The sequence below is a fragment of the Neomonachus schauinslandi genome, chromosome 11 (genome assembly GCF_002201575.2).
Source record: "Neomonachus schauinslandi chromosome 11, ASM220157v2, whole genome shotgun sequence".
In the NCBI taxonomy this organism is placed as follows: Eukaryota; Metazoa; Chordata; class Mammalia; order Carnivora; family Phocidae; genus Neomonachus; species Neomonachus schauinslandi.
The window spans coordinates 81,536,545-81,646,299 of NC_058413.1; the positions used below are offsets into that span (position 1 = coordinate 81,536,545).

The 109,755-nt window shown below is 39.5% G+C and overlaps 1 protein-coding gene across 1 annotated transcript; it reads right to left on the reverse strand.

Moving 5' to 3' along the window:
• Positions 1 to 11,664: 11,664 nt before the first annotated feature.
• On the reverse strand, positions 11,665 to 84,503 carry LOC110586096 (beta-galactosidase-1-like protein 2). Its single transcript, XM_021696239.1, has 21 exons — positions 84,412 to 84,503; positions 84,070 to 84,267; positions 62,563 to 62,631; positions 59,443 to 59,538; positions 58,085 to 58,193; positions 54,169 to 54,261; positions 51,158 to 51,239; positions 49,892 to 49,956; positions 29,651 to 29,735; positions 28,945 to 29,082; positions 27,993 to 28,073; positions 27,239 to 27,345; positions 19,756 to 19,902; positions 17,633 to 17,704; positions 17,044 to 17,131; positions 16,262 to 16,349; positions 15,785 to 15,896; positions 14,949 to 15,065; positions 14,778 to 14,841; positions 13,268 to 13,338; positions 11,665 to 11,745 (listed from the first exon to the last, which is right to left on the reverse strand). Exons 1-21 carry the CDS (start codon positions 84,501 to 84,503, stop codon positions 11,665 to 11,667), a joined length of 2,055 nt encoding a protein of 684 aa, XP_021551914.1.
• Between the last annotated feature and the right edge of the window lie 25,252 nt (positions 84,504 to 109,755).

A 109,755-nucleotide genomic window follows, 5' to 3' on the forward strand; every position in this document is an offset into this window, starting at 1 on the left:
AAAATGAACTATTGGGACTTCATCAAGATAAAAAGCTTTTGCAAAGCAAAGGAAACAGTCAACAAAACCAAAAGACAACCGACAGAATGGGAGAAGATATTTGCAAATGACATATCAGATAAAGGGCTAGTATCCAAAATCTATAAAGAACTCATCAAACTCAACACCCAAAGAACAAAGAATCCAATCAAGAAATGGGCAGAAGACATGAACAGACACTTCTCCAAAGAAGACATCCAAATGGCCAACAGACACATGAAAAAGTGCTCAATATCGCTTGGCATGAGGGAAATCCAAATCAAAACCTCAATGAGATACCACCTCACACCAGTCAGAATGGCTAAAATTAACAAGTCAGGAAATGACAGATGTTGGCGGGGATGCGGAGAAAGGGGAACCCTCCTACACTGTTGGTGGGAATGCAAGCTGGTGCAGCCACTCTGGAAAACAGTATGGAGGTTCCTCAAAAAGTTGAAAATAGAGCTACCATATGATCCAGCAATTGCACTACTGGGTATTTACCCCAAAGAAACAAAAGTAGGGATCCGAAGGGGTACATGCACCCCGATGTTTATAGCAGCAATGTCCACAATAGCCAAACTGTGGAAAGAGCCAAGATGTCCATTGACAGATGAATGGATAAAGAAGAGGTGGTATATATATACAATGGAATATTATGCAGCCATCAAAAGGAATGAGATCTTGCCATTTGCAATGACGTGGTTGGAACTGGAGGGTATTATGTTGAGTGAAATAAGTCAAACAGAGAAAGACATGTATCATATGCTCTCACTGATATGAGGAATTCTTAATTGTAGGAAACAAACTGAGGGTTGCTGGAGTGGGGGTTGGGGTGGGAGGGATGGGGTGACTGGGTGATAGACACTGGGGAGGGTATGTGCTCTGGTAAGCGCTGTGAATTGTGCAAGACTGTTGAATCTCAGATCTGTACCTCTGAAACAAATAATGCAATATATGTTAAGAAAAATAAAAGAAGAAGAAGAAGGTAGCGGGAGGGGAAGAATGAAGCGGGGGAAATCGGAGGGGTAGACGAACCATGAGAGACGATGGACTCTGAAAAACAAACTGAGGGTTCTAGAGGGGAGGGGGTGGGAGGATGGGTTAGCCTGGTGGTGGGTATTGAGAAGGGCACATTCTGCATGGAGCACTGGGTGTTATGCACAAACAATGAATCATGGAACACTTCATCTAAAACTAATGATGTAATGTATGGGGATTAACATAAGAATAAAAAAAAAAAAAGAATGTTTGGGACAACCAGGAAATCAAAGAAGAACTTAAACAATTCATGGAAACCAATGAGAACGAAAACACATCGGTCCAAAACCTATGGGATACTGCAAAGGCGGTCCTAAGGGGAAATACATAGCCATCCAAGCCTCACTCAAAAAAAAAAAGAAAAATCCCAAATTCACCAACTAACTTTACACCTTAAAGAACTAGAGAAAAAGAACGAACAATGCCTAAGTCACGCATTAGAAGAGAAATAATTAAGATTAGAGCAGAGATCAATGAATTAGAAACCAGAAACATAGTAGATCAGATCAATGAAACTAGAAGTTGGTTCTTTGAAAGAATTAATAAGATCAATAAACCACTGGCCAGACTTATCCAAAGAAAAAGAGAAAGGACCCAAATTAATAAAATTATGAATGAAAGGGGAGAGATCACGACTAACACCAAGGAAATAGAAACACTTATTAGAAATTATTATCAACAAGTATATGCCAATAAACTGAGCAATCTGGATGAAATGGATGCCTTCCTGGAAACCTATAAACTGCCAAGACTGAAACAGGAAGAAATTGACAACCTGAATAGGCCAGTAACCAGTAATGAGATTGAAGCATTGATCAAAAACCTCCCAAAAAGCAAGAGTCCAGGGCCTAATGGATTCTCTGGGGGAATTCTAGCAAACATTCAAAGAAGAAATAATACCTCTTTTCTTGAAGCTGTTTCAAAAAATAGAAACAGAAGGAAAACTTCCAGACTCATTCTATGAGGATAGCATTACCTTAATCCCCAAACCAGGCAAAGATCCCATCAATAAGGAGAATTTCAGACTGATATCCCTGATGAATATGGATTCCAAAATCCTCAACAAAATCCTAGCTAATAGGATCCAACAATACATTAAAAGGATCATTCACCACGACCAAGTGGGAGATTTATCCCCAGGATGCAAGGGTGGTTCAACATTCTCAAATCAATCAATGTGATAGAACACATTAATAAGAGGAGAAAGAAGAACCATATGATCCTCTCAATTGATGCAGAAAAAGCATTTGACAAAATACAGCACCCTCTCCTTATTAAAACTCTTCAGAGTAGAGGGATAGAGGGAACATTCCTCAAGTTCATAAAATCCATCTCCCAGTGAATATCATCCTCAGTGGGGAAAAGCTGAGAGCCTTTCCCTTAAGATCAGGAACACGTCAAGGATGCCCACTCTTGCCACTATTGTTCAACATAGTACTAGAAGTTCTAGCAACAGCAATCAGACAACAAAAAGAAATAAATGTATTCAGGGGCACCTGGGTGGCTCAGTTGATTAAGCGACTGCCTTTGGCTCAGGTCATGATCCCAGGATCCTGGGATCGAGCCCCGCATCGGGTTCCATGCTTAGTGGGGAGCCTGCTTCTCCCTCTCCCACTCCCCCTGCTTGTGTTCCCTCTCTCATTGTCTCACTCTCTCTGTCAATTAAATAAATAAAATCTTTAAAAAAAAAAAGAAAGAAATGTATTCAAATTGGCAAAGAAGTCAAACTCTCTCTTTTCACAGATGACATGATACTTTATGTGGAAAACCCAAAAGACTCCACTCCCAAATTACTAGAACTCATACAGCAATTCAGTAATGTGGCAGGATACAAAATTAATGCACAGAAATTAATTGCTTTTTTATACACTAACAATGCAACTGTAGAAAGAGAAATTAGAGAAATTATTCCATTTACAATAGCACCAAAAACCATAAGATACCTTGGAATAAACCTAACCAAAGAGGTAGAGGATCTACAGTCTAGGAACTACAGAACACTCATGAAAGAAATTGAAGAGGACACAAAAAGAGGGAAAAACATTCCATGCTCATGGATCGGAAGAATAAACATTGTTAAAATGTCTATGCTATGCAGAGCAATCTATACCTTCAATGCCATCCTGATCAAAATTCCAATGACATTTTTCAAAGTGCTGGAACAAACAATCCTAAAATTTCTATGGAATCAGAAAAGACCCCGAATCCCCAAGGAAATGTTGAAAAAGAAAACAAAGCTGGTGACATCACATTGCCCAATTTCAAGCTATATTACAAAGCAGTGATCACCAAGACAGCATGGTACTGGCACAAAAACAGACATATAGACCAGTGGAACAGAATAGAGAGCCCAGATATGGACCCTCAACTCTATGGTCAAATAATCTTTGACAAAGCAGGAAAAAATATGCAATGGAAAAAGACAGTCTCTTCAATAAATGGTGCTGGGAAAATTGGACAGCCAACTCTTGCAGAAGAATGAAACTCGGACATTCTCTAACACCATACACAAAGATAAACTCAAAATGGACAAAAGATCTCAATGTGTGACAGGAATCCATTAAAATCCTGGAGGAGAACACAGGCAATAACCTCTTTGACATCGGCCACAGCAACTTCTTTCAAGATACATCTCCAAAAGCTAGTGAAACAAAAGCAAAAATGAACTTTTGGGACTTCATCAAGATAAAAAGCTTCTGCACAGCAAAGGAAACAGTCAACAAAACAAACAGGCAACCCACAGAATGGGAGAAGATATTTGCAAATGAAACTACAGATAAAGGGCTGGTATCCAAGATCTATAAAGAACTTCTCAAACCCAACACCCAAAAATCAAATAATCAAGTCCAAAAATGGGCAGAAGAAATGAACAGACACTTCTCTGAAGAAGACATACAAATGGCTAACAGATACATGAAAAAATGTTCATCACCATTAGCCATCAGGGAAATTCAAATCAAAACCACACGGAAATACCACCTTACACCAGTTAGAATGGCAAAAATGGACAGGGAAAGAAACAACAAATGTTGGAAAGGTTGTGGAGAAAGGGGAACCCTCTTACACTGTTGGTGGGAATGCAAGTTGGTATAGCCACTTTGGAAAACAGTGTGGAGGTGCCTCAGAAAATTAAAAATAGAGCTACCCTATGACCCAGCAATTGCACTACTGGATATTTACCCCAAAGACACAGATGTAGTGAAAAGAAGGGCCATATGCACCTCAATGTTCATAGCAGCAATGTCTGCAATAGCCAAACTGTGGAAAGAGCCGAGATGCCCTTCAACAGATGAGTGGATAAAGAAGATGTGGTCCATATATACAATGGAATATTACTCAGCCATCAGAAAGCATGAATACCCAACTTTTACATGAACATGGATGGGACTGGAGGAGATTGTGCTAAGTGAAATAAGTCAAGCAGAGAAAGTCAATTATCATATGGTTTCAGTTATTTGTGGAACATAAGGATTAGCATGGAGGACATCAGGAGAAGGAAGGGAAAAATGAAGGGGGGAATCGGAGGGAGAGATGAACAATGAGAGACTATGGACTCTGAGAAACAAACTGAGGGTTTTAGAGGGGAGGGGGGTCGGGGGATTTGTTAGCCCAGTGATGGGTATTAAGGAGGGCATGTACTGCATGGAGCACTGGGTGTTATATGAAAACAATGAATCGTGGATCATCACATCAAAAACTAATGATGTATTGTATGGTGACTAACATAATAAAAAATAAAATAATAAAATAAAATAAAATAAAATAAACAATGCTCACCCAAAATCTGAACCACTAAAAGAAGGTTGTCTTTTCCTTCACTTTCTGCCTTTTAAATTATGTCAGGGGTTCCTTGATGCCTTACAAAGCTTTTTAAAGTAATGGAACACCAGAAATTTCAATCCAAATGGAAGCATATGCCAAGTGACAGCTCTCTGTGTTTGTGGGGTTTTGGGTTTTTCAGTATTTGCTATCTCTCTAGGATTCTTTGTAAACAAAATTTCTCCTTAGCATAGTAAAAATTAAAACTCTAGCATAAATTTTGCCACAATCAGCATGTCTGTGAGGTGTTCTGTTCCTTCCCTCTCCTTGGAGTCTCTCATGTTATGTGTTGGGCAGCAATAGGAAACCTTGATTACATGTTTACAAAGAGCTAAATACATTTAATTACTTATTTTAGAATTGCAACAACCCCGAGCTCTTCTCTCTCCTAATATTTTGTTTTTCACACTTTTAAGCAGAATCATTAATTCCAATGTCTTTTGCATATGCATTAAGCTTTGAAATAAAAAATTCTTCTTTTTGTGCATCTTATTTTAAAAAATTATTAAAATAGAGAAAAATACTGCAGTTCCTGACTCCTGTTTCCTGATAGGATCTATACTAGCAAGTCTCCCAGCCCAATCCCAAAAATATGCAAAGATGTAATGGCCAAGTTAGCTGACCTGGTGTGGAAGGAGACAGTGGACCAGTGACAGAAAGGCAGGCAGCAGACCGAAAGGACAGAGTGGGGGCGCCTGGGTGGCTCAGTTGGTTAAGCGACTGCCTTCGGCTCAGGTCATGATCCTGGAGTCCCTGGATCGAGTCCCGCATCGGGCTCCCTGCTCAGCAGGGAGTCTGCTTCCCCCTCTGACCCTCCCCCCTCTCATGTGCTTGCTCTCTCTCATTCTCTCTCTCTCAAATAAATAAAATCTTTAAAAAAAGAAAGGACAGAGTGGGGAGTGGGGCAGAGGAGAGCATTTGCCTGGGATTTGTTTTTCCCTCCCCTACTGGTCCAGCTTATTGCTACCTTTTTGAAACTCTGGAGTTAAGAAAATAATGGGACCCTGTTTCCCACATATTTATTTTAGGAGAAAAGTTTCAAATGTAGCATTTTACAATAACAGTTTAATGTGGTGATCCCTTGGTGTCCCAGGGTTGCACTGAGTCAAGAGCTGTTTTTCAGATGCAGATTGTTAACCTGCCACGTGCCCTGCATTTGTCTGCCAGCCTTCTCTTGCTCTGAGCCTCATTCAGGGCTTCTTGACATGAGTTCTGTTAGTAATTAACATGCTTACAACATAGGTCCATTTATGAGGACTGATCCTATTAGTGAATATAGTAAGTATAAAGCTCTTAGAACAGTACCTAGCATTTAATGAACACTGTATAAATGTTTGCAATTATTGCTATATATTTTAATAAGTGTCAGAATGAAACTTGCTTTCTTATTGGACCACATGAATTTTAGAATTACTCTGATAAATGCTATGAATTCTTGGGATTTTGGTTGGAATTACATTAAAGTGTACATTAATTAAACTTTAACAATATTAAGTCTTCCAATCCATAAACATGGTATGTCTTTCTATTTATTAAGGTCTTCTTCTTTGTATTTCAAATGAAGTTTATATTTTTCTTCATAATGGTATTGCACATTATGTTGGCTTATTTCCAGAAAGTTTATGATTTCTGTTGCTATCATGAACAATATCTTTTTCCTATGACATGTTATAATTGCTGCTTGCTGGTGTGTAGGCTCTTGAGTAGGTCTTATATTTCAGCCTTGAATCTAGTAACTTATTAATTTCTAATAGGTTGTCAATGGACTCTCCTGAGCTTTGTATAAAATGATCAATTACAATTCTGCCTTTTATATTTCAACGCTTTTTCTACATATTATTTTTGTTGTTGTTGTCTTGTTGGCTAGGACTGCCAACATAATGTTGAACGATGGTAATAGTGGAGCTCCTGTGTTTCTCCAGAATTTAATGTGGCTATTTTTCCACAAGATACTTGGTAGAAGATTTGTAGATAATATTGATTGTTAACCTGATGAGAGTTAAATCTGTTGTCCTGGGGTATATTGCCTTCCAACAAATTCATGGTCTGTTAGCAAGGAAGAAAAGGGAAAGACTATTGAATAGAAAGCAATTTTGCTGTCATTATAGCCAATCCAGTAATACAAAAAAAAAAAAAAAAAAAAAAAAAGATTAAGATGTTAAAAAGTAGACAGAAACCATCAGAATTTGCAGATAAAACATTTAAAAGACAACTGACAAACTTACAAGTGATGAGTGTTAGGAAGGTGGCAAGGATATCTAGACAATTTGTATCCACTAGAAACAATGATTCTCAAACCTAGCTGCAAAATGGAATCATCTGGAAAGCATTTAAAAATCTCTATGTCCACCAGAATATCCAAAACAATTTTGGAAAAATAACAAGATTTGGAGACTCATGTTTCCTCATTTTAAAACTTAATACAAATTTACAGTGATCAGGACAGTGTAGTAATGGCCTAAAGATAGATATAAAAGTGAATGGAACAGAACTGATAGTCCAGAAATAAACTCATACATTTATGGTCAATTAATTTTTGGCAAAGGTTCCAAGACAGTTTGATGGGGGAAAAACAGTCATTTCAACAAATGGTGAGGAGACACATGGATATCCTTGTGCAAAAGAATAAAGTTGGACCCCCAAAATTAACTCAAAATGTATCATAGACCTAAATTTAAGAGTTCAAACTACAAAGCTCTTAGAAAACATAGAATTAAATTCTTTATAACCTTGAGTTAGGCAATAGTTTCTTAGATATAAATGACATCAAGCATGAACAACAAAAGAAAAAAATATAGATATGTTGGGCTTCATTAAAATTAAAACGTATGGTGCTTCAGATGATACTATCAAGATAATGAAGGGGCACCTGGGTGGCTTGGTCGGTTGAACATCTGACTCTTGGTTTTGGCTCAGGTTATGATCTTATGGGTCATGAGATCAAGCCCTGTGTTGAGCTCACGCTATGCACTGAGTCTGCTTGGGATTCTTTCCTTCTTCCTCCCATCTCCCTCCCCAGGTGCACATGTACGCCCACTCTCTCTCTCCAAAATAAATAAATAAATCTTTTTAAAAAGAAGAAGAAAGAAAAAGAAAATGAAAAGAAACCCCCAGAGTGAGAGGAACTATTTGTAAATCATATATCTGATAAGGGACTTATATCTAAAATATACAAACTCATAACTCAGCAATTAAAAATGAACCAAATTTTAAAAATGATTAAGGGTATGTCAAAAGATTTGATTAGACATTCCTCCAAAGCACGTAAACAAATGGCCAATAACCACGAAAAATGCTCCACACTATCATTCATTATCATCATATCATCATTAGAGAAGTGCAAATCAAAACCACATTGAATTACTACTTCACAATCACAAGGATGACTAAAACCAAAATGACAGCTGATGATGTTAGTGAGGACATTAAGATATTGGGACCCTCATATATTCCTGGTGGGATTGTAAAATGGCACAGCCACCTTGGAAAAGAGTTTGGCAGTTCCTCAAGATGTTAAACACAGAGTTACCATATGACCCAACAATGCCACTCCTGGAACAATACCCAGGAGAACTGAAAATACATGTCCACACAAAAACTTGCACATGAATGTTCAGAGCAGCACTATTCATGATAGCTCAAGAGTGGAAACAATTCAAATGTCCACCAACTGATGAAAGGATAAACAAAATGTGGCCTATCCATACAATGGAATATTCTTCAACCAAAATAATGAATGAAATTCTTTTTTTAAAAAAAGATTTATTCATTTATTTGAGAGAGAGCATGCTCAAGAGTGAGTGCAGGGGGAGGAACAGAGGGAGAGAGAATCTCAAGCAGACTCCATGCTGAGCACAGAGCCTGATGCAGGGCTCAATCCCAGGACTCTGAGATCATGACCTGAGCTCAAATCAGGAGTCAGATGCTTAACCCACTGCACCACCCAGGTATCCCATGAATGAAATTCTGGCACATAGTATGACATGGATGAACCTTGAAAACATTATGGTAAGTGAAAGAAGCCAGTCATAAAGACTGAATATTATAGGATTCTATTTACATGAAATGTCCAGAATAGGCAAATCCTTGGAGATAGACAGTAGAATAGTGGTTGACAGGGGCTGGGAGAGGGAGGAAATGGGGAGTTGGTGCTAATGGGTAGGGGGGCTATGAAAACATTCTAGAGTTAGATGGTAGTGATGGCTGAACAACTCTGAATATACTAAAAGCCACTAAATTTTACACTTTAAAAAGATTGATTTTATGTTATGTTTTATGTTTGTTCCATAAAACTGTTATTTAAAAAGAGAAAGAGAAAAAAAGAATGAAGTGAGCCTGTTGCCTGAAGGATAACAACTGGCATTACTTGTTGCTAATGAAAAAAAAACTCGAGCTTTCAATTAAAAATTAGTATTTTGGAAAACTTGTATCCACCACCGGTAGCTTGACAGCTCCTCAAATCTTGAAAGACTTTTCCTATGATATTGGTGGTGATATTAATGACTGTGGATTTTTTTCAATTATCACTTGGATCTGTTATTTGACAAAATCTCTTCTTTCCAGAAGATGTGGGTTCACTCTTCCTTTTCATGGGTTTCAGTAAGCCAAATATCAAGAGGAAATGTCTTGCTTTTACTGAAAGGACTCTTACTGCGAGTGGTGTAACCAAGCAGAGAGGCACCCCAGCTCCTGCAGGGACCACATATGAATGTGGAATATAAGAAACAGTGCAGAGGATCATAGGGGAAGGGAGGGAAAACTGAATGGGAAGAAATCAGAGAGGTAGACAAACCTAGAGAGACTCTTAACTATAGGAAACAAACTGAGGGTTGCTGGAGGGGAGGTGGGGGGGGGGATGGGGTAATTGGGTGACGGGCATTAAGGAAGGCACGTGATGTGATGAGCACTGGATGTTATATGCAACTGATGAATTACTGAACACTACATCTGAAACTAATGATGTACTATGTGTTGGCTAATTGAATTTAAATTTAAAAATAATTACTGGATTTTTTCTATTGGATAATGAAATATGTCAATATTTTGAAGATTGGAATAACTCTGTGAACCAATGCATGACATTACCAGATCATGCTTGAGTGAAAGATCCATGCCAAGTCAGACCAATGGATTTTAAAGTAACTGAGTTCAAGAAGTTTATCTATATGATTTTAGATTCCACATTTCTACTAACCTTTAAGAAACTTCTTGTAAAATTTTGGTGTAATACCAAAGAAGAATATCCAAAATAATCTCCTATGAAGACTATTAAAATACTTCTCTTTTTCCAGTTACAGATCTGTGTTAAGCTGTATTTTCTTCATGTGCTTCAACCAAAACAACATAACACAATGGATTGAATCTAGAAGCAGATATGAGAACCCAGATATCATCTATTTAGCCTAAAGACATTTGCTAAAATGTAAAACAATGATGTATTTCTCACTGAATTTTTAAAGTATACTTTAAAAAATTTTTTAATAAAAAATGAGTTTATTGAATTTATTTTTAGTGAATTAATAATTAAATATATATTTTTTAAACTCAGTATCTACACTATACTCCATACCTATCAAATCAAATCCTTTGGAGGTGGGACCTAAATATTATTTTTATAAACTTTCCCAGATGATTTCAATGTGTAGCCAAGTTTAGAACTAGTGCCCTAGTGCCCTAGAGCAATGTTCTCAAGTTTTGGTGTTTATCAGCATCACCTGGGGAACTTGGTAAGACTAGGAGGTGTAGGCTTCATGCTACTTCAGTAAGCCTGGACCACTATATTTTTTTTTTAGTTCTCCAGATGAGCTGATACACACCAAGAGTGAAGGACCACTATCTTATCCAGGTCAAGAGTATTAGGCCCCTTTCTTAACTCTATTTGGATCCTGGATCTGTTATTTGACAAAATCTCTTCTTTCCAGAAGATGTGCGTTCACTCTTCCCTTTCATGGGTTTCAGTAAACAAAATATCAAGAGGAAATGTCTTGTTTTTACTGAAAGGACTCTTACTGCAAGTGGTGTAATCAAGCAGAGAGGCACCCCAGCTCCTGCAGGGACCACTGCCTGTCCTGTCTCCCTGAGGAGCCTCCCTTCTGGTCTGTGCTGCACAGTCATGGAGGGTCTGTCACCTAGTCTAGGGGCAACAGCTACTAAAGTGACCTCAGAGGATGGTTCTCTGATGGTTAGGTGACAAATGGATCTACCACTCCTGTCTCCAGAATACAAGTTTCTCTATTGGGTTGGTTTCATAGTATCTTCAGAATTTGGAGGCTGCCACTCAGGATTTCTCCTGGTCAGTCAAAACTAGTGAGACCTTTGCTCATCCAAATGTTAGTAAGCCGGGGATGGGGAGTCAGTTATCAGCTGGACTTCAGGTGGCAGGGAGGGGCTGGACCTGGATGCAGATGTCTGTGCCCTCGGTGGTGTTACACTGGCACAGTAATGGAGAGCAAGTTATCACCTGAGAGACAGCAAGTTTACAGAGGGTAACAAACATGACCTCCCAGGCCCCCATGTTGATTAACTTTCTCTCCTTCCATGGATTTGTCAAAAACTGAGCAGAGCTTGTATTTTCTGTATAAATTTAGGTTGCTTAGAGTGTGAGGGAGAAAGGACTTCTAGAAACCAGCCAAGTGTTTAGCAGATTACAGAACAGTTTCAGGTTCTCCACTCCCTTCCCAGATAGATTTGTGTTCCTAAGGTTAGAAGTGTAGGAAGCTTATGGACTGAAATATTGCCTACTATACAAAGACATCTGTATAATACAGGAGAGCACAGACTTCTCTGTCAGTCCTCAACCTCTTCAACCTGCCCCTGGAAGAACAGAACAGGCATGTAGTCCTCCTGTTTGAGCTTTTTTGGCAGAATCTACGTGAAAATACTCAGTGTCACTGAATTTTGCTTGAGTATCTCTTTGCCTAACACTGATTGACCCTAAAGACACAACAATTAAAGAAGGACAAATATTCACACTGCAACTCATTTGGATAGAGAAATTGCATTTAGGCTATTAATTAACCTGGTATTTCACCCAAGGAACTAACGTCTGGTTATCTGGGGAAAAAATAACATTAAATCGCCTTTGAAGCTTCTTCCAGTAGGATAAGATGGATTAGGTAAGAATATTTGACTGGCCTGAGTGTTGTCTACATTACCCGGGATCCTAAGGAATCATGAAGACCAGACACCAGTAATGAGCTGTACCTTTTATAACATCACACCATATTGTGCTTGTTTGTTTATAGATGTAAAGGGAGTAATATTTGTAAAAATGTAATGTGATTTTTCTTTTCAGTCTACCCCATATAGGACTTTAACCCGTTTACCCTAGGAATCCATTTATCTGTGAGGATATTAGAATTCCTTTCAAGAGTAGTACAAAAAAGAAAGAATAAGCTGTTTCTGTTATTCAGAAGGAGGATCATGCAGAAGAAAAACAGAGTCATAGACTATTGTCTTGAAAGAAGATTTCCCAAATTCTGTCATCTTTGCCTTTTATTTATAAAAGGTTGATCCCCAAGGCTCCCAACTTCTAGTGCTTTGCTGTAAGGCAGGGAAAGCATCACTTCTGACTAGGAGAACCTGGTATGCTCTGTGGTGGTGTTTCTCACCTGGAGGGATTTTGCCCCCAGAGGAGATTGGGTAGTATCTGCACACATTTTGGTTGTCATAACTAAGGGGGTTGTGCTACCAGCATCTAGTGCATAGAGACCAGGGATGCTGTTCAACATCCTACAATACTCAGGCAGCCCCTGCCACACAGACTTTTCTGGCTCAAAAGAGTAATAGTGTTGAGACAGGTTGAGATCCTGCTCTAGGATAAAGGTGCTCAAAATGTGGTCCTCAGACCAGCAATATTAGCATCACCTGGGAACTTGGTAGAAATGCAAATCCTTGGGCCCCACCCCAGATCTACTGAACTAGAAATTCTGGGAATGGAGCCCAGCAATCAGTGTTTTAACAAGCCCTCCAGGTGATGCCCACACTAAGGCTTATGCTCTATGGAAGTCAGAGGCTATGACACAGGACCACTGATCCTTTCCAGCTCTGGGTGATGGTGGGTGGGGAAACAACAGATAGAGAAAGAAACCCTGCTGCCAGCTTGCTCTTTCCTCCTTGGCAGGTTTGGACTGAGAGACATGGCGGTGGAGTGGAAAGTGACGGAAGCACCAAGCAGGGAGATCATGCTCTCCGACCTCCTTGGGCTGTGGAAGTCCTGGTCCACATGGGTGCTGCTGGTCCCCCGGCATTTGCAGATGCAAAGAGTGGACTCAGGATCTTGATTCCGGGGGGAATGCAGCCTCTTGTACAACTGGCCTGAAGTCTGGCTGTGATTCCTTCTGGTCTTGGCTTACAAGTCTCAACAGCTCCTGATGCAGTGTCAACTCACCTTCATGGTGACCCACTCTCCCAAGTTTCCAAGAAGCCTGTCAGCTAACCCCAGGGCCAGTTTATACCATGCTGAAATTTGTAGCAGCTTTAGAAAGTGAAATTCCACAGATCTCCCCTCTGCCTGTCCAGGCAGTTGATGCATCTCCGACACTTAAATGGCTCCCTGTGTTTTCATTATGGCTCAGAAGGTTTGCAGTGCCCAGAGGACAGGGAGTACAACATGGACTCAAGAAGAGCTGCATATCAGGTACCAAAGGTGGTAGCCAGAATGTGGATAAAGAATAATAAGGTGATAAGGAGGCACCAGACCAGGCACTTGGTGTCATGAGTTTCAAAGAAGCAGGGCTTTCCCCTGACTATGGAAAAGCTAGTGGTATAGTATGGAACAAGCACTAAAGGGTAAAAGGAAAATACATTTTTTTTAATACACTGAAAACACAAAGTGTATATGAACTGCATTAATGTTTACATTTTATTTGATTTCTTCGAAAGATCACTTTTGCTTCAAATTTACATTTGTGGGGTCAAGTATTCTGAGCATCTCATTTTTTCAGCATTTTATTTGGTGGTCAAACAACCTTTATTGTAGCAATATGACAAGGGGTATGCACTAAGTAGGTCTATTTTGTTATGAGCATCAGAAAAAGGTTAGCTAACCTATGCCAAAAGAGGAATGTACTAGCAAATTAGGAAGAGGATGGTAGACTCAAAGCAGGGATTGGGTAAGTGGAGAAGCCAGGGTAGTTCCAGCAACATGTCAGGATGAGTAGGTTACTCACAGCCCCACTGTTGAAGTGACTCATCTCAATCAATTTCCTATGTTATGTCATAATACTCAAGATTCAATATCCTGGAAAAGAAAGTCTGATTGGTCTACTGTACACCATATGCCCACCCCTGGCAGAGAAGGACAGTTGCAGGTGGGAAGAAAGGGCAGCGTGATTATCAGTCCCACAAAGACTCTAATGAAGGGGACAAGGATGATTCTCCAAAAGAACATCTGGATCCTGCCACCAACATAAGGATCAGGGAGGCTGGGCACACAGACACCAGTCATCCACTATGGGCAGGCACAGACTCTGCAACCTTCTCATCTGTGGTAACTGGGCCATGCAGTCCCTCCCTTTGGCAATCTGAGAAACAGTACTAGGAAAAGTGCCTTGGAATGATGAAACATGGCAGCACAAGAGAGAGCAGTACAAAGCATATTTCAGAAAAGGCAAGAGGTGCAAAATGTTGGGACCTTAGTTTACAACACGGGAGGGATCCAGAGAGCACAGTGGAAACATCTGGAAGGAAGGGAGGCCCAGGGAGTTGGGTTAAGGCTGTTAGAGGAGTGAGCTAGTCAGGTCACTTGGAAATGGGAGGTGATGAGTAGAGCTGTGCCAGGTATAAGAGAAAACCTGGCTGTCGTGTAAAGGCAGTGAGGAAGTGCTCAGGTTCCTGGGAGATAGCAGCTCAGCTAGAAAGACTGAGAGGCTGCAAATTTACCCTCCAGAATACCATACCTAGATGAGATATGTTTGTGAAGTGGATCTCCAGGCCAGGTTTAAATTCCTCAAACACAATGATCTGTAAAGAAGGAGGTTGGGTGGCCATGAGATTCAAGCTCTGACTCTTTGCAAGGCAAAGGCCAAAGGAAGTGGACTGGGATGAGGGAGGTGTAGGGGGGAGCTTACCTCATTTGATCCAGGATGAAGCCAGGGTCCTGGAAGGTAGAGGGTCTCCTGGGGACCTATATTCCAGTAGCGTCCCAGATTTCGTCCATTGATGAATATTACACCTTTTGTCCAGCCCTGAAAAAGATTGGAATGAAGGATTCAAGACCTGAGTTCTAGATGTAATGACACTAGGGTGAAGACACACACACACACACCCCATAAACACACCTGATCATAGTCATAGTCACATCTAGATGGAGTAGATTACCACACATGGCCTTAAATGGAAGGTTACCTGGACAGGTCTATGTTATTGCCCCTGGCCCAGGGTTGGCTCAACACCCAGGCCTCAAGAAGGAAGGTACTGATTTCTAACTCATCTGTGCCAAGTCAGGGAAGGGTCTTTCCAATAACCATCAGGCATTCACCAAAACACGCTGGGCCCAAAGCATAGTTTGAGTTGTAGAATTTTGGGATGGCCGTACATGGACATTAAAATCTCAACATCCCCACTACAGACTGGATGTGTGTCTTAAAGGGTTTGAGGGTCTCAATGTCTTGGATTACGTCTGGGGACAAGTGGATCACACTCACTAAATTCTTCATGCACTAGATTCTACAGCTGTCCCCACTAGAATATACTACTTATGTCTTTGTTGCATTTGTTAAGCTTCCACCCTCACCCTTGTTAACACCAGGGAAGGGACAGCCTCCAGATAGCTGTGGAGTGGCTGATGTCCCAGGGAGCTTACATTTCCTTTCACAGGACAGGGCCCATGTACCAAGGAGATTTTTCCCAAATATCCTTTTGGGATGGGGGCTGGCAGGATAAGCAGGGGAGAAATATCACTAACCTCCATTTTTATGAAGGTATCTCTGGGGTAATTACCCATTCGCAGGATACCAAGGAAGAAGGCAGGGCCCCGATGTTTGAATGAGGCTGGTTTCCAGATGTTAGGAAGGTCCCTAAGAGGGAATCAAACACCAATGGAAAGGTCATGCCCTTCTTTGTGTGTCAGTTGTGAATTTTGAGGTAAGTCTCCTTTTTGCCCAAGCCTGACATTCATCTTATAGCACAAGCACATGCCTCTAAGGGGCATAATGCAGAAAAAAACAAAAAATCAGCAGACCAGGAGTTGGGTGAATGAGGGGAGGGTCACCACTCTGCCTCAGACAACTATGAAACTTGGGATCATTTCCTCCAACACTGTGGATCTCACCTCTCATCTGAAAACTAAGGAGGTTAGTCTGGATGGTCTCTGAGCTTCTTTCCATCTCTAAATCAGAACCATCTTTGATCAGTCACCTTGAGTCAATGGTCTGGCACCCACCTTTGTAGAAACTGAGTTTTCATATCCAGGCTATAGATTTTAAATTTTCTTAAAGGAAAATTGTTCAGATAGATATCCCCAATTAGACCTGTAAAAGAGGGAATAAAAGGAACATGAAGAAGGCAAGCAGGGATGTGAACACAGAGATGTAAACAGGCTGTGGCCAGGACTCCCCCTGAAGGAGGATGTTTTCCTGTGCATATCAGATGGAAGGTTTCTGCAAAATCTTACAAAAATTCTTCCTTCTGTCATACATGTACACTTCTTAGACTGTGCCTGTATGTCCCACATTAACAGTGCAAAAGTCACAGCACATCCTGCCAGGTCTGGCCAGAATAGCAGTTCAGGCTACCTTTAACTCTCAATGTAGGTCAAAGCACTTGGAGCAGCGGAAGGAAGGTGTGTGTGACTCTGTGCCCAGGAGCCCAGGGGGAGGTGAGGACACAGGCACTAAGCTCCAGAGAAGGGAAAATAAAAGTTCCCAGGGAGGGATACTAACCATCTTTTTCTATAGCTTTCTTCAAAAACATCCTGGAAGAGGAAAGGCAGTGCTCTGGCTTGGTCATTAGAGAATACACTTGAGGGAAGGCACCATCATCCTTTCCCATCAAAGCAAGACTTCCTCATAGTTTCTACACATGGCTATTTCGTTGGCCAAAAGATCCTGCTGTCCACCAAACCATATACCTGGCCATGACTGTCCTCAGCCTAGGATAAGAGCGACAGGAATTTGGTGTCTCAAGGTCTCAAACTTCTTCATCCTTGGAAGGAAGGAGGCCTACCTTTTCTCTCCTTATTGATATCCTGCCCATAGGCAAGGCGGCCTTGATTCTCCACCAGGATCCTCAGTGTTGGGTTATCCTTGTAGACCTGTCCAAGACAGATGAGCCAGAGTCAGTACCACTCAGGGAACTTTTCTGTAGACCTCTTAAGTCTCCTCTGAAACTCAGATAATGTTGTAAGCAGGGTGACTGACATACAGCAGGCTTCAGAAGCCTGCAGATGTCCAGCTCTGGGCCAAGTAAACCCTTGGGCTCCTGCTCTTCCTACTCACCCACCCTCACCCCCACCCCCATACTGGGCCTTTCAGAAAACAGTCACTCGAACATTTCACAAGAAATTATTGAGGCAGGTGACAAACCTAGAGTTTTTTGAGCAGCAAATATCCAACATGTTGAAGTTCTGCTCACCCAAAGCATATACACCTATACTTTAGAAATACATACAGCTCTCCTGCATCCATGTCGGGCTCTTATGCAAGGAACATTCCAAAGGACAGTGGAGGAGAAAATAAGCTATCACAGGGCAAGGCCACGCTTACAATTAAGCCTGGGTGCTTAAGTATTAGTCCATCAACACTGGATTACATACCATTTTCCTGGGAATAGTCAGCTGATGAGTGGAATGGTCCAGGACCCCTAAAAACTCCTCATCCAAAAACACCTGCCAAAGAAAGAGGAGAGCACCATTAGGTCATCATAAGGAAAGGGATAAAACAGTCCTTGGGAAAGCAAAGAAAAGGCAAGTTCTAGGGGAATGATTAACTCTGTCTCCTAGAATATTACAAGCCGACTATGAATCCACAAAAATACAACATATTCAAAGCAGTACAGTCATGAAATGTATGAGGCAAAGTCCAGAGAAGGATGTCCTGATACCAAATCTGAGCCTGGCTGTACTATATAGGGCAAGGAGGGAAAGAATAAAATTTAAAGGACCTGCAGGGAATGAGGGAAAAAGGAAGGTAGAGAATGAATGGATATTGTGAAAGAAGTAATGGCCACGGGGAAGATGGGGCTCCAGGTGCAGGAGGCATCTCCCTGCCTGGTTGGCATGGCTTCACTCCCATAATGGATCCAGTCTTCCAGGTTTCCCCTGACCCTTATCAGAGGCTGCTGCCACCACTATTTCTCATTTTAAGAATGACCTGGACATAAATCCTTTCCTTTTCTGTTACCTATTCTATTGCTTTAGGCTCAGATGAAGTCACCCAGAAGAACCTGCTCTAACCACGCAGGACCGAGAAGGATACATAATTTGCCCCTTAGATTATTTGAGTCGGGTCATAATTTTCAAATGAAATTTGACCAGGAAACTATAAAAATTAAAACCCACAAATACTAAAAACACAAATATTAATACTATACAAAACACAGAATTCATATTTTAAGCTATTTAGAGTCTAATCACAAGGCTTATATACTCTATAACCATTTGTTGAACACCTACTGAATGGCTTGGGCAAGGGGTCACCAAGCTTAAAACACAACCCCAGCCACTGAGGAACTCAGAGAGTGACACAAAGAAATTATTAGGATACTCCACAATAGCTAATATGGAACTGTGACCAGAATGCCATGGAAGCACAGCGAAGGGAGTGACAAGTCCTGATCCACAGTCAAGTCCAGGTTATTTGGTGAACATGACGAGAGGTGACTGGGAAAATCAATGGAAGACTGTAGACAGGGGAAATGGCACGCTGAGAATTTTACTTTGGGAAGGAAACTGGTGGCACTGTGAGGAAGGGATTTGGCAAGTAGGAGAGGAAAGGTGAGCTATCTGAAAAAGGAAGATCGGTTATGAGGCTCTAACAGTAATAGAGGGAAGATACAAAGGCACTTCTAAGGCCATGGAGGCATGGATTTTGAGAGAAGACCCACTGAGTAATACTGTAGCCAGCATGTGCCCGCTGAGAATAAGGTATGAAGAGAAGATGAGGGGAGCAGCATTTTCAGGTGGGGAGGCTGCAAGTCCATGAATGGATGTGAGGAGTACAGGATGAGGTTTATTTTGGAAGGTAATGAATTTGGTTTTGGACATGATGAGTGTAAGAAGCCAGTGGAACATATGTCTAAGTGAAGAAAAATGTTCAGCAAACAAGGAATCTGGGTCTGCAGCTCAGGAAAAGAAGGGGAGGGTTGGAGTCACCATCAGGAGTGCCTGAAACTTGGGGAGAAGATGACACAGACAGCACAGAGAGGGCTCTTAGCAAGAGAATGTCACCAAGACCTAAGGAAACTCTGCCAGCTCTTAACTTGGAGTGAGATGATGAAGCCTTTACCCTCAGCTCTGCTGCTTTCAAGTCAAATGTCCTCTGAAAGTCATTTAACTTCTCTGAGGTTTTCTCATTTGTAATAAATATCTTAGATGAATGTTCTGAGAATTGAATGAGAGCAGCGCATTGTAATGTAGGGATTGCTGTGCAGTAAGTAGAGGGACTTCTGAAGCTCCTCCCAAGTCTCCTTTAAAGAACTCCATCAACTCCCATAAGGGTTCAATGAATACCACCCTCCCTGGGAACTACTATAAACCTTGGACCTACGACAACAGTGGCTTACATATCAAATATTTCCCTGAAGGGACAAAGGTTAAGAAACAGCAATAATTTTTTGAAGGTGAAAAAGATTTAACCATCATTTAGATATTCACCTCAGCAACACCACTGGGTTTTACTAGCAGAGAAGTGTCACTGGGACCCATCCACTGTCCCTTACCTGACCTCGATCTTGAACATGACCCTTCGTGGTGAGGAGGCCACTGGTGGTGACCACAGTCTCATAAAGTATGTATCCAGAGGACTGACCATTCCCCTGGTTCACGGACAGCTTCTCCATGCAGATTGGCTTGACAGAGCTGATGGGCTGTGGCAGAAAGAGGAACAAACCAGGCTGAATGTTCATGCTGGAGAGACAAATTTCAGAAACCCACAACTAAAGCCCACTTCTCCAAAGGAATTGCCCCAAGAGTCCTTTTTAGTTTTCCAAACCAACTTCATATTTCTCTGCATGTGCTAGACAGTAATGTATTCTTATTTTTCAGATGGAAAAGCTGAAATCAAGGAAAGGGAATGATCTGTTAACTTGCTCATCAATTCATGATAGAGCCTGGACTAGACCCCTGATTTTAGGAACTCCATGCCAGGTGTGCCAGATTCTGTCTATCCTTGGTCTTTTCTTCTTGTTCCTTCATACAGTAAGAGGAATCATCCTAACCCATGGTCTGACCGTGGCTATTCATGAATCTGCCTATCTAACACTGACCTAAAGCACTCGATGTCTGTTAACTCCCATGTCTGTTAGACTTCTCCTTCTGAAGATCCCTAAATGATTCCAATGTAGTATCTCCCAAACTATATTTACCACACTTCCCCATCCTACTCTTTTTCCTTTCCAAACAGCAACACCAACCATCCAGTCAAAAAGGTAAAAATTAGCATGGACAATGTCTCTTCCTCAATATCCCCAATAAACCAGTCATCACCTCCTTTATAGTCTGATTCTAAGTATCTGTTTCACTAATCCTTCTTCACCCCCATTATCTAAGCTCAACTTCAGTAGATTTTTACTCATTTTCAGTGTTCTAGCATGGTCCCACTCTACTCCATCCCCCATACAGCTACCAAAGAAATCCTTCTGAAATGCAAAGCTGGTCATCTGATTCCCAAGCCATGCTTTAAAATAGCTTCCCACAACTTTCAGGGAAATGTTCAAATCTCTTAGCATAAAAACATGGCCTGGGGCACTGGATGGTTCAGTCGGTTAAGCATCTGCCTTTGGTTCAGGTCATGGTCCCAAGGTCCTGGGATCGAGCCCTGCAGCAGGCTCCCTGCTCAGTAGGGAGCCTGCTTCTCCCTGTACCCCTCCCCCCACTCATGCTTGCTCTCTCTCTCTCTCTCTCAAATAAATAAGTAAAATTTTTAAAACACACACACACACACACACACACACACGGCCTTTCAGACTGCCTGTGTGGAGCCACACAGCCTGAAGCATTCTGGAGGACAAAGAAGATATCAAAAGCTACTGGACTCATGTCAAGAGGATGAGAGGACAGAGGGGCCAACTTAAAGGAGACAGGACAATTTGAATATCAAAAGGAATGACTGCAACGGGGTTGAAACATGTTACATATGTTTAAAAAAAAGTGTGAGTTTTCAGGAGGATCTTAGGAAGACAGTGTCAGAAAAGGATTCTGACCTCACCTCCTCCCACAGACCCTTCAAGGCTACAACTGCACACTGTGCACCTCACTCGGAAAATGACATGAAGACTGGCAAAACTGACGTTCCACAGCTAGAAACATAAAAAGAAGGCCACATTGATAGGGGTGGGGGTGGGGGCAAGAGGCAATGAATTCAAACCCCCAGCACAGCAACTCACAAGCAGTAAGAGGATTCCAGGCCTGGAGGTCATCCCTGACGAGGGAGGGGATCAAGCCCTATATCAGACACCCCTGGTCCTAGAGACTTGTACCAGGAAGACGTGTGGCTTTGAAAATCAGCAGGGCCTAACTGCAGGAGAATCAAAGATCTATAGGAAACCAAGTGTCTACCCTTATAGAGCCAGAATGCTGTATCACTTGGTCCAAGACCCAGCACAGAGGCAGCAGTTTGAAAAGCACGTAGGTTATACATAAAGGAGATTTACTGTCTGGTTGCAGGACATGTACCTGAGGGGCAGGGATCTGGAGGAGCTTTTCCCTGGAATGGAAGTGCTGGTAGGAGCCATTTTTCTTACCCTGCTATAGCCTAACTAGCCCAACTCTTGTGGAGCCATTTCTAACATTATCCATCTACCTTGCTAGCACGGCTTGATCCATGCTGGCATTCTCCTATGGACCAGCTCTGGCAAGCACCCACAGCTAGAGTCTAGAGACCAGAGTCTCCCCCCAGAGTAACAACTGCCCCCCCCACACCTGCTGGGCAGCCCTGGCCTACACCAGTGCCCCTCCAAAGCAACTCCTGCACTGGGGAGGAGAGAGCCAGCCTTGCAATTAATCTATGACAAAAGAGGCAAGAATATACAATGGGGAAGAGTCTCTTCAATAAATAGTGTTGAGGAAACTGGACAGCTACATGGAAAAGAATGAAACTGGACCACTTTCTTATACCATACACAAAAATAAACTCAAACTATATTGGTTCAGTACCTAAATGTTGGACCCGAAATTATAACACTCCTAAAAGAAAACAGGCTGTAAATTCTTGGACACCAGCCTTAGCAATATTTCTCTGGTTATTTCTCTTCCCCAGGCAAGGGAAGCAAAGGAAAAATAAATGATTGGGACTATATCAAACTAAAATATAGAAAAGGAAACCCTCAAAAAAAATGAGAAGACAACCTACTGATTGGGAGAAGATACTTGCAAATGATATATCTGATAAGGGGTTAATACCCCAAATATATAAAGAACCTGCACAATTATCATCAAAACAAAATAATTCAATTGAAAAATAGGCAGAGGATCTAAATAGACATTTTTCTGAAGAAGAAATACAGATGGCCAATAGACAAATGAAAAGATGCTAAACTTCATTAATCACCAGGGAATTGCAAATGAAAACCACAATGAGATGTCACCTCACAGCAGTCAGAATGGCTAGTATCCAAAAGATAAGAAATAGCAAGTGTTGGTGAGGATATGGTGAAAAAGGATCCCTCATGCACTGTTGGTGGGAATGTAATTTGATGCAGCCAGTGTGGAAAACAGTATGGAGGTTCCTCAAAAAATAAAAAACAGAAATACCATATGACCCAATAATTCCACCACTGGGTATTTACCTGCAGGAAATAAAAACACTACTTTGAAAAGATATATGTGCCCTAAGGTACTGTGACATTATTTATAATAGTTAAGATATGGAAGCAGCATAAGTGTTCACTGATAGATGAATGACTAAAGAAGATGTGGTATATATATATATATATATATATATATATATATATAATGGACTATTACTCAGACATAAAAAGAATAAAATCTTGTCATTCACAACAACATGGATGGACCTAGAGAGTATTATGCTAAGTGAAATAACTCAGACAGAGAAAGACAAATACCATGTTATTTCACTTATATATGAAATCTGAAAAAACAAAGCAAACAAACAGAAACAGACTCATAAATACAAAGAACAAATTGGTGGGTTACCAGATGGCAGGGGGTGGAGGGGCTGAGGAAAATAGATGAAGGGCATTAAGAGGTACAAAATTCCAAGTATAAAATAAATAAGTCACAGGGATGAAAAGTACAACATAGGGAATGTAGTCAGCAATACTGTAATAACTTTGTATGGTGACAGACAGTAACTATGCTTAGTGTGCCGAGCATTTTGTAATGTATATAATTTTCAAATCAGTATCTTGTACACCTGAAACTTATATAATATTATATGTCAACTATACTTCAACTGAAAATAAAAATTTTTAAAATCATGAGTTTATAATCAAAGACAACAACAACAAAACAACTCATTGGCCACCTTTGCAAGATATCCAGGAATAAATTCATTATCTGATAAAAGAAAATACTTGAAATTTTGTCCTAACTTTTCTTTATAAACTGTACATTAAGGTGACAAGACAACAGAAAAGGAAAGTTCTGCATAGAAGAACTTCAAGTGTATAAATGAAGAAGGAATGACTGAATAAGAATGATACTATTTTAAAAGCCTTAATGAAATACTGGATATAGGTAATAATTGTCAATGACTGCTAAAACCATTAGGTAAAAGATTGATGGGAAAATTGATAATGGATAGACTGGGCTAACTACTCCTGAACCCACTGATAAATTATGAAAACAGAAATGACCAGCCATTATGTGCCTGAGATATAATGCATAAAAAAATATAACAGCACCACCTATGAAATATACTTGCAAACAATTTTTTTAAAAAGCACCCAATTTAAAGCTCATCAAGCATCTAGATCAGTTTACTGAAAATGTGGGGAGTATAAAGACATATTCCCAGATACATGGGGATCTAATTAGCAAAGCCCAGAATGTAGGGGATTCTATAGTACAAATAATCCTGCTTCTTCAACAAATAAATGTAATAAAAAGGAAAGAAATCTTTAGATTAAAAGAGATTTAAGAGACATATCAACTAAATGCAATGTGTGACTAACCTGATTTGGATCTTGGTATTAACAAATCAGTGCTAAAAATGTTATGAGACAGTTGAGAAAATCTGAACACTGGATATTTTATGATTTTCAGCAGTGGGGTGCTACAGCCAGTCTGTACCAGCTCATGAGTGCCAACTGTGCACATCTCTACCCAACCCTGTATTTTGTCTCTGTACTCGGTGTTGTCATGCCAGAGCCTTGGAATTAGCCATAGTGGGAGTACTTATACTGCAGGAATTGGCAAACACTACTAATCAGAGTTTTTTCTTCTAGAGAGTCTGTTACTAAATATTTCCCAGGAAATCACTGACTTTAAAGGATTATTATTAGTAGTACTATCATCATCATCATCATCATCATCAAGGTAGATAATGATTTTGTAGTTGCATTTTTAAAAGAGTTCTTATCGTTTCAGATACATATTAAACTATTTATAGCTAAAATTGTATGATGTCTGGGATCTGCTTTAAAATAATCTTAAAAAGAGTAGAGGAAGAGAAGGTAGGGGTATAAATGAAACAGTATTAGTCATATATTAATAAAGTTGAGGCTGTATGTTGAGCACATAGGGGTTCACTACTTTTCTCTGTGCCATTTGTTCATGTCTTCAAAATTCCGTAAGAAAACATTTAAACAAAACCACAAAGGCCCTCTGACATGTGGTGTCTGGTGCCTTACTTGGCACTCCCTCACAAACACTTTTCATTGCAGTCTTATTTGCAGTTCCCTAAACATGCATTTCCTTCCTTGTCTTTACAAATGGTTTTCACTATGCCTCAAATTCCTTTCCCTCCCCCATCCTACTCCACTGTTCATCTCATTAAGCTCTATTCATCCATTGGATCTCAAAATCACCTCAACTGGGATATAATATTGGATCCTGTGACTGTCCAGCATGCTGACCATATCTCTAAATAATAACACAGTAGCTAGCACTTACATGTGTCAGTTTCAAATATTAGGGGCTTAATCCACACCACAATCCTATGAGGTAAGTGCAATTATTACCTTCATTTTCCAGATAAGGAAACTTACAATGAAGTTAAATGACTGCCCCAGGGTAAATATTGGAGCAAAGATTCAAACCCAGTCTTGACTCCAGAACTTAATCTCTTTAGCACAACAGTATGTTCCCTTGACAATGCCGTGCTGCCTTCATTCCTTTACCATGGAACCTACGGCCCCCTAATCTCTACTCACCTCTCCTCCCTATTAGACTAGAAGATCCCCCCAAACAACACCTTGATAATACAGCTCCCCAAACATTAATGTTTACTAAGTATTGTGTAAATACGCAGGATTTCCTCTATACCAGTGGTTTGCAAACTATGTTCCTTCAAACCCTACAGGTAAGTCAGAAATGGCACATGGGCCATCCGAATACGTGCCACCCTAGAGAAAGGATGACTGACCCTTAGGATGCAAGTACAGAGCCTCAGAACCACCACCCCGATTAAGCAGTGCATGCTTTATGTACTGAACATGTGAAGTGAGTTTGAAGAAAGAGTCCCTCTACTAAACTAAAAGTTTAAAAATCATTGCCCTAGATCTAGCCAGTGTGCCTTCATTCTAACCATCTTCAGAAGGCAAGGGATCTCTTCTTGCTATGCTACTGAAAGGAAATTTTCCCAGTATCCTGGAATATTTACACTGTTTCTTTACATTTAAATTTTCTGAATATTCCTGAATTCTTATTCTAGGTTTCTTATTCTAAATTGTAAAACCTATGGAATGGGAGAAGATATTTGCAAATGTCTTATCAGATAAAGGGCTAATATCCAAAATCTATAAAGAACTTATCAAACTCAACACCCAAAGAACAAATAATCCAATCAAGAAATGGACAGAAAATATAAACAGACATTTCTCCAAAAAAGACACACAAATGGCTAAAAGACATATGAAAAAATGCTCAACATCACTTGGCATCATGGAAATACAAATCAAAACCACAATAAGACACCACCTCACACCAGTCAGAATGGCTAAAATTAACAAGTCAGGAAACAGATATTGGCAAGGGTGTGGAGAAAGGGGAACGCTCTTACACTGTTGGTGTGAATGCAAACCAGTGCAACCACTCTGGGGCACATGCACCCCAATATTTATAGCAGCAATGTCCACAATAGCCAAACTACAGAAAGAGCCCAGATGTCCATCGACAGATGAATGGATAAAGAAGAGGTGATACACACACACACACACACACAGAAATATTACTCACCCATCAAAAAGAATGAAATCTTGCCATTTGCAACGACATGGATAGAACTAGAGGGTATCATACTAAGCAAAATAAGTCAGTCAGAGAAAGACAAATATCATATGATTTTACTTGTATGTGGAATTTAAGAAACAAAACAGATGAACATAGAGGAAGGGAAGGAAAAATAAGATGAAAATTGAGAGAGAGGCAAATCATCAGAGATGTCGAACTCTAGGAAACAAACAAAGGGTTGCTGGAGGGGAGAGGGATGGGGGAGAAGGGATAATTGGGTGATGGGCATTAAGGAGGGCACTTGATGTAATGAGCACTGGGTGTTATATGCAACTGATGAATCACTAAATTCTACCTCTGAAACTAACAACAACAACAACAACAACAGAAAACCCCAAAACAAAAAACAAAACAAAACCCTGAAAGTAATCACTAGTTAGCATTGAATAAAGTAAATGCTGCTTCTAAAACACAGAAATTAAAGGAAAGAAAGAAAATACAGTTCATTCACCAAAAGAAGGAAGCATTGTGCAAACCTTGATTAAAATGATGAAACAATGTTTAAGTCAGATATAATTCTGGATCATTAATAGGGTAATTTCTCTGTTGAAAGATAAAACTCAGATTGTACCCAGAACCAAATTCCAACTATGTGCTACTTTTAAAAGTTACACCTAAAATAAATGACACTAAAACAAACAAACAAAAAATTAGGAGAAGGAATTAAAACAAGTAAGAATTGCTTTTGGCTCCCCAATAATTTACTCCCTATTCTTTGAGCTAAGCCTTGCACTCCTCTCTCTTCTGTCGAAAGGCTATCCCATGCTTTTACATCCAGGAAATGCTTACCTCCTCCAAGTAGGGCATGACATCCCATAGTGACATGTAGTATGCTGTTACCACCGACTTATATATAGCCATAGGTATAGTATCTCGGTGGGGAGGCTTGGGAATCCCTGCAATGAAAAACAGGAGATTGGGCCATTCCGAGATCCTCCTCCAACCCCATTCAAGGGACCACCCAAAACCACCAAGAATGAAGGTCTCAGTCAGTCACAGGACATGCTTTCACAGTTCCAGGAAGAATCATAACATAGGCAATAAAGGAGTGGGATTCCTTTCATATCTATAGGCTCTGAGGCAGGATGCCCTGCTGTCTGGGGAAAGGAGGTGGTACATCAATCCCACTGCTGGACCAGTAGTTCTCAACCCTACTCATTAGAGTGGCTTATTAGAATCTCTTAAAGTCCGATGGGAAAATACAAATGCTCAGATTCTGCCCCTTCCTCCCCATTTCAACTAAGACATACTTTTCTAACAGCTCTGGGGTGGGCCTGGCACCTCTGACTTTTACAAGTTCTGCAGAGGATTCCAATGCACAGCCAAGACTAAGCAACATGGCCCTAGATGCTGAGAACCTAGAGGGTGGGCCCTGTATTTTGTGCATATTTGAATCCTCAGTGCCTAATGATAAAATAAACTGGAACAAACTGGGTATCTCCCAAAAAGTACATCTTTATCTACTCCCTCAATCCCCTCTTCACAGGACAGAGACCATTTGAGAGGCTGAGTTATTATTCAGATTGAGATTGTTGCTAGGTACCCAAAGAAGAGCTAAAAAACTCTTGATATGCAAGGTACTCAGTTGTATGTTCTCCGTTCTCTGTCAGCAGTGCCCCATAATCTGAAAAATATAAAGAAATTTGTCACTTTCCCCAAGAAAGCTCCAGCTTCAGCAAAGAAAGGTATGAGAGCTTAATACTGAGCAAAAGGATCCTTAATACAGAAGCTTTGAAAGGAAAAATTTGGGGCATTAGATAAGAAAATACCACATCCCAATTAGTCCAAACCAGGAGACATCTGCCATACTTTGCAGGGCTTTCAAATGAAGGCAAATAACACCAATCCCTGGATATCTAATAAGTCCTGACTGAAAGCCCAAGGCTATTCCAATCCAGTGGTTTCTACTTTCTATTCAATTTCTTTTTTTTAATTATGTTAAGTTAGCCACCATACAGTACATCATTAGTTTTTGATGTAGTGTTCCATGATTCACTGTTCGCGTATAACACCCAGTGGTTCATCACAACACATGCCATCCTTAATACCCATCACCCGACTACCCCCTCCCCCAACCCCCACCCCTCTGAAACCCTCGGTTTGTTTCCCAGAGTCCATAGTTAAATTCCTTTCTTTCACCCTTGACTTTTCACCTTGTCTCTCAGTGTCATTAACCAATGCCCTAGTGTTATCAAGAGATCCAAAGTAACTGTTTTACAGGAACTTCTAAGAATAAGGGTCTGCACAGTGGATAGATAAGACTAAACTACCAAGGCCTCTGCCTGCAAAGTCCCAGACAGTCTAGATTCTAGTGCTGGATAAATTCTAGTACTGTCAAGAGGAATAAACATCAAACCTTCAATCCTCAGCATTTGTTAAAGGCAAAACAGATGAACAGTCCCAGGGATTGTTCCAAGAGACCCACTCTAGAAAGCTCCAGGCTCAAATGGTGGGGTGGCCTAGGTTGGAGACAACTCTAAGGGACAATTACTTGCCATAGCTTGTGATCATAGGGAGGTAATGGTCCAAAGATGCAGATCCACCCATGAAGCCGAAGTTGGTGCCACCATGGAACATGTAGAAGTTGAGGGAGAAACTAGCGTTGAACATTTCATGCACGTCTCTCATTAACACTGCACATAGGTAGGAAGAAAAGAGAGGGAGAAAATAAAGTTTAAGAGAATTAATAATAGCCATTTGTGGGATGTTCAAACTGCATGTATTGAACATTTGTTTATGCATCTTAGTCTTAGGTAAATAGATGTCCAGCTCAGTGTTTCTGGAGCACTTGGTAACTTTTCAATAAATTCTTAGTAACTTCTTTAGTAACCTAAAATCGTGGTACCAGGAACATTTACCTTCAAACCACATTTTAATGATCTTCATCAACTCTCCTGGAAGGATGTGGCAGATAGTCTGGGAGCAGAGAACACTACTTCCACCCAACACACTTTCATTGAATTGCCCCATCTGTTAGAACAACTCACTCTAATTGCTTTAATAGCCTCAACAAAATATACTCAGAGTGGAAACACTGCTAAAATTTCAGTTGCAATTGCAATCACCTCTGGGGTGCTTATTCAGTTTTGTTCCTTAAATCTAGTACTCTAAGTACTCTAACTGGCACGGGAAAAGAAAAAAAACAGGCCAGTGCCATTTCTGTCATCTATTCTCCTGAGAAAGGATCTAAGAAGTACTCACAATGTGAATCCACAGAATGGGGGGAAGTGCCCCATCCGTCCAAAGAGCTTGCTGTATATACCATCATCAGTATGGGGCTGCGACCCTGAGAAAAATGAAGTGTCAATTTAGTAAAGTTTGGTACAGTTTAGAAGCTCTGAATTGCTTAGGAGGAGACTGTGAGGTCTAGTTCTCACAAACCCCCTTACGATTCAGAGCACCCCCTCACTGCTCACAAACCCTGAGTTCTACTCTCCATCCTCAGATAATTTCCCTGGTCTTGTTATTCCTCTTGGGGTTTCAATGGACTTCTCCCTCAGGGTTTGGTAAAATCAACTGTCATTGCCACATTTTCCTTCCTGGAACAACAGAATCTCTTCATTCCCTTCAGTGACCAGATTAGAAGTCTAGTAAAGAAGCACCTGGCCCAGGGGAAGCATTAAAAATATTCAACAAATGAATGCTAAAAATGTTGAATCCCATTAAATAAGAATCCCTGAATCTCAGAATTGTGTTTTGTTTTTATTCAAGTATAATTAACATATAGTGTTCTATTAATGTCAGGTGTACAATATAATGATCAACATTATATAATGTATAAAATCAACATTATATAATGTATATAATAATTCTATACATTTCTCACTGCTCATCCTGTATGCTTAATTCCCTTCACCTATTTCACCCATCCCCCCCCAGTCACCTCCCCTCTGGCAACTGTGGGTTGAACAAATCGGTATTTAAGTTGTCGGTATTAAGTTAATCGGTATTAAGTTGTCAGTATTCTGTTGTCTCTTTTCCTCTTTGTTCATTTGTTTTGTTTCTTAAATTCCACATGAGCAATATCATATGGTATTTGTCTTTCTCTGACTAATTTTACCTAGCATAATACCCTCTGGATCTATCCATGTTGTTGCAAATGGCAAGATTTCATATACATATATACATATATATATACCTACACACACACACCATGGAATATTACATATACATATAAAACAATCACATTTATACATATACATTATTGAAATACATATATATTATTTATATACATATAAAACAATCACATTTTCTTTATCTATTCATCCATTATCACACATTTAGTCTGTTTCCATAACTTGGCTATTGTGAATACTGCTGCTATGAACATAGGAATACAGATATCTCTTCAGGATAATTATTTCATTTCCTTTGCATATATACCCAGAAATAAGACTTCTAGATCATATGGAAGTTCTATTTTTAATTTCTTTATGAACCTCTATACTGTTTTCCATAGTGGATGTATCAGTTTACATCTCTACCAATAGTATCTGAGGGTTTTCTTTTCTCCACATCCTTGCCAGCATTTGTTATCTCCTGACATCCTAACAGGAGTGAGGGGATATCTTATTGTGGTTTTGATATTCCTTTCTCTGATGATTAGGGCTACTGAGCAGCTTTTCATGTACCTGTTGGACATCTATAGGTCTTCTTTAGAAAAATGCATATGCAGGCCCTTTGCCCATTTTTCAGTTCGGTTACTTGTGGTTTCTTATTTTGCTATCGAGCTGTACAAGATTTTATATATTTTGGATATTAACCTGTTATCAGGTATGTGGTTTGCAAATATTTTCCCCCATTTTCACAGGTTGTCTTTTCATTTTATTGATGGTTTCCTTTGCTGTGCAGAAACTTTTTAGTCTGATATAGTCCCAGTTGTTTATTTCTGCTTTTGGTGTCAAATGCAAAACACTATTACCAAGATCAATATCAAGAAGCTTATGCCTATGCTTTCTTCTGGGAGTTTTGTGGTTTCAGATCTTATGTTCAAATCTCTAATCCATTTTGGGTTGATTTTTGTGTATGACATAAGATAGAAGTTAGTTTCATTCTTTTGCATGTGGATATGTATGGCTCTATGTTTTCAGGAATTTATTTCTTCTAGGTGGTCTAATTTGTTGGCATATAATTGTTCACATTAGTAGAAACTATGATCCTTTATATTTCTGTGGTATCAGTTATAACTCTACTCTTTCACTTAAAATTTTATTTACTGAGTCTGATCTCTTTTTTCTTAGTATAGTTCAATATTTGTCAATTTCATCTTTTTTAAAAACTTGCTTTCATTGATCTTTTCTATTGTCTTTCTTGTCTCGATTTCATTTATTTCTGCTCTGATCTTTGTTATTTCCTTCTTTCTACTAACTTTGAGCTTAGTTTGTTCTTTTTCTAGTTCTTCAAGGTAAACAGTTATGTTGTTGATTTGAGATCCTTTCCTTCTTAATGTATGCGTTTATCACTATAAACGTCCCTCGTAGAACTGCTTTTGCTGCATCTCATAAGTTTCAGATGTTGTGTTTCCATTTTCATTTGCCTTAAGATTTTTTTAAATTTCTTTTTTCATTTATTTGACCAATTAGTTGTTCAGGAGAATGTTGTTTAATTTTTATACATTTGTGAATTTTCCCATTTTTTCCTTGTAATTGATTTCTAGTTCCACACCATTGTGGTCAGAAAATATGATTTCAATCTTCTTAAATTTATTAAGACATGTTGTGTGGCCTAACATATGGTCTCTTCTGGAGAATGTTCCATGTATGCTTGAGAAGAATGTGCATTCTCCTGCTGTTGGTGGGAATTTCTGTATATACTCTGTACGTCCATCTGGTCTAACATATAATTTAAGTCCCATGCTTCCTTATTTAGTATCCATGTAGATGATCTGTCCATTGTTGGAACTGAGGTATCTAAAACCCCTGCTATCATTGTATTGCTATCTATTTCTCTGTTCAGATTTATTAATATTTGCTTTATATATTTAGGGGCTCCTATGCTGGGTGCATAATATTTACAACTGTTATATTCTTTTGATGAATTGACCCCTTTGTCATCATATGAAGGCTTTCTCTGACTGTTGATACAGAGTTTGTCTTAGTCTATTTTGTCTGCTGTAAGTATAGCTACCCCCCCTGATTTGTTTTATTTGTTTTGGCTTTTGTTTGCATGGAGTATCTTTTTCCATCCCTTCAATTTCAGTCTGTGTGTGTCCTCAAAGCTGAGGTGAGTCTCTTGTAGCCAACAGATGGTTGGATCTTTTATTTTTTTAATCTATTCAACCACTCTGTATCTTTTGATTAGAGGATTTAGTCCATTTTAAATTTAAAGTAATTATTGATAGGTATTATGTTAATGATTTTCTGTCTGTTTTTTAATTCCTTTGTTCCTCTCTTGATCTCCTCCTTTGTAGTTTGATGATTTTTCTGTACTGGTATGCTTTGATTCCTTTCTCTTTATCTTTTGTATACTACAGGACTTTGTTTTGAGGTTACCACAAGGCTTACATAAAACATCTCATATTGATAGCAATCTATTCTACCAATAACAGGTTAACTTCAAACATATACTCTACATTTTTAACCCTCTCCTTACCTTTTATATTTTGATGTCACAATCTACCTCTTTTCACCTAGTGTATCATTAAAAAATTGTTGTAGTTATAATTATTCTTAATACTTTTGTCTTTTAACCTTCATACTAGAGTTAAAAGTGACCTACCCACATTATTCTCTAAATTTAACTATCATTTACCTTTACAATGAGTTTTATACTTTCATATGTCTTCTTGTTACAAATTAGCTTTTTCTGTTACTAATTAACTTACCATTTCTTTCAGCTTAAAGAACTCCTTTTAACATTTTTTGTGAGGCTAGTCTGTTGTGATGAACTCCTTTAGCTTTATCTGTCTGATAAACTCCACTGCTCCTTCAATTCTGAAGGACTCCTTCACTGGGTAGGGTATTCTGGGTTGGTGCTTTTTTTCTCTTGGTGCTTTGAATATATCACCCCATTCCCTTTTGGCCTACAAGATTTCTGCTGAAAAATCTGTGATAGCCATAAGGAGGGGGCAGAGTTAAGATGGCAGAGTAATAGGGGGACCCTGAACTTGCCTTGCCCTTCAAATACAGCTAGATCAACATTCAACTATTTTGAACAACTAGGAAGATGATCTGAGGATTAAGGAAACAATCTGCACAGTTGGAGAGAGAGAACGTGGCAGATGCAAGGTTTAGAACCATGAATTGGGGGAGAGGAAAGCATCACAGCCACAAAGGGGAGGGAACCCTTTTCATGGAGCAAACTCAGGAAGAGAGAGAAAGTGGGAAAGAACCCAGAGGGTAGGGACCACACAATAAGCCTCGGTGAGGAGATCCCCTGGGTCGCACAGTGAGAGATCACTCCCCTTCCCAGAGAGCTTTTGGAAGAGCATATTTTGCCTCTCCAAGGACAAAAGGCCAGCCAGGAGCCATTAAGCGGGGCTCAACAGCAGGGTCAGAGGTGCGTGCAAAGGGCAGAAAGCCTCTTAAGATTTTGCTGTGAGTCACAATAGGTTTAAACCTCTGTGTGCACATCAAGTGGCTGCTTTTCTTCAACAGAACTAAGCAGAAAGTAGAGACAGGAGCAGATTGCAGATAACCTGGCCACCACTTTTTGCTGTCTGCCACAATAGATTCAAACCTCTGCAATGGCTTCTCTGGGACAGAAAGGAGTAGGGGACTGAATCAAGTGCAGATAGCCAATAAACTGGCTTCAGCTTTTTGCTGAGCATTACAATAAACTCTAGCCCCTGAGTGCATACTGTGCAATGGCTTTTCAGGGATAGGATGGTGCTGGGCACACCCTGAGCCTCTCCTCAGAGGGAGAGGAGTGAGCCCACACCTTACCAGGCCGTTTAAAACTTGGGAGTTTTGAATCCCAGCCACCAACAAGAGATAAAATCGAGGAGATCTGTGGCTCCAGACATGCTGATGGCCTGGGCACAGACAAGTTAAAGACAAGGAACTGATGAAAGCCCGGGACACAGAAGATTCTTTGTTTTCTAACAGGGCCTCCTGAACAGCAGTGGCCATGAGCTCTGCTCCCAGGGACAAGACGGCAGGGTGATGCCATAGTCTTACTCCTCCACACCCCTCTCTCCCACCCACCAGCACAATCGGACTTCAGAAAGAAACAGCATCTCCAGTGGAGGCTGGAATCCCCTACACTAAGACACCCCCCCCCCCGCACCTGGCAGGAGCATCTTTACAAGGGCAAAAATTCACCCCAAAAGAAAGAACAGGAGGCAATACTCACTGCAAGGGATTTAATCAATATGGAGATAAGTAAAATGTCTGAACTACAACTTAAAACAATTATAAAGATACTAGCTGGGCTTGAAAAAAGCATAGAAGACACCAGAGAACGCTTACTGTAGAAATAAAAGAACTAAAATCTAATAAGGCTGAAATTAAAGATGCTATTACTGAGGTGCAGTCACAGATGGAGGTTTTAACAGCCTCAGGATAAATAAGGGAGAAGAGAGAGAAAGTGATATAGAAGACAAAATGATGGAAAATAAGGAAGCTGAAAAGAAGAGAAAAAGACAACTACCAGGGGGAGGAGCAAGATGGTGGAGGAGTAGGAGACCTAAATTTCATCTGGTCCCAGGAATTCAGCTAGATAGGGATCAAACCATTCTGAACACCTACGAACTCAACAGGAGATCGAAGAAAAGAATAGCAGCAACTCTCTGAACAGAAAAGCGACCACTTTCTGGAAGGTAGGATGTGTGGAGAAGTGAATCTGAGGTGATACTCGGGAAGATAGATGGAGGGGAGGAGGCCACCGTCAGCCGCTACTGGCAAGTGATAGAGCAGCAGAGCACAAAATTGGAACTTTTAGGAGTCAGCTCCGCTGAGGGATGTCGCTACAGTGGCTAAGCCAGGGATAGAACCCTCGCTCGGACAGTGTGGTCTCAGGACCCTCAGGGTCACAGAAAGACCAGGGGTGCCTGAGTGTGGCAGAGCTCCCAGGTATCGGAGCGGGGAAGCCGGATGCAGAGACGGAGCCGAGGCGCGGGCTCTCAGCTCAGGGTGGCCATAAACCATGATCCGCAGCACAGTTGAGCCACTGCTCCTCCACCAGGGACCCAAAAAGCAGCAGATCCGTGGAGACTCCCCTTCTTCCCCCTGGGAGGAGTGGCACAGGAGTGCACTGCAGAGATCTGCTGGGTTTGGAGACTCCACACGGGGTGGGGTGCCAGAGATAGAAATGCTCAGTCACAGCCCAGGTGAGCACGGAGTGCGGCTGGAGACTGGGAAGATGAGAGTGACTGAACGCTTTTCTCTGGGGGCTCACTGAGGAGTGGGACCCCAGGTTCTTGGCTCCTCTGGGGCGGAGATTGGGAGGCCACCATTTTCACTCTCAGCCTCCAAAGCTGCACGGAAAGCTTGCAGGGAACAAAAGCTCCCAAGAGCAAACCTGAGCAGATTACTTAGCCTGGCACCCGGCAAGGGTGGTGTAATTCCGCCTCCAGCAAAGACAGTGAGAATCACTGCAACAGGCCCCGTCCCCAGAAGATCAGCAAGAACATCCAGCCAAGACCAAGTTTACTGATCAATGAGAATGGCAGAACCCCAGCACTAGGGGAATACAGCACACAGAATTCACGGCTTTTTTCCCCATGATTCTTTAGTCTTTCAAAGTTAATTTTTTTAATTTTCTTTTTTTTCTTTTTCTATTTGTTTTTGAATTTTTCTTTTTCCTTTTTTCAACCAAAATCTTATCAATCCCTTTTTTTTTTATCAATCCCTTTCTAAAAAACCTTTTTTATTTTTCATTTTTAGAGTCACATTCTACCCCTTCATTGTAGTTAACTTTATTTTTGGTATATATATAAGTTGTTCTCTCTTTAAAATTTTGGGATACAGTTTCTTCTAACAGACCAAGATATACCCTAAATCTCTAGTGTATGGCTTTGTGCTAGTCTCCTGCCTGATCACATTCTCTCCCCCCCTCTTTTTTTAATCCTCTTCTTTCTTTGTTCAACAAATTCTTATCAATTCTTTTTATAAAATCTTTTATAATTTTCATTTTTATAGTCATATTCTATCCCTTCATCATATTTACCCTTATTTTTGTACATACATAAGTTTTTCTTTCTTTAAAATTTTGGGAGCCACTTTCTCCTAACAGACCAAAATACGCCCAAAATCTAGTGTGTGGCACTGATCTATTCACCAGCCTGATCATATTCTTTTTTTTTTTCTTTTTCCTTTTTCTTTCTTTCTCCCCAGTTTCAGGTCTCTTCTGATTTGTTTAGTATATTTTTCTGGGGTCATTGTTACCCTGTTAGCATTTTGTTCTCTAATTCGTCTATTCTCCTCTGGACATAATGACAAGACAGAAAAACTCACCTCAAAAAAAAAAAAAAAAACAAGAGGCAGTACCAACTGCCAGGAACCTAATCAAAATGGACATTAGTAAGATGTCAGAACTAGAGTTCAGAATGATGACTATAAAGATATTAGCTGGGCTTTAAAAAAAGCATGGAAGATACTAGAGAAACCCTTTCTGGAGAAATAAAAGAACTAAAATCTGACCAAGTCGAAATCAAAAAGGCTACTAATGAGGTGCAATAAAAAATGGAAGCTCTAACTGCTAGGATAAATAAGGCAGAAGAGAGAATTAGTGATATAGAAGACCAAATGATGGAGAATAAAGAAGTTGAGAAAAAAGAGAGATAAACAACTACTGGATCATGAGGGCAGAATTTGAGAGCTAAGCAATACCATAAGATGAAACAATATTAGAATAATTGGGATCCCAGAAGAAGAAGAAAGAGAGAGAGGGGCAGAAGGTGTATTGGAGCAAATTATAGCAGAGAACCTCCCTAATTTGGGGAAGGAAACAGCATTAAAATCCAGGAGGCACAGAGAACCTCTCTCAAAACCAATAAAAATAGGTCCACACCCCAACATCTAATAGTAAAACTTACGAGTCTCAGAGACAAAGAGAAAATCCTGAAAACAGCTCAGGACAAGAGGTCTGTAACCTACAATGGTAGAAACATTAGACTGGCAACAGATCTATCCACAGAGACCTGGCAGGCCAGAAAGGACTGGCATGATAGATTCAGAGCACTGAATGAGAAAAATATGCAGCCAAGAATACTATATCCAGCTAGGCTGTCATTGAAAATAGGAGACATAAAAAGCTTCCAGTACAAAAAAAAAAACGAAAAGAAGGTGCAAAAACACAACCAGCCCTACAAGAAATATTGAAAGGGGTCCTCTAAGCAAAGAGAGACCCTAAAAGCAACATAGACCAGAAAGGAACACAGACAATATACAGTAACAGTCACCTTACAGGCAATACAGTGGCACTAAATTCATATCTTTCAATGGTTACCCTGAATGTAAATGAGATAAATGCCCCAATCAAAAGACACAGGCTATCAGATTGGATAAAAAAATAAGACCCATTGATATGCTGTCTGCAAGACACTCGTTTTAGACCCAAAGACACCTCCAGATGGAAAGTGAGGGGGTGGAAAACCATTTATCATGCTAATGGACATCAAAAGAAAGCTGGGGTGGCAATCCTTATATCAGACAAATTAGATTTTAAACCAAAGACTGTAATAAGAGATGAGGAAGGACATTATATCCTACTTAAAGGGTCTATCCAACGAGAAGATCTAACAATTGTAAATATCTATGCCCCTAACATGGGAACAGGTAATTCTATAAGCTAATTAATAAAAAAAATCAAAGAAAAACATTGACAACAATACAATAATAGTAGGGGACTTTAACATCCCCCTCACTGAATTGGACAGACCATCTAAGCAAAAGATCAACAAGGAAATAAAGACTTTAAGTGACACACTGGACCAAATGGACTTCACAGATTTATTCAGAACATTCCATTCCAAAGCAACAGAACACACATTCTTCTCTAGTGCCCATGGAACATTCTTCAGAATAGATCACATCCTAGGTCACAAATCAGGCCTCAACCAGTACCAAAAGATTGGGATCATTCCCTGCATCTTTTCAGACCACAATGCTTTGAAACTAGTTACTCAATCACAAGAGGAAAGTCAGAAAGAACTCAAATACATGGAGGCTAAAGAGTATCCCACTAAAGAATGAATAGGCCAACCAGGAAATTAAAGAAGAATTGAAAAAATTCATGGAAACCAATGAAAATGAAAACACACCTGTTCAAAATCTTTGGGATGCAGCAAAGGCAGTCCTAAGAGGAAAGTATACAGCAATACAAGCCTTTCTCAAGAAACAAGAAAGGTCTCAAATATACAACCTAACCCTACACCTAAAGGAGCTGGAGAAAGAACAGCAAATAAAGCCTAAACCCAGCAAGAGAAGAGAAATAATAAAGATCAGAGCAGAAATCAATGAAATAGAAACCAAAAGAACAGTAGAACAGATCAACAAAACTAGGAGCTGGTTCTTTGAAAGAATTAAAAAGATTGATAAACCCCTGGCCAGACTTATCAAAAAGAAAAGAGAAATGACCCAAATCAACAAAATCATGAATGAAAGAGGAGAGATCACAACCAACACCAAAGAAATACAAACAATTATAAAAACATATTATGAGCAACTCTATGCCAGCAAATTAGATAACCTGGAAGAAATGGAGGCATTCCTAGAGATGTATCAACTACCAAAACTGAACCAGGAAGAAATAGAAAACCTGAACAGACCTATAACCACTAAGGAAATTGAAGCAGTCATCAAAAATCTCTCAAAAAACAAAAGCCCAGGGCCAGATGGCTTCCCAGGTGAATTCTACCAAACATTTCAAGAAGAATTAATACTTATTCTTCTGAACCGTTCCAAAAAATAGAAATGGAAGGAAAACTTCCAAACTCATTTTATGAGGCCAGCATTACCTTGATCCCAAAATCAGACAACGACCCCATCAAAAAGGAGAATTACAGACTAATATCCCTGATGAACATGGATGCAAAAATTCTCACCAAAATACTAGCCAATAGGATCCAACAGTACATTAAAAGGATTATTCACCATGACCTAGTGGGATTTATCCCTGGGCTTCAAGGTTGGTTCAACATCCGCAAATCAATCAATGTGATACAATACATTAACAAAAGAAAGAACAAGAACCATATGATCCTCTCAATCGATACAGAAAAAGCATTTGACAAAGTACAGCATCCTTTCTTGATCAAAACTCTTCAGAGTGTAGGGATAGATGGTTCATACCTCAATAACATAAAAGCGATCTATGAAAAACCCACAGCAAATATCATTCTCAATGGGGAAAAACTGAGAGCTTTCCCTCTAGGTCAGGAACACGGCAGGGATGTCCACTATCACCACTGCTATTCAACATAGTACTAGAAGCCCTAGCCACAGCAATCAGACAACAAAAAGAAATAAAAGGCATCCGAATCAGCAAAGAAGAAGTCAAACTCTCACTGTTTGCAGATGATATGATACTTTATGTGGAAAACCCAAAAGACTCCACCCCAAAACTGCTAGAACTCACACAGGAATTCAGTCAAGTGGCAGGATATAAAATCAGTGCACAGAAATCAGTGGCATTTCTATACACCAACAAGACAGAAGAAAGAGAAATTAAGGAGTCGATCCCATTTACAATTGCACCCAAAACCATAAGATACCTAGGAATAAATCTAACCAAAGAGGCAAAGAATCTGTATGCAGAAAACTATAAAATACTCATTAAAGAAATTGAGGAAGACACAAAGAAATGGAAAAAGATTCCATGCTCATGGATTGGAAGAACAAATATTGTGAAGATGTCAATGCCACCTAGAGCAATCTACACATTCAATGCAATCGCTATCAAAATACCATCAACTTCTTTCAAAGAAATGGAACAAATAATCCTACAATTTGTATGGAACCAGAGAAGACCTCGAATACCCAGAGGAATGTTGAAAAGAAAAGAAAAGCTGGTGGCATCACAATTCCGGACTTCAAGCTCTATTACAAAGCTGTCATCATCAAGACTGTATGGTACTGTCACAAAAACAGACACATAGATCAATGGCACAGAATAGAGAGCCCAGAAATGGACCCTCAACTCTAGGGTCAACTAATGTTCGACAAAGCAGGAAAGAATATCCAATGGAAAATAGTCTCTTCAACAAATGGTGTTGGGAAAATTGGACAGCCACAGGCAGAAGAATGAAACTGGACCATTTCCTTACACCACACACAAATTAGACTCAAAATGGTTGAAAGACCTCAATGTGAGACAGGAGTCCATCAAAATCCTAAAGAAGAACACAGGCAGCAACCTCTTTGACCTCAGCCACAACAACTTCTTTCTAAACACATCACCAAAGGCAAGGGAAGCAAGGGCAAAAATGAACTATTGGGACTTCAGCAAGATTAAAACGTTTTGCACAGCAAAGGAAACAGTCACCAAAACCAAAAGACAACTGACAGAATGGGAGAAGATATTTGCAAATGACATATCAGATAAAGGGCTAGTATCCAAAATCTATAAAGAACTTCTTAAACTCGACACCCAAAGAACAAATGATCCAATCAAGGAATGGGCAGAAGACATGAACAGACATTTTTCCAAAGAAGACATCCAAATGGCCAATAGACACATGAAAAAGTGCTCAACAGGGGCGCCTGGGTGGCTCAGTTGGTTAAGCGACTGCCTTCGGCTCAGGTCATGATCCTGGAGTCCCTGGATCGAGTCCCGCATCGGGCTCCCTGCTCGGCGGGAGTCTGCTTCTCCCTCTGACCCTCCCCCCTCTCATGTGCTCTCTCTCTCATTCTCTCTCTCAAATAAATAAAAAATCTTTAAAGAAAAGAAAAGAAAAGAAAAAGTGCTCAACATCGACTGGCATCAGGGAAATCCAAATCAAAACCTCAATGAGATACCACCTCACACCAGTCAGAATGGCTAAAATTAACAAGTCAGGAAATGACAGATGTTGGTGGGGATGTGGAGAAAGGGAAACCCTCCTACACTGTTGGTGGGAACGCAAGCTGGTGCAGCCACTCTGGAAAACAGTATGGAGGTTACTCAAAAAGTTGAAAATAGAGCTACTGTACGACCCAGCAATTGCACTACTGAGTATCTACTCCAAAGATACAAACGTATTTATCTGATGGGGTACATGCACCCCAATGTTTACAGCAGCAATGTCCACAATGGCCAAACTACGGAAAGAGCCAAAATGTTCATCAACAGATGAATGGATAAAGAAGACATGGTATATATACATACAATGAAATATTATGCAGCCATCAAAAGGAATGAAATCTTACCATTTGCAATGATGTGGATGGAACTAGAGGGTATTATGCTAAGTGAAATAAGTCAATCAGAGAAAGACATGTATCATATGATCTCACTCATATGAGGAATTCTTAATCTCAGGAAACAAACGGAGGGTTGCTGGAGTGGTGGGGGGTGGGAGGGATGTGGTGGCTGGGTGATAAGACATTGGGGAGGTTATGTGCTATGGTGAGCACTGTGAATTGTGTAAGACTGATGAATCTTGGATCTGTACCTCTGAAACAAATAATACATTATATCAAAAAAAAAGATAGTAGGAAGGGAAAAATGAAGAGGGGAATCAGAGGAGGAGACAAACCATGAGAGACTATGGACTCTGAGAAACAAACTGAGGGTTCTAGAGGGGTGGGGAGTGGGGGGATGGGTTAGCCTGCTGATGGGTATTAAAGAGGGCACATACTGCATGGAGCACTGGGTGTTATACGGAAACAATGAATCATGGAACACTACATCAAAAACTAATGATGTAATGTATGGTGATTAACATAACATAATAAAATTAAATTAAAAAAAAAGACAACCACCAGATCATGAAGGGAGATTTCGAGAACTCAATGATTCCATAAAGCAAATTAATATCCTGATGATGGGGGTCCCAGAAAATGAAGAGCAGGACAGAGGGACAGAGGTTTATTTGTACGAATTATAGTTGAGAACTTCCCTAATCTGGTGAAGGGAACAGGCATTCAAGTCCAGGAGGCACAGAGAACTCCCCCCACCTTAAAATCAATAAAAATAGGTCAACATCTTGACGTATTATAGCGAAACTTGCAGGTTTCAAAGATAAAACGAGAATCCTGAAAGCAGTTCAGGGCAAGAGGTCCTTAAACTACAAGGGTAGAAACGAGGCTGGCAGCAGACCTGTCCACAGAGACCTGGCAGGCCAGAAAGGACTGGCATGATATATTCAACATGATAAATGGGAAAAATATGCAGCCAAGAATACTTTATCCAGCAAAACTGTCATTCAGAATAGAAGGAGAGACAAAGAGTTTCCAGGACAAACAAAAACTAAAGCAATTCGTGAACACTACACCAATCCTGTAAGAAATATTAAAGGGGATCCTTTGAGCGAAGAGAGAGCCCAAAAGAAATCAAGACCAGAAAGGAACAGAAACAATCTACAGGAACAGTGACTTTACAGGTAATATAATGACACTAAATTTGTATCTTTCAATAATTAATCTGAATGTAAATGGACTAAATGCTCTAATCAAAAGACATAGGGTATCAGAATGCATAAAAAAAAAAAAAACAGGACCCACTGATATGCTGTTTACAAGAGACTCATTTTAGATCCAAAGGCACCTTCAGATGGAAAGTAAGGGTGTGGAGAACCATTTAACATGCCTAAGGACATCAAAAGAAAACTGGAGTAGCCATCCTATATCAGACTAGATTTTGAACCAAAGCCTTAATAAGAGATGAAGAAGGACACTATATAATAATAAAAGGGTCTATTCAACAAGAAGATCTAACAATTGTAAGTATTTATGCCCCCAGCTTGAGAGCACCCAAATATATAAACCAATTAATAACAAAATTAAAGAAACACATTGATAATAATACAGTAATAGTAGGGGACTTTCACACCCCACTCATAGCAACGGAAAGATCATCTAAGAAACAAGGGCTTTGAATGACACATGGGACCATATGGTCTTCATAGATATATTCAGAGCATTTCATCCTAAAACAGCAGAATATACATTCCTCTTGAGTGCACATGGAACATTCTCCAGAACAGATCACATACTGGGTCACAAATCAGGTCTCAACTGGTACAAAAAGATTGGGATTATTCCATGCAGATTTTCAGAATACAATGCTTTGAAACTTGAAGTCACCTACAAGAAAAAATTTGGAAGGACCACAAATACATAGAGGTTAAAGAGCATCCTTTGAAAGAATGAATGGGTCAGGGGCGCCTGGGTGGCTCAGTCGTTAAGCGTCTGCCTTCGGCTCAGGTCATGATCCCAGGGTCCTGGGATCGAGTCCCACATCGGGTTCCCTCCTCAGCGGGAAGCCTGCTCTCCCTCTCCCACTCCCGCTGCTTGTGTTCCTGCTCTCGCTATCTCTGTCTCTGTCAAATAAATAAATAAAATCTTTAAAAAAAAAAAAAAAAAAAAAAAGAATGAATGGGTCAACTAGGAAATTAAAGAGTAATTAAAAAAATACACGGGAACAAATGAAAATGAAAGCACTACAGTTCAGAACCTTTGGGATGCAGCAAAGGCAGTCCTAGGAGGGAGGTATATAACAATACAAGCCTTTCTCAAGAAATAAGAAAAGTCTCAAGGATACAACCTAACTTACATCTAAAGGAGCTGGAAAAAGAACAACAAATAAAGCCTAAATCCCGCAGGAGAAGAGAAATAATAAAGATTAGAGCAGAAATAAAAATATAGAAATTAAAAAAAAAACAACATAGTAGAACAGAACAATGAAACTAAGAACTGGTTCTTTGAAAGAATTAATAAGATTGATAACCCCCAGCGAGATTTATAAAAAAGACAGAGAGAGAGAGAGAGAGAGGAACCAAATAAATAAAATCATGAATGAAAGAGGGGAGATCTCAACCAATACCACATAAATACAAACAATTATAAGAGAATATTATGAGCAATTATATGCCGACAAATTAGGCAATCTGGAAGAAATGGATGAATTCCTAGAAACATATAAGCTACCAAAACTGAAACAAGAAGAAACAGAAAACCTGAACAGACCCATAACCAGCAAAGAAATTGAATCAGTAATCAAAATTATCTCCCAAAAAAAAGAGTCCAGGGCCAAATGGCCTCCTCCCAGCAGAATTCTACCAAACATTTAAAGAAGAATTAATACCTATTCTTCTAAATCTGTTTCATAAAATAGAAATGGAAGGAAATCTTCTAAACTCATTCCATGAAGCCAGCATTACCTTGATACCAAAACCAGACAAAGACCCCACTAAAAAGGAGAATTACAGACCTATCCCCGATGAACATGGATAAAAAAAATTCTCACCAAGCTACTAGCTAATAGGATCCAACAGTACATTAAAAGGATTATTCACCACAAACAAGTGGGATTTATTCCTGGGCTGCAAGGGTGGTTGAAGATCTGCAAATCAATCAGTTTGATACAGCACATTAATAAAAGAAAGAGAATCAAATGATCTTCTCAACAGATGCAGAAAAAGCATTTGACAAAATACAGCATCCTTTCCTGATAAAAACTCTGTACAGGGTAGGGATAGAAGGAACATACCTCAATATCATAAAAGCCATATATGAAAAACCCACAGTTCAACATAGTATTGGAAGGCCTAGCCTCAGCAATCAGACAACAAAAAGAAATAAACTGCACCAAATCAGCAAAGAGTAAGTCAAACTCTCACTCTTCACAGACAACATGATACCTGTGTAGAAAACTCAAAAGCCTCCACCAAAAAATTGCTGGAACTGATACAGGAATTCAGCAAAGTGGCAGGATATAAAATAAATGCACAGAAGTCATTTACACTACAATGAGGCAGAATAAAGAGAAATCAAGGAATTGATCCCATTTACAATTGCAATAAAACCCATAAGATATCTAGGAATAAACCAAACCAAAGAGGTAAAGGATCTATGCTCTGAAAACTATAGAACACTTATGAAAGAAATTGAGGAAGACAAAGAAATGGAAAAACATTCTATGCTCATGTATTGAAAGAACAAATATTATTAAAATGTCTAGGCTACCCAAAGCAATTATACATTTAAGGCAATCCTTATTAAAATACCATCAGCTTTTTTGCTGAAACAAACAGTCCTCTTCTCCTTCCAGGATCTCTATAATGTGTATATTCATCTGTTTGATTTGTCCCATATGGTGCCCCATAAATCCCTTAAGCTATCAGCACACTTTTTTTCCATTCTCTTATGACTGGATGAATTCTACCGCCCTGTCTTTGAGTTTGCAGATCTGTTTTTTCCACTTCATCAACTCTACTGTTGAGCCCCTCTATTGGATTTTTCAGTTCAATTATTGTATTCTTCAGCTCTATGATTTCTGTTTGGTACTTTTTTATATTTTCTCTTCGTTGAAATTCTCACTTTGCATATACATTGCACTCCTGACCTCAGTAAGTATCTTTATGATGATTATTTGGAACTCTCTATAAGGCAAAGCACTTATTTACATTTCATTAAGATCTGTTTCTGGAGTTTCTTCTTCTTTTGTTTGGAACTTATTCCTCTATGTTTTTTTTGTTTGTTTGTTTGTTTTCATTTTCTTTGACTGCTAATTTCTATGTATTAGATAAAACAGCCATCTCTCCCCATCTTGACAGAATGATCTCATGTAGGAGATGAGCCTTGTTGATCAGCCCAGCCTAAGTTCCTAGCTGTCTCTCAAACTTTTGTGATTGTCTAAGCTGTCTTCTTTGTTTTTAGTGGCTCACAGTAGTTGAGCATGTGCCAAGAGCTGACAGTGTCCCAAAGGAGAGGATCATAATCAGCAACCAATTGCAGGCTGATTAGAGGCTGGACTCTCAGGCACCAGCAAGGAAAGTATGTTGTTAAGCTCCATCCAGGGAGATGCTGGGAAGTTGGTTTTATTATTGGCATGAACTGGTGTGAAATGTGTTTGCCAGCTTCCCAGGACTGGAAAATTGCAGCCAGCCTGTAGTTGACTGCTAAATTAGAAGCCTGGCCCTCAGGCAGCAACTTTTAAAAGTCGCAGGTATACCTCTCTGGGGACAGACTGGGACATGGATGATTTTGCCTCTCCCTCTGTACTGAGCCCTGGAGGGACAGTCATGATTAGTGCTCATGAGGCCATTATAATTGCTTCTTCTTCTTCTTTTTTTTAATAGTCTTGTGGGCCTCATGGGCACAGCTTTCGGACCTAGGTGTTTAGAAGCCCATACCTCCAGTGGGAGTCTTAAAGGTTGGGGCATTAGATGTGGGGTCTGAATCCTCCACTCCTCAGGGAGTAGTTAGGAGCTGAGGGTTCCCTCTAGTTTCTGACACTATATCAGGGAGTGAGGTTTATGGTGAGAACGTGTCTCAGCCTTTCCCACCTATTTTGATGTGGATATTTTTTCATTCTCACAATATGTAGAGTCACTCAGCTAGTTTCTGGACCTATTTCAGAGGGCATTGCTTGCGGGTGGCTGTACATTTGGGGTATGTGTGGGAGGAAGGGCGCTCAGGAGTCTCCTGTGTCACCATCTTGGTCAACTCCGAACTAAACTCCCAGTTCCTTTCATTTATTTTTGGCGAAATCCTAAATTATATTTCCTGGAAGCATTCCACTTTGCTAAAATATCTCCTAAGACAAAATGGCCTGAGCAGAAACACAAAAACAAATACTTCAATTGTGCTCCTACCAGTATGAAGAAATGTAGTAATGTCACTCACAGTAATAAAACCCAAGTTTTCAAAACTATTGGCAGTAGATGTCACAGATTTGATTTAGGTGAAGGCTGCCATCAACAGCATCCTAAATCTTTCGTATAAACTGCCTTCAAAATGGATCTCTTCTCGTCTGCATTTTGGTATTTCAGCTTTGTTGTTGTTGTTTTATTGTTAATTTTATTTTATTTTTATTTTTTTTTAAAGATTTTATTTATTTATTTGACAGAGAGAGAGATAGCGAGAGCAGGAACACAAGCAGGGGGAGTGGGAGAGGGAGAAGCAGGCTTCCTGCCGAGCAGAGAGCCCGATGTGGGACTCGATCCCAGGACCCTGGGATCATGACCTGAGCTGAAGGCAGACGCTTAACGACTGAGCCACCCAGGCACCCTTGTTGTTAATTTTAATGCAGGGACTTTATAATTACTCTGTGTTAACTTCAGCCTACTGTGATACAAAAGATCCCATCATTTGGTGGATGAGCACTCCCTTCCAGCACTGTCTCATCTAGACCTTTGACAAGCACAGCTTCTGTATCTTCCCTCAGAAGAGGATCAGTCAGAACAAAGCCAACAACAGAGCCCCCATACTCATTGAACAATCCTGGAAATAGCCTCCACAAGGACAAAGAAGATATCTTTTTCATCACCAGTATATATCCAGAGCCTAGCACAGGATCTGACACAAAGTACCCACTCAAAATAATGTGCTCCTTCTGATCTAAATTTGAAACATCTAACTTCTCATCCACTTCCAGCTTTAGCTCCCCCTTAACTATGTAGTTCTACCTTGTCCAGTTTGGAGAGGAATCTCTGATAGAGAACACAGAAACAAAATAGGGACTCAAAAGCTCTGCTTTCTCCCCATATTCAGTTACAACATCTGTCCTAAGAATTGTGTTTCTCTCATGTTCACTTTATCACATAAGAAATGCACTAGAAACAAATTACAATGAACTTTCTAAAGCTATGGGTACTCATTTTCACTATTTAAGTCCTGTAATTGCTCCCATATTGTATCAAATCATTCTCTCACCACAGAAGGAGTTTAAATGGTTAATGATATAAGAAAGTGAGAAGAGCACGGGATTTGGAAGCAGAAGGTTTAAATTTAAGCCTGGGTTATTCCATTATATGATCGGATTATTCACCTGTGGATAGATCCACCTGTGATCTAAAATCAGTAATTTAACCTAAATCATGATTTCCTCATCTGCTAAATGAGAATAAGATTAATAGCTTTTAACATGGTAATATAAGAAATAAACATGAAAAGATGGGAGGATTACATAAACTAAAAGCTGTGTTTATAAATATTATCATATGTCTTTCGAGCTCTTTTTACTACCTCATACTCTATATTTGCCTTTATTTGTTTATTGTCTGTCTCTTACCACTGAATTATAAGCTCCAGAAGTTCTGCTTTTATAGATTTCATTCACTGCTTTATACACAATGCCTTGAAAAGTACCTAACTGGTACACAGTAGATGCTAAAAACATTTACTGACTGACTCAATAAATAAACAAATGACCTCATTTTCAGAACTTTGCTAATTATAGACAGCGTATCACTTTTAACTCTGGATTCCACTGGTTTTATTGTCCCCCCCCCCGCATTCTTCCTCTATTATCATAATGTTTGCATCTATCTGAGTGTTTACTTTGCTCTGGGAATTATAGTCCCTCTTCATATTCTCTTGGAATGCACTCACCCTAATCCCTGCACATCTCTGACCTACCTGTATGTTGGCCCAGATGTTATAAGGCTGGATTCATCTCCCTTTGTACTCTTCTCTAAATCTTAGTGCTGTCTCAGACCATAGGGGAGGAGAATCAGGGATTTAACAGTTTTCAGAATTCCAGGCATTATTTTACATTTATGGTAATTAACATATTCTTCTTTTGCTGCTAATATCACATAGCTCAGTCCTGTGCAAAATGAAACATGTAACCATGGATCTCAGCTGGTGGTAGAAATCTATGCCACCCTCTGATCTCCGGTTACCCATTAATAGTTTTATTGCAATTAGCACTTCCTATCTTGTGTTTATTTACATTCCTTGTCTTTCTCACTGGATCATAAATAGTTACAGGTGAATGGGGTCATGAGTAAAGGGCTAACAAAAACCTCTCTCTGTGCCCATGCAAAACCAGGTCTATCTGAAAACAAGACAAAGGCAGAATGTTATCCATGTTATCATAACCATGTTATGATTAAAATTACCTCTGATTAGCAAATTATATCTGGTTTGGAGGACTATGAATGATATATAAATTCCTAGTGTAGACCTAGATTCCTGCATGCAGTGTATCTTGAAACCAAGAGCTCCCTTTAGCAGACCTGGAATCTATACCTATAGAGCTGTGATAAAGGATACTGGTTGGTTCCTCCACTGAGACTGAGGCTTCTCTGCAAGGATGGTTCCCATTCCCTAAAACCTGAGCTGTCACTTGAGGTAGGGTATAGCCCCTGGACTGATAGGAGGGTTCCTACTGATGCTGCCCTGCTAGCTAGTATGCTAAGTTTCTCATTCTGTATCCTTCTAAGGGGCTATGGGCCAGGCACTGTAAGCATTTGAACTTGATTTAATTATACCCCAAACCACCTAGAGCAGGCATTTCAAGGGCATAACAGATCCAGGTTTTAACTGAATTAATCACTGCTGAGACTCTCCCCCCCAAAATGAGTTCTAGTGTGAGCAAGAATCAAAACATCTCCCATCTCTGAAATGTCCTTACCTGAATTGATAAGAGCGTATCGTAAGTTTCTTTCTTTATATGTTTCATGTGGACAGTGGAAAGTACTGTGGAGGAAAAGGAGACACTGTTTATAAGGTTCTCCTACAAGCACTGTTGAGCAGAGAGAGAACATGCTCCCGGACACAGGATGAAGACCTGGGCCTCCACACCTTCTGCACATACACCTCACAGGTAGTTCTCATTAACACTTTATTGATTGTGGTGAATAATAAAGATATGATCCTGCATGTGAGTCCATACCTGCTCCATATAAAGTGCTTTCACATACATCCCTTCATGTAGCATTTACAATGAATGACCCAGACAATAAGGGCAGTTAAAATAAATCACATTATGCTGATGAATAAATAAAAGCCAAATGAAGAAACTCAGCCCAGAGAGATGAATAGCCTAAGACCTAAAACTTGACTATAGATCTCCTGACTTCTAATTCAGAACACTATCCTGCCTCTCCTACAAGATGAAGGATGCCAAAAGATGGGAGGAAGGCCAGCAGAGAACATGCCTGACAGGCTATATGGGTGAAAGAACTGCAAATAGCACTGTTCTCTGGTTCTATTTGTCTGCACATCGTCTTTTCCCATTTTCCTAAGTATCAATCCATATTTCCTCCTTATAATTCTATTCCATGTTTCCCTACTATGTTGATTCCCCAAACTTCTCTAGCCCCTGAGCTCCTGGGGCTTGGTCCATGACAGTACTATTTCTCTGACACTGCCTCTACTTCCTGTTGTTAGGTCATAGCCATTTGGCAATGACAAAGATAGTCTTTACTCTGGTCCCAGCCAGGCCCCACTCTTGCCACTATGGACCGAACAGGATGGAGCAAGTGTTCTGCATTGTTGGTGCTCTGAAGGTAACAGCTGGTGGGGTAGCAAGGTAAGGACTGGTTCCTTAACTCAGCCCCACCACTTTTTCCTAAAAACTATGGGGCCTCGGGGCACCTGGGTGGCTCAGTCGGTTAAGCATCTGACTTCAGCTCAGGTTGTGATCTCGGGGTCCTGGGGATCAGGCCCCTCAGTCAGGCTCCGTGCTCAGTGGGGAGTCTGCTTCTCCCTCCCCCTCTTCTTTTGCCCCTCCCCCCACTTGTGGGCTGCATTCTCTCATGCTCTTTCTCTCAAATAAATAAAATCTTTAAAAAGAAATAAAGCATCCATGGGAAGTGGGAGAAATAAAGCATCAGAAGGACTGCTATTCTGTTTCAGACTTCACTAGTACAGGAAAAAGAATAAAGAGAAATTGTACCCCGTTTTAAGTGGCCTCTTTTCAGTTCATCTCCATTATCAGCAGTCATAAGTAACACCTTGATCCCTCTTGTGATCAGGGCCTGTGGAGAAATTTGGTAAGGTAAATGAACTGTCCCTGATCCCATGGAATGGCTTCTCTCTAGAAAAAAATGATGGTGATAAAAATACTGGAATGAAGCTGAGGAATGGAGAAAAAGTTCTAATTCCTTCATCCAACTACTTCTAAGTTAGTAAATTAGAACAAAAAAATCATCCCTGCCTCAGCCACATTCAGAAAGACCAAACTGATAATTAAAATATCAGACCTAAAGGAAGAGGCAGTGGGACTATTTTCATTCACCTTAATACAGTGCTTTCCCCTAAGGACCTGAATCCCAGATTTTGTCTAGTGCATCAGAGAGCTTAAGACAAACCTCCTCTTCCACACTCATGCTCAAATTAACCACATGCTGTGGACTCAACTCACAGGATGGATTAAGAAACACACACACAACTGCTGGTTTTCCTTTGGTCAATGGCAAGCGCAAGTAAATTTTTGTTTAGTCAATCTATAGTCACACTTGCTGCATGAGACTTTAATGTCTCTACTTTCCAAGAGAGTCTAAATCAAAGAGAGAGAGAAGAGGCTAAGAAACTTATTTACTTGAAAGGTCAAATATTAAGACTATGGCCATAAATACTGAGAAAAGCCAAAGGGATGCCTTTCCTGGGCCTATGGATCACAATATCCTGAAGGCGAAACTATTCCTGCAATTATCCTTGTTGATTATGAGAAGGTGGTTTGCTTTTTCTGAACTCTTCTGAAAAACAGGGAAGGCTGAAAGGTGAACATAATGAGTGAGAGGAGACAGTGTGTCATATATTAATTACAGTCAACCCTTCCACTACCATAGGTCCTATATAGATGCGATGTTTCACATCTTTAGCCCGAGCAAGCAATATGGCTGGTTGGTAAGTTGCCATATAACTTTTCATCTAAACTAGAACACTTGCTTTGAAATAATTATAATTAATATGTTCAAGGAGTTTTTTAAAAGTGGAAAATTTTGGCCAAAAAAAAAGGAAACCAGAAAAGAATCAAATGAAAATTCTAGAGCTAAAAATCATATATCTGAAATTGAGAACTAGGTTTGACATCAAATTAGGCAAAGCTGCAGAGAAAATTCATAAATTACAAGATATCTTAGAAAAAATCATCCAGAGGGCGCCTGGGTGGCTCAGTCGTTGAGTATCTGCCTTCGGCTCAGGTCATGATCCCAGGGTTCCGGGATCAAGCCCCGCATCGGGCTCCCTGCTCTGAGGGAGGTCTGCTTCTCGCTCTCCCACTCCCCCTGCTTGTGTTCCCTCTCTTGCTGTCTCCCTCTCTCTCTGTCAAATAAATAAATAAAATCTTTAAAAAAAAAAAAAGGAAAAATCATCCAGAAAAGAGCAAAATAGATATGATGAAAATATCTAGTTTTATATAACAGAAGTCCTAGAGGAGAAGAGAGAAAAAAAATAGAGCTGAGAGTTGCTGAAGATTTTCCAAAACCAATTAAAGACTTCAAGCCACATAATGAAGGGTGCAAACACATGTAAGCAGAATAAAAATAAAAACCACACCTAGCCAAATCTTAGGAAAGCTGAGGGAAAACAAAAAAATAAATCTTAAAAGAAGCCAGAAGAAAAATACATTTTACCTTCAAAGGAACAATAATTGTATCAATACCTAACTTCTTAATAAAAACAATGTACGCCAGAGAATCATCAAAGAAAATAATTGCCAATCTAGAATTCTACATACAGTACAAATATCCTTCAAAATGATGATGAGCTAGGCACATTTTCAGGCAAACAAAAGGTGAGAGAATTTGTTAATAGCATATCTGCAACAAAGAAAATACAAATAGGTGTTCTTTAGGCAGAGGAAATGATAAGAGAGATAAAGCTCAGAGATGCAGAGAGGAGAGAAGAGCAACAAAAAGTAAATTATGTACATAACTCTAAATGACTCCATATAATAATAAAAATAAGTTCTTGTGTGTCTAAAATATATTTAACATTAAAAGAAATAACAACAGTACTGAGGAAAGAAAGGAGGAAAATGCAATTAAACTGTTCTCAGGTGCTTTCTTTGCCTTGGAACTGGCAAGCACACTAATTTATATTAGACATTAATAATTCTAGGACGCACAGTAGTCTCTATGGCCAATACTAAAAGAAAAGTGAAAAATGTTTAATAAGCTAATACAGGAAAAAATGGAATAATAAAAAAATAGTCAATCCAAAAGAATAAAAAAAAAAGAGAGAGAGAGAAAGGACCATAGGACAGGTAGGACAAATAGAAAGAAAGTTAACAGGATGGTAGATTTAAATGCAACTGTCAGTAATCATATTAAATGTAAATAAGCCAAATACTTCATTTAAAAAACAAGAATTTTCATAATGAATTAACAAAAACAAATTTTAATTATATACTGCTTACAAGGTATGTTCCTTAAGCATATGAATCCAGAATAATTGAAACTAAGAGGACAGAGAAGTATGTATTATACAAACACCAACCAAAAGAGAGCTGTGAGGTTCACAGAAAGGAAAAATATTTTTTTTTTTAAGATTTTATTTATTTATTTGAGAGAGAGAGAATGAGAGACAGAGAGCACGAGAGGGAAGAGGGCAGAGAGGGAAGCAGACCCCCTGCTGAGCAGGGAGCCCGATGTGGGACTCGATCCCGGGACTCCAGGATCATGACCTGAGCCGAAGGCAGTCGCTTAACTGACTGAGCCACCCAGGCGCCCGGAAAGGAAAAATATTTTAACATCACTCTTTGCCTTACATGAGAGTTGTGTAGGTAGTTTCTTGTCTCCACTCTAGGATGCAAATGCATGAAAAAATTAAACTGGACCTTATTCATCTTTATATCCCATGGTATCATGCAAGCTATAGCTAATCGGGATATGTTTGCTCCACAAACTAACAAAGTGAGAAAAGAAATATGTAAATATGGAGGAAAATTAAAGGAACACTTACCTTTTTAATATATGACATGTATCTTCCATCCTGATGATATGAACCATATTCATTCTCAACCTGCAGAGCAATGATGGGGCCTCCCTTTCCATACTGAGGGTTAAGGAGACGAGAGTTTGAGAGTGAAGTTACTGGTGGGAAAAGCTAGATTTTCTCAATATGCTGTTGTACACACATATTTAGAGTGCCATAAAAATAACATATTCCTCAACTCAACTCCAAGTTAAACCATAGTTCAGGCAGTATCTCTCACTCCACAGTCTGCAGTCAACTGCTCCTAGAATCCTACCTTTTCTATACTCCTTATTAATGGACTCCCACCCTTTTCCTTCATAATTCCATGCATTAAGCATGACTTCCACTTCCATCCTTTCTCCCTTAGCACCAGCTAAAGGAGTCAAGTGTCTCCCATCCTAAGAGTTGGCTCACCTCCTTCTTATTTTTCAGGAACTTCACTTGTTTCAGACTACCCTTCTGTCTTCTGTATCATCATCTCCTTTACTAAACCTTCCCCATAATCATTTAAATTGACTCAAAGTCCTCTGTTAAAAATAACTTGCCTGGACCACATCCCCCTCCAGTTCCCACTATCTTGTCCCCTTCACCTTCATGGACAAACTCTGAAATATTCCTGTACTAACACCTGACTTCTTATTCTCTTTTACTCTTTTACTCATTTCCATTCTTTCCATTCCACCTACATTATTAACATTACCTTCTCTTTGCTAAGTTCAAACAATAAATTTTAATCCAAATTTACTATCTCTCTGAGCAACATGCGACATCCTTGACTACCTTCTCCTTCTTGAAAGAAACCCTCTCTTCTGTGGTCTCTTATTGCTCTCTCCTAGTTTCTGGCCTGCCTCCCTGGTCACTACTCTTCAGTTTCTTTTGTGAGCTCCTCTTGCCCTACCCACCTCTTAAATGTTGATGTTTCTCATGGTTCTCTATTAATCCCAACTTTGTGCTGGACCACATCCCCTTCTGCTCTCCTAATTATGCCCTCTTGCAAATCTTCGTATTTCCCATCCCTACTGACTCCTGTCTGTTGATGGTCACATGCTCAGTCATCCCCTATCTTTATGGTTTTCTCCAGTCCAGCCAATATATTTCCTCTTCATATCTTGCACCTGCCACACCCTAGTCAAGCTTCATCATGCCCACTTCGGCACCTCCTCAATCTACTCTTGGAGATACATGGGCAAGAGTGAGGTACTCCCCCCAGCATATAGAAATAGAAGGAGTGCTGACTTCTAAGAATTAAACTCCATACCAACCATGCAAGTAAGAATGTGGACAACACCCAGGACTATGTATAAGTGCCACTGAAGTGTTGGCACATCAAAACCTGTGTTCATCATGACTCAGGAGCAACTGGGTGGAAAAAGTTGAAATGGGAGAATTTTTAGCAAGAAAGGAATAACTGACTGCACTGTATCCTGATAGGGGAAAAAAGAGGACAAAAGGCCCGGCCCAAAAAAGTGCTCCCTCAGTATTATGCTGAGTGAAATACGTCAATCAGAGAAAGACATGTATCATATGACCTCGCTGATATGAGGAATTCTTAATCTCAGGAAACAAACGGAGGGTTGCTGGAGTGGGGGGTGGGAGGGATGGGGTGACTGGGTGATAGACACTGAGGAGGGTATGTGCTCTGGTAAGCGCTGTGAATTGTGCAAGACTGTTGAATCTCAGATCTGTACCTCTGAAACAAATAATACATTATATGTTAAAAAAAGAAGAGGAAGAAGAAGATAGCAGGAGGGGAAGAATGAAGGGGGGGAAATCGGAGGGGGAGACAAACCATGAGAGACTATGGACTCTGAGAAACAAACTGAGGGTTCTAGAGGGGAGGGGGGTGGGGGGATGGGTTAGCCTGGTGATGGGTATTAAAGAGGGCACATACTGCATGGAGCACTGGGTGTTATATGCAAACAACGAATCATGGAAGACTACATCAAAAATTAATGATGTAATGTATGGTGATTAACATAATAAAAAAAATAGAAAAAAAAAAAAGAGTTCTCCCTCAAAACCATTAAATGTCATCTTCTGCTGACAAACACTGAAAAAGTTTTTCAAAACTTCCTTCTCACTTCCCCTTTCCCATCCATCCAATTATGAATGTAGCAGATTAGAGAATAGATAAGGAAAGAGGGAAGATCCAGAAATTGACAGTACCTGGGATTATTAGCAAGAGACCCAGAACCAGATACGAAAAGTTCTAAAGGGCGGCTACTCAGTTGCAAGTGCTGATTTATAACACTATGATAAAATGCTTTTGAGGCCTCCCACCCTCCTCAGACCCTGATTTTGTGCTCCTTAAGCAAGGTTCTGTTTATTAATTTAGTTTTCCAGGAGTTTCAAGACGAAGAAGTCTGATTTGGGGTGGGCTGAGTACTCTAGTTCAATGCTGTCCAGCAGAACTTTCCGATGATGAACATATTCTGTGTTTGCATTGTCCAGTATGGTAGCAACCATCCACACATGCCTACTGAGCACTAAAAATGTGTCTACTGTAAATGAAGAAATGAATTTTTAATTTTATTTGACTTTAATTAAGTTTAAATAACTGCATGTGGCTATGGCTACTATACTGGACAGCATAGCTCTAATCTTTGTAAAGGATGATCTCTACACTCCCCCTCCCCCAAATGGCACACAGATTCACACTCTTCAGCCACTTAGTGGTTTTTTGTTTTTGTTTTTTTTTAAGATTTATTTATTTGAGAGAGCGAGAATGAGAGAGAGAGAGTACATGAGAGGGGGGAGGGTCAGAGGGAGAAGCAGGCTCCTCGCTGAGCAGGGAGCCCGATGCGGGACTCGATCCCAGGACTCCGGGATCATGACCTGAGCCGAAGGCAGTCGCTTAACCAAATGAGCCACCCAGGCGCCCCACTTAGTGGTTTTAATGGCTTTCCTGAGTCTGATTAACTGAGATACTCACAATGTTAGGAACCAACTCTCCACAGTAATCATTTGAAGGAGATGTTATCATAGATTGAATGGAGGCAATGGCAAACTTATATGTGGGTAGGAGAGGGCTTAACAGAGTGTGAATTTGAAATTACTGTGGCAATGAGATAAGCTAGGTAAATGTTGACTGCCTCACAGAAAGCTTGATACGTAATACATGTTACATTTTTGTTCCCTCCCTCTGTTCATTTTCTCTCTAGTATATAGTCCTTCTTATATTTTCCAAACATTTTAGAAATATAGTAGCACTAAACAATGATTATGCTCGGCACCATGGTTTTATTGTGGTGGAGGGATGTTAAAAAAACAAATAAATTGCAACTTCTACAAAATTGCTGACCTAAAGTCACCCATCTATTATGTGTGAAGGACTGACAAGTAGCTACCGTTAGCAGCCAAATTAAGACATTTTGAGGACTATCATTAATTTCCCATTTATGGTGACTGAGGGCAAAGATATAATGGAGAAGGGAAAACAAAAATATACAGAGTGCAATTTCAAGTCCACTGCCAGAGAAAAGGCTTCCAGTTGGACAGTAGATAGGAAACAGGTACAAAAGCAAGGTAATAAAAACCTAATATTTCTTAAATAAGGAATCGGAACGAGCTGCTATATACACGCTTCTGTGTGATAGAAAATAGGCTAGCCTTGGGGCGCCTGGTTGGCTCAGTCGTTAAGCGTCTGCCTTTGGCTCAGGTCATGATCCCGAGGTCCTGGGACTGAGCACCGCGTCGGGCGCCCTGCTCAGCGGGGAGCCTGCTTCTCCCTCTCCCACTCCCCCTGCTTGTGTTCCCTCTCTCGCTATCTCTCTCTCTCTCTGTCAAATAAATAAATAAAATCTTAAAAAAAAAAAAAAAAAGAAAATAGGCTAGCCTTATCCAGGAAATCAACTGAGGCAATTACTTCTCTTGGTCATAGGAATGGGGAATTTATATTTACCTGGAGTTGTACAATCTTGGGAATTATCTTATCAAAATAGTGATTCACTGCTTTAGTGAAGCCCCTGTAAGTTGTTCGCAGCTTCATTTTTGGATCCTGGAGTAACCAGCTAGGATTGAAAAAGTAGGAATCATTCTTGGGGTGGGAAACAGCAATAAGAAATACTCAAGCATGAGGCTGGAAAACAAGGACAGCCACACTGGAATAGTATATTGTGAGATCTTAATGCATCTTTAAGAAAAAGCAATCTGCGTTCTAGTTGCAAATAGCTCAGCACCTTAGCCACCGCCTCTTTCCTCAAAATACACATCAGAGTTGTGTAATGATGAAATGATCCAGAGCAGAGTCATCAGACTGCAGCCCACAGGCCAAATCAAAGCCATTGTCTGTTTCTGTAAATAAAGTTTTATTGGAACACAGCCACACCCTTTGTTTACATATTGTCACAGCTGTGTTCATGCTACAAGAGCAGGATTGCGTAGTCACAACAGACTGTGTATGTGGTCCTCAAAGTGGAAAATATTTATTACCTGGTCTTTTACAGAAAAGGTTTACCAACCCCTAGTCTGGAGTGAGACTTTTATAAAGCTGTTTCAAAGTTTTTAAAAAATGCTCTTTGATGGAATATTATTTAGCCATAACAGGGGAATGAAGAACTGTACATGCTACTACGTGGGTGAGTCTTGAAAACATTACAAAGAAGCCAGTTACAAAAGGTCACATATTCTATAATTCCATTTATATGAAATATACAGAATAGGCAAACCAACCGGTCTGAAAGCCAATTGGTGGTTGCCAGGGGCTGGGAAAAGGAATAATGGGAGTTGACTGGATGTAGGGCTTCCTTTTTGGGTGACAAAAGTCTGGTGCTAGTGAGTGGTGATGGTTGTTCGACATTTTTGAGGTACTTAATTGCCACAAAACTGTACACTTTCAAATGGTAAATTTTTATGTTATGTGTATTTTACTACAATAAAAAATGATTAGAAGCTAACAAAAGGGTAAACCCCTCTTTAAAAAGAGATAATCAACCCAAATTCTTACTATTTGTACCTCCATCACAATAAACTAGAACTTACAAAGGTATTGCTTAAGTGGTAGCCACTAGTTGTTACTAAAATAAAAAAAGTACTCTATCTTATTTACACTGCAGAAATGAGACGGAGGTTTATATAAAACAAACACATACTATATAAATCCCAGTAAATCAAAGTTCATTTTCTATGTCACTAAGTAGGAAAAGAGTATAGTTTAAAAATGTACACAGAAAACCAGCAAAACCCTTTGCTCTAACTTCCATTTGAATGTGCTAGGGGCCCATGTGGAGTCATGGCCAGGAGCCTCAGATAATAACTTACCTGGGTAAGCCTCCAAGGTCTAAGTCGCTCCCAATATAGGGGCCTGGACACAGAATGACCCACAGCCCCACCTCCGAAGCCATGGCTATAAAAGTCCTGGGAAGTGAAGCAATAAGGATCATTTATTATTCAGGCTGAGAACTGGAATCACTGTTATTTAGCTCACTGAGGTCTCTTCTGAGGTTAGAATGGGCAGAACTCCCAGCCTGGTCTACAAAAGTCCTTGTAGGTGACATGAACCAGGGGGATATGGATCCCTACATTCAATACAAAGGGGCTCATTCAAGGTGCTAGAAAACAGAAAGTCCAGAAGCCTACTCCTCCCGTGTATCTGCCACCACCATGCAAGAAAGCTGTGCTAAGGCAGACACTTACAAATCTTGTTCCTTCTTCTGTGTCTCCTACTTTCAGTCAGTCACCAAATCATGTTTATTCCTCCTACTTAATGTTTTCAAACAGGAAACTCCTCTTAATTTCTAGTACTACCACCACATTTATTAAAGAACTCATCATTTCACACCTGAGTTATTACAGTGGTTTTCTAGCTGCTTTCCTTCCTTCTTCTAACCTTCTTCCAGTGTTTCTCCAGTCACACCAAACATCAACATCAACAACAAAAATAGGAGTTAATTTTTTACCTCGTATCGGCATCCGGCACTACAGTCTTCTTTAGGACTATTATTTTATTTGACAATTCAGTGAGATAAGTATCAATATCGTCTCCATTTTACAGATAATAAAATAAAAGCTTAAACAAGTCAGAGCTTCTTAAAGGTCATATTTTCAGTAAATAGAAGAACTAAAAGTACAATCAGGCACAGAGCTTCCAGAAATGAAATATCAACTACTGTATTATTCTGCTTCTTTAAAATACTGCTGGTACAATCTTTCTAAATGCACATACAAACTTGCCAAATTAAAATTCTTCAAGTGACTCCCAATGACTTCAGAAAAGATTCCAAATTGTGAAGCATAGTAAATATAAAAGCAACATGTGGTCTACTACCTATTCAGCTTTATTTTTTGGCATTTTTTCTACTTAAACTAATAAGAGAACCAGAGAGCATTATTTGCAGTTCCCAGAAAATATACTGTATGGTAGAAAGTTAACCACCAAAGCCATTCCCTTTTCTTCCTGGGCACACAGCTCAACTACATTTCCCAGCCTCCCAGGCACTGAGGTGTTACTATGTGATGGACTTCAAGCCCACAGAATGTGAACAGGGGCAATGTGTTCCAATTTCCTAAAAAGATTCTCCCTGCTCTCTCTTCCACTTGCTGACTTGATGCAGATGTAAGAGTAGCAGCCTGGAAGCTATGTGACAAAGATGGGGAAGCCACAGATAAAAAGACCCCTCAATCTCTTAATTATTTCTTGGAAGAGAGACATAATACTTACCAGGAATACCTATTTTAGATTTTACTTAAATGAAAATAAACCTTTATTGTTAAAGACATTGAGGCTTACTTGTTACAGTAGCTAACATCACCTCAATTAACTTAAAAACGTTCCCTCACATTTTGACTTTGCCCTTGCTGGACCCTCTGCCTTAAGTACCACTCAGGTCCCTCTAGCAAACTCCTGCTCAACATTTTAAATTACTTCAGCTATAACTTCACTGTTGTCTTCCCTGATCTGTTCCCATAATTTGGGTTGTGTGTTTTTTGTATATTATTTGCCTCCCTCTCTATAGAGAATCCTTAGTCTTGACAGTACAAAGTGTATTGTCTGTCCATCTCCTGCACAAAAGACAATGTCTGAAGTCTAGCAGATAGCTAATACGTATTTTTGAATAAACAATTATAGATCTTCCTGAACTTAAGATGGGGTTTTATCCCAATAAACCCATCATAAGTTGAAAATATTGTAAGTAAAAAAATGCATTTAATACACCTAACCTGCTGAACCGCATAGCTTAGCTTAACTTACTCTACAATGTGTTCAGAACACTTACATTAGCCTACAGCTGGGCAAAATCATCTAACACAAAGCCTATTTTATAGTAGAGTGTTGAATATCTCATGTAATTTATTGACTACTATACTCAAAATGAAAAACAGAATGGTTGTATAGGTACAGAATGGTTGTAAGTATATCACTGTTTACCCTCATGATTGCACGGCTGACTGGGACCTATAGCTAGCTGCTGCTGTCCAGTATCATAAGAGTGTATAATACAACATATTGTTAGCCTGAAAAAGACCAAACTTCAAAATTTTAAGTATAGTTTCTTTTTTTTTTTAAAGATTTTATTTATTTATTTGAGAGAGAGAATGAGATAGAGAGAGCATGAGAGGGGGGAGGGTCAGAGGGAGAAGCAGACTCCCTGCTGAGCAGGGAGCCCGATGCGGGACTCGATCCCGGGACTCCAGGATCATGACCTGAGCCGAAGGCAGTCGCTTAACCAACTGAGCCACCCAGGCGCCCTGAAGTATAGTTTCTACTAAATGCATATCACTTTCACACCATCATAAAGTCAAAACATTGTAAGTCAGAACATAAGTTGGGGACCATCTATATTCTGTGCCATATCTTAGAAACCTTGTAAACTATAGCCCAGAAATACCCTCTTATAACTGAGACAGCAGGTTCTTCATAATAGATTAAAACTGCATCAATCAAGATGCAAACTTTCTAAACCACACTGTAAGTAAAATGCACCACAGACACTAAGGTCTAGGCTCTATTGCAAATAACAGATTCACTTCTCAAGAAAGCTTCAATCCAGGAAGAGAATTTTTTTCCAATTATTCACTATGATAATTTAATAATTGCATAATTCACAAATATCCTATGTCTAAGTGACATCAGGCATTTCCCAATTAAAATTTGGGAAAAAAACTATCAAATGTAAGTCTTCCTTAAAGGTTTACTGAAAGCAGTAAACTATGTCTTCCAATCATCTTACTAAAGTACACGATCTTAATTATAAATCAGCCCAATGGGTGGATCATTTTCATATTACAGGGCATATTAATTTATGAGCTTCCTGATGATTTCCCAGAGCTTCCTGATGATTTCCCAAACAGAAAGTAAGGTGCCTTTTTTCATCTGATCCCACAGACCCTAACCCCTGTCTTCGAGCCATAGAAACAGGCAACCTCGACATTAAGACATACATGAAATCCAGATTTGCAGTAAAATAAAACCATCCTTTTCTTGGCTCATGAAGGTTCCAGGGAATATGCCTGCTATGGAAAAAAGAGAAATATAAAAATCTTTTACCTTATTTGCCCTTATTCCATATTGATTCCTCCAGTTTTAATATAGGACCTGGGCTATCTTTACTGTGAAGGAAACTGAAGATTTCAATAGCCAAGCCTCTGTGTGTGAGTGAACTTTGTATTAGCTTAAAAATTTCCTCCTTCAAATGCCCAGTGCAGATCCAAGCAGCCAATATTATTCCTTGATGCTGAACTTCAGGTAAGATAGATATATATGTAACATCCTCTGGGGTTCAACCACAAATCTTTTTTTAAATACTAATGAAAACATATGAAAAATTTAAATCCATATCTATAATGGCAAAAAAGAAAAACCTTTAGCCATAAAACAGAAATCAGCAAGAGCTGAAAAGTGTATAGAACTAGATTATACTGTTTCCTTTAAATGAATAAAATGAAATCCAGCAATCAACAATACAAGATTCACAATACCCAGGATCCATTAAGAAAATTACCAGGCATGCAAAAAACAGGCAAATGTGACACAAAGCAGAATAAAAAAATCAAGCAATAGAAACAAACCCAGAAATGACATATAGGATGAAACTAGCAGAAAAAAAAAATACTTTTTAGTATTCAGCTATAAAAATATTTACCATATCTTTAATTTCATAATTTTTTAAAAAAATTTTACTATGTTATGTTAATCACCATACATTACATCATTAGTTTTTTTTTTATTCTTATGTTAATCCCCTTACATTACATCATTAGTTTTAGATGATACATCATTAGTTTTTGATGTAGTGTTCCATGATTCATTGTTTGCGTATAACACCCAGTGTTCCATGCAGTACGTGCCCTCTTTAATACCCATCACCAGGCTAACCCATCCCCCCACCCCCCACCCCTCTAGAACCCTCAGTTTGTTTCTCAGAGTCCATAGTCTCTCATGGTTCGTTTCCCCTCCAATTTCCCCCCCCTTCATTTTTCCCTTCCTGCTATCTTCTTCTTCTTTTTTTTTAAATATATAATGTATTACTTGTTTTAGAGCTACAGATCCGTGATTCATCAGTCTTACACAATTCACAGCACTCACCATAGCACACACCCTCCCCAATGTCTGTAACCTAGCCACCCCATCCCTCCCACACCCCACCACTCCAGCAACCCTCAGTTTGTTTCCTGAGATTAAAAATTCCTCATATCAGTGAGACCATATGATACATGTCCTTCTCTGACTGACTTATTTTGCTCAGCATAATACCCTCCAGTTCCATCCACGTCATTGCAAATGACAAGATTTCATTCCTTTTGATGGCTGCATAATATTCCATTGTATATATGTATACCACATCTTCTTTATCCATTCACCTGTCGATGGACATCTTGGCTCTACTGGGTATTTACCTCAAAGATACAAATGTAGGGATCTGAAGGGGTACATGCACCCCGAAGTTTATAGCAGCAATGTCCACAACAGCCAAACTATGGAAAGAGCCAAGATACCATATCTTTAATAAGTAAAGGAATGCATAACCATGATGAGGAGAAAAATGGAAGATATAAAAAAGACTCAAATGGAACTTCTAAATTTTAAAAATATAGCATCTGCAATAAAAAATACTCTGGATACCATTAATAGCAGCAAATGAAAAATATATTGGCTGAGACTAATAGCAGAGTACATACAACATAATAAATGGTCAGAGCAAAAGAAACTATCCAAAATGGAAAATAGAAAAAATGAAGACTAAAAATAAAAATGAACACAGGATCGGTGATACGTGGTTTCTTACCAAGAAGTCTACCATACGTGGAATTGGACTCCTGGAAAAAAAAAGGGGGAGGCAAAAATAGTAGTAGAAATAGAGCTACAATTTTACCAAATTTGATGAAAACTATAAACCTACAGATTCAAGAATTTCAAAGAACCACAAGTAGAATTAAAAAAAAAAGATCTACACCCTAGCACATTAGAATCAAATTGCTAAAAACCAATAAAAGAGAGAAAATCTTAAAAGGAAACAAAGTGGGGGGGGAGGTGATAAGAAGTACAGCAGATTTGTCATCAGATAATGTGCAGGTCAGAAGACAAGGAAGAAACATTTTAAGATACTGAAATTAAAACAAAAACAAAATTAAACCATGTCAACTTAGAATTCTACTTATACTCAGTGAAATTATCCCTCAAAATAGAAGATGAAAAAAATCAACTTTTCAAAAAAAACAAAAGCTAAGAGAATTCATTACTAACAGACTTTCACTACAAGAAATGTCAAAGGAAGTTCTTCCACAGAAGGAAATACCACGTGGAAATTATAATCTATACAAAGGAATTGAAGAGCAGTAAAAATGGTAAATATGTGGTAAATAAATACAAAGGAATTGAAGAGCACTAAAAAATGGTAAATATGTGGTAAATAAAAAAGATATTTTTTCACTTTAAATTCCTTTCAAATATAACTAGATGTTCAAAGCAGAAAAATAACAATGTATTATGAATTCTGTAGCTTATAAAAAACAAAACATATGACGCAGCACAGCACAAAGGATGAGAAGAGTGAAATGGAGGCATGCCATTGTAAGACTCTATAGTGGTAGCTTTATATGTTTAGAAAAAAGGGAGCAAATTAGGAATTTAATTTAAGAATTTAGATATAGAACTTTACATAAAAACTTTGGGAAAAAATCCAGGATCTTTAAAAAATGATTTAATTCAAAACCACACTTTCAACAATGGCTAGATCATCCAGACATAAAACCAATAAGGAAACACTGGACTTAAACTACACATTAGACCAGATGAGCCTATTAAACATATATAGGACATTCCATTCAACAGCAGCAGAGAACACACATTCTTCTCAAGTGCACATGGAACATTCTCCAGGATAGACCACATGTTAGGTCATAAAACAAATCTTAAAAAATTTAAGAAGAATGAGGTCACATCAAGCATCTTTTCTGACCACAATGGTATGAAATTAGAAATCAATTTTAAGGAAAAAAAAGGGAAAATTCACAAATATGTAGAAATGAAACAATATAAATAACTGGAAAGATATTCTATACTCTAAGATAGGAAAAATTAATATTGTTAAAATGCCCATACCAACCAAAGCAATCTACAGATTCAATGCAATCTCTATCAAAGCTACAATGGCATTTTTTACAGAAATTTAAAAAAAAATCCTAAAATTTGTATGAAACTACAAAAGACATTGAATAGCCAAAGTAATCTTGAGAAAGAACAAAGCTGGAGGCATCACAATTCCTGATGTCAAACTATATTACAAAGCTGTAGTAATCACAACTGTATAGAATTGGCATAAGAACAGACATATAGGGGCGCCTGGGTGGCTCAGTCGTTAAGCGTCTGCCTTCGGCTCAGGTCATGATCCCAGGGTGCTGGGATCGAGCCCCATATCGGGCTCCCTGCTCAGCGGGAAGCCTGCTTCTCCCTCTCCCACTCCCCCTGCTTGTGTTCCCTCTCTCGCTGTCTCTCTCTCTGTCAAATAAATAAATAAAATCTTAAAAAAAAAAAAAGAACAGACATATAGGTCAATGGAACAGTTTAGAGAGCCCAGAAATAAACGCATGCCCATATAGTCAATTAATTTATGACAGTCAAGAATATACAATGAGGACTCTCTGCAATAAATGGTGTTGGGAAAGCTAGACAGCCATATGCAAATGAATGAACTAACCCTCTATCTTACACCACACAAAAATCAACTCAAAATAGATTACAGATATAAATGTTTAGAAGTCCTAGGAAAAAACAAGGGTAAGCTCCTTGACATCAACCTTGGTAATGATTTTTTGAATTTGGCACCAAAAGCCAAGGCAACAAAAGCAAAAATAAACAAAGACTACTTCAAACTAAAAGGTCTACACAGTTATGGAAACCAGCAACAAGATGAAAAGGCAACCTATGGAATGGAAGAATATATTTGCAAACCTGCAAATCTAATGAAATTTGCAAAGCTGATTAGGGGTTAACATCGAAAATATACAAGGAACTCATACAACTCAATAGCAAAAAAAACAAATAATCCAATTAAAAAATGGGCAAAGAACCTGTATAAACATTTTTTCCAAAGAAGATGTACAAATGTACAATAGGTCCATGAAAGGGTATTCAACATCCCCAATCACCAGAAAAATGCAAATCAAAACCACAATGAGATACTACCTCACAGCTGTTAGGATGTCTATCATCAAAAAGACAAGATATAACAAAGGTTGGTAAGGATGTGGAAAAAAAGGAATACCTGTGGCACTGTTGGTGGAAATAGAAGTTCGTTCAGCCACTCTGGAAAACAGTATGGAGTTTCCTCCGAAAATTAAAAATAGAGCTATCATATGATTCAGCAATCCTATTTCTGGGTATACATCCAAAGGAAATTAAATCATTACCTCAAAGAAATATCTGTACTCCCATGTTCATAACAACATTATTCACAATAACCAAGGTATGGAAATAACCTAAGTGTCTGATGAGAGATGAATGGATTGAGAAAATGTTATACACACACACATGCACATACACAGGAATAATTTTTAGCCTTATGAATCTGGAGGGCATTATGCTAAGTGAAGTAAGCCAGAAAGCAAAAGACAAATACCATATGGGATTAGTTATATGTGGAATCTTAAAAAACAAACAAACAAAACCCAAAACAAACAAACAAATAAAACGGGCACCTGGGTGGCTCAGTCAGTTAAGCATCTGCCTTCGGCTCAGGTCATGATCCCGGAGTCCTGGGATCGAGTCCCAAGTCGGTCTCCCTGCTCCACAGGGAGTCTGCTTCTCCCTCTGCCCTTCCTCCCACTCACTCTCTCAATCTCTCTCTAATAAATAAATAAAATCTTAAAAAAAAATGAACTCATAGAAACAGTATACAATGGTGGCTTCCAGGGCCCGAGGGGTGGGGGAAATGGGGAGAGATTGGTAAAAGGATACTAACTTTCAATTATAAGATGAATAAAGTCTGTGGATCTAATGTATAACATGGTAACTATGGTTGATAATACTATATTGTGTACCTGCAATTTGTTAAGGGAGTAGGAATTAAGTGTTCTCACCAAAACAAACAAAAATAAATATGTGAGCTGATGGATGTGTTAATTAACTGGATTATAGGTTGGAATAGTTTCACAATGTATACATATATTAAATCATCACATAGTATACTTTAAATATATTACAGTTGCTCCCTCTGGGGGAGGGGGATTCCGACAACAAGGAGAGTATTGCTCACAGTGCTCAGCCAGTGGCAAGGAGGCCCAGGTGGTCTCTTCAGCTGCATCCCACTATGCGGCAGCTGTGTGGCCCACTTGCCCAGCTTGAGCTTACTCGTGCACCCCAGTTCAGGAGGGTCCTCCTGGATCTAAGAGTGGACTTTGGTCAGAGTGAAGCCACATGGGGTGCAGAAGTAACTCATCAGGGAAAGGACCCAGGACTTTAAGAGGAGGGGTTTCAAGCTGGGGATAAAGGTGTTGCAGGTCGACTGCCTTCGGCTCGGGTCATGCTCCCAGGGCCCTGGGATCGAGCCCCGCATCGGGCTCCCTGCTCGGTGGAGAGCCTGCTTCTCCCTCTCCCTCTGTCTGCCGCTCTGCCTACCTACGCTCTCTATCTGTTAAATAAATAAATTAAAAAAAAAAAAAAAGATGTTGCAGGTGCCAGAGAGCATCCTTGCTGAGCACCACCATGACCTACAACCTGCAGAAGAAGCCCTTCTACCTAGCCCTCAACAGCTACAGGAGCTTGGCCCCATAGTGATCATGGCCTGCAATGCCATGCTCTAGGAAGGCCCCAACATGGTCCGCACCAACTCAGTTAAGGCCACCCCTGGCACCACTGTGGAGACTTTATTGTCCACATCAGCAAGAGTGTCATTCGCACCAGAAACTCTGTGGAAGAGAGATCCAGCTGTGGTTCCAGGGCAATGAGCTGGTGGGTTGGGCAGATGAGAACCACCACAGCAGCATTTACCCAGCCTGAGCACTAAAGGTGCCTTCAGCTGCCCCAGCATCCACCCAGGACAAACCACCTCTGTGAACAAGAACTTGAGCCCACATCCAAATTCTGCTCATCCATCATAAATTATCTCCCTGTCCACCTCCTGCTCCACTCCAACACACAGGAGTCTGAGCCACCAACTTTATGTGCCTTTCAGTGTCGTAAGCCAGTAAGATATGGGACCAAATCCTTTCTGTACCAAAGTGCCAGATAACCTATAGATTGTCTCCAAAAGTGGAGAGTGTAACCTCTCCCCACCAAAGGCAGAACATTAAAATTCACTATGCTGTGCAAATAAATAAATAATCAAGTACAATTTAATTTGTCAATTATACCTCAATAAAGCTAAGAATGATTTAAAAAACAGAAAAATAATGCATGAAAAACTGGAAATTAAAAAGAAATAGAACTAATATGGTAAAGAATATTAAAATAGCTTATAGAATATAATGCCAAAATTGTATACAAAGAAATATGGAACTCTCTAGTTGATGGGAAATTTTGTTAAAAAATAGAAATTTCCTATTTGAATAAAAGTATAAAATTTTATTAAATTAGAAAGTATAGAAGAAAACTACAATAACTCTAAATATTCAAACCCTTGTACCAACACCATCATCAAAAATGATGTTTTTAGTGAATTATTTTCTCAGTTATAAGAATCAAATTCCAAGATGCCATGCTGTGTAATACATGTCAAATTAAAGTAAGCTCATTTTATAAAGTTAATATAATAACTGAAAAAAAGAGAAACATACAGAAGTCATTCAGAAATTTCTGAGCACTTACTATGTTCCAGGTACTATTATGAGCACCAAAGATCATCAAAACAGACAAAAAAATTCCTGCCCTCACAAAGTTCACAGTCTGGGAACTAAAACTATAAAACTCTGAGAAAAAAAACATTGGGGGAAAGCTTCATGACATTGGATATGGCAATAATTTCTTGGATATGACAATGAAGGTACAGGCAAGAAAAGGAAAAACAAACAAATTGAACTTCATGAAAATTTAAAACTTTTGTGCATCAAAGGACACTTTCAACAGTATAATTCACAGAATAGAGGAAAATATTTGCAATCACATATCTGATAAGGTATCAATATCCAGAATATATGAAGAATTTCTACAACTCAACAATAACTACCCAATTCAAAAATGGGCAAAAGATAAGTATTTGAATAGATATTTCTTCAAAAATGATATGTAAATGGCCAATAAATACATGAAAAGATTCTCAGCACCACTAATCAGTAGGGAAATGTAAATCCAAATCACAAAAAGAGATACCATTCCATGTATGGTGATTAACATAACAAACAAACAAAAAAAGATACCACTCTACATCATTAGGATGGAATGCTTGTGCATTTTTGGTAGGAATGTAAAACAGTGCAGTTCCTGTAAAAAACATGAGCATTCCTCAAATAATTTAAAATAGAATTATAATTCGAGCAAGCAATTCCACTTCTGGGTACATACACAAAAGAACGGAAATCAGGAACTCAAATAGATATTTATACACCAATGTTCATAGCAGCATTGTTCACAATAGCCAAAAGGCAGAAATAATCCAAGTGCCTATCCACATATGAATGGATAAACAAAATATAGTACATACCATGGAATATTATTCAACCTTAGAAAGGAATGAAATCTGATACATGCTATAGCGTAAATGCACCTTGCACATTACGTGAAGTGAAATAAGCCAGACATAAAAGGACAAAAATTATATGATTCCATGTATATGAGGTACCTAAAAAATATCAAATTCACAGAGATAGAAAATAGAACAGTGGTTACCAGGGAATGAAGGGAGAAAAGAATGAGAAGTTATTTTTTAATAGAGTAGTATGGGGATAATGAAAAAGTTCTGGATATTGACAGAGGAGATGGTTGCAAAACAATATGTATTTACATAATGTCACTGACTTTGGAATGTCTTTGGAATTTGTGGAAAACGAGTTGACATTATTTACTAAAACTAAACATACACCTACCCCATTGTCCATCATATTCATTCCTAGATGTATAGCCAAGAGAAATGTTTACATATTCTCACCAAAAGACAAATACGAGATTGTTCCTGGCCCCACTATTTCTAATAGCTAAAAACTGAAAATATCTAAATGTCTATTGACAAAACAAATATATTTTGGTATGATTATCAGTGGAATTCCGTAGTTATGAGAATGAACAAGCTAAAACATGATAATAAGGATGAATATCATAAACATAATCTTGAACAAAAGATAGCAGACACAACAGAGTACATATTGTATGATTCCATTTAAATAAAGTTCAAAAACAGGCCAAGGTAATCTATGTGTTAGAATAATGAGTAGTAGTTATCTTTTGGAGGGAGGACATGACTGTAAGGGGGATGGGAGAGCTTCTGAGATGCTGGAGTACTACAAGGCTTTGGGGGTTGGTTACAGGAGTATGTTCACTTTATCAAAATTTATTGAGCTAAACCCTTATATACTAAGTACATGTTAAACTTTAACCAAATATTACTTTAAAATAAAAACTAAAATGAAGAAGAACAGGGGAAAAAGGAATCGAGAATATTTACTACCAGAAAGGTAGTAGGTAATTTGGGCCAAACCTCTTAATGAGGAAAACAAGAGAAAGTGAGCAAATTTTTCATTAACTCACAGAAGGCATCAAAAAGACTTCTACTTTCTAATCCAAGAGGTAAAGAGCTTCGAAGTTGTCACTCCCATCCTCACAAGAACAAAGCTTAGACCTAGAAGCTGTTGAAAATCAACAACTCTTCTTATCTATCAGAGAAGAGAGGTCACAGGGAAAACTACTGCCCCAAAAACTAGAGTGAGAGACAGCTGATGTAATGGTTAATTCTACATGTTGACTTGACTGGGCAATCAGGTGGTCTGACACATGGTCAAACGGTGTATGAGTGTTTCTGGAGAAGATTAACATTTGAACTAGTAGACTGAGTAACATGGATTGCCCTCCCTAATGGGATAGGCCTCATCCAGTCAACTAAAGACCTGAATAGAATAATTATTAATATAATACATCACATCAACAGGCTAAAGAAGAGAAATAATCACATAATTTTATCAATAGATGCATAAAAAGCATTTGAGAAAATCCAACACCCATTCATGACAAAAAATTCTCAGTAAACTAGGAAAAGAGAACTGCCTCAACTTCATAAAGAATAGCTATAGAAAACCTACAGCTAACAACAAACTTCATTATAAGAAACCAGAAGCTTCTCTGCTAAGATTAGGGACAAGGCAAGCTGCCTTCAGCTCAGGTCCTGATCTCAGGGTCCTGGGATCAAGTCCTGCATCAGGCTCCTTTATCAGCCAGGAGTCTGCTTCTCCCTCTGCCTGCCACTCTCCCTGCTTCTGTATGTGCTCTCTCTCTCTCTGACAAATAAATAAATAAAATCTTTGGAAAAAAAAATTCAAAAGACCAAAAAAAAAAAAAAAAAAACCTCTTGGAACTACTAAGCGATCAATAGCAAGATTTCAGAAAACAAAGTTAATATACAAAAGTCAATCATTTTCCTATATAAGAGCAATGAACAATTGGACAAATAACACTATCCAACTTCAAAACTCACCATGAAGCTACAGCAATCAAGACAGTGTGGCACTGATGAAAGAATAGACAAATAGATCAAGGAAACTGAACAGTGAGCATAGAAATATATCCACACAAATACAGTCCACTTATATCTGACAAAGGAGCAAATGCAATACAGTAAAGAAAAAAAATAGTCTTTTTAAAAAATGGTGCTGCAACAACAGGACATCCACACGGACACACACAAAAATGATGTAGACATAGTTTTAACTCCCTTCAAAAAATGAACTCAAAATGGATCATAGATTTCAATGTAAAGTGTAAAACTATAAACCTTCTGGAAGATAACATAGAAGAAAATCTAGATAACCCTGGGTTTGGCAATGACTTTTTAGGTACAATACTAGCACATTGCATGACATAATTAAATTGAACTTCATTAAAATTAAAAACATATGCTATGCAAAAGACATTGTCAAGACAATAAGAAGACAAACCACGGGGGGAGGAGCAAGATGGTGGAGGAGTAGGAGACCTGGATTTCGTCTGGTCCTAGGAATTCAGCTGGATAGGGATCAAACCATTCTAAACACCTACAAACTCAACAGGAAATCAAAGAATAGCAACAACTCTCTGAAAAAAAAACGACCACTTTCTGGAAGGTAGGACATGCAGAGAAGTGAATCCGAGGCGATATTCGGGAGGATAGGCGGCGGAGGAGGGGGCCTCCATCGGCCACTTCTGGCAAGTGATAGAGCAGCGGAGCACAAAATCGGAACATTTAGAAGTCGGCTCTGCTGAGGGATGTCGCTCCAGGGGCTAAACGGGGGTGGAACCCTCGCGGGACAGTGTGGTCTCAGGACCCTCGGGGTCACAGAACGACCGGGGGTGCCTGAGTGCAGCAGAGCTCCCAGGGATCGGAGCGGGGAAGCCGGCTACAGAGACGGAGCCGAGGCACAGGTTCTCAGCTCAGGGTGGCCATACACTGTGATCCGCCACACAGTCGGGCCATTGCTCCTCCAGCAGGGACCCAACAAGCGGCAGATCCAGGGAGACTCCCCTTCCTCCCCCAGGAGGAGCGGCGTGGGAGCGCACCACAGGGATCTGCTGGGTTTGGAGACTCCACACGGGGTCGGGTGCCAGAGACAGAAATGCTCAGTCACAGGCCAGGTGAGCAGGGAGTGCAGCCGGAGACCAGGGAGATGGGAGTGACTGCTTTTCTCTGGGGGCTCACTGAGGAGCGGGGCTCCGAGTTCTCGGCTCCTCTGGGGCACAGATTGGGAGGCTGCCATTTTCACTCTTGTCCTCCAAAGCTGTACAGAAAGCTTGCAGAGAACAAAAGCTCCCGAGAGCAAACCCTAGCAGATTACATAGCCCGGACTGGCAAGGGCAGGGCAATTCCACCTCCAGCAGAGACATTTGGGAACCATAGCAACAAGCCCCTCCCCCAGAAGACCAGTGAGAACAGCCAGCCAAGACCAAGTTTACCATCAATGAGACAGCAGAACTCCAGCGGTAGGGGAATACTGCACATAGAATCCATGGCTTTTTTACCATGATTCTTTAGTCTTTCAAAGTTAATTTTTTTTTTAACTTTCTTTTTGTTTTTTTTTTGAATTTTTCTTTTTCTCTTTTTTGACCAACAGCTTATCAATCCGTTTTTTAAAAACTCTTTTTTATTTTTCATTTTTACAGTCATATTCTATCCCTTCATAGCAGTTAACCTTATTTTTGGTATATATATATAAGTTGTTCTCTCTTTAAAATTTTGGGATACAATTTCTTCTAACAGATCAAAATACACCGTAAATCTCTAGTGTATGGCTTTGTTCTAGTCTGCTGCCTGATCATATTCTCTCCCTTTTTTTTTAAATCCTCTTCTTTCATTTTTCAACCAACTTCTTATCAATTCCTTTTATAAAGTATTTTATAATTTTCATCTTTACAGTCATATTCCATCCCTTCATCATATTAACCCTTATTTTTGTACATATATAAGTTTTTTGTACATATATAAGTTTTTCTCACTTTCTTCTAACAGACCAAAATATGCCCAAAATCTAGTGTGTGGCACTGTTCTATGCACCAGCCTATTCATATTTGATCATATTCTGTCTTTTTTGTTTGGTTTAGTTTTTGTTTGTTTTTATCTTTTTCTTTTTCTTTTTTCTTTCTTACCCTTTCTTTTCCCCATTTCAGGTCTTTTCTGATTTGTTTAGTGTGTATTTTTCTGGGGTCGTTGTTACCCTGTTAGCATTTTGTTCTCTCATTTGTCTATTCTCCTCTGGACAAAATGACAAGATGGAAAAAATCACCTCAAAAAAAAGAAAAAGAGGCAGTACCGACTGCCAGGGATGTAATCGATACGGACATTAGTAAGATGTCGGAACTAGAGTTCAGAATGATCTTAAAGATACTGGCTGGGCTTGAAAAAAGCATGGAAGTTATTAGAGAAACCCTCTCTGGAGAAATAAAAGAACTAAAATCTAACCAAGTTGAAATAAAAAAGGCTATTAATGAGGTGCAATCAAAAATGGGGGCACTAACTGCTAGGATAAATGAGGCAGAAGAGAGAATCAGTGATATAGAAGACCAAATGATGGAAAATCAAGAAGCTGAGAAAGAGATAAACAACTACTAGATCACGAGGGCAGAATTTGAGAGCTAAGTGATACCATAAGATGAAACAATATTAGAATAATTGGGATCCCAGAAGAAGAAGAAAGAGAGAGGGGGCAGAAGGTATATTAGAGCAAATTATAACAGAGAACTTCCCTAATTTGGGGAAGGAAACAGGCATCAAAATCCAGGAGGCACAGAGAACCTCTCTCAAAATCAATAAAAATAGGTCAACACCCCAACATCTAATAGCAAAACTTACAAGTCTCAGAGACAAAGAGAAAATTCTGAAAGCAGCTCAGGAGAAGAGATCTGTAACCTACAATGGTAGAAACATTAGATTGGCAACAGACCTATCCACAGAGACCTCGCAGGCCAGAAAGGACTGGCAGGATATATTCAGAACACTAAATGAGAAAAATATGCAGCCAAGAATACTATATCCAGATAGGCTGTCATTGAAAACAGAAGGAGAGATAAAAAGCTTCTAGGACAAACAAAAACTAAAAGAATTTGCAAACACGAAACCAGCCCTACAAGAAATATTGAAAGGGCTCCTCTAAGAAAAGAGAGAGCCTAAAAGCAACATAAACCAGAAAGGAACACAGACAATATACAGTAACAGTCACCTTACAGGCAATACAATGGCACTAAATTCATATCTTTCAATAGTTACCCTGAACGTAAATGGGCTAAATGCCCCAATCAAAAGACACAGGCTATCAGATTGGATTAAAAAACAAGACCCATTGATATGCTGTCTGCAAGAGACTCATTTTAGACCCAAAGAAACCCCAGATTGAAAGTGAGGGGGTGGAAAACCATTTACCATGCTAATGGACACCAAAAGAAAGCTGGGGTGGCAATCCTTATATCAGACAAATTAGATTTTAAACCAAAGACTGTAATAAGAGATGAGGAAGGACACTATATCCTACTTAAAGGGTCTATCCAACGAGAAGATCTAACAATCGTAAATATCTATGCCCCTAACATGGGAGCAGCCAATTATATAAGGCAGTTAATAAGAAAAGCAAAGAAACACATTGACAACAATACAATAATAGTGGGGGACTTTAACACCCCCCTCACTGAAATGGACAGATCATCTAAGCAAAAGATCAACAAGGAAATAAAGACTTTAAGTGACACACTGGACCAAATGGACTTCACAGATTTATTCAGAACATTCCACCCCAAAGCAACAGAATACACATTCTTCTCTAGTGCCCATGGAACATTCTCCAGAATAGATCACACCCTAGGGCACAAATCAGATCACAACAGGTACCAAAAGATTGGGATCATTCCCTGCATATTTTCAGACCACAGTGCTTTGAAACTAGAACTCAATCACAAGAGGAAAGTCAGAAAGAACTCAAATACATGGAGGCTAAAGAGCATCCTACTGAAGAATGAATGGGTCAACCAGGAAATTAAAGAAGAATTTAAAAAATTCATGGAAACCAATGAAAATGAAAACACAACTGTTCAAAATCTTTGGGATGCAGCAAAGGCGGTCCTAAGAGGAAAGTATATAGCAATACAAGCCTTTCTCAAGAAACAAGAAAGGTCTCAAATATACAACCTAACCCTACACCTAAAGGAGCTGGAGAAAGAACAGCAAATAAAGCCTAAACCCAGCAGGAGAAGAGAATAATAAAGATCAGAGCAGAAATCAATGAAATAGAAACTAAAAGAACAGTAGAACAGATCAACAAAACTAGGAGCTGGTTCTCTGAAAGAATTAATAAGATTGATAAACCCCTAGCCAGACTTATCAAAAAGAACAGAGAAATGACCCACATCAACAAAATCATGAATGAAAGAGGGGAGATCACAACCAACACCAAAGAAATACAAACAATTATAAGAACATATTAAGAGCAACTCTAGGCCAGCAAATTAGATAATCTGGAAGAAATAATAGATGCATTCCTAGAGATATATGAACTACCAAAACTGAACCAGGAAGATATAGAAAAACCTGAACAGACCTAAGCCACTAAGGAAATTGAAGCAGTCATCAAAAATCTCCCAACAAACAAAAGCCCAGGGCCAGATGGCTTCCCAGGGGAATTCTACCAAACATTTAAAGAAGAATTAATACCTATTCTTCTGAAACTTTTCTAGAAAATAGAAATGGAAGGAAACTTCCAAACTCGTCTTATGAGGCCAGCATTACCTTGATCCCAAAACCAGACAAAGACCCCATCAAAAAGGAGAATTACAGACCAATATCCTTGATGAACATGGATGCAAAATTCTCACCAAAATACTAGCCAATAGGATCCAACAGTCCATTAAAAGGATTATTCACCACGACCAAGTGGGATTTATCCCTGGGCTGCAAGTTTGGTTCAACATCTGCAAATCAATCAATGTGATACAATACATTAATAAAAGAAAGAACAAGAACCATATGATCCTCTCAATCAATGCAGAAAAAGCATTTGACAAAGTACAGCATCCTTTCTTGATCAAAACTCTTCAGAGTATAGGGATAGAGGGTACATACCTCAATATCATAAAAGCCATCTATGAAAAACCCACAGCAAATATCATCTTCACTGGGGAAAAATTGAGAGCTTTTCCTCTAAGGTCAGGAACGCGGCAGGGATGTCCACTATCACCACTGCTATTCAACACAGTATTAAAAGTCTTAGCCACAGCAATCAGACAACAAAAAGAAATCAAAGGCATCCAAATTGTCCAAGAAAAAGTCAAACTCTCACTGTTTGCAGATGATATGATACTTTATGTGGAAAACCCAAAAGACTCCACCCCAAAACTGCTAGAACTCATACAGGAATTCAGTCAAGTGGCAGGATATAAAATCAGTGCACAGGAATCAGTGGCATTCCTATACACCAACAACAAGACAGAAGAAAGAGAAATTAGAGAGTCGATCCCATTTACAATTGCACCCAAAACCAAAAGATACCTAGGAATAAATCTAACCAAAGAGGCAAAGATATCTGTACTCAGAAAACTATAAAATACTCATGAAAGAAATTGAGGAAGACACAAAGAAATGGAAAAACGTTCCATGCTCATGGATTGGAAGAACAAATACTGTGAAGATGTCAATGCTACCTAGAGCAATCTACACATTTAATGCAATCCCTATCAAAATACCATCAACTTCTTTCAAAGTAATGGAACAAATAATCCTAAAATTTGTATGGAACCAGAAAAGACCCCGCATAGTCAGAGGAATGTTGAAAAAGAAAAGCAAAGCTGGCGGCATCACAATTCCAGACTTCAAGCTCTATTACAAAGCTGTCATCATCAAGACAGTATGGTACTGGCACAAAAACAGACACATAGATCAATGGAACAGAGTAGAGAGCCCAGAAATGGACCCTCAACTCTATGGTCAACTAATCTTTGACAAAGCAGGAAGGATTGTCCAATGGAAAACACAGTTTCTTCAACAAATGGTGTTGGGAAAATTGGACAGCCACATGCAGAAGAATGAAACTGGACCATTTCCTTACACCACACACAAAAACAGACTCCAAATGGTTGAAAGACCTCAATGTAAGACAGGAGTCCATCAAAATCCTAAAGGAGAACACACGCAGCAACCTCTTCGACCTCAGCCGCAGCAACTTCTTCCTAGACACATCGCCAGAGGCAAAGGAAGCAAGGGCAAAAATGAACTATTGGGACTTCATCAAGATAAAAAGCCTTGGCACAGCAAAAGAAACAGTCAACAAAACCAAAAGACAACCGACAGAATGGGAGAAGATATTTGCAAATGACATATCAGATAAAGGGCTAGTATCCAAAATCTACAAAGAACTTCTTAAACTCAACACTCAAAGAACAAATGATCCAATCAAAAAATGGGCAGAAGACATGAACAGACATTTTTCCAAAGAAGACATCCAAATGGCCAACAGACACATGAAAAAGTGCTCAACATTGCTCAGCATCAGGGAAATCCAAATCAAAACCTCAAAGAGATACCACCTCAGACCAGTCAGAATGGCTAAAATTAACATCAGGAAACGACAGATGTTGGCGGGGATGTGGAGAAAGGGAAACCCTCTTACACTGTTGGTGGGAATGCAAGCTGGTGCAGCCACTCTGGAAAAAGTATGGAGGTTACTCAGAAAGTTGGAAAATAGAGCTACCATATGATCCAGCAATTGCACTACTGGGTATTTACCCCAAGGATACAAATGTAGGGATCCAAAGGGGTACGTGCACCCCGATGTTTATAGCAGCAATGTCCACAATAGCCAAACTGTGGAAAGAGCCTAGATGTCCATCGACCGATGAATGGATAAAGAAGAGGTGGTATATATATACAATGGAATATTATGCAGCCATCAAAAGGAATGAAATCTTGCCATTTGCGACGACCTGGATGGAACTGGAGGGTATTATGCTGAGTGAAATAAGTCAAACAGAGAAAGACATGTATCATATGACCTCACTGATATGAGGAATTTTTATTTTTTATTTTTTAAAATTTTTTTTTAAAGATTTTATTTATTTGACAGAGAGAGACAGCCAGAAAGAGAACACAAGCAGGGGGAGTGGGATAGGGAGAAGCAGACTCCCCGCAGAGCAGGGAGCCCGACGCAGGGCTTGATCCCAGGACCCCGGGATCATGACCTGAGCCGAAGGCAGACGCTTAATGACTGAGCCACCCAGGCGCCCCGATATGAGGAATTTTTAATCTCAGGAAACAAATTGAGGGTTGCTGGAGTGGTGGGGGGTGGGAGGGATGGGTTGGCTGGGTGATAGACATTGGGAGGGTATGTGCTATGGTGAGCACTGTGAATTGTGTAAGACTTGAATCACAGACCTGTACCTCTGAAGCAATAATACATTATATGTTAAAAAAAGAAGAAGAAGAAGATAACAGGAGGGGAAGAATGAAGGGGGGGAAATCGGAGGTGGAGACAAACCGTGAGAGATGATGGACTCTGAGAAACAAACTGAGGTTTCTAGAGGGGTGGGGGGTGGGGGGATGGGTTAGCCTGCTGATGGGTATTAAAGAGGGCACGTTCTGCATGGAGCACTGGGTGTTATATGCAAACAATGAAACATGGAACACTACATCAAAAACTAATGATGTATGGTGATTAACATAACATAATAATAATAATAATAAAAAGAATATTTCAAAAGAAAAAACAAAGGAAAGCCTTCAAGTTCTCAAAGCAACTACAGAAAAGGATACACGGCCCTCTAGAGAGTATCAGTTAAACGGAGAGCTGACTTTACAATGGAGACTGAAAACCAGAAGGCAGTGGCATTATCTTCAAAATGCTAAAACACCTGCCAACCTAGAATTCTATACCAGTGAAAACATTCCTCACAAATAAAAGGAAAATTAAGACATTTCAGATAAACAAAAGCTGAGAACTTTGTCACCAGCAAATCTACACCACAGAAAATTAAAAAATGTGTTCTTCATGCAGAAAGAAAGTTTCCAGAACAACAATAATATTCTTGTTATTTAGAATTAAAATACGTAACAATAGCATACAAATTAAGAGAGAAATAACTAGAGACAAAGCATTCTAATGTCTTTACATTATAAAGTGGGTAAAAGTACAAGAAAGAATTAGTTGTTGAAAAATCAAATATGAATATTATAAACCCTTGAGCTTCCAGTAAAAGAGTATATATCTCTCAAGCTAATAGAAGAAAGGAAATAGACACTCCATCATTCCAAAAAAAGACAATATTGCTTAGGAATACCAAAGCAAATAATTCTTTAACACAGGCAATAAAAGGCTGAGAAAGCAACCTAGCTTAACAGATACTAAAATGGAATAAAAAAGGGGGGCATGGGTGGCTCAGTCGTTAAGCGTCTGCCTTCGGCTCAGGTCATGGTCCCAGGGTCCTAGGATCGAGCCCCACATTGGGCTCCCTGCTCTGCAGGAAGCCTGCTTCTCCCTCTCCCACTCCCCCTGCTTGTGTTCCCTCTCTCACAGTGTCTCTCTCTGTCAAATAAATAAATAAAATCTTAAAAAAATAAATAAATAAAATAAAATAAAATAGAATAAAAAACTAGAAACCTGCTATCATATCTAGAAAAAGGGGAAACAAGCACAATTAAAACAGAAAGATAAAATAATTAAGTTAACTGTTACTATAGTACAAGAATGAATAGATAACACAATGTAACCAATAACAGCCTGAAAATCAAACTCATCATTGCATTCTCCAACACTGGTCAAGATCTACTGATACGGAGGTGAAGTTTTTGTGAATCCATAATGAAAATTTGTAATGACTGAAAACCTGTTCAAGACTTCAAGAATGGAAATTAGCTTGATTGGAAAAGAAAAACCAGTCCTGCCATTAGATAGACACAGATTAAAGCCACCTGAAAAGTTAAAAGGAGACACTACTGCTCCCAAGGCAGTGTAGCAGTTATAAAATGTCACCTCTTTGAGTGACTATTGCTTTATCACCGATGACACCCCCAGATCCTCTCTGCTGTACCCTTTTACTTCTAGGGTGGCCTAATTGCTAAACTACCCTTACCTCATGCCAGTACCCAACCCTGGCTAAACCTACTTCTTCTAATCTTGCACTGGAAAAAACAAGCAATCCAGAAGTTGTCCCTGCTTTCCTTCAACTCCCTTTAGAATCCTTCACCTGGGGCCTAAACTTGCAAAGTCTCTCCTCCTCCTCCACCATTCCTCTAGAACTCACTCCCTTGCTGAAAGTCAGCAAATCTGATTTTGTCACACTCTAGGTCTGTCCCTGCAAGACTCTGGCTGATTCATTTCTAATAACTCTTTTTTTTTTAATCTAATAACTCTTTTTTTAAAAGACAACGCAGTCAATAAAATTGAGCCATTCTCTTACACCATACACAAAGATAAATTCAAAATGGATCAAAGACCTAAATATGAGACAGGAATCCATCAAAATCCTAGAGGAGAACATAGGCAGCAAACTCTTCGACCTCTGTTGCAGGAACTTCTTGCTAGGCACGTCTCCAAAGGCAAAGAAAACAAAAGCAAAAATGAACTCTTGGGACTTCATCAAGGTAAAAACCTTGTGCACAGCAAAGAAAACAGCCAACAAAACTAAAAGACAACCTATGGTATGGGAGAAGATATTTGCCAATGACATATCAGATAAAAGGCTAGTATCCAAGATCTATAAAAAACTTATCAAACGCAACACCCAGAAAAACAAATAATCCAGTTAAGAAATGGGCAGAAGACATGAACAGACATTTCTCCAAAGAAGACATACAAATGACCAACAGACACATGAAGAAATGTTCACTTGGCATCAGGGAAATACAAATCAAAACCACAATGAGATACCAACTTACACCAATCAGAATGGCTAAAATTAACAAGTCAGGAAACAATAAATGTTGGTGAGGACCCTCTTACACTGTTGGTGGGAATGCAAGCTGGTACAGCCACTCTGGAAAACAGCATGGAGGTTCTCAAGAAGTTAAAAATAGAGCTATCCTATGACCCAGCAATGGCACTACTGGGTATTTAGCCCAAAGATACAGATGTAGTGAAACAAAGGGGTAACTGCACCCCAATGTTCCTAGCAGCAATGTCCACAATGGCCAAACTGTGGAAAGAGCCATGATGTCCTTCAACAGATGAATGGATAAAGAAGATGTGGTTCATATATACAATGGAATATTACTTAGCCATCAGAAAGGATGGATATTTACCATTTACATTGATGTGGATGGAACTGGAGGTATTATGCTAAGTGAAAGAATTAAATCAGAGAAAAACAATTATCATATGGTTTCACTCATATGTGGAATATAAGAAACAGTGCAGAGGACCGTAAGGGAAGGAAGGGAAAACTGAATGGGAAGAAATCAGGAAAAAAAACCATGAGAGACTCTTAACTGTGGGAAACAAACTGAGGGTTGTGGAAGGGAAGGTGGGTGGGGGGATAAGGGAACCGCGTGATGGGCATTAAAGAGGGCATGTCATGTGACAAGCACTGGGTGTTATATGCAACTGATGAATTATTGAACACTACATCTGAAACTAATGATGTACTATGTGTTGGCTAATTGAATTTAAATAAAAAATTTTTAAAAGACAATGCAGTCTTTATACGCTAAATGTGTTCAATGTATAAGGCTGCATGCATTCTGTGACAATGTTCTCTTCCTTTTTGAGAGACTTAGACTATCTTACAGGTTATGAAATAAGGGTGACACTCTTTAGTTTTCTAAACAACAGTGCTAAAAACAAACAAAAATGTACCTGTCTTATTTAGACTAAAACCGTGTTTAAATTTTTAATAGTTTATAAAATTTCAATGTGTGTGAATCACTGCTATATTAAGGAACAAAATAATAAGAAAAAAAAGGGGGAATAATGTGATGTATAAAAGGCATTATGACAGTTTAGAGGGCAAATGCTTTTAAATATCACTCCCATCATTCACCAAATCAAATTCCAATTAAATATTTTTTCTTCTAAACCTACATTTTAAAAACCAACCACTCAGGGGTGCCTGGGTGGCTCAGTCAGTTAAGCGACTGCCTTCTGCTCGGGTCATGATTCTGGGGTCCTGGGATCGAGCCCTACGTCCGGCTCCCTGCTCAGTGGAGAGCCTGCTTCTCCCTCTCCCTCTGCCTGCCACTCTGTCTACTTGTGCTCTCTCTCTCTCTCTCTGTCAAATAAATAAATAAAATCTTAAAAAAAAAAAAAAAAAAAAAACCAACCACTCAAAAAGAGAACACAGCTAAAACTGGTATCAAAACAATAATGGATAAACAGTTTCCAAGCTTTGAAGCCTAGAAAGAAATTACTAATTTTTGTTAATTTCAGCTTGTAGAATGAGGATAATTTTATTACTTGCCAGGCCTGGCTCTCAATGAAACCTATCTTCAAAGACAAAATCTTCTAGAACAGTATTCTCTCCTAGGACTCATCACTGGGGCTATGACTCGTATAGCAAGTGAGGATATCCAAGGAGGAGAGTAGTTAGGGACCACTGACCTACATCCATCTGTACTGGCCACTGCCTCTGAAAGTTAGACTTTTGCATGCAGGCCACCGTGACCCTGTTTAGAGGGAGGCCTTTCAAAGCCCTCAGTGCAGGCTCTATCCACAGGATGGACATTCTGGAGATATCAAATGGAGACTCGGACATCCTAAGAACAATGAAGAAAATACTAAAAGGGTCAACCTTTAGACTGGTCTAATAAAGTCTCAGAGCTAGAAATTCAGACTATAAATTCTTGAACTAATTACTTAGGTGCCAGCACTCACGTGGTAAGGGTGTTGAAGCCACAGGCCTTCAGCTTCAGCAAGCGGTCCCTCCAGTACTCCCTGGGCACCCGGAAATAGTGAATAGTACCTGCTATGATCACGAAAGGAGAGCCATCTAGTGTGAAGCTTGAGCCTTCAACTTTCAGACCCACATTGCGATTCACCATGTGGGAGGGAGTCAAGAAAACTTGATTCATCCTGCAAGGACAAAGGAGATGTGTGAAGTCCTAAAGATGTAACCGGTGTGGGCACGGTGTGGGCAAATCAGAAAGGCCTTTCCTTCAGGGGCCCTAGGCTCTCCTCCAGTGCAAACAGAAGGTTCCCAACCCTTCCCAAACATACCTGGGTGAGAAGTCTCCTCCAAATTGAGCTATTACCAGTAACCCTGAAGACAGGTACAGGATGCCCACAGGTCTCAATAAGAAGGTCAGCATGCTAAACAGAGAGGATAGAACTGAAGTCAGACACCCTGGAGGCAGAGAAGGAGGTGGGAGCTGAGTGAGGTCTTGCCTGTGGAGGTGGGTGAGGAGCACAGACGTGGCCTCACTGGAAGGCAGGATTCTGCATAGCTGTCCCTTGGCTTCTGCACCACCTGGACTCACGACAGATTGGAGGGAGGGCAGCTGCAACGAAGAACCTCCTGATAGCAACTGGATTTTCTGACACGTTACATTTTACAGAAGATCTAGCCTCAGTCCTGTAAGTTTCACGGAAGAGAAGATAACCTCTGGGAAATTTGTGGGAGACCTTCTACTACTAAGGAGTGAACCCTAATAATTTGCTGCTTAGCAGAGAACACTCGCTGGAATGTAGAGGGACTTTCTCTGTAGCAGGGTCCCAATTTCTATCCCCAACCCAATTTTCTATTTCTCTGCTACTGTAGGATGTCATCTAATTAGCTCCCAGAACACACCCAGCGTTTGTGTGGCCAGTGATCTTCTTTATGCCGCTTACCGGGGGGGCAAATGCTCTTTCCTTCATGTATCAAAAGGTCTGAGTCCGAGGTAGGCAGAACCAGTTGGGCCTAGCACCATCTGGGCGCTGCACAGCTTCTAGGAGGGGGAAGCACTCTGCATGGGGCGTGGCCGTGTCCTCACTACCCAGAGCAGGCCCTGAATCGCAGCAAGAGCTCAGCTCATGTTTTCTGAACAAACACAGGAGTTGCCAGAATCAGTAAAACATCTGCGTCGCCTCATAAGCTTCAGCTTTACCACGGGCTTCAAGAGTATTCCCTTAGGCACAGTTGGGAGGGTAGAAAGCAACAGTTTTCTGTAGGGAAATAGGATGGAAAACAGAATGGGGCTCTGGGATTAGAGAAGGCAGACCCCCCGGGCACCACTCGGCTCCTCACTGTGGGCGTGAAGAGTCCGGGAGACCGACTGAGATCAGAGGACGCTCAGAGATTTCCGGGGAGAAGACAGAAGGGACAAAGCGGAACCTCGAGGGAACCTGAACGGAGGGCCTAGAGATAAATTCCAGAAAGTGAGGAAACCCGAGGGGCCGTCTGGGTTGACGAGGTTCGGGGCTGCCGGGTGGGCCCAGAGCTGGGAGAGGCCACAGTGCGGGAGGGGCGGGGAGGTCCCTAGGCTGTTGCGGGCGTGGGCGCTCCGGTGGGCGCCCTGAGTGGGTCCCAGCGAAAGTAGAGGCCCGGAAGGGCAGGCGGTTACCCGACCTTACCCTGCGCCCGACTGCTCCTCCGCCAACTTCGCAGCGGGAGGTCGGTAGCAGCCGCCAGGCGGCGGACAGAGCGGGAACAAACCGGCTCTGTGCTCCGCCCCGGATAGCCTCGGCCGGAGAAAACCTCTCACCTCCCCGAGCCCTCCCCACACCGCAGACTGGCCCGCCCCCACCCCCGTGGACCACCCCGCCCCCCGACGGGCCCCAGTCTCCGCTGACCTGCTCCCCACTGGCCTGGGGAAGATCCTCCCTCACACCCGCCCCCCCCCGCAGCAAAATGGCCTCCACCCCCAGCCAAGCGCATCCTTCCCGCAGTACCCTCCCTCCCCTCCGCTGATCCGCCCCCACGCCCACCCCGTGGGAGACTCGCAACCCCGCCAGGCCCCTGTGGGGCCGCAGCCCGGGCACTGCAGAGCGGAGTACGGGCGTTGCAGTGAGCTCAGCTGGCCCTCTCTGCCCCTCTGGTCAGCCAGAGGCTGGCTCTGGTATCGGTCGTGACAGCTAATAGTTGTGGAGCGCCGTCAGTGGAGTGCGGACAGCTTGCCATCCGTTCCCCGCGGTCCTGCGCGGCTAACCGCGAGAACTGACTCGGGGCCGCCTGCCCCTCCGGCCCTCTACTTTCGCTGGGACCCATTCAGGCGTCCTTCCCAGGCCCCGCGCTGCGCGGGGGAAGCCGGCGCAGCAGAGCCACTGGCACACTCGCTGGGCCACAGCAGGGGATTCATCCCCCGAGGGTCCGGGCTGGAGGCAGGGGTGCCCTCTCCGCAGCGACCACAGCTCCTCTCTCCGGGTCGCTTCAGCACGTGTTCACAAACCGCAGCCCCCCGGTGCGAGGTGCTGAGGACACAGGTAGGGACTATCCCTTTCCCCCTGTAGGGAGTGCCTAGCAAGGCCAATCTACATCCTGGAGGAGGAGGACCAGTTTCCTTTACCCCACGTGCCCTACAGCTAGTAACTTAACTCAGCCTGGGAGCAGTGGCCCACAAAGTGCGGCGTAGGTGAACCTTATCAACACGCAGATGCGCTGTCCCGTTTTGGACTTACAGAATCTGAAACCGGGGCCCGCATTCTGTGTTTGAGCAGGCAATTCTAATGCACCCTGAAGTCGGGGACTACCAGTCTACAACTTCTCCGCTGCTCGCCCTTGTCTCCACAGGAGAGCCCTGAGAGGACACCTGAGGCAATGTGGGTGGGGGGAAGGAAGTAGAGGTGGAGAGGCGTCTAAATTAATTTCACCAACGCAGCTGGCCCTTTTTTCAGCTTTTGGGGTGAGCAACCAGGCTCCCTCTGGATGGGAGATCAAGCTCCATTTAAAAGTCTCAGCTGTTGTGGATATTGCTACTATAAACATTGCGGTGCAGGTGTCCCTTCCAATCACTACATTTGTAACTTTAGGGTAAATACCTAGTAGCGCAATAGCTGGGTCTAAGGGTAGCTTTATTTTTAACTTCTTGAGGAACCTCCATACTGTTTTCCAGAGTGGCTGCACCAGCTTACATTCCCACCAAGAGTGTAAGAAGGTTCCCCTTTCTCCACATCCTCACCAACATTTGTCCTTTCCTGACTTGTTAATTTTAGCCATTCTGACTGGTGTATGGTGGCATCTCAGTGTGGTTTTGATTTGTATTCCTCGATGCCAAGTGATTTGAACATTTTTTCATGTGTCTGTTGGTCATTTGTATGTCTTCTTTGGAGAAATGTCTGTTCATGTCTTCTGCCCATTTCTTAACTGGATTATTTGTTTTTCTGGGTGTTGAGTTTGGTAAGTTTTTTATAGATCTTGGATACTAGCCTTTTATCTGATACGTCATTGGCAAATATCTTCTCCCATTCCATAGGTTGTCTTTTAGTTTTGTTGGCTGTTTTCTTTGCTGTGCACAAGGTTTTTACCTTGAAGTCCCAAGAGTTCATTTTTGCTTTTGTTTCCTTTGCTTTTGGAGACGTGCCTAGCAAGAAGTTCCTACGACCGAGGTCGAAGAGTTTGCTGCCTATGTTCTCCTCTAGGATTTTGATGGATTCCTGTCTCATATTTAGGTCTTTGATCCATTTTGAATTTATCTTTGTGTATGGTGTAAGAAAATGGTCCAGTTTCATTCTTCTACATGTGGCTGTCCAATTTTCCCAACACCATTTGTTGAAGAGACTTTTTTCCATTGGATATTCTTTCCTGCTTTGAAGATGTGGTATATATACACACACCGAGTGGAATATTACTCAGCCATCAGAAAGGATGAATATTTACCATTTACATCGACATGGATGGAATTGGAGGGTATTATGCTAAGTGAAATAAGTCAATCAGAGAAATACAATTATATAGTTTCACTCATATGTGGAATATAAGAAACAGCACAGAGGATCATGGGGAAGGGACGGAAAACTGGGAAGAAATCAGAGAGGGAGACAAACTATGAAAGACTCTTATCTCTGGGAAGCAAACTGAGGGTTGCTGGAGGGAAGGTGGGTGGGGGGATGGGGTAATTGGGTGATGGGCATTAAGGAGGGCTCAAGATGTGATGAGCACTGGGTGTTATATGCAACTGAGCTCTACATCTGAAACTAATGATGTACTATATTTTGGCTAATTGAATTTAAATTTTAAAAAAATCCTCAGCTGGATCTATACATAATCCAGATCCAAGCTACTAGAGTAGTTAAACTCTTCTTTTTATAGCAAATTTATCTGAAACTGAAAAGAGACACCACAAGTGGCTTGCAATTCCTTGAAACAGGCAGAACGACCTTCCTCTAGGGACTCAACTGCCTCGATGTTAATACTTTTTTTAAAAAGATTTTATTTATTTGACAGAGAGCACAAGCAGAGGGAGCAGCAGAGGGAGAGGGAGAAGCAGGCTCCCCGCTGAGCAGGGAGCCCAATGTGGGATGATCCCAGGACTGAGCCAAAGGCAGATGCTTAACTGATTGAGCCACCCAGGTGCCCCTTGATGTTAATACTTTGCTAAGGGCAAAAGGGAATCTTAGCCCGACCCCTCCCCACCCCAAGGATCCTGTAAGTCTACTTTAACACATAAAAATTCCTTTGGAAACTTCTTTTATCCCTACCCCTGAAGATATATGTTGACAATCATTCCCAAAAGTATGATCCACCAATATACACCTGAAGGGTCTCATGACTAAGATTTTATTAGACAGTAGTAAATGACCTTTCCTAACAATAGCTAGCTAGCCCCTCAAGGTCCTGGAAACTTGCTTCCAAATTCCTTAGAGATTTATGCTATCCCTAAGCCCCTCCCATCTTGAAAGTATATAATCAGCCACTCCTCATAACTCCAGTTAAGCTCTTTCTGCCCAAGGATCTGTCCCCATGCTTCAATAAAACCACCTTTTTTGCACTAAAGACACCTCAAGAATTCTTTCTGGACCATTTGCTCCCGAACCCCAACATTTTCATATCATTCCCCACACTGTTTTACCTACCAAATTATATAACTTCATTTGCAATAAAATGTATTTCATCACCAAGAAGTAAGATTCTAAAATTCTGCTTTCTGTCTACAGTCATTTTTTCAGTGTATCTCCCAAACTTGCTCTTCATCAATCTTTGAATTTTCAGTCTTCTTGATAGAGTAGGCAGTTAGCCAGACATGAACAGGGAAGGGGTTTTTCCAAATGTTGAAAAAGCCGGAACCCACCAACTACCTCCAGAGCACAAATAGCTGGAGAAATCCCTGAGAGAAATGCAGATGCATACTCCCTGTACCCACTGTCCTCAAAGGACCCATGGCTTCTTTATAATACATTTACATTGCAGTTTCACACACACACACATACACACACACACACACTCACTGTACCCCTCACCCTCCTACCCCCGGTTTCACAAGGTATGATGGGAAGTCTCCCCAAGGAGACTAAATACAGAAACAGGGTGGAGGGAAGAGGGGGACCAAAGGAACAAGAAAGAAACTGTAGCTAAAAAGGTGGAAGTGCCAACATTTTGGGGCTCCTGAGCTCTCTCTCTCTCTCACTCTGTCTCTGTGTCTCTCTCTATTGGTCTCATAGCCTGCTCCACCTTCCTTTGTTTTCAAGTGTCCTTTTGTTTTGGCTGCTAGTAAACGCTCGCTTACTGAGAGTTTGGCTCTGAATTCTTTCTGGGCCGAATTCAAGAACCGAGGACAGGAAGTGGTTCCCTGCTGACATGCTAGTCTCTTTTTCTGCAGTTTATCACCCTCCTTCTGCCTTCACACTGTGTTCTGCTATCTCAAATATATGCCTTCTTTCTTGTCAGAAATTATTGTTTCCTTAACCTCATACATTCCTACTTTGCCAAGCCTCATTCTTTGGTAACAAACCAATCTTTCTCTTTCCTCTGCCCTGAGCTGATGAGGTGAAAGTTCATAAAACCAAACTTACTTAGCATGCAGTAGGGTTTTCTGTCATGGGCAATTCTATATTTATATATAAAATAACCCTACATAATATATATACATATATACATACATATATATAATACATTATATATTACCTATATATACGCATTTTAAAGAGTATGTCGATGCTTTGTATCTCAAGATCCAGGGCTCATTGCTGGTAAACATAACCCATAAGCCCTAAACTCTAAACATCACTCTCTCAGCTAACACCTTTCAGGTTCCATAGAAACACTTCACATATTGTTATTTGTTTTCAAAACAAAAGATGACTGTATCTGCTATCCTGAAGGGCTGTGAATGGGCTGTTGCAATGTGTAGGAGAATATGAATGGTGGAAGTGCTTAGATAAAAGAAGAAAACAAGTTACCTTGTTCAATCCTTCCACCAAGTATAATAACTGCACAAGATGCTTACATAATGAAGTTATTCTAGTAATGCTGAGCACCCATTTACTGGCTTTTCTTTATGTTTCATTCATGGTTCCATGTGATATTTACAACTGTTGCACATGGCAATTGAGGAGCATTATATATTATTAAACAATTCACATTACCCTTATATTTGTATATTTATTGACCTAGACATAACATATGTGAAGGGTCATACTGATTATTTACATTGGCAAACAGATATTAAACACTATAATTACAAATAATTTTTATTTTAAAAAGATTTACTGAAAGTTAAAAAGATATTTAAAATTTAAACTAAAATAACTAAATAATTTTTAGATTTATTATTTAGATATGTATTTTCCTTTTAATTTTAATAGACATTTTCAGCGCCCCATTCCTTGCTTTAATTTTCCTGCACTGTCTATGGTCAGTCATTCTGGTTTTTTGTTTTTTGTGTTTGTGTGTTGTTGTTTTTTTTTGTATTTTCTTTGATTTGTATGTGTTCCCGCAAAACATGTATTATTCCTTGTGTGGATTGATATATCAATTATCTATGCACTTGATATCGAGTGTAGCTTTATTACAGTCTTGCCTGGATCTAAATATGTTGGTATTTCCATAATTCTGTAGATTACTCCATGAGCCTACACTTTCTTTTAATGTTTCTGTAGTTTATTTTTTCATTTAATTCTTTAGTTCATCAAATATTTATTTTAATATAAGTTTGCAATATGAATTAATCTTTCATTTTTCAAATGACTAGCAGATTACTCTAAAATATAATTTTTCCCTCACCAATTTGAGAAGATCTTCATCATATACTAAATTATCATATATCCTTGTGTCTGTTTTTGGATTCTGTATTTTATTCCATTGCTTTGTCTAACCAGATCCAATTTGCAATGATAGCTTAACTCATCATCATAAAAGCCATGTATGAAAGACACAGCTAATATCATCTTCAATGGGGAAAAATTGAGAGGTTTTCCCCTACGATCAAGAACACCACAGAGATGTCCACTCTTACCACTATTGTTCAACATAGTATTGGAAGTCCTAGCCTCAGCAATCAGACAACAAAAATGGAGGAATTTGTTTCTCAGATTCCTCATATCAGTGAGATCATATGATACTTGTCTTTCTCTGATTGGCTTATTTCACTTTGCATAATACCTTCTAGTTCCATCCATATCATTGCAAATGGCAAGATTTCATTTTTTTTGATGGCTGTGTAATATTCCATTGTATATATATATACACCACATCTTCTTTATCCATTCATCTGTTGATGGACATCTAGGCTCTTTCCACAGTTTGGCTATTGTGGACATTGTTGCTATGAACATTGGGGTGCAGGTGCCCCTTTGGATTACTACATTTGTATCTTTGGAGTAAATACCCAGTAGTGCAATTGCTGAGTCATAGGGTAACTCTATTTTCAACTTTTTGAGGAAGCTCCATACTGTTTTCCAGAGTGGCTGCACCAGCTTGCATTCCCACCAACAGTGTAGGAAAGTTCCCATTTCTGTTAGGAGATTTTTGATTACTGATTTAATTTCTTTGCTGGTTATGGGTCTGTTCAGGTTTTCTATTTCTTCCTATTTCAATTTTGGTAGCTTATATATTTCTAGTAATTTATCCATTTCTTCCAGATTGCCTAATTTGTTGGCATATAATTGCTCATAATATTCTCCTACAATTGTTTGTATTTTTGTGGTGTTGGTTGTGATCTCTCCTCTTTCATTCATTATTTTATTTATTTGGTTCCTTTCTCTTCTCTTTTGGTAAGTCTGGCTAGGGGTTTATCAATCTTGTTAATTCTTTCAAAGAACCAGCTCTTACATTGTTGATCTGTTCTATTGTTTGTTTGTTTTTTAATTTCTATTTCATTGATTTCTTTTTTTTTTTAAAGATTTTATTTATTTGACAGAGAGAGATACAGCGAGAGAGGGAACACAAGCAGCAAGAGTGGGAGAGGGAGAAGCAGGCTTCCCGCGGAGCAGGGAGCCCGATGCGGGGCTCCATCCCAGGACCCTGGGATCATGACCTGAGCCAAAGGCAGACGCTTAACGACTGAGCCACCCAGGCGCCCCTATTTCATTGATTTCTGCTCTAATCTTTATTCCTTGTCTCCTGCTGGATTTAGGTTTTATTTGTTGGTCTTTTTCTAGCTCCTCTAGGTGTAAGGTTAGGTTGTGTATTTGAGACTTTTCTTGCTTCTTGGGGAAGGCCTGTATTCCTATATACTTCCCTTTTAGGACAGCCTTTGCAGCATCCCAAAGGTTCTGAACAGTCTTGTTTTCATTTTCATTTGCTTCCATGTAATTTTTTAATTCTTCCTTAATTTCCTGGTTGACTCATTCATTCTTTAGTAGGATGTTCTTTAACCTCCATGCATTTGTGGTTGTTCCAATTTTTTTCTTGTACTTGACTTCAAGTTTCATACAGTTGTGGTCTGAAAATATGCATGGTATGATCTCAATTTTTTGACTTATTGAGGCCTAATTGGTGACCTGATATGTGATGTATTCTGGAGAATGTTCCATGTGCACTCAAGGAGAATGTGTATTCTGCTATTTTAGGATGAAATGCTCCGAATATATCTGTGAAATCTGTCTGGTCCAGTGTGTCATTTAAAGCGACTGTTTCCTTGTTGATCTTCTGCTTAGATGACCTGTCCATTGCTGTGAGTGGGGTGTGAAAGTCCCCTACTATTGGGCGCCTGGGTGGCTCAGTTGGTTAAGCGACTGCCTTCGGCTCAGGTCATGATCCTGGAGTGCCAGGATCGAGTCCCGCATTGGGCTCCCTGCTCAGCGGGGAGTCTACTTCTCCCTCTGACCCTCCCCCCTCTCATGCTCTGTCTCTCATTCTCTCTGTCTCAAATATATAAATAAAATCTTTAAAAAAAAAAAAAGGAAGTCCCCTACTATTACTGTATTATTATTAATGCATTTATTTATTTTTATTATTAGTTGATTTATAAATTTGGGTGCTCCCAAGTTGGGGGCATAAATATTTATAATTGTTAGATCTTCTTTTTGTATAGACCCCTTTGTTATGATATAGTGTCCTTCCTCAACTCTTATTACAGTTTTTGGCTTAAAATCTAGTTTCTCTGGGGGCACCTGGGTGGCTCAGTTGGTTAAGCATCTGCCTTCAGCTCAGGTCATGATCTCAGGGTCCTGGCATCGAACCCCACATTGGGCTCTCTGCTCAATGGGGAGTCTGATTCTCCCTCTCCCTCTGTGCATGCACACTCTCTCTCACTCTCTCTCAAATAAATAAATAAATAATCTTTAAAAAAATAAAATAAAATCTAGTTTGTCTGATAAGGATGGCTACTCCAGCTTTCTTTTCATTTCCATTAGCATGATAAATGTTTCTCCACTCCCCCACTTTCAATCTGGAGGTGTCTTTGGGTCTAAAATGAGTCTGTTGGGGGGTGCCTGGGTGGCTCAGTCATTAAGCGTCTGCCTTCTGCTCAGGTCATGATCCCAGGGTCCTGGGATCGAGCCCCACATCAGTCTCCCTGCTCCGCGGGAGGCCTGCTTCTCCCTCTCCCACTCCCCCTGCTTGTGTTCCCTCTCTCGCTCTCTCTCTCTCTGTGTCAAATAAATAAATAAAATCTTAGAAAAAATAAAATAAAATGAGTCTCTTGGAAGCAGCATATCTATGGGTCTTGTTTTTTTATCCATTCTGATACCCTATGTCTGTTGATTGGAGTATTTATTCCAGTTACATTCACAGTAATTATTTAAAGATATGAATTTAGTCCCATTGTATTACCTGTAAAGGCTCTGTTCTTATTCCTTTCTGGTCTTTGTTACTTTTGGTCTCTCTTTGCACTCAAAGCTTCCCCTTTAATATTTCTTGCAGGGATGGTTTAGTGGTCGTGAATTCCTTTAGTTTTTGTTTGTTTTGGAAACTCTTTGTCTCTCCTATTCTGAATGACAGCCTTGCTGGAAAAAATATTCTTGGCTGCATATTTTTCCCATTTAGCACATTGAATATATCATGCTAGTCCTTTCTTGACTACCAGGTCTCTGTGGACAGGTCTGCTGCCAGCCTTATACATCTACCCTTGTAATTTAATGACTTCTTGTGCCTAGCTGCTTTTAGGATTTTCTCTTTATCTTTGTAATTTACAAGTTGCACTATAATATGTCAAGGTGTGGACCTATTTTTGTTGATTTTGAGGGGAGTTTTCTGTGCCTCCTGGACTTGAATGCCTGTTTCCTTCCCCAGATCAGGGGAAGGAATTTGTTCAAATAAACCTGCTTCCCCTTTTGCCCACTCCTCTTCTTCTGGGAGTCCTATAATATGGATATTACTTTGCTTTATGCAATCACTGAGTTCCCTAAGTCTACTTTCATGATCTAATAATTTTCTTTCCCTCTTCTTTTCAGCTTCATTATTTTCCATAATTTTATCTTCTGTATCACTGATTCACTCTTCTGTTTCATTCATCCTCATTTATATGGTCTCCACTTGGGACTGCATCCCAGTTACAGCATTTTTAATTTGGCCTGACTAGATGTTAGTTCTTTTATCTCTACAGTAAGAGATTCTCTAGTGTCTTCTATGCTTTTTTCAAGCCTAGCTAGTATCTTTATAATCTTTTTTTTTTTTTAATTCTAGTTTAGACATCTTACTCATATCCATATTGATTAAATTCCTGGTTGTAAGTACTACCTCCTGTTCTTTCTTTTGGGCTGAAATTCCTCATCATTTTGTCCAGAGAAGAAAAGAAGAGGGCGCCTGAGTGGCTCAGTTGGTTAAGCAATTGCCTTTGGCTCAGGTCATGGTCCTGGAGTCCCTGGATGGAGTCCCGCATCGGGCTCCCTACTCAGTGGGGAGTCTGCTCTTCCCTCTGACCCTCCCCCCTCTCATGTGCTCTCTCTCATTCTCTCTCTCTCAAATAAATAAAATCTTAAAAAAAAAAAACTCTTTAAAAAAAAAAAAGAAGAAAAGAAGAAATTAAGAAAAAAACAACAACAATAACCACAACAGAGAAAAACAAAAAACCCCTAGATTCTGGGTGTGTTTTGGTCTGCTTGTTAAAAAAAAAACTAGATCCCAAAATAAGAAAGAAAATATATATATTAAAATACAATGAAAGGAAAGAAAAAATAAAGTATATGTTAAAATTAAAATTAAAAAAGATTTTAAAAATTGAAATAAGAAAATAACTGAAAAAATACTAAAAGACTAAAGAATAAAAATACAAGGAAGGCTGTAAACTCTTCCCCAAGAGCTGAAGCTTTGCAACCCTTTATGATCAGTAAACTTGGTGGCAGCAAGTGGTTTGTGCTGTTGTGCTGATTTTCAAACAGACTCACTGACGTGGAAACGCGCCTTCAGTGCGCAGGGAGGCACGGTGCTCAGTGTAATGGCTCCGGATTCCACCAGGTGGCACTGTTTTGTTCCCTGAAGGCTTTCAGTGATGATGCGCGCAATTAATATGGCAGTTCCCCACTCTCTAGCCCAGAAGCTGAAAGTTTGTGCCCCCACCACTCTCCAGTGAGCCTTCACAGAAGAGCAATCAATCATCCTTGTCTCCCCAGTTTCTGTCAGAACTCTTGTGTTCACTCGGCCTGTGTCTGTTTTTATCTCAAGCACATGACTGAGTTTCATAACTCCAAATTTTAGGGACTCCCATGGAGCAGATCTGTGCTGTTCCCCTGGAGTTAGGGGGGTCTTCCCACACTTCTGTTTTTTTTGCTGGATCTACCCCAGGAACGCGATCACATGACCATGCCGTGGTTCACAGTTTATGACAACATAGAGCAGAAAGCCCACACCTATACTCACTGTTCTCAGCTGGCTTCCCTGCTCCTATGCCTGGGAACAGTGCCCCACTTATGCGCCAGCCTTTCTTCTTGAAATCCGGGGATCTGCAGACTACCGTTACACCTGGGATTCCACCCTGCTTCACCACCTGAGCATCTTTAAGCCAGGCAGGTCCCCCCACTATCGCAGACTTCTAAAAGTTCCAATTTTGCACTCCACTGCTTATAATGCCTCGTGGTAGCCTCCTTAAGCAGGTTCCCTCCCTGTTGCCTATCCTTAGCTATATCACACCAAATTCAAATCTCTGCAACTCCTACCTTCCAAATACAGTCCCTTTTCTGCTTGTAGACTTGCAGCATATGTTTTCTCAGACCTCCAGTTGATTCCTTGAGTGTTCAGAATGATTTGATAACTATCTAGTTGTATTTGAAGGAGGAGGCAAACTTAAGGTCCCCCCTACTCCTCCCCCATCTTAGCTCCTCCCCTTACCAATGTTTCTTGAGTAGAAGATTCCTAAAGCCAGAATAAATATTACCAATGGGAGAGGGAATTAGGACCTCATGAATTTTGAGGGCCTCATATGCTTCATATACATTTAACTTATGAACATTCAGACTTATGTACAGGGTTGGATTAGAGTGGAGTATATAGAGTGCAAAATTTAAGGAGGCATTCCTCAGAGTGTCATAAATATTTAATTTTCTGTTTGGTCCTTCCAGCCCTGTCTATGTTCATACACATAGGATCTACCTACTTCATCTAACAAGTTTCACAGCTGACTAATTTATCTATGCTTCACACATCTTTGAGTTTTATTCTTTCTATTTGTTTAGTTTTCTATAGCAGATCTGAATATTCTTAAACAATTCAGCAAACACATATTACATAGCTCAAGTCCATGTCTTTGTTCTTCTATTTAATGAGACTTCCTGATTATTCATTTATTATTCCAGATGAATTTTAGAATCATTTTACCAAGTTCATCAAGTTGTAATTAGATCACCCCACTTAAGCATATGGTATTTAAATGTTTGAGATCCATTTTCTGGGCCTAAAAAAAAAAATACAGAATTTTTCTGTCTGCATAACACCATGCTTTAATTTGTGCAGGTAACAAAACAAAGGAAAATAATAAACCAATAAAATCTTGCCCTCATGGAGTTTATATTTTGACATGGTAGATAAATAACAGAAAAGATAAATATGTAAAACTTATACTTTGTTTGATGGTGAGTGCTATAGGGAAAGATAAAGGAAAGATAGGGAGTTTGTATATGGAAGACACTATCTCAGACAGGGTAGCCAAAGAAAGCTTCATAAGAAGGTGACATGTAAGTGAATGCCTTTACAAAATGAAGAATGGAGGTTTTGGTCCAAGATGACAACATAGAAAGACCCTGAACTCACTTCCTCCTATGGACGTACAAAATCTACAGGTACATATGGAACAATTTCCTCTGAAAAGAAACCCCCAAACTAGTTGAAAAACTCCTACACATTGAGCAAATATTTGTTCAGTTTGTTCTCTATAGTTAAGAATCTGTATCTTGGCTTGCCTCTCTCTTTCTTTTTTTCCCCTATGATCACTTGTTTTGTTTCTTAAATTGCACATATGAGCAAAATCATATAGTATATCTTTCTCTGATTGATTTATTTCACTTGGCGTAATACTCTCAAGCTCCATCCACATCATTGCAAACAGCAAGATTTCCTTCTTTTTTATGGCTGAGTCATATTTCATTGTATATAATATACCACTTCTTTACCTATTCATCAGTCAATGGATATTTGGGCTCTTTCTATAATTTGGCTATTGTAGAAAATAGCTGTTATAAACATTGGGGTGCATGTATCCCTTTGAATTAGTATATTTGTATTCTTTTGGTAAATACCTAGTAGTGCAATTGCTGGATCATAGGGTAGTTCTATTTTTAACTTTTTGAGGAACCTCCATACTGTTTTCCACAGTGCCTCCACCAGTTTCCATTCCCACCACAGTGCAAGGGTTCCCCTTTCTCCACATCCTCTCCAACACCTGTTGTTTCTTGTGTTGTTGGTTTTAGCCCTTCTGACAGGTGTGAAGTGATACCTCATTGTAGTTTTGATTTGTATTTCCCTGATGATGAGTGATGTTGAGCATCTTTTAATGTGCCTGTTGGCCATCTGTAGGTCTTCTTTGGAAAAATGTCTATTCATATCTTCTGACCATTTTTAATTGGATTATTTGGGGGGGGGATGTTGAGTTTGGTAAGTTCTTTATATATTTTGGATACTAACTCTTTATTGGATATGTCATTTGCAAAAATCTTCTCCCATTCTGTAGGTTGCCTTTTAGTTTTGTTGATTATTTCCTTCACTGTGCAAAAGCTTTCTATTTTGATGTAGTCCTGATAGTTTATTTTTGTTTTTATTTCCCTTACCTCAGGCAACATATCTAGTAAGATATTGCTATGGCCAATGTCAAAGAGGTTACTGCCTGTGTTACCCTCTAGGATTTTAGTGGTTTCATGTTTCACATTTAGATTTTTAATCCATTTTGAATTTATTTCTGTGTATGGTGAAGGAAATCATCCAGTTTCATTCTTCTGCATGTTGGCACTTCAACTTTTAAGACCTGTACTGGAGAGATGAGCCCCCAAAGCATCTAGCTTTGAAAGTGAATGGGGCTTGTGTCCATGAGACTCACAAGTCTATAGCAAACTGTGAAATAGTTCTTAAAGGGCTTGTGTGTATGAACTCATTCACCCCAGGGGACAGCACAGAGGCAGCTAGATGACTGAAAAGCTCCCAGACTTTCTGTGTAAAAGGCCTATTTGCTTATCTTAAAGCATTGGCCTGGGGCACCTGGTTGACTCAGTCAGTTAAGCATCCAACTCTTGATTTTGGCTCAGGTCATGATCTCAGGTTGTGAGGTGAGCCCTGTTACAGGCTCCATGCTACACATGGAGCCTGCTTAATATTCTCTCTCTCCCTCCCTCTGCCCCTCCCCCTCCTCCTCTTAAAAAAAAAAAAAAAAAAAGAAGCATTGGCCTGAAGGGCAGAGGCATCTAATTTAACACATAACTAGGGGCCTGTGGAAATATTCTCCAAAGATGGAGGCTGGCAGGTGCCATCTTAGTTTTCTCCCTCTGCCTCATTCCAGCTCACTGGTAACTCCTGGGAAGCAGCTGTACCCTTACCTGGCACCACAATTTTTGTGGCTGCTAGCCAGGTGATATCTCTAGATTATCTGGCTCTGATGACTAGCAGAGCTATGCTCTGGGTCCCACATGACTATAATAAATGGCGAAAGAGTTCTTAACCAATCTCCCCCAGGGCAGAGCAGAGAGGCAACAGACTAAGACACCCAGCCATTCTTTGAAAGAACCCTATTAGCTTAACTTCATAGCTGTGGCCTGAGGGGTAAGCCTTTAATTAAACACACATCTAAGGGTTGACTTTAATCTTTTCTAGAGATCTCAAAGGGTGGTTGCTATTTTTACTCTCTTTCTGCCATGCTCCAGAGATCTGGTGTCTCCCAGGAGGAAGCTATACAAGGACTTGGTGCCCACGTTTTTACATCTGCTACTCCAGCTTTCATGGCTGCTGCCCGGGGAATGCCCCTTGATCACCTACCTCTGGTGACCAGTAGGGTTTGCATTTGTGGGACTCCTAAGACTATAACAAATGGAGAGACAGTCCAGGGCATGTTACCACTCTCAGGGCACAGTACAAAAGCAGACTGAAACATACGCCCATTATTTCTGTGAAAGTGGTCTATTTGCTTGCCCTGAAGCTTCAGCGTAAGGGGCAGGCTTCTGGTTTGGTACACAACTAGGAGCCTACTAAGGTGTTCTCTGGAGACAGAGGCTGGTGGGTGCTATCTTTGAGCTTTCCCTCTGCCTTACCCCAGCTCTCTAGAATCTGTGAAAGAGGCCTATTAGCTTGTTTTCATAGTTGTGGCCTCACAGGTAAGCTTCTAAGTAACTAACATCTAGGGGCTGACTACAATCCTCTCCAGAGACTGGGGAGGCTGGAGGTGCCATCTTCACATTCTCCATCTGTCTCATGTGAGATTATTAGCATCTCCAAAAAACCAGCTTATGTACACATCTGTCACCCTGGTTTTTGTGGTGGCTACCCAGAGGATACACCCTTTGATAGCCTAGCTCTGGTGCCCAGAAAGGCTTGTGTTCACATCTTCAATGGGATGGCAGCAAAGAAAGAAACAGTTTCTAACTGGCTATCACCCCAGGGCTCAGGACAGAGTGAGCAGACAGAAACTCTACTCACTAGTCTTCCCATGAAAGAGGTATATTTGTGTACTTTAAAAGCTGATGTCCAGGCACCTAGGTGGCTCAGTCACTTGAGTGTCTGAATCTTGCTTTTGGCTCAGGTCATGATCTCAGAGTCATGAGATTGAGCTCCATATCAGGCTCCATGCTCAGTGAGGAGTCTGCTTGAGATTCTCTTCTCTCTCTCCCTCTTCTTCTCCTCCACCCCTGCTCTCTCTGTCTCTCTCTCACATGATAGATGAATAAATATTCTTAAAAAATAAAAAATAAATAAAAGCTGATGCCTGACTGGCTCCCAGTCAGCCTGCATCTAGGTCCCATTTGGGACATTAACAAGTCTTGACACACCTTCACTAACTACTGGGAGCCACTAAAAATAAAGTTGGCAGCCTAGACAATGACAAAAGTTTGAGAGATAACCTAGAGTTAGGGCAGGGTTGAATGATCAGTTTTGTCTCCTACAAGAGAACACTCCCTCAATACTGGGAGAGGGGCTGTTTTATCTAATGAACAGAAAGTAACACAGAGGGTCAAGGAAAGTGAAGAAACAGAAATATGTTTCAAACAAAATAAGATAAAACCAGAAACAGATCTTAATGAAATAAAAAGATAGATTATTTACCTGATAGAGAGTTCAGTTAAAGTTGTAAAGATACTCACCAAGGTCAGGAGAAGAATGAATGAAAAAAAGTAAAAATTTCAACAAAAATAGAAAATAAAAGGAAGTACTAAATAGAAGTCATAAAGCTAAAAAATAAATAACTGAACTGGAAAAAAATGCAGTTGAAGGGTTCAACTAAAGAATCAATGAAGCAAAAGAAAGGATCAGTAGATTTGAAGACAGAGCATTAGGACAGATCTAATAGGAGCAGCAAAAAGAAAAAAGAATGCAAAAGAGTGAAGATACCTCAAGGGACTTCTGTGACAATATTAAGGGGACCAACATTGGCATTATAGTGGTCCCAGAAAGAGAAGAGAGAGAGAAAGGGGCAGAAAACTTATTTGAAAAGATAATGGCTGAATATCTCCCTACTTTGTGAAAAAAAGCAAAGATATCTAAAGGGACTTATATGACAATATTAAGCTGGCCAACATTTGCATTATAAGTGTCTGAGAAAGAGAAAACAGAAAAAAAACCCAAAATTTATGGCAGAAGCCTTCCCTACCTTGGGAGAGGAAACAGACATCCAGATCCAGGAATCCCAGAAAATTCTGAAGAAGATAAACCCTAGTAGATCTCCACCAAGACACTTATAATTAAAGTATCAGAAGTTAAAAAGAAAAAGAGAATTAAAGAGCAGCAAGAGAAGGGCACCTGGGTGGCTCAGTTGGTTAAGCATCTGCCTTCAGTTCAGGTCATGATCCCAGGGTCCTGAGATCAAGCCCCATATTGGGCTCCCTGCTGAGCGGGGAGCCTGCTTCTCCCTCTGCCTGCCACTCCCCTTGCTTGTGCTCTCTCTCTCTGTCAAATAAATAAATAAAATCTTTAAAAACTTAAAAAAAATAAAAATGAAAAGCAGCAAGAAAAAGACAACTAATTACATACAAGGGAACTACCATAAGATGATCAGATTTTTTGCAAAAACTCTGCAGGCCAGAAGGGAGTGTCATGATATACTCACAATGCTAAAAGAAAAACACACACACACACATAAACAAAAAACAAGAATATTTCAGCAAAGTTGTTCTTTACAATTGAAAGAGAGATAAAGAGTTTTCCAGATAAGGGGCACCTGGGTGGCTCGGTTGTTAAGCATCTGCCTTTGGCTCAGGTCATGGTCCCAGGGTCCTGGGATCGAGCCCCACATTGGGCTCCCTGATAGGTGGGAACCCTGCTTCTCCCTCTCCCACTCCCCCTGCTTGTGTTCCCTCTCTCACTGTGCCTCTCTCTGTCAAATAAGTAAATAAAACCTTAAAAAAAAAAAGTTTTCTAGATAAGCAAAAGCTAAAAGAGTACATCACCACTAGATGGGCTTTACAAGATAAGGGCTAAAGGGCTTCTTGAAGCTGAAACAAAAGGACACTAATGAATAAAGGAAAACATATAAAAGTATATATTTCATTGGTAAAGGTAAATATGTAGCAAAATTCAGAATAATATAATGCTGTAAAGGTGGTAGGTTAATTACTTATAAACCAGTATGAAGGTTAAATAAAAAGTAGTAAAAATAAGTATAATTATAATAACTTGTTAAGGGATACACAGATAAAAAGATGTAAATTATGACATCAAAAACATAAAATGTGGAGGGGGGGGAGTAAAAGTGTAGAGCTTTAGAATGCATTCAAACTTAAGTTATTATCTATGTACACTTCATGGTAACTACAAAGCAAAGTCCTATAGTAGAAACACAAAGACAAAGATAAAGGAAGCTAAGCAAAACATTACAGAAAATCATCAAATCAGAAAGGAACAAAAGAATCACCAAACAGCCAGAAAACAATTAACAAAATGACAATAAGTCCATACTTATTTATAATTCCTTTACATGTAAATGAACTAAATTCTCCAAACTAAAGACAGAATGACTGAATGGATTTAAAAAACAAGATAAAAACAAAACAAAGCAAACAAACAAACAAAAAAAACAAAAACAAGATCCAAGGGCGCCAGGGTGGCTCAGTACATCAAGCATCCGAGTCTTGATTTCAGCTCAGGTCATGATCCCAGGGTCATGAGTTTCCATGCTGCGCATGGAGCCTGCTTAAGATTCTCTCTCTCGGGGCGCCTGGGTGGCTCAGTTGGTTAGGCGACTGCCTTCGGCTCAGGTCATGATCCTGGAGTCCCGGGATCGAGTCCCGCATCGGGCTCCCTGCTCGGCGGGGGGTCTGCTTCTCCCTCTGCCCTCTTCCCTCTCGTGCTCTCTGTCTCTCATTCTCTCTCTCTCAAATAAATAAATAAAATCTTTAAAAAAAAAAAAAAAAAAAAAAGATTCTCTCTCTCCCTCTCCCTCTGCCCTTCCACCGTCCCCCGACTCTCTAAAAGACAAGAACAAAAACAAAACAAAAAAAAACCCAAGGCCCATTTATTTCATTATTTTATTTTATTAATTCCAGTATAGTTAACATACAGTGTTATATTAGTTTCAGATGTACAATACAGTAATTCAACAATTCCATAATCTTCTGGTGCTCCCTATGACACATGTATTCCTAAATACCCGTCACCTATTTCACCCATCCCCCCCACTCACCTCCCCTCTGATAACCATCAGTTTATTCTCTATATTTAACACTGTTTCTTGGTTTCTTTCTCTTTCACCTTTGCTCATTTCTTTTGTTTCTTAAATTCCACATGTGAGTGAAATCATATGGTATTCATCTTTCTCTGACTGACTTATTTTACTTAACATTATACTCTCTAGCTCCATCCACATCATTGCAAATGGCAAGATTTCATTCTTTTTTATGGCAGAATAATATTCCATTGCATATACATGCCACTTCTTTATCCATTCATCTATTGATGGACACTTGGGCTGCTTCCATAATTAGGGATGCATGTATCCTTTTGAATTAGTGTTTTTGTATTTTTTTGGGGGGGGGGTAAATAGCCAGGACTGCGATTACTAGACCATAGGGTAGTTCTATTTTTAACTTTTTGAAGAACCTCCACACTGTTTTCCAGAATGGCTACACCAATTTGCCTTCCCACCAACAGTGCTAGAGTGTTCCCATTTCTCCACATGCTTGCCAACACTTCTTTCTTGTGTCGTTGTGTTTTTTTTTTTAATTTTAGCCATTCTGACAGGTGTGAGGTAATATCTCATTGTAGTTTTGATTTGCATTTCCCTGATGATAAATGATATTGAGCATCTTTTCTGTGTCTGTTGGCCATCTACATGTCTTCTTTGTAGAAATGTCTGTTCATGTCTTCTACCCATTTTTTAATTGGATTATTAGTTTTTGGGTGTTGAGTTGTATCAGTTCTTTATATATTTTGGATACTAACCCTTTATCAGATAATTCATTTGCAAATATCTTCTCCCAACAAGTAGGTTGCCTTTTAGTTATGTTGATTGTTTCCTTCACTGTGCAAAAGGTTTTTATTTTGCTGTAGTCCCAATAATTTATTTTTGCTTTTATTTCCCTTGCCTCAGGAGACACATCTTGAAAAATGTTGCTATGTCCGATGTCAGAGACATTACTGCTTACTTCTAGGATTTTTATGGTTTCAGAAAAAAAAAGGCCCATTTATATACTGCCTATAAGGGACTCACTTCAAATATGAGGACACCTACAGACTGAAAATAAAGGGATGGAAAAAGATATTCCATACAAATGGAAACTAAAAGAAAGCCAAGGTAGTTATATTTATATCAGACAAAATAGACCTTAGGACAAAGACTGTAATAAGAAAAAAAGTAGGTCATTATATAATGATAAAAGGGTCATCCAACAAGGGATATAACATCTGTAAATATTCATGCTCCCAGAGTAGCACCTAAATATGTAAAGCAAATATTAATAGACCAAAAGGGAGAAATAGACAGCAATACAATAACAGTAGGAGACTTTAATGCCCACTTCCATCAATGCATAGATCATCCAGATAGAAAATCAATAAAGAATTGGCCCTAAATGACACAGAACATTTGACTGAAAAGCAACATAATACACATTCTTCTCAAGTGCACATGAAACATCCTCCAGGACAGATCACATGCTAGGTCACAAAACAAGTCTTAATAAATTTAAGAAGATTGAAATCATATCAAGCATCTTTCTGATGACAAAGCTTTGAAACTAGAAATCAGTTATAAAAGAGAACTGGAAAAATCACAAATATGTGGAGATTAAACAACATGCTACTGAACAACCAATGGGTCAAACAGGAAATCAAAAGAGAAATTTTTAAAAATGCCTTGAGAGAGATGAAAATAGAAATAAAACATCCATAACTTATGGGATACAGCAAAAGCAGTTCTAAGAGGGAAGTTTGTAGCATTAAATGCCTACATCAAGACACAAGAAAGATCTCTAAAAACAACCTAACTTATACCTCAAGGAACTAGAAGAAAGAACAAATAAAGCCCAAAGTTAGTAGGAAAAAAAATATATAAGAGCAAATATTCATAATCATAATAATATAGAGGATAAAAAATAGAAAAGATCAATGAAGCAAAAACTTGTTCTTTGCAAAGATCAACAAAATTGAGAAACATTTAACCAGATTGATCAAGAAAAGGAACAGAGAGACACCAGATAAATAAATTCAGAAATAAAAGAGAATTATAATTGATAGCACAGAAATACAAAAGATCATAAGAGACTACCATAAACAGTTATATGCCAAAAAATTGGACAACCTAGAAAAAATAGATAAATTCCTAGAAACACACAATTTTCCAAGTCTGAATCATGAAGAAATAGAAAATGTGAATAGATCAACTACTAGTAATAAGATTAAGTCAGTAATCAAAAAACTTCCAACAAATAAAAGTCCAGGAAAGATGGCTTCACTGGTGAATTCTACCAAATATTCAAAGATTTAATACCTATTCTTCTCAAACTATTTCAAAAAATTGAAGAGGAGGGAATAATTCCAAACTCACTTTATGAAGCCAGCATACCCTGACTAAAACCAGACAAAACACCACAAAAAAAAGAAAATTACAGGCCAAAATCCCTGATAAAATAAACACAAAAATCCTCTACAAGATATTAGCAACCTAATTCAACAATACATTAAAAGTATCATACACTATGATCAAGTGGGGATCCATCTAGAGATGCAAGGATGATTCAATCAATATCTGCAAATCAATCAACATGATACACCACATCAACAAAATGAAGGATAAAAATCACATGATCATCTCAATAGATGCAGAAAAAGCATCTAACAAATTCAACATCCATTTATGATAAAAACTCTGAACAAAGTAGGTGTAGAGGGAACATACCTCAACACAATAAAGGTCATATGTGGCAAACACACTGCTAACATCATACACAAAATTGAAAAACTGAAGGCTTTTCCTCAAAGATCAGGAACAAGAGAAAGAATACCATTCTTGCCATTTTTATTAAACATAGCATTGGACATTCTAGCCATAGCAGTTAGGCAAGAAAAATAAATAAAAGGCATCTAAACTGGGAAAGAAGTAAACCTTCATCATGTGCAGACATGATACTATATATGGGAAACCCTAAAGACTCCACCAAAAAACTGTTCCAACTAATACATAAAATAAAGTTGCAGGACACAAAATTAACATACAGAAATCTGTTGCATTTCTATACACTAATAACAAACTCTCAGAAAGAGAAACTAAGAAATCAATCCCATTCACAACTCTATCTAAAAGAATAAAATACCTACGAATATATTTAACTGAAGAGGTGAAAGACCTGTATACTGAAAACTGTAAGACATTGATAAAAGAAGTTGAGGAAGACACAAATAAATAGAAAATGTACCATGCTTATGGATTAAAGAATTCATATTATGTTCTATACATTGGCTAATTGAATTTAAATTTAAAAAAAGAATTAATATTGGCAAAATGTCCATATTACACAAAGCAATCTACAGTTTCAATGCAATCTCTATGAAAATATCAATGGTATTTTTCACAGAAATAGAATAAACAATCCTAAAATTTGTGTGGAACCACAAAAGACCCTGAATAGCCAATGCACTCTTGAGAAAAAGCAAAGCTGGAAATATCATGCACCATGATTTTAATCTATGCTATAAAACTATGATCATCAAAACAACATGGAATTGGCACAACAAGAAACACATGTATCAGTGGGACAGAAGGAGAACTCAGAAATAAACCCATGCAGGGGAGCCTGGCTGGCTCAGTCAGAAGAGCATGTGATTCTTGGTCTCAGGGTCATAAGTTTGAGCCCACATTGGGTGTAGAGATTACTTAAGTAAATAAACTTAAAAAAAAGAATAAATCCATGCGTATATGATCAATTAATCTAACCAAAGGAAGCAAGAATATACAATGGGGAAAACATAGTCTTTTCAATACATGGTGTTGGTTAAATTGAGCAGGTACATGCAAAAGAATGAAACTGAACCACTCTCTTATACCATACAAAATTAATTCAAAATGGATTAAAGACTTGATTGTATGATCTGAAATCATAAAATTCCTAGAAGAAAACATAGGTGGTAAGGTCCTTGATATCAGTCTTAGTGATTTTTTTTTTTTAACCGACTCCACAGGCAAGGGAAACAAAAGCAAAAATAAACAAATGGTAATATTTCAAACTAAAAGGCTTTTGCACAGTGAAGGAAACTATCAACAAAATGAAAAGTCAGCCTATGGAATGGGAGAAAATATTTACAAATCATATTTCTGATAAAGGGCTAATACCCAAAATATGTAAAGAACTCATACAACTTAATAGCAGAAAACAAAAACAAAAACCACAATTCAATTTAAAAATGGGTAGAAGATCTGAACATTTTTCAAAAGAAGACATACAGATGGCCAAGAGGTACATGAAAAGATGCTCAACATCACTTATTGTCTGGGAAATGCTATCAAAACCACAATAAGGTATCACCTCACTCCTGTTAGAATGGCTAGTAACAAAAAAAAGAAAAGAAAAGAAACAACAAGTGTTGGCAAGGATGTGGAGAAAAGGGAACACTTGTGCACTGTTGCCAGGAAGGTAAATTGGTGAGCCACTATGGAAAAGAGTATGGAGATTCCTCAAAAAATTAAAAATAGAACTACCATGTAGACCAGCAGTTCCAATCCTGGATATTTATCTGAAAATCAAAAACAAAAAACACTAACTCAAAAAACAAAAATAAACATTGCAACAATATTTACAATAGCTAAGAAATGGAGGCAACATAAGTTTCCATTGATAGATGAATGGATAAAGTTGTGACATATACATACAATGGAATATTACTCAGCCATAAAAGAAAGAATGAAATCTTGCCACATGTAACAACGTGGATGGATCTTAAGGGCATTATGCTAAGTGAAATAAGTCAGAACGAGAAAGATAAATACCATATGATTTCACTTATATGTGGAATCTAAAAAACAACAAAGAAAAAAAACAGACTAATAGATACAGAGGATGGACTAATTGTTGCCTGAGGAAAGATTAGGGTAGGTAGAATGGGTGAAGAGGATTAAGAGATATAAACTCCCAGTTATAAAATGATTAAGTCATAGATATATAATGTACAGCATGAGGATATAGAGAACAATATTGTATTAAATTTGTATGTTGATAGATGGTAACTGGACTTATTAGTTGATCATTTGTAATATATATGTTATATATAATATATATGTCAAATCACCATGTGGTACACCTTAAACTTAATGTAAGATTGTATGTTGGTTATGCTTCAATAAAAAATAAATAAAATAAATGTGTTTTCAGTCCTAGCCTCACCTCTCTCTTTTTTTTTTAATTGAGGCATGATTCACGTACATTGTATTAGTTTCAGGTATACAACATAATGATTCAATATTTGTACATATTGAAAAGTGATTACCACAAGTCTAATTAACATCTATAACCATACATAACAAAAATTTTTCCTGTGATGAGAACTTTTAAGATCTACTCTCTTAACTTTCAAACATGCACTACAGTATTATTAACTATGGTCACCATGCTGTCCATTGACTTATTCAACTGGGAGTGTGTACCTTTTGACCCCATTTACCCATTTCTTCCACCCCCATTGCCCCTTGCTTCTGGCAACAACGAGTCTGTTCTCTTTTCATGATTTTTTTTTCTTGATTCCACATATAAGTGAGATCAGACAGTATTTGTTATTCTTCTTTCACTTAGTGTAATGCCCTCAGAGGACATCCATGTTGTCACAAATGACAAAATTTCTTTTTAATAGCTGAATAATATTCCTGTATATATACATCACATCTTCTTTACCCACTTATCCATGGATGGACACTTGGGTTGCTTCCATATCTTGGCTACTGTAAAAATGCTGCAGTAAACATGGGGGAGCAGATATCTTTTTAACGTAGTGTTTTTGTTTCCTTTGAATAAATACCAACAAGTGGCACTACTGGACCACACAGTAATTCAATTTTTTTAAGTTAATTAATTTATTATTTTTTATTTCTTTATTTTTTTATTCTTATGTTAATCCCCTACATTACATCATTAGTTTTAGATGAAGTATTCCATGATTCA

Bases quoted from the DNA above. Each gene is read 5' to 3' on its own strand.
- LOC110586096 (XM_021696239.1), bottom strand. From the start codon at position 84,503: ATGCTGACCTTCTTATTGAGACCTGTGGGCATCCTGTACCTGTCTTCA. The intron at 27,346-27,992 runs GTACCTAGCAAC...TTTTCATTGCAG, and splicing joins GTTTTTTAGCTCTTCTTTGG to GGATTCCCAAGCCTCCCCAC. The intron at 15,066-15,784 runs GTTAGTGATATT...AATCTTTTTCAG, and splicing joins ATACCTTCATAAAAATGGAG to GGCTGGACAAAAGGTGTAAT.